At 41.0% G+C, this 144,179-nt stretch overlaps 2 protein-coding genes across 2 annotated transcripts; both read left to right on the top strand.

The window, feature by feature from the left end:
* The first annotated feature begins 17,684 nt into the window (after positions 1 to 17,684).
* Positions 17,685 to 19,227, top strand: LOC121573730. The gene is made up of 2 exons (XM_041885924.2): positions 17,685 to 18,207; positions 18,764 to 19,227. Exons 1-2 carry the CDS (start codon positions 17,785 to 17,787, stop codon positions 19,166 to 19,168), a joined length of 828 nt encoding a protein of 275 aa, XP_041741858.1. The 5' UTR covers positions 17,685 to 17,784; the 3' UTR covers positions 19,169 to 19,227.
* A 31,270-nt stretch (positions 19,228 to 50,497) lies between these two features.
* LOC121573728 (ephrin-B1) lies at positions 50,498 to 124,581 on the top strand. The gene is made up of 5 exons (XM_041885922.1): positions 50,498 to 51,595; positions 83,021 to 83,298; positions 106,805 to 106,897; positions 116,253 to 116,387; positions 120,130 to 124,581. Exons 1-5 carry the CDS (start codon positions 51,477 to 51,479, stop codon positions 120,519 to 120,521), a joined length of 1,017 nt encoding a protein of 338 aa, XP_041741856.1. The 5' UTR covers positions 50,498 to 51,476; the 3' UTR covers positions 120,522 to 124,581.
* The last annotated feature ends 19,598 nt before the right edge of the window (positions 124,582 to 144,179 follow it).

Below are 144,179 nucleotides of genomic sequence, written 5' to 3'. Positions count from 1 at the left end.
CGGATGTTTGTTCCTGACGCTGTCTGCTCCTCGGGCCTGGAGTGGGCTCACTCCTCCAGCCTTGCCTGCCACCAGGGTTCCCGTCGGACCCTGGCCTTTGTGCGACAACGCTTTTGGTGTCCCACCATGGTCCCTGACGTCTCAGCGTTCGTTGCCACCTGCACTATCTGTGTGCAGAATAAGACTCCTCTGCAAGCTCCGGCTGGTCTCCTTCAACCAGTTCCTGTCGCTCACCGTCCCTGGTCACATATCTCCCTGGACTTCGTCACTGGTCTCCCCACGTCTGATGGCAACACCGTTATCCTTACAGTGGTGGACCGGTTTTCCAAAGCTGCTCATTTCATTCCTCTCCCCAAGCTACCCTCAACCAAGGACACGGCCCAGCTCATGGTGCAGCACGTCTTCCAGATCCATGGACTTCCGGTGGACATGGTCTCCGACCGGGGTCCTCAGTACTCATCCCGGTTCTGGAAGGCGTTCTGCACGCTCATTAGGTCATCGGCCAGCCTGTCCTCTGGGTTCCACCCCCAGTCAGAGCGAGCCAATCAGGACCTGGAGACGACTCTTCGCTGCCTTGTCTCTTCGCTGCCAACCCCACCACCTGGAGCCAGCAACTCGTGTGGGTAGAGTACGCCCGCAACACCCTCCCCTGCTCTGCCACTGGTCTCTTGCCTTTTGAGTGTTTTCCATGTGATATCAGTCCCCGCTCTTCCCAGAGAAAGAGGAAGAGGTTAGTATACCCTCAGCCCAGATGTTCGTCCGCTGCTGTCGCCATACCTGGAAGAGAGCCCGGTCGGCTCTTCTCAAGACCACTTCCTTGGGATCTGCCCTTCCGGGTGGAGTCCCGCAAACTTTCTTCCCATTTTATCGGCCCTTTCCCCATCTCCAAGATTCTTAGCCCCTCTGCTGTGCTGTTGCCCCTTATCCTCCGTATACATCCCACTTTTCATGTGTCTAGGATTAAACCTATGTTTCACAGCCCTTTGTCTCCTGTTTCCAGGCCCACCCCCCTCCCCCATCTCATCGACGGCCAACCGGCGTACATGGTGAGGCGCATCCTGAAGGGTCAGCCGCGGGGCAGGGGATTCCAGTACCTGGTTGACTGGGAGGGTTATGGCCCGGAGGAGAGGTGCTGGGACCCCGGTAGGGACATTCTGGACCCAGGCCTCATCGCTGAGTTCCACCACTGGCACCCCGGTCAACCAGGTATGCGCCCAGGTAGGACGCCAGGTGGCGTCCCTAGAGGGGGGGGGCGGGTACTGTCACACTCTGATCTGTTTCACCTGTCTTTGTGCTTGTCTCCACCCCCCCAGGTGTCACCCATCTTCCCCATTTTCCCCTCTGCATTTATACCTGTGTTCTCTGTTTGTCTGTTTCCAGTTCGTCTTGTCTCGTCAAGCCTACCAGCATGTTTTCTTGAGCCCTATTTTCTAGTTTTCCCGGTTTTCATCTTTCTGCCTGCCCTGACCCTGAGCCTGCCTGCCGTTCTGTACCATTTGACACTGCCCTGGATAACTGACCTCTGCCTGCCCCAACCCTGAGCCTGCCTGCCACTCTGTACCTTACGGACTCTGCCCTGGACTACCGACCTCTGCCTGCCCTTGACCTTTCCTTTGCCTGCCCCCTGTTTATATAGTAAACGTCCGTTATTCGAACTGTCTGCATCTGGGTCTTTTCCTGAGCCGTGATACAGTGAATGTTAGTGCGTGGCCAAGTTACAGTTTTGACTTAAATCTGCTTGAAAATCTATGGCAACACTTGAACATTTGAAATCAACCAGAGCTTGAAAACCTAGGCCTATTGTATTGTCTATTTTTTGTTGAATTCTGGGTTGAATTGAAACAAAACTGCTGATGACTTTGCAAATGCTATATAGTCCTAAATAGCATCATTGATGATAAATTAGTGATAAAGTATGCTAACATTTCATTTGCTCTGTTAAACCTACCCTTTGAAATGACAACAATAGCAACAGTGAATCTATTTAGTTTTTAAGTGGAGATATCTCAACAATAATTATCACGCTAGCACATTGGTAATAGTCAGTGACAAATATCATAGCTGGACATGGTTAAATCCCTGGATGAGAGACCAAAGGGTAGCTGTAGGTATCAATTCTCCAGTAGGAGGTGCTGCACAGGCTATCGTTTTTTTTCTGATAGTGGATATAACGTTGAAGATCTGACATTGTTTTAAAGGTACAAATTCAACACATTTTATACAAGGTTTGTCTATGTTGAAAATTGGTTACCAGGATGACATAATACTCTGGTTGAAATTTCACCCTCAAAACAAAAGTTGATTACTTTTTTTCAAATCCAATGTATTTTCTACGTAGATTCCACATCACAATACATTGACAAATTATGTTGAAACAACGTTAATTCAACCAGTTTGTGGCAAGTGGGACAGCTGCATGAATATTAATAATCAAAGTGGAGGAGAGATTGACTTCATCACTACCTGTGTTTATGAGAGGTGTTGACATGTTGGGTGCACCGAGCTGTCTGTTTGAGCTAATGGCGCACAGCTCGGTCACCCATGCATACCCCACAAGACATGCCACCAGAGGTCTCTTCACAGTCCCCAAGTCCAGAACAGACTATGGGAGGCGCACATTACTACATAGAGTCATAACTACATGGAACTCTATTCCACATCAAGTAACTGATGCAAGTAGTAAAATTAGATTGAAAAAACAGATAAAAAAACACCTTATGGAACAGCGGGGACTGTGAAGCAACACAAACAACTGTGAAGCAACAGTGAAGCAACACAAACACACGCATGCGTGAAGCAACACAAACATACACACACGTACACATGGATTTTTGTACTGTAGATATGTGGTAGTGGTGGAGTAGGGGCCTGAGGGCACACAGTGTGTTGTGAAATCTGTGAATGTATTGTAATGTTTTTAAAATTGTATGAACTACCTTAATTTTGCTGGACCCCAGGAAGAGTAACTGCTGCCTTGGCACCAGCTAATGGGGATCCATAATAAATAAAAATACAAATACAAAATAAGCGTCATTGCATCAATACTGCATAATACATTCTGCAGTTGTGTGCAACAAAAGTTCACCTTTTGCTACTATTTCTGTCAAGTCTACGCATACAATTAGATGCATCCCTTGGATAAATCCAACATATGCACCACACAGAACACAGAACATACTGCAACTGCCTCTTCAACTCAATAGTCCCAGTAAAATATAACGCGGTGCGGCGGCGCTTCTTTCTCATATCTGCTGTTTATGTTTGCCATAGAAGGAAACGCCTGCAGCTAATATATGGTGGAGGCAGTTCAGTCAGTCAGGCCGTGGCCTGCTCCGCTCCATGCTGTATATGTGGCAGTGGGAGACAGGCCTCCTGCTCCCAGACACTGCACAGCTGAGGACACACCTGAAGCAACATCACAGACAGGACCTGTCACAGCCAATGGGTGGCCTTTGGGAGAGAAGGCTCTCTGAAAGTCATTGTGTCCTCTTCTCTCTCCTTCGCCTACATACACATGCACTTGCACACACACGGCAACACACGCACACACACTCAAACATTGTTTTTGCATTTGGAGTCGTGCTCTGTTTGCATAGCTGAGCGGATGCTGGATGTCTCTCCTTTCCCTGTTGGACCTCACCTAAACATCAGGCCCTTTGTAAGGAGAAGTGGGCTATTCCTCCTGGGCTGTCAGAGTGTGTGGCCACGGTTTGGTTTAAAAAGAGCCTTCAACAATTACAGATAATTTGTTCCTGTTTGCCATGTTCGATCTGTCCCTGTGGCAGGTTTGTTGAACCTGACTCCTCATTCTTTCATGTAAGATATCCCGCACTTTTAAAACCAGGAGCCTCGTTTCTTGCCAAGACCAAACCCTGAACATGACCAGGCCGCCGTAACAAACTTCACTGTGAAACCACTGTACCTTGGAGATGTGTAACACTAGCCAACATGTTCACTTTGAGTGCAATTCACTTCAACAAGGCCTGTTAGCTCATGTAAAAGAGAAGTCCCAGGGAATAGGTGTTCTTGTGAAAGCCAGTACAATTTTTCATTTGATCCGACTACGATGAGTGATTCATAGCAAGTGCTCCCCACAAAAAACCTTTTAACACCTTTTGTTTTTACAGATGTGGAGTACGAAAACACTGGCAATTAATTATGTATTTATCTTTCTGCCCATATACTATATGTGACTTATTGATTTGAAAGTAGAAAGAGGGGTCTTAGTTTTATGAAACGTTGGCCTGAAATATAAGGCTAGATCATGGATTGTTTGTAGTGCTCTGGGTGCACGTTGGCTCCAGCGTTGGCCCTCGTGACGTATTGCTGAGGTCATTAAAAGTCAGTGGAGCAGGATCAGGATCTCGGGATAGAGCCACCAGCTGGAATGTCGGCATCACCAAGGCCAATAAACACAGATTGGTTTTCAGAGTGTGGACTCTTGATTTGCTTTGATTGCTAAGGCCAAACTAATAACTTTGTGTAATGTAAGCAGTCAGAAACCGGAGGATATTTAGAAAATCTCTGCTTCTGCCTGTTAGACTTCTAGCACAACACTTGGGCAGCTTTCTTAGTCTTTGGACTTTTGGCTGGGGGAATCTCAGGGACTTTTATATGCATATCCAGAGAAGGGAAGGAACAACAATGGGGGGGGAAGAGAACTTGGAGACTTGGTCTGGATCTCACAAGTAACTTGATTTTGTCATGAGTGTTTGTTTAGTAGCTTGGGGATAGAGTTGTTTATTTTAACTCGAGCTACAATTCTTGCCATACTCTTGCACAATGAAACTCTCTTCCGGCTTGGGGAGAAGTGTGTGCATTGAAATGGTCCTAGCAGAGTGTTGGACAGAAAGCCAAAGGCACTTTCTGTGATACAAAGACATCATTATGGGTAGGAGTGGTGCACGGTCACCCAGTATTAAACACCCTGGTGTTTCTGCACTGCAACATACATTGTGGAGGAAGTTGTTTTTTAATCCACTGAGAAAAAAAGTATTCCAAGTTTTCCTCCTAGCTTCCAACAATCTTTCAACCAAATAAAAAGCTTTAGGACAGCAATCAACACTCACTATGTCGGCACAACAACAAATCAGCCTAAAAAGATCTCTGAACTTCCCACCATATTCCATGACCAAAACAATCTCTACTCTTTCAACACTGCCAATTCTAGTCTGCATAGGACTCGGACACATTGGTTGCCATGGGAAAGGAAACACAATTGGGGTCATATACACTCATGCTTTGGTTTTCACGTGATTAGCAGTAGGGTACAGTAATCCATAAACATAATTTATAATGGTCAATAAAGACACTTGACATTGATTCAGAACATGGGAACACTTAGAGGTGATGTAGCCCTGATGATATGTAGGATTAAACATTCTCTGGTCAGGATATTGTAGCTATTTTGCATCCTCTAAAATAGGACCCATCTTTATAAAGATTTGGTAGTACTTCCTGAAACAATTGCTCTAGAAAATACATCTATTAATGTGAGAGTGCTAAGTGACAGACACTCAGAATAGTCAGAGCCAGACACTAACGCAATCATATTCATTATATAATGACCTTAGACAATGCTTACCACAAATGACACACACACACATAAATGATGGGAAAGGACATATCTGAAGAATGCAGACTTTAAAACCCTTTATACCAGCCAAGCCCCACTGCACTAATATGGTTTTAATGCAAGTGGAATATTTAAAATGTATTTTCTCATCTTAAAGTAATGATTTTAGCAGTTGAGCTAAAATCTTATTTCGTTTAAACCTAGCAGCAGATCCCCTTCGTGTCCTGAAGTAAATAAGGGAGTTGACTGTCTTACTGTGAGTGAAACACTTGGTATAAGCCTGACAAGAGGTCTGAGGTTTCTAGGGAGGAGTGGGCAGGAATAGTGGATGTGTGTTACAGTATACAAGGCAAATGTAAACATTCTCTTATACGAACTGAAAAAACAGGAAAACTCTTGTCTACTTGTTTAGATAAAAACAAGTACAATGTGACTTATATAACTTTTCCACATGTAATGTACACATTTTCCATAATTATATATAAATACTACCTACTGTCTTCCGTATCTTGTAGCCAATACACACAAATACATCAGTGGCTCACGTAAAAACATTTTGTATTATTATTTTATTTTCAACCTTTATTTAACATGGAAAAGCCCATTGAGACCCAGAGTCTCTTTTTCAAGGGAGACCTGGCCAAGAAGGGAGCAACAATCAATACATTACAGAATTAAAACATACAACAATAGAATACAATTCAACAAGATGATCCTCTGTAACAGTCTCCCATCAAAAAAATGTATTCATTCAGTGGCACTAACATATCTAGATGAAGCATGGGTTGTAGACTATTCCATGCCACTGGTGCACAAGATGATACTGTAAATGCCCTGGGGACTTTAAGTAGCAACCACCTAGCAGACTGGGTATGGTAACTGCTGGTGGTGAAAGAGACCAGACTACAGAGGTAAAGAGGGAGTTTACCCAAAAGGGCTTTAATGATCAAATAAATAATATTTGTTATATATCACTTCTCCTGTTCAAGCCAATCTCACAAACAAAATCGACTACAAAGTAGTAGTCAAAATAGTAATTAAGCTAATAAAACTTTACACATTACATTTAGGTCCGTACTATTATGCTACTTTTTTAATGGACAAAATTATTTCTCTGATCATTTGTCAACCTAGTTAATTATTTCTTACTTTCTTGCTTTAACACTCTCTTGTTTGGAGGCAGACACTCACATTTGAATCGAAAGTGCCCCCCAAAATTTTTTTTGGGGAGAGCAAAATTAACTTAAGCTTGTTATAAAATGTTTAAATCGTGCAGAAGCGCAATCAGTGCTCTTTGAAGAAACAACACATTTTACGTTTTTTATAAAAAATTATTTATCTCCAAACAGTTGCCTCACTAAAGACAAAGGCCAATGTTCATAAAAGTGCATATTGCTACGCACAAACGTTATGAGAAGGAATCAAAAAGCATTGTTGTATGTACTGAAATAACAGCTAATTTGATCCTGAATGTGTGAAACATATGTGAAATTGTTAGTTTTCATTGTGGTCATTTGTTCTTTTTATATGCTGCCCCAGGAATTCATGGGATACTGGGAAGAAGAAAACAAAGTTGGATTGTGTTTTTATCCCTCAGTCTCACAACAGTATGCCTACAACACTACAGTGTAAAGGACTCCTATTGTATGCCTAAACCCTTCTCATTACTTCACTGAGGACATCATTTCCTCCTCAATGTATACTTTGGCCACAAAAAATAACTCTACATGATAACTGGGATATTACATCCGGGACTCTGGGGTGTGGTTGTTAGCACAGCTGATGTCTAATATCTTAGAGCACCCTAGGACCAGAACTGGCCAGTCTGCAGCTGGCTATGGTTTATCTGGAGATAGTAAAGGGAACAACAGAACAAGCTGAAGGGACTGTATATTTTGAAGAGGCCTCCCAGCCACACAGCATTAATCACTAGGCACCATAGTCCCGGATGGACAGAGAGTGGGAGCTCTTCAGTTCTCCACTCCCACAGGTTAACTTGTGTTTACTTTCCAGCGCTTTTCAAACGCGTCTCACACAGAAAGGGCAATGATGGGCCTCTACTCCTCCTTATCCTTCAGACACGGTATGAGACATTAGGGTTCTTATATGACCTTGTTAGTTTCACAGTGAACAACTACAGGAAATGCCAATGCTATTTCTGCAGGACTGTGAGATGTTAGGATAAATACATAGACGCACATGGCTATATTTACACCACATCCCTGACATGTCTAAACAAAGAGCTGTTTATATGAGAGACCTCTGCTACCCTGCACCCTGTCCTGTCCTGTTCTGTTCCACCAGAGAGAACAGTACCATGCTTTACGTTAACTTTATCTGAGTCAGCACGTTGGACAGGCAACTACTGACCGTATTCCCAAGGCAGAGTACTGTACTGTATGTCAGTCGACATACAGAATCACAATTTCCATATTTCAAAATGTATCAACAATCTATAGTCAATTCATATTACGATAAGAAAAATAATGGTCTATTTCACAACCACGTTTTGATGCATTCATGAAACATTTCTTTACCAAAACATGAAGTACTCCCTTCATGACAAATACATTGTTTTGTTGTTTTAAATTTAGATTAATTTGAGTCGTGAATGAAGTGCAATGTTGTGACTGTCCGCTATATTACTTACAGAGAACCTCTCCTCTCAAACTCAGATTATTAACCCAGAGTATGCACTGAGTAAACTAAACACCGTGGGGAAACTATAACCTCCTTTAATCTCACCCTAATCCTAGTCCCAGGAGAGGCTCAGATAGAAAGACCAAATGTTTAACCTGAAGGGATAGGTAACACATACCAGAAACAGATGTTTTTGGACCAAGTCTGTAGTCTTTTAATAATACATAGTTACAGTTGAAGTCGGAAGTTTACATACACCTTATCCAAATACATTTAAACTCAGTTTTTCACAATTCCTGACATTTAATCCTAGTAAAAATTCCCTGTCTTAGGTCAGTTAGGATCACCACTTTATTTTAAGAATGTGAAATGTCAGAATAATAGTAGAGAGAATGATTTATTTCAGCTTTTATTTATTTCATCACATTCCCAGTGGGTCAGAAGTTTACATACACTCAATTAGTATTTGGTAGCATTGCCTTTAAATTGTTTAACTTGGGTCAAACGTTTTGGGTAGCCTTCCACAAGCTTCCAACAATAGGTTGGGTGAATTTTGGCCCATTCCTCATGACAGAGCTGGTGTAACTGAGTCAGGTTTGTAGGCCTCCTTGCTCGCACACGTTTTTTTCAGTTCTGCCCACATTTTCTATAGGATTGAGGTCAGGGCTTTGTGATGGCCACTCCAATACCTTGACTTTGTTGTCCTTAAGCCATTTTGCCACAACTTTGGAAGTATGCTTGGGATCATTGTCCATTTGGAAGACCCATTTGCGACCAAGCTTTAACTTCCTGACTTATGTCTTGAGATGTTGCTTCAGTATATCCACATAATTTTCCTTCCTCATGATGCCATCTATTTTGTGATGTGCACCGGTCCCTCCTGCAGCAAAGCACCCCACAGAATGATGCTGCCACCCCCGTGCTTCACGGTTGGGATGGTGTTCTTCGGCTTGCAAGCACCCCCTTTTTCCTCCAAACATAACGATGGTCATTATGGCCAAACAGTTCTATTTTTGTTTCATCAGACCAGAGGACATTTCTCCAAAAAGTACGATCTTTGTCCCCACGTGCAGTTGCAAACCGTAGTCTGGCTTTTTTTATGGCGGTTTTGGAGCAGTGGCTTCTTCCTTGCTGAGTGGCCTTTCAGGTTATGTCGATATAGGACTCGTTTTACTGTGGATATAGATACTTTTGTACCTGTTTCCTCCAGCATCTTCACAAGGTCCTTTGCTGTTGTTCTGGGATTGATTTACACTTTTCGCACCAAAGTACGTTCATCTCTAGGAGACAGAACGCGTCTCCTTCCTGAGTGGTATGACGGCTGCCTGGTCCCATGGTGTTTATACTTGAGTACTATTGTTTGTACAGATCAACGTGGTACCTTCAGGTGTTTGGAAATTGCTCCCAAGGATGAACCAGACTTGTGGAGGTCTACAATTTATTTTCTGAGGTCTTGGCTGATTTCTTTGGATTTTCCCATGATGTCAAGCAAAGAGGCACTCAGTTTGAAGGTATGCCTTGAAATACATCCACAGGTACACTTCCAATTGACTCGAATGATGTCAATTAGCCTATCAGAAGCTTCTATAGCAATGACATCATTTTCTGGAATTTTCCAAGCTGTTTAAAGGCACAGTCAATTTAGTGTATGTAAACTTCTGACCCACTGGAATTGTGATACAGTGAATTATAAGTTAAATAATCTGTCTGTAAACAATTGTTGGAAAAATGTACTTGTGTCATGTAAAACTATAGTTTGTTAACAAGACATTTTTGGAGTGGTTGAAAAACCTAAGTGTATGTAAACTTCCGACTTCAACTGTACATACATTTAAAGCGGCAATCAGCAGTATAAACAATAACAAAGCGTACTTCCCTCCCCTGGTTCGGTAAAAGCTGAGGGATGGGGCTGGAGAAATGTAACCACTCTCAAATTCATAGTCAGAGCTATGGATGCAAGGACTGACCATCCATGATATAAAATGTTTAGTTTTAACCATGTTTTGAGGTTCTATAGTGTTTGTTTACATTTTCTTTGTTTTCAAACGTTGGAGTAAAACAATGTTATATTTTGGGTTCTGATGGGGTACGACAACTCATGAGGCATTTATAAGTTATATTCTTCAAGAATCAATATCATTAATTTGTAAATCCAAAAATGGATGTACAGTAGCAACTGCTGATTGTCCCTTTAAATAAACCCAAATCAAAAGATAAAACAATCATTTATCTAGGATTGTTATTAGGTTGGTTTATTATGTGATACAAATAAACAGGAAATGCTGACCATAGGCACACAAACATGCACCCTACCCTTAAAGGTTGTTTAAGGACAATGCCATGTCCTTAAAATAAGTAGTTTGTTTATAAAAGTTGAAGAACATTTTTTTTTTCTAACAATACAATTGTTCATTTCTTTAGAGAATATTACAAATTGCTGAGGTCATCTGACTCGAACTTCAGAGGTCTGTACTTGCAGAATTATTGAGCAAAAATGTCCAGAGTTATTAAATGTCCAGTAATCTGATTTCCAACTGTAATAGAAGATGCTGTGCAGGTTCAGATGACCACCACAAATGTTAACACTAAGATTGCTCTTGGGTTCCCTCTCATGATCCATAAAGATTAGAGGGAATAGTTTAATGACAAGCTCCCTATGCTGTGTAGGCATGTGTAAATAAATAACTATGTTTTTGGACACAGGTCTAGGAATGGCTAAAGGATTGCAATATTTACCTGGAGCTAACCTTGCAGATAGCATTACTGGGTGATCTGAAAAGTCATAGTCAATCGATTCCCCCCCAAAAAGAAATAATATATATATATAACTATGCACATCGGTTTCATATTCCGAGTAATACAGACGGTGGTCGAATGTTTGAGGCCTTAATGATGAAAGTAATACTGCCCAGGAAGAAACCACCAAATTAAGAAAACATTCACAGGTTGTTTTCTTTCTAAATGAGCTATTGCAATACTATTCTGTAAGAAAAAATCTGAAAGCAATGACTAGAAAAATAATAATAATCCATGGTCATTTCAAACATGCAATTACAAATTGATGACTGTAAAATGCAACTCAATACTTAAACTCTTGGTGATTATCTTTATGCTTCATTTGGAATTTCATGTGAAGTGTAAACTGAGCAGAAAACCAAACATTAACATTTATTAAAATATTTAATGTTTAGTTTTGCTTGAATGCTGGGTATTGATAATAATTTCCAAGAGATTCGTCCTGTAATGCCTCTTCAAATCTACATCCACTCAATTATCCACATTCAACGAGCAAAGTCATTCTATGAGGGCGTTGTAAGGACCTCCTATAAGTGTACACAACTTAAAGACGCCTGCTGCTATAAATAGTTGTGATAAACAACAAAGACATTTGGTTCAAACAAACCAATGGATCACTATGCATCAGTCTCAACAGAGCACAGACATAATCTATGCTTGAAATATTTTCTTTACGTTTCGAGCTGCGTCTGTTGGGAAAGGGGAGTATTGGAAGTTAATCACTGGACCCTGATTATGTGGGGTGAAGGTACTGTGATGACCCTGTGAACTCATACATTCCAGACCCAGGCCTGGTCCTACGTGGCCCTAGGACATCTGTCTAACTGGACAGAGAGTGGGTCAGTGGGGGCTACAGCCTAGATGAGGAGTGGCAGAGGTAATCCCTTCCCCCAGTCTAGCAGTGTAAATCTGCTCATGGCTTCACCCTGGGCATTATTTATACTCTCAACAAGACTTTGTTCTCCTTTTAGAGGCTGTGACTTAATATAAAGCAGATATTTAGAAAAATCCTGCTGTTTGGGGGCTGAGATAAGCAGATATTTATGTCGTGGTGGAGGGCAGGAGAGTAATCACAGGGGCTTTGATGGGACCTGGAGTGGTGGATATAGGTGGAGCTCCCCCTTTGCTATTGTATTGTAAGCTAACATCACTTGTTGGGAAAATGTGAAGGACTATGAAAGATAGAGATTCCAAATGTATCATAGATTTAGTGTTAACACAGGAATGCCTTGAATTATGAATTCAAACAAGCTTGATATTTCATGCCAAACCTGTGTGTGGCTCTGTGTATGTAATGTGTGTAGTTGATGTCTGTGTAAGAGATAGTGACACATGCATGTGATAACATTGTTATTTGCAATACAATAGGTAAAAGACAAACAGTTTGCCAGCTGAAGGTATTAGATGCTGAATCATTAGCTTCTGGAAATCCCTGTTGGCACATATTTAGGCTACAACAGCAAACACCACAGTGTTATCATTTACCTATTCAAATCATCAATTGTTCATCATAGCTCTCCCACTCACAGTTCTGATAAGATTGTGGTTAAAATAGAAAGATGTATCACTACATGCACTCACTCACTCACTCACTCACTCATTCACTCACTCTCCTCGCAATACAAATGCCATAATTTGGCTAGCCTTCTACTTTTCCAGTGATGTACGTATCTAACACAGTTTCCCCTCCAATGACTTGATTTTAAGCTGCATTGAAGGCAAAATGTCAATGGAGACATGACATCACACTGTGAAATTGAAGATATCACTTATCATGAGAAATCTTTTGTTTCTAATATATGAATTCTAAGACTCTGTGAAATATAATGTTTTTTTTGTAAGCAGAGAGCTTTACTTAATCATTGTATAAAAGGTCTCAGGGCCTACCATAATTTCTGAGGCCTGTCTGTTTGTTTTACACACCGGGCTAGAAGGGATGGGGAATGCGTATTTTATGGGGTGTTAAGGGAAGTTGCATTTCCTATGGAGAGGCCTAGCAGTGGTGTACTTATTCTGTTCTTCATAAAAACAGCAACTCTATGAGTGTCTAGGGATATAAATAGCTATTTCTTCATGGAAACAGCTGTTATATACTGTAAAAAAAGACAGACACACCACATACAGTACGAAAAGCTAGAATAAAGATGTCCATGTTGTTAGTTATATTCATTATAACTGCTCCCTTAATAGACTTATAAGTGAACCCCCTCAGTCCCAAAGGTCAAGTTTTATGAAGGGCGAGTTTCCAGTCAACACAGACATAATCACAGTCGAGTCACAGTTGAAGGAGCAAGTCAATAAATCCATCTACAGCATTCCAGGGAAAATAGGGCAGTTCTCACTGCTTATTCATAAGCAGAGGCTGTGTCTGGCTGTTGGAGAGGTCTCCTCTCAGGAAACAAAGCAGTTGGGTGTGTTGATTCATTAATAATGTAGCTAGTTGCTGGATTGACTCGACGTCCTCCGAGCTTTGCATTCTGTGTGTTCTCATATAGCAGACTTGTAACCAAAAGAATGCAGAATGTTCTGGAAAGCTCGTTTTGTGAGTTGTGAGTCTGGCATTGAGAACAGTGCTGAAAGTAATGCCACAAGAGTATTGAAATTGTTAGAATATGAATATCTGGATATGCTTAGCAGATATGTAGGGTCTTGTTTTGATGGCCATGAGGAATACAGTAACTCCCAACACAACAAGAAGTGTTGGGGAAGGTTTTGAACACCTGTGTCATTCTAAAACTTGCTGCTATTTACATTTGCATTACCCAAAAATACATTCCCCCAGATTCTGGTTTGAGAAAAAAGCTCCTGTAGTGCAAATCAAAGTCATCAGCTGTAGGAACACTGCTCCGATTGCTCTGAAGTAATCTATTTGGAGGTAGAAAAATTCTGCCTACGCTCATTGCTTGACCAAATGACATTACATTTAGAAACCAGTGGGACCTGAGCTAACAGCCATCCTCTGTAGGAAGTGGGAAACATAAAGAAAAGACAAGTAACCCATGTTCTAATTCCAAGTACAGCTGCACTGTCCTGCCCTGAATTATCTCCATGTTGGAGCTAAATGTGTGCAGTGGGTCCTTGCCACACAGAAACGGCTCAGTGTATTATTAGCCTGAGCTCTTGATGTACCACTGCACAGCCAAGGCAAGTGAGCCGAGGGTAAAAACAGCCCTACCGGCACAGTCTGGGTAATCTGATAGTACAAGTTTACATTACATCCTGCTTTGTTTGTGCCACAGGGCACGCAAAGCCTTCCTGTCTTTCAGACTGAATCATTCATCATCTGACCTGCAAACAACAACAGTTTTTATAGATTTTGCTCTGAGTAAGAGGACACTTTTTTAAAAGGCCCATCATCTTTAAGAGAGGGGCTCAAAGGCTGTCAAACTGAAAGAGATGCAATAATCAAGTCCCACAATAGCTTTGAAGGATGCATCCTTTGTATAATTTACTTTGATGAAAGCAAAACAGGCACAGTGCTGATTTATACAGTGGGCAAGTAACGGACTGACCAAAATATTGAGCACCAGCTGCAAGCAGAATTACCTTTCAGGAAGAGGGGGGGGAAATGTTATCTTATGTTTTGGGTTTGACTGATGACATCATGTACAGTACAGTTCCATGCTGACATAAAATCTACAGCGTTTAACATCCATCATATTTACAACAGGTGCGAGGGAAGGGCAGGAAAATAGCTGTACAGTACATGGAAAGTGTCTGTTTTTACAGTGCAAAGGAAGATATACGTAGATGTGCCTTGCCATAAATACTTACTGTATGTTTTTTCTTTGGCCAGACATTCCTAGCTAAAAATCTATATTCACTTGTAGATATAATGTTACAAAGGAAAATGAACTGCAGTAGACATTATATAAATATGATGCTAATGCATTGGTACTTGCTTGCATTGGTGCTTCACATAAATAAGCAGGTGACATGCTTTTAATAACTTACAACAAACCCCATATTGTACCTATCCAGAATAATATTGCCTTCTCATGGGTTTTCATACTCTGGCATAATTTTTTTATTTATCACACTCAAAACAAATTATGCTTTGTGGAAAAGTGGGTGTTGTGAACCAACTGAAATGTACCACGACTCTTGGCACGCACACTCAGGGAACATAGAAACACATTTCTGTGCTATTGATAAAATAATAAATAATGATAGCGATGCATGAATGTTATTCTTCTCTTCTTGCCCCTAAAGCACTAAACCGCCGTGCAGTAAATGGTAGGTTAAAATATCATTTTTTTCTTCCGAGCCACGGAGTGGAATTCCAAACCTCTCAGACAGACACTCTGGATGAGTGCTGTGCTTTACTTCAGGAGTGTCCTCATGAAACATCTGGTCAGTTGATTTCTGTCATTCAACAATGTAGGATCCTTGATAGAAATAGAGACTGAAAATATGACAATGGTTGGAGTGTGCTGCCCCGGAGATGAGAATTAATGATTCAGAGCTACTCCAGCTTCATTATTTTTAGAGGGGTAATTGATTTACTACATAGCTCACAAAAGCACACTTGTTTCCAGTGGCTTGATTTAGTTTAGTATGTCATTAGTCCAATTAAATTATTAAAAAACTAATGATTGTATGTGAGACAGTTGAAAGGACAAGATGTTCCTGTATTTTCAGCCTCTCAGATCATGTCAGGCAACCTTACGGCCCGCTCAGATCACCACCCATACAATACACATTTGTAAGCAGTAAGCGGTCAATCTCTCAAGACATTACAATTAATAAAATGCCTTATAAATCTACATCTAAATGTAGATTAAATATCCATCTACATCTAAATGTAGGTAATTCAATGTGCATACATAATTTGCAACCATCATTACTCAATTATGTCGAACGTGTTTTATCAGTAGACATTTATTTCTACAGGTGGTGGCTACTGTACACAGCACAAGTATAAAGGCTTGAGGTCAATTGCTTTGTGCCTATTAGTAAAGCCTACTACAAAAGGAGTCAAGTACAACCTTGGTTGACCTTGAATTTACCCAGACATATAGGACCTTCAAGTACTACCCCCTGCACTGTATAAGAGAGAAGCATTGAGGCAGGGATTTATCATGCCCAGCTTTACGAGCCTGCCACCAGTGACTTTACAGGGGTAATATAATGGGACGAACAGTAGGACAGACCACAAGGCTTTAGGTTCGAGGCCCCAGGACATTTCAGCCCAGCCATTTTACTGTATCCCTCTGTCCGGTTGCTCTGAGCCAGAGCTTTTAAGATGACCATAAGCATGTCGTCTAATTTGACCAACATATTTGAGGAATGATTATTTTCATTCGCTAATGGGTCGGCTAATTAGCGACCACCACTTGGTCTGCAACACTGGGCATACAACAATTTCCGGTATGTGGAAAAGGAGTAGAGCATATCTCTGCCTGCCTATGGACCCACCTGGGAGGCAGACAACCTAATACATATCTCATTTCAGTAACATTATGTGGAGGCCAGGGCCATATGTTAATTAATCTGATTGGTTTTAAATATCACTGCCATATTACCTTGACTGTAAAATAAAAGTGAAATGAAAATATACAATCGCTAAAATCACTGAGACGACCACAAGTTTGATTCCAAATGATGGCTTTTAGATTTACGAGACACTGTAAAGTTGTGATGTTAGCCTATAGGGGCTCTTAGCCACCAAGGTGATAGAGAATTTAAGGCCTTGTCTGTTACTCTAGGGGCTCCTTCGGGGGGATTTTCCAGCCTTTGAGCGTCATGGTGCTATTTTGGCTGGCACAGGACTATTGAGTCTTACAGCTTTTGACAGCCGGTCTCAGTTTAAAGATTTAAGGTTCAGTCATATGTCCACCGAGGGAGAGGGGTGGCAGGAGGCAGGAATCTCAGTTGTGGAAAAGCACATCTCTTTTAGCATTCCTGTCATGCAAAACAGAGGCTTGGTTACCTTACCAAGGGTTACGTATAGCATGGAATAATGAGAGAGGGATTCTCACTAGCGGAAAACATGTGTGCCCAAAGGGGGGTTGGAGGTTCAGTAAAGAGAAATTGGCTGCAGCTTTTAGGGAATATTTCCAGGGCGCTGAGGCTCGGTGGGGGATGGCTTCTGATTGATTGCGGTTCTGTCTGACTTAGTGAAATATGGTCTGTCACCAGGTGGTATGGAGACTGTCATCAGCAGCCAGGTACGGGCGGGCACACAGCATATACCATAATATCTCAGTAAACAATGCTGGCAGGGGAAGGGGATACTGTTTCTCCCCTCACTGATGGGAAAGAACGATACTTCACTCAATTAATGCAACATAAACAAAATGCTCAGAACATGTATTTGAATTCCTCAAGCTAAACTATAGGTTTTCTTAATTTGTCACAGGAGAAAAAAATTATACTGCCAGAGCACAATGAATACATTCAATCTGGCCTTCACATGAATAGCAGAGCTCAGCGTGGGAGACGGTATAAATAAACATTACATTAAGCACAAAATAACACAGAGCACTGTGCTAGCTACGCTGTCACAATAGTGAGAGCGAGATATTTTGATCAATCATAGAAAATCTACAGTGAAACAGGGCTAGGCTAACACTAGGTCATTTCTCTCTAAAATATGTCCGTTTTTGGTGCATCAGGCAAGAATCACCTTTGAGCTGTGACAGCTGGGTGCTACAGTAAGCTCTATACACAAGTTTACGCGCTGTATCCCGGGTGGCGCCATAACTCTACACAAATGCATTTCATTTCCGCCGGAAGTTGTTTGCACAACGTCTGCCGGTGTAAACACAGCGATGTCGACGCTAGCTTGGGAACACGGTTCTACTACTTTGACTGGAGATGGCGCTACTCTCCTCCACCCGAATTCAGTGCAGAACTGGGAGGATAACATGACGACGTGGCCCAACATAACGTACAGCAAGATTTGCTCCTACTTCGTGCAATCCATGGCAATAGATGGAAAAGCAATGGACAATCTGAAAGCCTCCGAGGCATATCAATATCTGCACAGCAACAAAGTCGGTTGTGTCATGTCATACAAACATGATCGTTTTGTTTATCTGAAAGCAAATGTAGAGCCTAGCCAGTGTTTGAACAATGCATGGCATAATGCTTGGGTGCTGGTAACTGAAGCTGGAGAAGTCAAAACTGCGGGATGTACGTGTGTTGCTGGACCAGGGAGATCTTGTTCCCACTCAGCTGCGATCCTGTGGAAGGTAATTATCTTTTGTGTTTTAATTTTCGTGTTTGCATTTATGAGGAAAAAACAATGTTAGGCCTACGACAGTTCTCCATTACAGACGTGAGCGCTCTGAAAGCGGCACTAAAGACTTTCAAACTTTCACAGACACCTCAAAACAGAAAGAACAAAGCCTTTAAAGCGAATTTCGTTTTGTATTAATTGTATCTTAATTTTAATAAATTTTTCATTAACCAAATTCCTGGATTTAATAAATAAAAAATAAATATAGCAGACAGACAATAGATAATGACAACATAAGGCTCCGGCCTGAACTGGAGCTTATGCATGAACCGAACACTTGTTTATGAATAAACAATTAAAATGTCTCATTGCAATATTTTACATATTCATAATCATTACTTTTGCTGGTTCTTTGAGACAGCTTTTAGGTGCCGTTTAGATAAGCGCGCTCATAATTGAATTGAATTATGATAATAACGCATTTTCTTCATATTCGTGTTACATCATATGACATGTGTGCAGTGAACCCATTATAATATCTATGCACTGTTTTTACTATATCTCTCTAGGTAGAAAATGCTGTGAGACAGGGGAAAACCGGGCGTGCCTGCACAGACGGACAAAACCAGTGGAATGCTGGGTCTAAAAGAAATGCTGGTCAGAGGAAGATGAAGTATGTCCGCTTCAAACGACACAACAGGAAGGATCTCTACCAGCCGCCACCAACTTCACCGCCATCCTCTACCACTCCAGAACCGGCACAGGAGGTGACACTCTTTAGGACTCATGAAGAGTGGAGGAAGAACGCACTTGCCTCACCAATGGCAGCACTTTTCAATTGCCCTGGGAATAGCCTCCTGCAGCTCTGCTTTAATGCTAATACCTCCTCCATCACCGAGCCAACACCATGTCCACACCTCCATCTCCTAAACCATGATGAGCACTGTTATGCTATAGCAGCATTTATGATGTAGACTAAGGCACACGCAGGCAGGCACACACACACACACACACACACACACACACACACACACACACACACAATTAATGATGTAGCTATCGTGGGCATTGTTTGTCCCATCTCCAAAACAATCAACTGCCTTAGCAAAATACCGGTAGCAATGTTAATGTATGACAACTTCTTCATAATTAACAGTATTGTCAGCTTCATAGCTAAAGTTGCTGAATTTACCCTCAGATTCAAGTCTGCGTTTCTTTCTCTGGGGGGAGGCAGTGGTCCGCTGGGTGAGTTGACGCCTCTTTGGCTGGGGAGGGCGATTGTATCCCAACCACAACTCTGTGAAAGGGTTATCCTTGGTAGGTTTTTGGTCAACAAAGTGATAGGAACAAACAAAAACGTTGAGGGGTGGTTTCTTTAGATTCAATGCCTTCAGCCAGGTCCTTGATTCCGAGTCGGTATCAGGCTTGCGAAAAAATGTAAACAATGGAGCGCATGGACATTGCCTCTTCGTAGCTGGTTTGTGGTCGTAGCACTCTCTATCTAACCACTCGTTCAGGTGCTTTCTCGAGTTTTTGCAACCAACTACCGCACACGTCGTTCCCGAACCACTTTTCTTCATGTTGTAATTGTAATTTTTATATCCTCTTTGTCACTGCGATATCAGTGCTTTGTCGGCACAACGGAGCTAGCTAGCAAAACAAACCCAGCCCGGCAGAACGGAAGTGGATTGCATCGACGGGAGGAGTTCAGGAAGTAGAGCGGAAACGGCTCTAAAACTTGTGTATATCTGGGGGCAGAACTTCTCCAGATTCCCACTCTTTCCCATATAGTCTTCCACCAGATAACCACTCCTCCTAGTATAGTCTTCAACCAGATAACCAAGCCCAGTGTGTGCAAAAAAAATGATTTACTTTAAATCTAATGAAAATGTCCAATGATTGAATAGAATAGCTGAGGTGAGTGTGGAGCTGAGTGTGTGTGTGTGTTTGAATTACAATTCCAATGGCAGGAGTTACGTTAGGGGAGTCAGGATCGGACTGAACCTGCCTGAACAGAGATGAAGGTAACGTATAGTTTATGAATGAGTTTCAACATGAAACTTGAAAATTAAGGTTTGCAAAATATTCCTCCCAACACATATTTTATTTTTAGTTTGGGCGACATACTGTTTGAGTTTTGACTCAACAAAGACATTGTGTCCCTCATTCACATCCAGGAACTCCTTTCATCAACATTCAAGTTTTCATTATTATTTTTATATCATATATAAATCAATACTATTCTTCAGGTATTTAATGATGCATGTCCTCCTCCATCAGTTGGAGACGGAACTAGCCAGTGCTAGAATCAGAAAGGTGGGGAAGGGTAAGCCAAACCCATTGGGTTAGATGAGAGATGAGACACAGATGGAGATAGAAGTGACCAGTTAAGCTTCATGAGAGAGCGAAGAAAGGAGTGAGCATTTCTCAGGCCAAGGTAGAGGGTGTAATAGTTAAGGAGATACAGCCAGCCAAGGCAGGGTAGACTCCGATAGAGTGAGGAATGTTAGAGACCAGATGGAGACAGTCTTGGGTGGCAGGAGGCTGGCACAATTAGCCGGGCTGACTAATACACTGAGGCTGGTGTCAAGTGCCCATTCTTCATTCGGGCCATTTGTTAACTGGTGAGCACCATCTACAGCTCCACTCCCCACACACGGCAAAAATGAGTAATAAATCTGTGTGGTTGAGAGGCCTGTTTGGTTTGTGCAGAGGAGAGCTGAGTGGAGATAGCCTGGTGATATACTGTATGAAAACTCCCCAACTCGGCACTGTGGCGAGGCTTGCTCTTCGGGACCATAATAAGACCCAGATGTTTGTCCGTTCATATATCCCAAAAAGGAGGCAGTCTATTGACAACCCTCTACTTTATTAAAATGGTTGGTGCTTAAAGGCTTTAGCAAGGGGTTTTTGGTTGTGTGTGTGCTTTACTATGGCACTGTCATTTTCAATAGCTGGAGAGAACACTTAAATCCAAATGTGATGTTTTATTCAGCGTGAAACTGTTTTTCACACATGGCAGACAGTTCTTTGAACCATACAATTTGATTAATTAATCTTTCATCCAATGGATATTTCATCCTCCATAAATGCAGGCTTTGATAGTTAAAACATGAATTACAATTGATTGTCACATACAGTGCAGTGGATTAAATCATATCAAACTTGGATTACTGGGTGAAGGATAGAGACATTGGCAATAAAATACATTCCGGCAAAATCCATGACCTGTGCAATGCAATGCCTTTAAGCCTTTAGTATCCATGGACAAGAAGAGTTTCTGAGCTACTCAAAGTGAATTGCTTTTATGGAAGAAAAATAAATATTTTCCTCATCATTTAGTTCTGTCACAGAATTCATAACAGTTTAAAATATTGAACCATGACTAAAGTCAACTGTAGATAATCATGGACTGACTGACTCTCATGGTGTATGTTCCAGTGGTGGTTCTGAAGCCTATTAGAGGGGCTTTGATGTTTCCACTGACCTCATGCCTTTGGGAGGCCATGTCTGAGAGTTCATTAAAGGCAGCCTCTCTTTGTTACTCCTCAAGTAAAGATCAGTCAGCCACTCAGAAATGAGGCCGAGGAAGCGACCTCTGGCCAGGAGCAGCTGACGACAGCCACTCATCCAGTGAAGGCACTCCATTCACAAACTCAGCGCCCACACCTCCCCAGCACCTCCCCAGCTCCGTGGGGTGTGAAAAATGAGCTGAGGATGAAACCAGGCTGATGTACTACATGGGGGTAAAGGAGGAATAACAGCTCTGGCCGTCAGAGTGATGGATGTGGGGGGGGCACCCTGGGACAGGTCTGTCCTCCACCCCTCCTCTGCCCCTCCCTGCCCCCCTCCCCTCGTCACTGGGAGCTCTGGAAACATGAGAATGTGTGGCGGCAGGTGGTCCTCCACCACAACAGGTCAGCCCAGCTTCTCCAAACAAAAGCAGTAAAGAACATCTCTGCTCACATGAATAGGAAGAAGGAAGAAATAAGAGGAGAACAGAAAAGGAGCCCCCAAAGGATGCTGGGTGCTGGGAGGAGTCCAGGACTCACCAAGGGGAGGAGTGCAACAGGAGGGGGTGACAGACAGAGGCACTGATCTTTGTGGCGATTGACAGCTGGTATGTCAACAGAGAGAAGCACTAGCATGGCAGGGAGGTATGACCCAGAGTGTGAGCATGGCACATATGCAATTTAACACTCAGGAACTTTACTAAAGTATTATGTATTTATGGAACATAACACCATAACAAAATGCCATGGGGCCTGGTTACTGTATCGGAAAATAGTTTTGATCCATACATTTTACAACCAGGTTGTATAAGCATGAAACAACTTTGCCCAATAAAAGACTCATACAGACAATATTTCCTACAAGTTCTCACGGTCTCATGTTAGAATTAGACATTCATCCATGTTTCTCAAATGTCAAATGTATAAGTTGTTCCAAACATCTCATTTCGAAGTGTTTAAGGCTAAGTTTAGCATTAACTCTGAATTTCTAAGGTTAGGGTTCAGTTTAGGCATTAACTCTACATTCTTAAGGTTAGGCATTAACTCCGAATGGTTAAGGTAAGGGTTAAGGTTTGAGGTAGGCTTAAAACAAAAATATCAAAAACAACTTTCTATTGCTGTATTTGAACATGCAACATTTGGAAACCATCCGCCATCCCCATCCTCAACGCCATAGCAAAACCGAAACCTACTTAAAGATAACAGCACTCACTGTTGCCCCTAGTGGCCGGTTTCCAATTCATCTCCCGATGTCCTCAGACATGGATGGAAGTCGAATACTGACTTGTATCACGGGTGACCTGCCTGAGATTTCTGCTGACTACCAGATTAACTAATACAGATGTGAGGTCTCTGATATTCAACATCACAGGGGGTGTCCCTTTCTTACAATATGCCTTTGTATGTAGTTTGCATGATTGTGTTATTGATTTATGTCCTTGTGTGGCAGTCAGGCAGGCAGTCAGAGTATCAGATTGTCATTGAGGGGATGCTGGGGAGGGCAGAGACCTCACCCCTATACACCCAGAATGACATGGACCCCTGTGAGGACAGCTGCTGGGTTAATAGAGTGCTGTCTTGTCACACACAGTGTCCCCGGATCCAGCAGGGACTGTCACTCACAGCCACATCAATGCCCACCTCCTTCTCAGGCTCACTCTATAAGGTGCTAAAGATGTCATAGCAGGATTAAGAAACCTGCTTTCTGACACTTACCCTCTAGCCGTTAAAACTAATGTAGCTTTGCCGAGTTGTGCTGTTCAGATTTTGGATGAACTTTGTGTGGCACATCATCACACCTGCTGCATTATAAGGCTCACCTTAATACCTTAAGAGTAGAGGTACAGTCTAGGAATTCATAAGCACTGTCCTACTAGCCACAAATATTGGTCTGTGACACAGAAACAGGGACACAAACCACCTTGGGAGGCTTCCTATAAAACTGGCCATAGCTTAAGTCCAAATGTTTGGTTTCCTGAGAGAAATGTACTTTACAAACGGTTTTCTATTTCTGTCATTTAGTAGGAATCTTTGTCGGGTGCCGAATGTATATCTGTGGCTGGTCATCGAGATAACCTCCAGTGTATCCCTCAATTTTACCGTCTGAGAAACCTCAGTCCAAACCTACACAGGAAACTGGACAATCTTTAAGCAGTGGGTCTGAGGAATGTTTTTTCCTGTGAGTTGGCTTTGAAGTGTGCACATTGTTTGAGATAAAACCTCCAAGATAAATATAAGAGAGTTCTAAAGCGCAGCCGGTTTCAGCTGGTTTTCAGACAGGGTTCCTTATGTCATAAATCAGTCCCATACCAGGTGGTAAATACAGCTGAGAAGCTAAAACAAGAATCCCTCTAATGAGGCCTTAAAATAACACTGGGAGCCTCTACTGTCACACGGCATACAAGTCTATTGTCCCAGGGAAAGAAGCCACCTGCTTTCTGTATTCAAAGGCTGCTAAAACTGTCAACAGCTACATCTGCGCTTGACAGTAATGGACTACTGTAGCAAGATCAATAATACAGTATCTCTTTGAAGAGAACCGATTTAGGAGGTGCAATTATCGAATTCCTTAGGACAGGTAATATTTTTGCCCGACAATGATTATTCCCGTGCAATCATCACTGAAATTGTGAGTTTGATCTTGTTTAAAAGTTCCTCATTAAATTCTTGATATGGGCGATTCCCCGCTAGGATGCCCGAAAATATATTTGGTATCTCAGATTTTTCTGGCAATTCTCACATAGAAACTTCAATGGGAGGAAGGATATTTGATATGCTATTTACATTTGTATCACAAACCATTATTTTGAAAATCATGGTGAAAGTGGCCATTTTAGGCCCTCCTGTAAGACCCTATGATTTGTGAACCGTACATTATACAGACAACATCTTGGTGTCATCATATTCCTTATAGTGTGCTCTAAAATATGGAGTATGTTTAGATTCTGAAATACACATTTCACATTTATTTCTTAAACATAAAAAAAAGATTAATATGAATATCTCAAAAGTACCCTTTTTGATTTTGTTCATTTATAGACATTTGTTTTAAACTATATACTCTACAAGTCCTTTTTTATGTATAACATGGGTCATATCTTCAAAAGTTACAGAGCACCCACTCTGTAAATTTGACGTGTTTGAAGAGTACATTGTTCCAAACAATATGTCTAAAAATAAGCTACATCAAAAAGGGTACTTTTGAGATATTCACATTCATACTGGTAATGTCGAATAAATTTGTGTGAACATTTTTATTTCAGAATCTAAACATACTCCATACTTTAGAGCACCCTATAAGGAGTCAAATAAAATAAAATAAAATTGTATCTGTCACATGTGCCGAATACAACGGGTGTAGACTTTACCGTGAAATGCTTGCTTACGAGCTTTTCCCAACGATGCAGAGTAAAAAAAAAAAAAAAAAAATAGTAACACAAGAGGAATAAACACAAGAATGGAGCTATATACAGGAAGTACCAGCACTAGATCAATGTGCAGCGGTACAAGGTATTTTAGGTAGATATGTACATAAAGACAGGGTAAAATGACTAGGCATCAGGATAGATAATAAAAAGAGGAAAATAAAGTAGCAACAGCATATGATGAGTGTAAAAGTGTGTGTGTATGTCATATGCTGCTGCTACTCTGTTCTTAATTTTACTTGTAATATTATCTATCCTGATGCCTATTCATTTTACCCTGCCTTTATGTACATATCTACCTCAAATACCTCTAACCCCTGCATGTTGATCTGGTACTGGTACTCCCTGTATATAGCGCAGGTTAGCATTTTTTGTCATGAATCTTGTTCTGGAGGCAGCTCTGAGGAGTGGTCACTAGCTGGCACAGCCAAAAAGTCATCTGATTTTAAACCTAACCATGACCTTAACCTTAACCTTAATAAATGTCAATCTGCTCTATAGCTTCATCCTTGTGTATTTTATTCCTCTTGTGTTACTATTTTCTTTGTATGTATTATTTATTTTTTTACTCTGCATCGTATAATGACACCAAGATGTTGTCTTTATCATGTGCAATTCACGGATCACAGGGTCTTACAGGAGGCATGTATAGGTCTAAAAAGGTTCTGAAATGGCCACTTTCATCATGATTTTCTCCTAAATGTTTTGTGATACAAATGTAAAAAGCATACAAACATCCTTTCTCCCAATGAAATTTCTATGTGATAATTGCCAGAACAATCTGAGATACCAAAAATATTTGCAGAATGACATATCTGCCAGATTCTGCCAGACTAGCTTTCCCTGATTTAAAGTGTAAAATGAAGAGAAATCTATGGATTTACATGGGTCAAAGTTATGTTTTACCTGACTTATTGGGGGCAGTATGAGAGTGACACTATTTTCACAACAATAAATACTACAACCAATAAGAGGAAGAGCCCTGGAAGCGGGACAAGCTCAGCAACAAAGCAATTTACGACTCCTCAAGCATACAGCTAAATATTTCGTTTTCATATGAATGAGAGCTACAAGTTACAATAGGACAAGAATAACACAGTAACACATCTTTGACACAGCGCCAGACTTGGACCTCATCCTTCCTCTCCACAAACCAGGCACTGTTCACAAGGTATGTTATCTCATTCCATTATACTGTAGTTGTTTTACAAATGCAGTACAATTAATGCTTGCCATCACAAATGGGACAAGACAAACAGTTTAGTTAGAATTTATACCAGATCATTTAAACCATTCGGACCCTTCCATACAAAAAATTTCCAGCTTGTACACTATTTAGTCTACTCTATCATCCACTGTATAAATAAATAATGGGAGAAATGAGCGATCTGTCACTGCAGATGGTGGACTCGATAAGAGAGCCAGCCAACCTGTGCCAGACATAACAGACTGGAAGCAATCCTCTCTGTTTGGAAGAGTCATCATCACTGATGACGCAGAGCATGGCTACTGAATGAGGTGGAAGTCTGGGCTTGGTGATTGTCTTTCTGATATTAACATTACCTCGTGTCCTTATGTACACTGAAGCAACAGTGAGTGGGCTTTTACAGAGGGATGCACAGTACCACCAGCATCATCAGTGATGGCTTTTCCAGATCTCTGTTCTAAGCAGGATACAGGATGATGTTGAATATCAAGTCATCACTTCCACCTTTTCTCAGCAGGCATTTCCATTGGCTCTGAGCCACTAACTAATGTGAATTTAAAAATCAGGAATCTACCTGCTCAATATATAAGAAGGGCTGTAAAAGTTGATGGTAATCTAGAGATAACTGGAGATACATCAACCAACATGTCAGCTGTCCTGAATTCAGCTTTTATCGCTAAAGTTATGCTATCTTATTTTAATTTTAAAGTAAAACATGTCAAATTGCTAAATCTTCGCAAACATTCAAGACTAAAGAATGTCAAAGTTTAAAACAAATAAGTAATGACATCACCTGGACATAGTTGACAGGTTGAGTTATTTTATTTATGACTCTTCATTAGTGGCACGACTAGTGAGCCAGACGATGCTGGGATGGCCCTGTTGAATGGTGGGGCTGGCTGTGGGGCTAGCTAGGTTCCTCCTGCTCTCATCAAAAGGAATGCTCTCAGAGGCCATTGAAGGCCCGTCCATTCACGGCTCCCCCACTATAGTGATAACGCCTCCCTCCAGGAGTGTGAAGACATTCTCTTCCTCCTCACCCGGGTGTTATTGTGCTCTCTGCAACTACAGGGCTACTGCTCTTAAGCAGCGCTCTAGTTAGCATTCACACAAAGACCGGCGTGGTCGTCAAGAGAGGCTGTATTTGCATGGACGCTGTCAATCAGCCATTAAACAAATGGATCTGTAATTAACAGGATTAAGGTTTGAATTTCTGTTGGGTTTTAATCCCCCCTTTCAGATGGGCCTTGTCCTGGCCTGAAAGAGAAGAGACCTGTGCTTTTAGTGAGAGAGAAGTGGCTATTTGCACGTTTGACAGACAAGCTAAATGGCATATTAAGCTGACCGCGTGTATTGATAGACAAGTTGACCACTCATGCGATACAAACGTTGTGTAGTCCACCATCCTCTGTCCACAAGTAGGAACTCAGGTGATGGAAGCTTATGGGAGAGCCAAAGTCCCAGACAAATGTCACAGTAAATTCCTTAATTTTCACACACTGATCCTACTGATACAGTAGCTTATATTATGTCAAGTGTCTCAGTGCAAAACATCAGCTAAAAACAACCAGACATATAGTATGACTGATTGTAATGAATGTTCTGAATACCAGTGTGTCTAATTCTCTTGGGACTGACCCCTCCAGTGATATGTGCTGGCAGCTGCAATGAGGACTGTTAACACAATCCGTCTTAACAGCTGCATGAAATCATAATCTAACAAAGTTGATTTGGTTATACATTTGTCCCGTAAGTGACTCAGGACTAGAAGTCACAAGGGCTGTTCCCAAACCAGAGTCAGCTCTGCGCAATTTCAGATCCTGCAGATTTGATTAAGGCAGTTTCAGATGGATCATAACGGCAGGCACAGAGTCTCAGTGTGAGAGGCACTCAGCTCCTCCTCTTTTATTCATGTCACACACAGATGCTGCTCCCCTTCAGATAGCTAACTCCACCGCTGTCCTCATCTGCTGTCTGTGATAATCACCTGTCTACATTCCACACAGTTCACAGTAAAAGCAATACAAATCAAACCAACAGTGTTGATTTCCTAAAAGTCTGTAAAGGAAGCACATTCTGTCCTCTGATCGATTCTGTCCATTTACCTTGCCTTCCTAGTATTGTACTTGTCCCTTCCTCGACCTTCCCAAGATCTCAAAGAGGTGAGACACCGCTGGAATGTCGCTGGGATGTGCTTTTATAACAAAGCAATGATGAGGAAGGGAGCCTGTATGTCTAGGTGAGGCAGAGATAAAGAGTTGACCAAAAAGTCCATCTATTTTACGCAAACAGCCCCATGTATGGTGTTTCTCTATTACTTCTCTTTATTGACTTTATCTGAAATCTTTGGTCGCTTTATGACTCATTCTGGTATTTTCAGTTTTAGCAAGTTTTGAGATTACAAGCATAACTAGTACATGATAAAAATAAAGATAAGAATGTCTGTTTTTATGTTTACCACTTAATCTTTAAAACGCCAGAGGAAGAAATTGAGGTTCTTTCACCACTGATGCTTGCAAAATCAAATCATAATGTCAGTCATGAGACATTCCTGAGAAATAACTTAACCAATGCACCACAGGGGGACAATCCTAGGTGCAAGAAAAATAGTATGGTTACAATTATAAGGACCATGAGTCAAACTAAAGCCTCTCTTACTACCCATCACATAAACCTCCAGCTATTGGCTATACAGCACCATTCAGTTGTGGAATTCATGTTCTGGGAAAAAGTATATTAACTTCAATTTACATGAGAAATATGATATACTTCTCAAAGCTGCTACTCTTATTAGAAATGTTTTCCTTGTTAGCACACTTAAGCGGTATGTGAAGAGTAATCCAAAATAGTTGTTTGCTACACTCCCTTCCATGTTTCACATCTTCTGTCATAGCATACACAGTGTGAACTTGAACTGAACTGCAGACTTGAACTGAATTTTAACTGCACACCTATTGACGGCACTCCCACTGCAATATGAATAGTGTATATTTCCACTGTACATTGTAAATTGTATATTCAGTATTTCTCAGTATATTTTCAACCGTATATTTGCCATACTCTCCTTCATGTGTAATTGTTCTATGTTTATTATATCAATTTGTATTTATTGTAAGTAGATTATGTGTAAACTATGTGTAATTCTGTCTGTATATTGTCTATTGCGAGCAGCACCACTTCACTAAATCATATTCTGGGTATGTGTAAAAGTACATGGTGAATACAGACGTAGGATCTTTAATTTGAGCCAGTTTGCTACAGCAGGAAAATAATCTTGCAGCAGCAGAAAATGTGAACTATTATGTGGATTATAATTAATGGACATTTTTGTAGGGGTTGATACATTTTTTTTTACATTTCCAAGTCTGGAAATCAAGTGGAAATTACAAACTTTAGAAGCCTTTTTAAAACTCATTAGCATTTCCTGCTGTGTAGGAAAATTATCAGCAACAAAAGAGTGATCAAATTAAGATCCTACATCTGTAAAGGTGATTCTCATTCTGATTCTGACAGGTACAGTATGTGATGAGTAATCCAAAATGGTTGTCTGCAACACTCTTCTGTCATTGGTAATTTTGTCCTTGTTAGCACACTGCACAGGTATGTGACAAGTAATCCAAAATGGTTCCTATCCAAATTGCAGACATATTAATTCACATAAAAAAATAGGTGATGATAGCTTTGATTTCGAAGGTCACAAAATGTTCATTGCATGAAATTACTTTTGCTATCCTGAAGGCAATAATTTCCGCATGACCGCCCCGTCCCTCCTAAATCCTCCTCTCTCCTTGTCTTTTTCCTCCCAACAGAAACCCGTCCTTGGTGTGCTCTGAGGCATTACAGTGTCATGGCCCAGAGAAACATCAACTCTATTTCTAAAGTCAACGTCCGTTCACTCCCCATTTTCCTACATTCACCCCCCATTTTCCGCCAAACACAACCTGTTGGTTGGATAACATTATTGTACGGAGAATTATGGGTCCGTTCCTATAAGTTGTAAAAGTTGATATGCCCCAGCAGCACTTGGCTAGCTGGGATAGTGAATGCGGTAGATATAAAGCATGGATGAGAGACTGAAGTGGGCTCTGCACACTCAAAAGTGGCCGCTCTCTCTTCCCTAGAGTCAGAGCCAGTGGTGATAGGGGTCTAATTGAACATAGCTACAGATCACTTATGCTGTCGTTGGCCATATGCTGTTGCACTCCAGTGCACTCAAGTCTAGGGGAGGCCTGGGAAACAAGTGTCTGCATGCAGGGATAATAAAGGCCTGGTAATTACACTGTCCTCCTCACACAGAACACTGTACGCATTAGACTGTTCCTCTCTGCCCCCTGGAGCATGACCACTCTCTGTCTTAAGCTACTTTATCTCATCCATCTATAGTTAACAGAGTATATAATGCGTTCTATGTCTCCAAATAATTAAACTGCTGCTCTTATACATGAGCTGTTCTCTCAGAAATGGAGGTGGACCTTGTTAAGCAACTGTACAGTGCTTTGTGCTAAGAAGCACACTTGAGTCCATGCAGATAAATAATCTACAACATTAACCTGGAATGTAGGGCAAGAAATCCTGAAACAAATGTGTCTTCTCATAAATTATGTAAAGAGAGAGGAGGGAATAGAGCAGATATAGAAATGTTAGACCCCAATCTTATGAGTGTAATGACTCTAGTTGAAACTTTGCGGGGAGTAAGTAATGTTTTAGCCCTCCTTCCCCCACCTCTGGACATGCCAGGCAAGATAAAAGTGTCTTTATCTGTATAATGGTCTTGCTATGTCCTACCAGTGACATTACAAGTGTAGACAATGGTGGCCCCGCCCTCTGCCGTCACTCCACTCCCCTCAGGATGATTGATGAGTGCAGAACCACTCCACTCCAATACTCCACTCCCTGGTTTTTGATAGCAGAGGGGAAACGCCGGGTGTGCCGGGGGATGTCGTGCTAGTCTGGAGACTCAGTGACATCTGCCCTGCAGTTATTCAGAGAAACAGCAACATGTTAAATAAATCACTGTATTAATGCTCTGGAATACGCTCAACATATCTCTCATGATTGAGACTATACATGAACACAGGGGTTAGGACACCCCATCATCTTCAGACTGATTCAAGCCCTCAGCCATGTTTCCCTGGAAGACTGTGAGAGCATTCTGTTAATTCTCAAACTTCTATTGTGCTGCTTGCTTGTGTCTGGTAAATGGTATCCTTTTCAGCACATTCACATTTCTCCTTGGAAGCATCCCTCTACAGTTCAGATACAGCTAGCCAGCGAGCCAATTATTGGACTGCGTCTCTACTAACAGAACTTGGAGTCTGGCCTACAGTCTGTCTATTGTCATTTACTCATATCACCATCACTTAGAAGTGGGTCAATACATGCCAAAATGAACTTCGAAGTAGGTTAATGAAGACTTAGTCCCCTCTAGACTATTCTCAGAACTTACGTAAATACTAGAAACATGCAAGAGGCTGAATGGAGTCTCTCTAAGGTATGTCAAAAAGATACTATTTGAGGAAATGTTGTTACAGCATTTAAATGTTACATGCTTAAATTTTTTTGTCTTTATGACAACAAAGAGTGCCAAAATAAACTTAACAACCGCACAATCAAAACAGACCGTACATACTTTGCTGTACAATATTTTATCCATAATACTATTATGTATTGGGTCAAGTGCTGACATTTTACAGATTGCTTTGCACGATTGTGATTGAGTGTTGAGTGAGGAATGTGACAGTGTTTTTACATGCTATGTGACTTATACACTATCCTGTAAGTCATCAGTGTTTGGACAGTTGATTTTAAGGGTTTGCAGAGCTGACAGGTTCACATTACTCAACCAAGTCCTGTTTGAGTGACAGCTGCTGAACAAATGTGACTGTCAGTCAGTTCAGGTTACAGACCAGGGGCATTTCTGAAGCACCTGCACTGGTCAGGGACGGTTAAAGAGTTACTGCACCCCAGTGTGTTCCAGTAGGAATGCTACAGACACCCAGACAACCCCACACGCATTTGATGATTAGCTGTGACTCTGTCATTGAAAATACATTGGCTATCATTGGCTGACAGTCATACTGTATTGGGAAGAAGAAGAATCATTGTGCTTGACGGTCTACATGCAGATAACCTGTGGTAATTGTTTATTTGTCAGTGAAACAAACAACAGAAAACAGAAGTTGTTTTCTACCATACATGCTGAATGGAACAAAATAACTTTAAAGTGACAGAGATATCAAAGAGGCACTTCTGATATAAATATTTCAACTCTTGTGCCTCTACAGGGAGAGCACTGCATTCTCACATAGAAAGCACTAAGCAGGCACATAACGGCAAGCTACATCTATAAAAAGACTTCTCAGTGGTATTTTCTTAGAATGGGCTAGGCTAGAGGGAGTTCCAGTTTGAACATAGACAAAATGTTGCTGCAGGCGGAGAGAGCCAGAGAGGCCTCTCAAACGGTTCTTGTTCAGACGTATAGACACTCAACAGGGAGTTTGTGGTGATTATACAGTAGGCTGCCTACCTAGTCATGCAGTGACTCTGAAGGCATCGCCTGCACTTTTATTGACATTACAGCCAGGAGAGTATCAAATGACTGGTGGTCCCTGCGGAAAGTTCAAATTTACAGAGTACTGAAAGCGCTTTCTATGTGCCAGAGTAAGATGGATGCTCACCTAGCAAAGAGTTAACTTCAACGGCTAAGCTTTATGACATTTGTTTAGCCCTTTATGGTATGTCTGGTATAACTTTCAACAATGTTTCTATAATTAGTTTGCCATTCCATAATGGAAAGTAGACGATTCCAAAACCAGGCTGAGTAAGTCTCAGCTGACTGTGACTAAAGTGGTTATTTTTCCAGTTATAATGACAAAAAGCAGGGCTACTAACAATTCATTGAAGTGTGTTCTGCAGGACAACATACAATGGAGCCTTTTTTCGCCCCACAGGAGAAAAATTCCTCTCAATTCCCAGTGAGGCGAGAGCTCCATCTTTCGTGCCAAGTAGAAGAATAGGAAAATCTTTAATTTGAGGAATATACAGGTAGTCAATATACAGAACAAGCATCCCAGGCCTTGCAGTATCTATTACTGTGTTACTTTATGATGGACCATATAAATGAGGATGAAGACAGGATGCAGAATGTAGTATGAGATGTTTTCAAGTTTCTGTGTGTTTTCTAACACAGCTGGTGGTAACTAAATAGGGAAGGTTTCCACTTCTCTTACTGTTAACTGTAAGGGGTCTGGAATTTGGATATAACTTCCAATGAATACATGTTTGAATACAGACCTTTTTCTTCAAGAAAAATAAGTAGGCCTATAGCAATTCAACTATTACATGAGGCATAGAGACAGAAGCAACATTAGGCAACACAGAGACAACAATTTAGAACATCAGAATTTACGGTAAAATAGACATTCATTTGATGTAGGCCTATTGTTCACAGAACAACATCAAATCAAATCAAAGTTTATTGGTCGCTTACACAGATTTGCAGATGTTATCACAGGTGTAGCGAAATGCTTGTGTTTCCAGCTCCAACAGTGCAATAATACCTCCCTTACCGAAAAAAACAGGCTTCTAGCGAACCGTTGTGGTAAACCTTTAGCCAATTTGCCGCAAATTGTTCAAATAAAATAAAATACAGTTTTATTTGTCACATGCGCCGAATACAACAGGTACAACAACCTTACCATGAAATACTTACTTACAAGTCCTAAACCAACAATGCAGTTCAAGAAATAGAGTTAAGAAAATATTTACTAAATTGTATTTATTTTTATTTTTATTTTTATTTTACCTTTATTTAACTAGGCAAGTCAGTTAAGAACAAATTCTTATTTACAATGACGGCCTACACCAGCCAAACCCGGACGATGCTGGGCCAATTGTGCGCCACCCTATGGGACTCCCAATCACGGCCGGTTGTGATACAGCCTGGAATCGAACCAGGGGGTCTGTAGTGACGCCTCAAGCACTGATGTGGACACCAAGGAACTTGAAACTCTGGACCCGCTCCACTACAGCCCTGTTGATGCTAATGGGGGCCTGTTCGGGCCTCCTTTTCCTATAGTCCACGATCAGCTCCTTTGTCTTGCTCACATTGAGGGAGAGGTTGTTGCCAGGTCTCTGACCTCCTTCCTATAGGCTGTCTCATCGTTGTCTGTGGTCAGGCCTACCACTGTTGTGTCGTCAGCAAACTTAATGATGGTGTTGGAGTCGTGCTTGGCCACGCAGTCGTGGGTGAACAGGGAATACAGGAGGGGACTAAGTATGCACCCCTGAGGGGCCCCAGTGTTGAGGATCAGCGTGGCAGATGTGTTGTTGCCTATCCTTACCAACTGGGGGCGGCCCATCTGGAAGTTCAGGATACAGTTGCAGAGGGAGGTGTTTAGTCCCAGGGTCTTTAGCTTAGTGATGAGCTTTGTGGGCACTATGGTGTTGAACGCTGAGCTGTAGTCAATGAACAGCATTCTCACATAGGTGTTCCTTTTGTCCAGGTGGGAAAGGGCAGTGTGGAGTGCGATTGAGATTGCGTCATCTGTGGATCTGTTGGGGCGGTATGGGAATTAGAGTGGGTCTAGGGTTTCGGCATGATGGTGTTGATGTTAGCCATGACCAGCCTTTCAAAGCACTTCATGGCTACCGACATGAGTGCTACGGGGCGGTAATCGTTTAGGCAGGTTACCTTCACTTTCTTGGACACAGGGACTATGGTGGTCTGTTTGAAACATGTAGGTATTCCAGACTCGGTCAGGGAGAGGTTGAAAATGTCAGTGAAGACACTTGCCAGTTGGTCAGCGCATACTCTGAATAAACGTCCTCGTAAACCATCTGGCCCCACGGCTTTGTGAATGTTGACCTGTTTAAAGGTCTTGCTCACATCGGTTACGGAGGGCATGATCACACAGTCATCTGGAACAGCTGGTGCTCTCATGCATGCTTCAGTGTTGCTTGCCTCAAAGCAAGCATAAAAGGCATTTAGCTCGTCTGGTGGGCTCGCGTCACTGTGCAGGTCGCGGCTGGGTTTCTCTTTGTAGTCCGTAATAGTTTTCAAGCCATGCCACATCCGACGAGTGTCAAAGCCAGTGTAGTAGGATTCAGTCTTAGTCCTGTATTGACGCTTTGCCTGTTTGATGGTTTGTCTGAGGGCATAGTGGGATTTATTTTCCTTAAAACCTCTTAAGGATCTGACCCTTTTTTTCATCTTTGGCCTAAAATTACATACCCAAATCTAACTGCCTGTAGCTCAGGACCTGAAGCAAGGATACGCATATTCATGATATAATTTGAAAGGAAACACTTTGAAGTGTGTGAATGTGAAATTAATGTAGGAGCATATAACACATTAGATCTGGTAAAAGATAATATAAACAAAAAAACATTTTCATCTTTGAAATGCAAGAAAAAGGCCAGACAGTGATGTAGGATTCTATGTGTAATTTAGATGTTGCCCACAAGATGGCAGCAGTGTGTGTGCAAATCCAGTGAAGAATTACATCACTACACAATATTTTGTATCAAGTCTGCCAGGAGTTTTCCCAAATGTTCCGAATTGGTAAATGTATACATTTTCATGTACATAACTATAGAGAACATACAAAAATGCTATGGTAATAACAAATTAAAATGGACACACTCCCAGGAATGTCATACATAATTTTACATTTAAGTCATTTAGCAGACGCTCTTATCCAGAGCGACTTACAGTTAGTGAGTGCATACATTTTTCATACTGGCCCCCCGTGGGAAACGAACGCACTAACCTTCACACCTCTAGATTGCCGAGCAGGGGTGGGTGTGGAGCCAGAGACAGCAGTGGGGTCAAACTGTAGAACCCAGTTCCTACATTTGAATATAAAAATGGATTTTTCAAATAAAACTACACTACATTTTATCTCTGGGACAAATCAGAGCAAGATTACTGAATGTAAGTACATTGTTTACCTTCAGAGGTGAATGTATCAAATCAGTTGCCGTGATAAAAGTGTTTTGTTGTTGTGCATTACCCTCAAACAATAGCATGGTATTTTTTTTTCTGTAATAGCTACTGTAAATTGGACCCTGCAGTTAGATTAACAAGAACATAAGCTTTCTGCCCATAAAAGACATGTCTATGTCCCGGAAAGTTGGCTGTTGTTTACAACGCCATTCTTGTCACATATCGCATATTGAGCAGCAACTGTCCCGTTAAAGGGACACCGATCCAGTAGAGGTTTTGTTCCGTTGGTAGGATAGTCTTAATCGTAGATCGTCCAGTTTGTTTTCCAATGATTGCATGATGGCCAATAATACGGAGGGTAGTGGTGGTTTACCTATTCGCCGGCAAATTCTTACAAGGCACCCCGCCCTCCTCCCACTTTTCCTTCATCTTTTCTTCATGCGGATGACAGGGATTTGGGCCTGGTCTCGACAAAGCAGTATATCCTTCGCGTCGGACTCATTAAAGAAAACATCTTCGTCGAGTTCAAGGTGAGTAATCGCTGTTCTGATGTCCAGAAGCTCTTTTCAGTCGTAAGAGACGGTAGCAGCAACATTATGTACAAAATGAGTTACAAACAATGCGAAAAAACAAACAAAATAGCACAGTTGGTTAGGAGCCCGTAAAATACACATGTAATATACACATAATGGTGTGTATAGACAGTATGGACAGTATATGAATAGAAAAGGTGTGTACAGCAGAAGTTATATCGGATGAGCCATGACTAGAATACAGTATACACAGTACATATAAAGTGAATAAAAAAGCATGTAAACATTATTAAAGTGACCAGTGTTCAATAGTAACAGTGACTAAGGTTCAGGGCAGGGTACTGAGCAGAGGCCGGCTACTGGTGACTGTTTAACAGTCTGATGGCCTGGAGATAGAAGCTGTTTCTCAGTCTCTTGGTCTCAGCTTTGATGCACCTGTATTGTCTTCCCCTTCTAGATGGTAGCAGGGTGAACAGGCCTTGGCCCGCGTGGCTGAGGTCCTTGATGATCTTCTTGGCCTTCCTGTGACACCGGGTGCTGTAGATGTCTTGGAGGGCAGGCAGTGTGCTCCCGGTGATGCGTTGGGCTGACCGCACCACCCTCAGGAGAGCCCTGCGGTTGCGGACGGTGCAATTGCCATACCAGGCGGTGATACAGCCTGACAGGATGCTCTCAATGGTGCATCTGTAGAAGCTCGTGAGGGTCTTAGGGGCCAAGACAAATTTCTTCAGCCTCCTGAGGTTGAAGAGGCGCTATTGCGCCTTCTTCACCACACTGTTTGTGTGAAGGGACCATTTCAGGTTGTCAGTCATGTGCACGCCAAGGAACTTGAAGCTTTTGACACTCTCCACTGCGGCCCCGTCGATGTGGATGCGAGCGTGCTATCTCTGCTGTCTTCTGTAGTCCATGATCAGCTCCTTTGTTTTGTTGACGTTGAGGGAGAGGTTATTTTCCTGGCACCACTCCGCCAGGGCTCTCATCTCCTCCCTGTAGTCTGCCATACAAATACATATGGAGTCATTCCATCTCCCTTGTTCCTTGCCACCAGTTAAACACTTCAGTCACCACTCATGAACTGTAAAGGCAACATCCTTATCCTTCCTGTTCTCAGTTCCCATACTCTGGACTGTCAGCCCTCCTCTGTCAATCACTCTGCCAATCACACTTAACCCTCACAAAATACTAATCACTTTGTCACTTCCCATTCAAAAGAAGTGTTAAAAATAACAACTTTTATTTACATGGCAAATAGGCATTTGCTTCTCATCAAATAAAATACAATAAAATAAAATGTCATTGGTCACATACACATATTTAGCAGATGTTATTGCGGGTGTAGCGAAATGCTTGTGTTCCTAGCTCCAACAGTGCAGTAGTATTGTCACGATCGTCGTAGGAGTGAGTAGACCAAGGCGCAGCGTGTGAAACAAACATGACTTTATTTAATTAAAGTACTAACAAAACACGACTCGTGAAGTCCACGGTTAACAATACCGACACGGAACAAAAACCCACAAACCCAAAGTGAAACACAGACAGTTAAATATGGCTCCCAATCAGAGACAACCAGCAAACAGCTGACACTCGTTGCCTCTGATTGGGAGTCACTCAGTCACACATAGAAAATGACGAACTAGAACACCCAACATAGAAACAGAACACATAGAATGAACACACCCTGGCTCAACATAATGAGTCCCAGAGCCAGGGTGTGACAGTACCCCCCCCTAAAGGCGCGGACTGCGACCGCGCCTCAACTAAACAAAACAGGGGAGGGCTGGGCGGGCATACCTCCTCGGCGGCGGTTCTGGCTCCGGCCTTGACCACCACCCTCCAATACACCCCCCATAGTGCCCCTGGTCCAGTCTGTCGACTCGCACCCCTGGCTTGGTGCGTGGAGGAGGGACGGGCCTTACCAGGCTGACGACGCGCACCCCTGGCTTTGTGCGTGGAGGAGGAACGGGCCTTACCAGGCTGACGACTCGCACCCCTGGCTTGGTGCGTGGAGGAGGAACGGGCCTTACCAGGCTGACTTCTCGCACCCCTGGCTTAGTGCGAGTGGCAGGAACAGGCCGGACCGGGCTGGCGACGCGCACCGTAGGTTTGGTGCGAGTGGCAGGAACAGGCCGGGTCGGGCTGGCGACGCGCACCGTAGACTTGGTGCGGGTGGCAGGAACAGGCCGGGTCGGGCTGGCGACGCGCACCGTAGACTTGGTGCGGGTGGCAGGAACAGGCCGGGTCGGGCTGGCGACGCGCACCGTAGACTTGGTGCGGGTGGCAGGAACAGGCCGGACCGAGCTGGCGACGCGCACCATAGGTTTAGTGCGAGGAGCAGGGACAGGCCGGGCTGGGCTGTCGACGCACACCGTAGGCTTGGTGCGTGGAGCAGGGACAGGCCGGGCTGGGCTGTCGACGCACACCGTAGGCTTGGTGCGGGTGGCAGGAACAGGCCGGGCTGGGCTGTCGACGCACACCGTAGGCTTGGTGCGTGGAGCAGGGACAGGCCGGACCGGGCTGGCGACGCACACCGTAGGCTTGGTGCGTGGAGCAGGGACAGGCCGGGCTGGGCTGTCGACGCACACCGTAGGCTTGGTGCGTGGAGCAGGGACAGGCCGGACCGGGCTGGCGACGCACACCGTAGGCTTGGTGCGTGGAGCAGGGACAGGCCGGACTGGGCTGGGCTGGCGACGCACACCGTAGGCTTGGTGCGTGGAGCAGGGACAGGCCGAACCGGGCTGTGGAGACGGATAGGAGGCCTGGAGTGAATAGCGGCCACCACCCGTCCTGGCTGAATGCCTACCCTCACACACTCTGTGTGAGGCATCCGCACAGGACGTACAGGGCGGTGTACCCCTGACCTGGTGGCCTTCTGGATCCGCCCCCTTTTCTCCTCCGTCAGCCCCGTCGTCCATGCCGTGTGCCCCCCCTAAAAATTTTCTGGGGTTGCCTCACGACCGTCCGACGACGACCCTGATCACGCCGTAGCTCCTCTCTACGGCGCGCCTCCACCGTCTCACTCCATGGCCGGCGATCCATCCCGGCCAGGATTTCCTCCCAGGTCCAGGACCCCTGCCCGTCCAAGATCTGCTCCCACGTCCAGGCTGCCTGCTCCTGGACACGCTGCTTGGTCTTGGTATGGTGGGTTTTTCTGTCACGATCGTCGTAGGAGTGAGTAGACCAAGGCGCAGCGTGTGAAACAAACATGACTTTATTTAATTAAAGTACTAACAAAACACGACTCGTGAAGTCCACGGTTAACAATACCGACACGGAACAAAAACCCACAAACCCAAAGTGAAACACAGACAGTTAAATATGGCTCCCAATCAGAGACAACCAGCAAACAGCTGACACTCGTTGCCTCTGATTGGGAGTCACTCAGTCACACATAGAAAATGACGAACTAGAACACCCAACATAGAAACAGAACACATAGAATGAACACACCCTGGCTCAACATAATGAGTCCCAGAGCCAGGGTGTGACAAGTATCTAACAATTCACAACAATACACACAAATCTAAAAGTAAAATAATGGGAATGACACTTGAAAAGTACACATATTCAGCTCTTGGATCAAGTAAAAATATGCTGTACTTCATTGCCAACAATAACTAATTGCAGTAATAATAACCCACTGAGAACCAAGAAAAAATAAACTTTCAATATTGCTATATTCCTTGTCTGTTTGTTTAACATTCTCAGTGTTTGACACTGTATTCATCACATTGTATGTTTTTGTTTTCTTTCAAAATATCTATCAGCTGCTTCCAACAAATCTTTCTTGACGACTGTTCCTGAACTATGCTTATCCAGCTTCATCAACTCATGCTCATGGTTACACATTGAGGCCAGAGTTCAATGATAGCGCTTAAAATTGTCTGCAATGCAATTTCTCTCAGATTTGTTCATGCTATATTGGAGATGTTGACTGCCAACGTTAGTACCGGTACTAGATGGGTGTCCTAATAAACTGGCCACTGAGTGTATATACACATATAATGGTGTGTAAAGACAGTATGGACAGTATAGGAATAGAAAAGGTGTGTACATCTGTATTTATATAGGATGAGCCATGACTAGAATACAGTTTATACATATAAAGTGAGTAAAACAACATGTAAACATTATTAAAGTGACCAGTGTTAAATTACTCAATGTACATAGGGCATCAGTCTCTAAAATGCAGGGTAGAGTATCGGGTGGTAGCCGGCTAGTAACATTGACTAAGGTTCAGGGCAGGGTACTGAGCAGAGGCCGGCTAGTGGTGACTGTTTAACAGTCTGATGGCCTGGAGATAGAAGCTGTTTCTCAGTCTCTGGGTCCCAGGTTTGATGCACCTGTACTGTCTCCGCCTTCTAGATGGTAGCGGGGTGAACAGGCCGTCACGGCTCGCGTGGCTGAGGTCCTTGATGATCTTCTTGGCCTTCCTGTGACACTGGGTGCTGTAGATGTCCTGGAGGGCAGGCAGTGTGGCCCCGGTGATGCGTTGGGCTGACCGCATCACCCTCTGGAGAGCCCTGCAGTTGCGGATGGTGCAATTGCCATACCAGGCGGTGATAGAGCTCAACAGGATGCTCTCAATGGTGCATCTAAGGGAAGTTTGTGAGGGTCTTAAGGGCCAAGACGAATTTCTTCAGCCTCCTGAGGTTGAAGAGGCGCTGTTGTGCCTTCTTCACCACACTGTTTGTGTGAAGGGACCATTTCAGGCCGTCAGTCATATGTACACCAAGGAACTTGAAGCTTTTGACTTCTCAACTGCGGCCCGTCGATGTGGTTGGGGGCGTGCTCTCTCTGCTGTCTTCTGTAGTCTACGATCAGCTCCTTTGTTTTGTTGACGTTGAGGGAGAGGTTATTTTCCTGGCACCACTCCGCCAGGGCTCTCATCTCCTCCCTGTAGTCTGCCATACAAATACATATGATCACTGAACTAAAGGGTCATTCCATCTCCCTTGTCCCTTGCCACCAGTTAAACACTTCAGTCACCACTCATGCACTGTAAAGGCAACATCCTTATCCTTCCTGTTCTCAGTCCCCATACTCTGGACTGTCAGCCCTCCTCTGTCAATCACTCTGCCAATCACACTTAACCCTCACAAAATACTAATCACTTTGTCACTTCCCATTCAAAAGAAGTGTTAAAAATAGCAACTTTTATTTACATGGGGCAAATAGGCAATTGCTTCTCATGGGAATGAAACTTGAAAAGTACACATATTCACCTCTTGGATCAAGTAAAAATATACTGTACTTAATTGATAACAATAACTAATTGCATTAATAATAACCCAGCAAGAACCCAGAAAAATAAACTTTCAATATTGCTATATCCCTTGTCTGTTTGTTTAGCATTCTCAGTGTTTGACACTGTATTCATCACATTGTATGTTTTTGTTTTCTTTCAAAATATCTATCAGCTGCTTCCAACAAATCTTTCTTGACGACTGTTCCTGAACTATGCTTATCCAACTTCATCAACTCATGCTCATGGTTACACAATGAGGCCAGAGTTCAATGATAGTGCATAAAAATGTCTGCAATGCAATTTCTCTCAGATTTGTTCATGCTATATTGGAGGTGTTGACTGACAACGTTAAATCAATATAGACGTTGGTAACTTTTTGTGCACATTGAATTGCTACGAGCAATGAATACATGCTGGCCTAAGAGCCTTGATTTAAATTGTCAGAGCGTAAATCGCCAGTCATTGAAAGGACAGCAATAACAATTCTGGCAGGGGACTGCACTTTAGCGCAACATTACACCTAATTAGTTGTTTGAACATCCATATGTCAGTGCTAATTGTTAAATCAAATACTGTATCGCTGAGGAAAGCTTTTTACACCAGGTTTCAGTGTCTAGTCCCTTTTCACTTCATGCTGTATTGTAGAGCTATTACATAACTATGATGACATGACAGTGAAACTTCATCTATCAACATAAGGGCTGGATACTGTACTGGACCCCCGTCATCCCACATCACCATCAGCCACCGCTTGGGCTGACAACAAAGATCCTAATTCTCTCCTGAGTCCCCATTTCACAGTGGAAAAGGATGATTCGCTCGTGGTTGCACTCCCGCTGCATGCCCAGGGGAAATGCATGCTCATCTTCAAAAAGGAAGCATGATCCCAGGACAAGAGCTGAAATAAGTCTGGGAATATAACATGCAGAGCGACGTCGAAGAGGGTCCCTCTTGCTGCGTGAGCTGACATGGCTGATGCTCCAGCTGAACTAATTCTGTATTTCGTGGAGTCGTGTCTGTATCTTCTTGGGCAGGACTTCCCAACCCTGTTCCTGGAGAGCTACCGTCCTGTAGGTTTTTGCTCCAAGCCTAATCTAGCACACCTGCTTATAATAATTAGCAGGTTGATAAGATGAATCAGGTTAGTAACAACTGGGGTTGGAGCGAAAACCTACAGGAGGGTAGCTCTCCAGGAACAGGGTTGGGCAACCCTGTTTTTGGGTGACGGAGATGCTTCGGTCTATTAGGCCAGTGTTTCCCAACTCTGGTCCTCAAGTACCCCCAACAGTACACATTTCCGTTGTAACCCCGGACAAACATGCTTCATTCAACTCATCAAGGGCTTGGTGATTAGTTGACAAGTTGAATCAGGTGTGCTTGTCTGTGGCTACAATAAAAATGTGTACTGTTTGGGGTACTCGAGGAGTTGTGAAACACTGTAATTAGGCAAAATAGTCACATTTTACTTCATACTATTTTTCTTGTACTTTTTGTAATGGATGTGTGCTCTCTATTAGTCCGTCAACTATATGAGAAACACATCTCAAACTCCCCAATAGCAGCAGCAGCAGCAGCTCACTTCTGTGTGTCTCCTGTCTTTCCACTGAGAAGCAGTGGGACTGAAGTGACAAAGAGAGCGAGAGAGAAAGAGGAAGAAAGAGTCCTTCATGTGGAGCGGGGGCTAAGGTGCTCAGCACTCCCTTCTCAATGATGTTTTTCAGGGCATTCACTGCTGGGGCTTTGGGGATTCATATTCATGTTCGCCACAAAAAAAAAACTCTCAGAGGAAAGGGGTTAAGCTCTTAATGGGTCTTAAAGGTGGAGGTGTGAAATGTGTCCATTAACCATAAATACCCCTGTGTCACCCTTCATCCCAAAGCTGTCCTCCTCACAGCCCAGAGAGGTGTCCTGAGAAAGGAAGTGATTTCAACTTTTCAAAGTCTATTAATACTAGATGACCTGCTCTCCATCATTAAACAAAGTCTGAAGTGCTGAGATGTAGGCATTTCAGACACAAAGTTTTCACCAGATACCTTTTTTTTTTGTAAGTATATGAGGACTTTTATGTAAAAAAATTAAATAAAATAAAACTCACAATCAGGGAACACATATTTCTGATAGAATAAACTAACACTAAACACAAAAGGCTCTCGTGCTTTGATGTTTTTCCGCTTCACAAACTATGAATAAGTCATTCTTCATGGGATCCACCGCCTTGACAATGGCCTCAATGGACTGTAAATTCCCCGGGATAATTACTGGGTAGCAGATTAAATAAACAACACATCACAGAGAATAAACATGTTAATTAAACACAGTCTCTTACGACTCAAGTCTTCTTGCTCAATGGTTTAGCCCTTTCCCAAAAGTTATCTCTTTACATGTATACCACAATTCGCTATTTTAGGTCTGAATTGTTGGATGGCTTTTGCCCATGTTGGACCATGCCCAACCTCAACACAAACGGGAAGTGTCTAATCATAGAGGAAACTTGAAAGCATTGTTACACACCGGCACACCAGTGCAGGGGTCGTGGGCTTGCAATTACACATACGGAAGGCAAACTGATGTAAGGGCCTGCAAGGTGAAGATAAATGTCAGAGGGCGTCCTCTTATTCTATATTTTTAAACCACCACTCGACAGTGAGTTATAAGCTCACACTGAATCACATGAGCCATAGTCTGAATCCCTGTTATGTTCTGCTAGTCTGTCAAAAGGTATTGAAGAGGTGCTTTAAGGATACACTGAACTCATTTGAGATACTGTACTCATCTGAGAAAAGACGCTACATCCATGTGAGATTTGGAATTGAAATAAACAAAGAGATTGAAACTCAGAATTAGTATCAATCGAGAAGTTGAAGCAACAATGCATTGAGGCTAATAGCTAGTTTAGCTTAACTAGGAGGAGATAATGTGAAAGCTACAAGCAACAGATTGAGATATTCAACTGATAGAATGACTATATATCTGAGAGATATTCATGTCAGGGCAAGTCTGCTAATAAGGGGAGTGCTTATGTAATTACAAAAAATACCTTGATGTACCTTGATTGTTTCTTAGCCCTTGGTCACATGATAATGAGGTAAAGATTAAGCCATGTTGAGTGGATAATTCTCTAACTAGCTAATGTGCAATCTAATCCACTGTGGATTAACATTATAGTGCACATTCTGGGACATGAGGCTACGGAACCGCATTATGGGTTTGATACAAACATAACTTGATGTAACCTAGTCTTTATCGCTGTGGCTGATCAGTTTCTGTATGCATGACAGGTATGAAGGTATGGTAGTTGCTGGCACTGATTAGTTCATGTTAAGGGTGTTAAACTTTTAAATCGACTTTGGTCAGCACTATGCAATACGTGGCATTGTTTTGCTGCTTTTTTTTGCGGTAGAGAAAAGTGCTGTCCATGCTCACATGCCCTTGTCTGATCCTCCATCAGCTTTACTGCTTTCCCATAGAAATCATACTGTACTGTAACCTATGTACTGCATATGAAATTCATGAGGGTCATGCGATCCACCAGCCTGGTCTCATAGACTGGAAGTAACATGGTAAACGTAAATCCGGGACACTCAAATTAGTATGATATGTTACGTTTGGTATGGTTACATAAGACAGATGGTTACTTAAGCCAGAAGCGAAAGTGGGGTGGATGGGTGGGTGTATAACGCGAACGTCTAGCAACTGCGAGTTTGAATCTAATCATGGACAACTTTAGCATTTTAGCTAATTAGCTACTTTTCAACTACTTATAACTTTTGAGTTACTTTGCAACTACTTAGCATGTTAGCCAACCCTTCCCCTAACCCTAACCTTAACCCTTTAACCTAACTCCTAAACTTAACCCTAACCCTAACCTTAACCCCTAAACCTAATCCCTAGCCTAGCTAATGTTAGCCAGCTAGCTAACATTAGCCACCTGCAAATTCATAACATTTTGTATGTTTGGAAAATTCATAACATATTGTACGTTTTGCCAATTCGTAACATATTATACGAATTGTAATTCATAACATATCATGTGAAATGGGAGATGGACATCCACAAAGTAATACATACGATACCAAATGTAACATATCATACTAAATGGGGTATCACGGTTGTACGTACAGAATAATACGAAATGTTCTGAGACCAGGTTGCAGCAATCCACATGTCCACATCCCTCATGCAGCAGCTGCACCAGGAGCAGCTGCTTTTTATTGGAGGTTTTTACAAGCTTGCTGAATCCCCCCAGAATGTGTCTGGCATATCATGAAATGATAAGTGTTAATCAGAGATCAGAGTCAGACCACGCAAAGGTAGCTGAACGCAATGACGGATAATCTCAAAGAATCATCTAAATACATTCCTAGAAGTGTGTGACCTAGATATAATCATATTATCAACTCCTGCAACTTTACTTTAGCAGGAAAATCAAACCTCTGCTGAGGCAAGTCAAAATGGCAAGGAAATTGCCTTACAAAAGGTTAGAGGAAACCTGCCCTTATGGACTAGAAAAACACTATATTTCTCATGGTGCAACAGTCTTAATTAAATTGACTTATTCTCTCCTGTGAGTCGATAGCCGTTTCCCCTGTCTCATCTAGCCATGGCTGATTTATGATATTTCAAGGCAGAGTAGTTTCTGGAGAGTAGTTTAAATGAAGCTTTCTTAAGTTATTATTGTTCCATTCTCACAGCCCTGAGAGCACTCAGGAGGGAGGGGGTCCTCTTGTCCTCCCTCCTATTGTGGGTTATGCATATTCAGCAATAAGCTCTCTCTTTGAGAGAAGTGCTCGCCTTTACTGTCATAGCAGATAAACACAAAAGCAACCATAATTGTGCCTCTAGTTCCATAGAAATCCCATTAAAACATCCCGTCATTGATTCTATAATGCCGTTGTCGTGGTATTGTTCAATCTTCCTGAAAGCCAAGCATTAGTGGGACACAATGGCTCCCTTTGAAGCAACATTTTAGATATTGGACGACAAGCAAATTGATAATTCTTACAGTTTCATAAATAATTGATGACACATTTTAGACCCTATAATTACACAGGCCCTGGGCTGGAACGACACACTGCAGTAAGCCCTTTAGTTTTACCCACTTAAACTCCTATCCAAAACAGCACCACTCTTTCCTTTGCTTAGACACACACTGAGTTATGTTCTCTTCTTGAGTAATGTGCTTTACGATTGCTCTTTGGAATCATATCTTTTCCCAGATAGAACCCCTTATTAATTTGGATAGACACAAAACCACTCAATGAATTAAAACTAAATGAAAGCTGTAGACACAAATTATATCTCTGCATTCTCTTTCAGTTATCTAAGTTGTAGATTATATCATAAATTATTCATCAGAGTTGACTGCACCAAAGGCTACATTCCAATAGGAGAGTTCTCTAATGACATCAGAGGCACATCCATGGCTTTCAGTGTCTCTAAAGAGCTGCTAACATCAGGGCCATAAGTCACCCGTGTGATGTTACTTTAGCTCTCTCTCTCTCTCTCCCTCTCTCCATCTCTCTGAGTGTTTGGCAAATGCGGTCACTGCTTATATTTGGACAGGTTTGTGTTTTGACTAAACTCACTGGCTCACATTCTGAGGGAAAACAACAACTTGTGATATCTCTCCAGTAGTCTCACCACCACATTCTAAAACTGAGTGGGAGCCATTCAGTTTCATAACTGAGTTATGAGGCCAAACATATGCAACCATTTCATAATCAATATACCATCTGCTGATATGGTGAAAGAAAATGGCTATATTTTTAATTCCTTCCCACAGCAACTTTAGATAGACAATTAACTATAGATAGAGAACCCATTTTAACGCTAATTCACACACTATCCTTTCTAACATCAACAACACTTTTTTCATAGTCTAAATTGGTACAGCGAGGCAGCATTGTAAGGGGCCTTTTAGGGGAATGTAAGAATGTGATGCCGATGTCATACTGTACCGTTGCAGAAAGGGTTCAGTATAACACCAGCAGTTACAGGGTTGCCACACAAATGGTTAAAATGCTCAGAAACTATGTTTTCTATTAGACCATTTATTACAGTATTCATCTACCACCTCAGCCAGTTGTTGGGGTCATCTGGCTGTGCATCCATAACCAGCTAAAATGAAGGGGAAATCTACAGCCAAGAATAATCTAAATGAAAATATCTAGTCACAGTGGCTGCCTTTCATTGGATATGGATTTGGAACTGTCAGTCTAAACAGTCAGCTGTAAGATAGGACTGTCTAAAAATGGCTTCTTAGTAACTGAAAATAGTCCATCCTTTAGCAGCAAACTAATTTACAGCCAATCCATTCCATGTTGCCAGTGCTGTCTGCTGTATCCATCTACCTTACTGGATGGCAAAAATGGCTTGAATGGTTGAGCATACAAACAATAATTTACAATATGTGTCTGGTTATGTGATGGCAATTGCAATCTAAGAGTAACTCCACATGTTCCACTTGACACAGAATTATACAGCTGATTATATTCAGTGAAACCTTGCCTTTCTCAAGGGCAAAACAGCAGTGTCCACACCTGGGAATTAAACCTGCACACCCTCTGGCCACATGCCCATCCTCCATTGCTACTCCATTTTACCACTGGATCCCTTGAGCATTTCACTATATGCCTGAATGGTATTTTCAATGAGTGTCATATTCAAATGAAGACCTTTTTGTATTTTCCTCCCTTATTCCAAATGTTGACATACATGCCTTGTTAAGGAGGTTAGAGAATATTCTACATAGTCTACTGTCACAATATGATATCAGGTTAGATCAAATAAGCAAACTGCAATGTAAAGTTGCTATTATGTGTCTATCCTAAGTAGGTCACAAATAAATCAAACATCTAGTTTAGAGTGATGAGCTATTTTTAGAGACCTTCCTTGGATGAAGCTACAGCAATATGAAAAGGTCACATATTCCTGACTTTGCAGAGATGCATTGAATGCCAACCATGGCATAAAACACAACTATGAAAACAGCTGTGCACTAACTCACAATTGTTTGTATTAGTTTGTTTTTTGGTGTATAAGCACAATCTTACTAGGTAGCTTTGGTTAAGAGGCAAAGGGGAAAGGAAATACATTTATTTTTCTATATTATGCTTGGCTATATACAGAAATAGTTCAGCACTTTACTGTCATTCAAGCAGGGGAGGATTGGCCATCTGGCATTTCGGGCTGGTAAATTTTTTGCCCAGTGGGCCTGTCTAACTTGGGTTTTTAAGGCCTCAAGGAAAACAATGGGCTGATGTGGGGGCCTCAAGGAAAGAAATGGGCAGGTGTGGGGGCCTCAAGGAAAACAATGGGCCGGTGTGTTAGAAATGCCAGGGACAATTTCTGGTCCCAGTCCGCCCCTACATTGACATGTTCATGAAGAGATCCCAAGGGACCAAGGAAGGCCAAGGGCCAAAGGAAGAGAGTTTTATCTGTGATTTCATTTAAAGCAGGAAATGATCAATGCATTTATATTCATGTTTATCTCCATAATAGCCTACTTTTAATGCTAATGTTTTTTTGTTTTTTTTAAACGTATCTCCATCATAAATGATGGTGTGCAAAAGACATCCAGTAGTATTGTTTTTTTTTTCTGAGTATTCAGGCTTGTGTTGAAATTAGAGATAAGAAGAAAAGGTTTACATTTGAACCATATCGAGATATGAATCAATAACGAATAAATAAATAAAAGGCAACAAACTTGGAAACATCTGTTTTGTAAGAGCAAGCCTGACCAATAATGGCTTTGCAATGGGCTGCCATAACTTTGATAATATACATCATGACTTCAAATGCATCACATATATTACAAGCAGAGAAACGTTTTAGGATAGAAGATAATAGCTTAGAATATAATATAATAAAATAAGAATAGATGCAGCAAGATCCACTCGTGATAATGCTTTCTGTTTTCCCACAACGTTTCCACCCATTCCGATAGAGGGCAACATTGTCAATAGTAATACGAGCCATATTAGACCTACAAGAGTCACAGGCTACCATTTTTCATTAATGTGAGACTCATCTAAAATGTATGTTTTTGACTCTATCAAAACACCTTATAAGTAGCCCATTTAGTGAGCAACATCCGATAATAAATGTACCATGCACTGCTATGTTAAACCTTACGAATGCAAAATGTATTACCTCTGTTGATTGTGGAGACGTTCCCGGTGCAGGCTACCATATTAACCATGTCTAATCAACGAATATTTAAACAAAATAGTCCGCACATATGTTGAAAATGATAATTATCTCTTAATTGCCATTTATTCACTGTAAAAGGCCCAGACTGTACTATGCCGAGTCTCTTCCATCAAGGGAATGATGAACTACTGAATAATGAGAGGACCCCGCCAAGCTGCCTTGATTGGTTGGGAGGCCAGGGCTATCCAAGCATTGCATTACGTACGCAGCAGTGTGTGCGAAGAAGGAGAATCGTAGGCCAGTTTGGAGTGTGCACTGTACACTGGAACTATCACTGGAAAAACTAATTGCGAGTTCAAGTGAAATAGGCACAAGATTGAACTTTATTTACCAGCTATTTTCTTTTTTTATTGATTCTAAACTGGATTATTCACTTGTAGCCTATCAATGTCGTGATTCATGCACTTTGGATGAAGCAGTTCAGAACGGACTTCGAACATGAGTTGGTGTCTTCAATATACAGGCAGACTGTAACATCTCAAGTGGATTGGAATTTCAATGCACCGGAGATTAATTTACACCTGAAATAAGGATTTTGCGCGTTTTATCGCGAGTGTTTTGGAGTCTGCTACTACACAGATGGAGTAGGCTATTTTGGAGATAAGCAAAACGTTTTCTGTTAGAGCGTTATTATAATCGATCAAATGAAATTGACTTATCTATAGACAACGGTTTCACCATACAAAGAAGAGTATAAGAAAACAGACGTGACAACTGGGCAAAATAGATATTTCCCGAAGCAAGGACAAAGAGGTCACATTTACACTATCGGTTTGTGAAATGTAAATCAACAACTGTAAAACGCACTCCAGCGCACGGGTTCGTGGGCGAAGACTCCACTTGTTAACCTGCTCAACATTATTTTCTGACCAGTGACATTTTGAAACTTGTTCTATCAATGAGTTTAAACAAATCTATTCGACACTGGTAAGGTGATGAGATAAAGAATCCAGAACATTGTTTTACCTGCAATATACTCTTGTTCTGCTTGCATAGCCTGCACGGAACAGAGGAAAACAGGATTCCATGATATCTATTCAGTGATGGTTATCATTTGCCATCTTAAAGGTGGTTTTACGCATGATCTACATGCGACACTAGCGAATGGGATCTAGAATCGTGCAAGATTTACACTGTATCCATCTTTTTTTTTATGATTTCATCGTGCAGTTGATTAATTTGCCTCACTAAATAAGCGTGGAAATGGCAGGCTCCGGTTCCAATTGGAAGTACTACCTTTGGTTTTTGACAGTCTTGTGCAGGTCGCTGTTGCCCGTGGCCAAAACGTTGGAATCGGTGGTTTGGAACTCACAAAACCCAAAGTAAGTGTTAAATGTGCTAATCTAGGATATATTATATCTGTATTACCATGCATTGAATAAAACACAACCCTCATGCTATTCTATTAGCATGCGTAAAGCTTGCTAATGTTCAATAAATATGCATAGGCACTTGGACATGTTTCCAACTACTATTTGCGCTGAATGACATTCAGGGCTCTGTGATGTGCTGGCTCTGATGCCTCACACAGTATTGAATGGAAAAGCATAGGCCTACTGTAAAACAATATGAAGGGGAGTCATGGGAAAAAGGCAGACATGGTTTGATAGCCTATACATCATAAAGGCCATATTTTAAACCATCAATAATAAGCGTAATTCAGTTCTGCCTAGTGAGTCATTAATGGATTTCTAGATATTATGGTAAATGTATTTCATTCAAGCTGTATACGTTATTTTGATAGGATTAATTAACTCGTGTCTGTCATTAATCAACTTCCAACCAACATTTTTGAGGTGCCAAATTCACCTAGAATCATCCAGGCCCCATCATTTACTGTTAGGGTAGCCTACATCTCTCCTGCAGCAGAGTGGTCTCTACAATCAAGTGAGAAGCAACTGCTCCTGGTGTGTGTGTGTGTGTGTGTGTGTTTTCAGGTGCTCTCCTCTGGATGGATTGACACATTTATAAATGTGTTTTCCAAGTTTAATCCATATCTTTCTGGCTTTGAGGGTAGATACATTGCCTAGTATAACATCCCCACTCAACACACTTCAGTCCTCAGAGCGTAACAGGGACTTTGCTTTTAGAATATGTAGGCCTTTAATGCTATTTTGTTTTTTGATCTAGATTTAGTTATATCAAACTTCTATATGTTTCATATGTATTTCAATCCAAGTTATCCCTGGAATTATTCATGATCCTGCAATATCAAATCTCAAATAGATTCTATGAGTAGTTTCTGGCTGTTGAGGTCTGTCTTCAATACTGCTATAGCGTATAAAATAACAATACATATAACCCTTGGGCAAAATCCCTTCAATCAGTAAAAATTAAAGTAATATAATGGAACATATTTAAGTGGTACAACAAGGTAGCAGAGAGTGATGTCTCTTGAATATAAAAAATAATAATATATTAATTATATTATCCAAGCATCCAATTAGGCTGATAAGGTGAATCACACCTTTTTATGATTAACTTAATAATCTCTATTATTCTTGAAAGCAGTAACTGAGGGCCTCAGTATTCAGGATTTAAACACCAGCCGTGGATGGAGTCAAGTGAAGTGGCCTAGTCCTGGCCTTGTTCACTCAACACTACACAGTTTTAAAGAAGTCACGACACGGAACAACGTAAAAGTGCTGACAGAGACAAGTCTTTAATTGCCGTTGAGCAGTTGTTAAAAAAAAGGCTGTGTTGTTTTACAACAGTTGGTGACTGTTTTCTCAAGTAAGTTAATGTTTGTTTACTTATCCACCGAGTGGTATTGCTTAGGTCGTCCAGAGTGCAGCCAGCCACTTAAAAGCTGATTACAGATCTATTGGGACATGAGGACATGAAGACTTGATGATGTTCATACAGGCATGAAAATAAGATAATTGCTATGTTATAAATTGAATTCACGCAAAAAATATACAGGATTGCACCTCCAGAGAAGCTAACTTCAAAACATAATAGATAGATTTTCTTTCCAATGTATGAACTAAAACTGTTCATTTTATTCAGAGCTGAGGCACGTTTATTTTGTTTATTTTGCTGAATTGGTGCAGACTAAGTTTGCTCCAACTGCATCTGTGGTTTTTGAATTGGAATGCAGCAGCCATTTTGTATCAAGACATTGTATGTCAAACAAAGTTGTCAGTAGTTCGGATGAGTTTCATTGTGTGTTCAGTGTGGATGTAAACTCAAACTTCAGTTCTCAAATGATCAGAGCCACCCAAAATGTAAACATAAGTAATGTATTTAGAAGAGACATTGTCTGAAGTGTTTTATATTGCCTAATAACAAAACAGGCCAAAGCAAGTATTTTCAGGGAAGCTAAATAAACATTGTTTGAGTTCTTGTTGGCTGTAATGATTTTAGGACTTGGGGTGATGGCCCAGCAAGAGGCGTAATAGATGTCTAACTCGGAAACAGACATATGGAATAACACTACCCCCATGCTAGCGCTGGTAAATCACTCTGTAAAGCAGTTTACGGGGCTTTCCACAGTAATTCCAGGCAGATTGACTCACCAATTTTTTAAAGACACATTTACGCAAAGGCCCCTGGTATACCATTTATTGGCTGTTAGTTGTGCATGTTCGACAGCACTTCTTATTACGTGTTAATTATCATTTATGATTCTATGATTTCCAAATTTTTCTCAATAGGATACTTGACGTCTCTGTCAATGTTGACTCAAATTGTCTGCATACAGTATCAAATAGGACACATAGCCAATATTGATGGATCAACACTAAACTTAGCTGAGACGTACTGTATGTTGGGACTTTTATTTTGGCACTCAGTATTTCTGTTACTTGTTCAGAGTAACAGACTCTACTCTTGTGAGGAAAGCTTTAGGGTTGCTACTATTCCCTTCTCCGCTCTTTATTATTTTCCCTTATTAAAGTTATTTAGCCGGCCTACCACATCGAGTCTTATGCATTTCAGACACACTTTCTGCTGATTCCTCCCCAGTACCAGACCACTGCCTTGGATAGCCCACACTAATTTTACAGCTATACACTTTAGGAAAGCACTCCATTTATGTAATCACATGAAGTCACACTCTAACACATAGATAGGCCTACTGTGGTACAGCATAGAAAAGCAGATCTAGTGATTGGGTACATGAGGAACAGCTTGTGGTAGACCAGGGAACTTCACAGAATGCTTAAGAGTGTAAACACTAGACACAATACAAAGATTAATGCACATAAAAGCAGTTGTTCTTTGATCATAAGCCAACATTTTAAGATATTGTTAATGTTTTGGAAAAGTTGTTTCTTGCAGACTTCTTCTAATTTAAACGTTCAAATCCATAATAGATGAAGATATCACAAATTCTATTTCAGGCATATATTTACAAATACTTACTATTACAACCAGTAGATTAGTATTTTTTTCTGTGATATAGTAGTATTTTATTTATTTTTTTCTACAAGAGGGATAGATAAGCATAGATCATATTTTACAATTACTTTTTTTCTACCTAAGAGAAAGAAGGGGAAATAGTTGGTAATTGGATTTATTGATATTGAACAAACCTGTTTCTTTCTAATTTCTCAGGAGGGAATAAAATGAGGAGGTAATTGAAAATCTGTCTTTCATTAACAAAGGAGATTTCTCTAAGTTCCTCAGAGAAGTGAGCTCACTAGCAACTTAAGATAGATTTACCTGCATTTACTATACTGTAGATCTACCATGAAAAGGAGGGAGAATATTTTGTTCAAAGCACAATCAAATATATAATGACAAACCTGTATTTATTTTGTTATATGAGCATCTTGTTCTAGCCGTAGAAAAATACTTGATGTAATATTTGTCATCTTAAAATGTAGTGTGGTGTAGCAATTTCCATGTTGGGGTCACTGATATCTCACACAAACATTGAGAAAGAATATAGTAGTTTGTCACCTAGATTGACAGTGGGTATCATACGTGTTTTTCACATTTTGTTGCATTACAAAGTGGGATTGAAATAGATTTAATTGTGCTTTTTTTGTCACTGATCTACAAAAAATGTCAAAGTGAAAATAAATTCTATATATTTTTACAAATTAATGCAAATTCAATAACTAAAATGTAGTCGTTGCATAAGTATTTACCCCCTTTGTTTAGGCAAGCCTAAATTAATTTAGGAGTAAAATATGGCTTAACAAATCACGTAATAAGTTACATGGACTCACTCTGGGTGAAATTATAGGGGTTGACATGATTTTTTGAATGACTACCTCTTCTTCTGTCCCCCAAACATACAGCATCTGTAATATCCCTCAGTCAAGTACCGTGAGGGAAAAAAGTATTTGATCCCCTGCTGATTATGTACGTTTGCCCACTGGCAAAGAAATGATCAGTCTGTAATTTTAATGGTAGGTTTATTTGAACAGTGAGAGACAGAATAACAACAACAAAATCCAGAAAAACATCCAGCATTTCTAAAATGTTATAAATTGATTTGCATTTTAATGAGGGAAATAAGTATTTGACCCCCTCTCAATCAGAAAGATTTCTGGCTCCCAGGTGTCTTTTATACAGGTAACGAGCTGAGATTAGGAGCACACTCTTAAAGGGAGTGCTCCTAATCTCAGTTTGTTACCTGTATAAAAGACACCTGTCCACAGAAGCAATCAATCAATCAGATTCCAAACTCTCCAGCATTGCCAAGACCAAAGAGCACTCCAAGGATGTCAGGGACAAGATTGTAGACCTACACAAGGCTGGAATGGGCTACAAGACCATCGCCAAGCAGCTTGGTGAGAAGGTGACAACAGATGGTGCGATTATTCACAAATGGAAGAAACACAAAATAACTGTCAATTCCCTCGGCCTGGGGCTCCATGCAAGATCTCACCTCGTAGAGTTGCAATGATCATGAGAACGGTGAGGTATCAGCCCAGAACTACACGGGAGGATCTTGTTAATGATCTCAAGGCAGCTGGGACCATAGTTACCAAGAAAACAATTGGTAACACATTACGCCGTGAAGGACTGAAATCCTGCAGCGCCCGCAAGGTCCCCCTGCTCAAGAAAGCACATATACAGGGCCGTCTGAAGTTTGCCAATGAACATCTGAATGATTCAGAGGAGAACTGGGTGAAGGTGTTGTGGTCAGATGAGACCAAAATGGAGCTCTTTGGCATCAACTCAACTCGCTGTGTTTGGAGGAGGAGGAATGCTGCCTATGACCTCAAGAACACCATCAAACATGGAGGTGGAAACATTATGCTTTGGGGGTGTTTTTCTGCTAAGGGGACAGGACAACTTCACCGCATCAAAGGGATGATGGACGGGGCCATGCACCGTCAAATCTTGGGTGAGAACCTCCTTCCCTCAGCCAGAGCATTGAAAATGGGTCGTGGATGGGTATTCCAGCTTGACAATGATCCAAAACACACGGCCAAGGCAACAAAGGAGTGGCTCAAGAAGAAGCACATTAAGGTCCTGGAGTGGACTAGCCAGTCTCCAGACCTTAATCCCATAGAAAATCTGTGGAGGGAGCTGAAGGTTTTAGTTGCCAAACGTCAGCCTCGAAACGTTAATGACTTGGAGAAGATCTGCAAAGAGGAGTGGAACAAAATCCCTCCTGAGATGTGTGCAAACCTGGTGGCCAACTACAAGAAACGTCTGTCCTCTGTGATTGCCAACAAGGGTTTTGCCACCAAGTACTAAGTCATGTTTTGCAGAGGGATCCAATACTTTTTTCCCTCATTAATATGCAAATCAATTTATAACATTTTTGACATGTGTTTTTCTGGATTTATTTGTTGTTATTCTGTCTCTCACTGTTCAAATAAACCTACCATTAAAATTATAGACTGATCATGTCTTTGTCAGTGGGCAAACGTACAAAATCAGCAGGGGATCAAATACTTTTTTCCCTCACTGTATTGAATTTCAAGCACAGATTCAACTACAAAGACCAAGCTTTTCGAAAGCCTCATAAAGAATGGCAGTGATTGGTAGATGGGTAACAACAACAAATCAGACATTGAATATCTCTTTAAGCATGGTCAAGTTAATAATTATGCTGTGGATTATGTATTAAACCAACCAGACACATCAAAGATACAGTCATCCTTCTGTACTGAGCTGCAGGACAGGTAGGAAACGGCTCAGGGATGTCACCATGAGGCTATTATTTTAGAACAGAGTTCATGGCTGTGATGGGAGATAACTAAGGATGGATCAATAACATTGTAGTGACTCCACAATAATGACCTAAATGACAGAGTGAAAAGAAGAATACAAATATTCTGCACTAAAGTAATACTACATTATTATTTTTTTAAACACGGCAAAGGATTACTCTTTTTGGCCTAAATGCAAAGCCTTATGTTTGGGACGAATTCAACACCACATGTCACTGAGTAACTGCCTCCTTATTTTCAAACATGGTGGTGGCTGCATCATGGTATGGGTACGCTTGACACCGGCAATGACTGGGGAGGTTTTCAGGATAAAAAGAAACGGGATGGAGCTAAGCACAGGCAAAATCCTAGAGGAAAACCTGGTTCAGTCTGCTTTACACCAGACACTGGGAGAGGAATTCACTTTTCAGCAGGACAATAATCTACAACACAAGGTCAAATCTACACTGGAGTTGCTTACCTGGAAGACATTGAATGTTCCTGAGTGGCCAAGTTACAGTTATGACTTAAATCTGCTTGAAAATGGCTGTCTAGCCATGATCCCTAACACCTTGACCGAAAAAATAATGGGCAAATATTGCACAATCCAGGTGTGCAATGTTTTTAGAGACTTACCTAATAAGACTAACAGGGGTGAATACTTACTGTATCTAATCAATGTGTTTTATTTTTCATTAATATTTAAAAAATCTATAATTTTTCTTCCCCTGACAATACATAGTATTTTGTGTAGATCTTCTTTTGTTGTTGTTGATTGAGTGATTGATATGATTTATTTAAGTGTCATACACCTACCGGTGCCCAGCCCACATGGGCTGAAAAGACACTACTAAACACAGTACCATTTTCCTTGTACTCAAAACAAAATAACATTTTACAAATTATATGCATACAATTATCATGGCCAGTACAGCTACCATCTAGCCACACTACACAAACAGTACATTTCTCCTTCTCCTCCAGGCATTGTGAACAAACTGAGAAATCTCAAACACGCCCTGTCTGAAACAAAATTCAAGCCTCTGCTCGTCACGTAACCAGAATACTTCAGGGTTATCACCACATTTTTTTTAAAGCAAAAAAGAAAGTCTCAGATCGTCATAAAACACTAAATGGATTTTTGTTTTTGATTTCCCCAAGATCACACAGTAGGCAAATTCTCTCCTCTTCAGGCACTCTGTTAAATCTACACGTCTCTATAGCCAGAGGGGGAGGGTGCCGGATCTGAGTTGTGCACAAACTGACCTTTGGCTTTTTGTTAGGTTCAGGTGGACATATGGTTCAGTGGTGTAGTTCTCTTTGATGAGAGTGTACATTCAAAGTTTAGGCTTAAACCAAATATCAGCTGCCCAATTTTCCTTTAGGATCAGAAAAGGCTTGTTCTTGATTTGGTTAACACCACCGGGTAATTTGTTCCTGAAATTACAATATTTTTGGTGAAACTGCTTTTCAGTTTCACAAAACATGGATAATTGTCTAGCCCACGGATAGTTATGAGTAAGGTCACAGTCAATTTTTTTGTTGTGTTGTGATTCTGTGTTCTGGCATATTTATCAGTCTATTCCATAGACGTACCATGTCAGTTTGTCTATATACTGTAGATGTGGTCAGTATAGATGTGATCATTGACAATTTTGTAAAAATTAAATCCAATTTAATCCAACTTTGTAACACAATAAAATGGGAAGAAATCCAAGGGGGGTGAATACTATTATTATTAATACATATGATATGCACTGTACTACGTGTAGGATGCTGTATCTGCTGTTGACACCCATCACTGCTAAACCTCATAAATTCACCCTGCCATCTCTCTCCCTTGTGAGAACAATAGCAACGTAATCCTGTCCTGTATTTCCCAAGATTATGGGTTATGTGTCAGACAGACCCAAGCAGGTGGTGGCCAGTTAGACCAACTGTATGTCTTCAAGAGACTAGATTTGCTGTTTTTAACCATTGGCGCATGTGAAGTACAGGCAATGGCAAGCTTTTAGACAACTTGCATTTACACACTAACAATAATAGTTTCATAATATGTTTAAGGTCTCCTCACAGAGGTTATGATAGGACAACAGGAGACTGGCTGTTAAATTGAACGCAGTATCATTCCGTTTGATGGTACACTTCATACCATAATTATACTGTAGTCAATGATTCAGAAATGATCTTTGCCTGTTAAAGCCAGCGAGTATTATTTTCGTCTGTGTTCAGTGCGCTGTCTTGAAATCAGACCCTTTAACTAGGTAATTTAACAAATCCCTTATTAAATCCTCAATGAAAAACAAGTCAAAAAGAGAAAGGAGACACCAAAGGTTAATGTTTTAACTATCCAGTTAATGTATTGAAGTTATCAATTAGGGACTGAAACCTCTGAAATCTCACTCTGCGAAGACCAATATGAGAGACTAGCTGTCTTCAGTGACTGGTCTATGGTTATGTCAACAGTTCGACATGATGTTGTAAAACAGGAGAAAACATTGCTTTTGATTTGTGTTTTAATTATTCTCACAAAGTCACATATAGACATTTACGGATATAGCTTGGTCGGGAGATTCAGCAGCGTATGATAAATGGAGAAAATATCGAGTGGCCTGTGTGTTTAATATATTAGAGCCAAGTGGAGTAGCTCAAGCTTTGTCTGACTGTGCCATCATGATCAATGCTCCTGTGATTAAAAGTGACAGTCTAGAGATTAACTCTGTCACTCTTTAAATAGGCTGTGCCAACCCTCCAGCCTTTAATAAACCCACCCATGCCCCAGCTCCCTAGGTTTCAGCCGTAGTTTACACAAGAAAGAGATTCCTTTGAGAAGTGTCACAGGAGTGGTTTTGTTCTCTTCCTGCCCTCATCCCTTCATGCTGGTTCTGATAACGTTTCACAGAAACCCAGACCCCATCACAAAGAGGAGAGACTTAGAGCCACCTCAGGACGGCTTAGTACAAAAATGAAAGGAAAGTAAAAGCAGTCATTGTGTCATTAGGCACTCTAATATTCCACTTTTAGAAAGCAGTGGAGCTACTAGTCCAGACAGTTGTCTGAGTCCAACTTTTGCAGCCATTAATGGCTTTGATTCGGATCAACTGAGCACCTGAGGAAAGCCATTGTACGTACATACCATTGTTAGATATAGAAGGCATGGTTTTAGACATTTTGTAATCTCGGTTAACCCAGAACTAATGTCTTGCGGAATTGGTTAGATACTCGATTAAGTTCTCGGTAGATAGGAGTTAAGAGAAGATAGAATGAAGATCGGAACTGGAATAAAGAGCGCCACTCTCTCTCTTTGCAAGTTACGGGCAAGTCTATGGGCCAAAAGTCCCCTCCCCTTCCGAAATTCGAAAGATGCTAACACCTGTGAAATTGTGATTTGTCCTAATAACTAGTGACGGTAAACACAACCCGGAACTAATGCTGCTCATCTCACACATCCCGTTGTATCATGACAGATCTACGGTCATAGTGATCCTATTAAATTACTAGAAGGCCTATGTCATAAACCTTCAAACTTCCAGAATAGGCTGAAAATGACAGCCACTATATGCTGAGTCAATATTCACGTCATAAGAAGGAATTCCCCTCAACGACGCCCACAAATTGGGGAAAACAAACATTATTTCCCAGAATATCCATTGTAAAAGAGCCAACTTCATCATAGAGTTTCAGTTATACAGAAATAACTAAACATGCTGAAAAGCTGCTGTGTTGTTCAATGTACATGTAACCAGGTCAAAAATCCTGACCTACGGATCGCAATGCTCCCATGTAGGAAAAAATTTAGCCTGCGAGAAGAGCCCTGTGGTTTCAGGTTATTTGCCGTGGGAGAGTGGGATATGTGGGGCTCGGTGTCCAAGTAGGCTACACGTTACTCTGTGTGTGGAAAACATTTCATCACAGGTAAGACATTTAACTTGTTTAGTATAGTCAATTTGTAGCGCCACTCACTACTTGTAGCTGTATAGTCCATTTGTTTGTGTTGTTGGTCTTGGCTAGCTTAATGTTCCGGTCGGTCGGTAGTTAGCTAACATTCACTCACGTGGCTCCTAGCACCGTCATGAAAAGGGGCATGAGGGAAGCCCTACAATATTACGTTTTTGTATGTAGTGAGAACTCTCTGGATAGGCAATGTTGAAAAATAATCTTTAGACATGCTGTACTTTTGTTAAATGTAGTTTTGTAATTGACTAAAACAAGCAGACAACAAGAAAATGGTGTTTGAAAAGGGTCAAGTATTTGCTGTGAGCCAATGAGGTAACCTAGGTAACCACAGGTTGTTTTCCCCACAGGCGGGTATTCTATTTAATACCGATTGGGACTATTGTCTGAATGTAATGTTGGCATATTGGCAGTTAAAGGTGCACTATGCAGAAATCGCTCCGCCATTTCCTGGTTGCAAAAATTATAATAGTTCACTAGTTTCAGTTTATGTGACAAAACAAGCAAGTACAGTGTAGAGAATCATTGTGCCATCTAAACCGCTGTGAAATAGCTGTATTGTATTTTCAGCTGGTGTACAAAACCGAAAGTAAAAGAAGCAAAAACGAAACATAAAGCTGCAAAATGTAACTTTTTGGGAGAGCCGACAAAATTCACATAGAAATGTGAGGTCTGTCATTCTCATTGAAAGCAAGTCTAAGAATGTTAGATATGTTCAATGTGCGCTATTTCTATGCTTCCCGTTTTCAAGTTTAGTTTTTGCATCTTTTACTTTCGGTTTTGTACACCAGCTTCATATTTTGGGTTATAGAAAATATATTTTTACAGCGGTTTAGATAATACAACAATTCTCTACACTATATTTGCTTGTTTTGTCACATAAACTGAAATTAGGCGAACTATAAGAATTTTAGCAAACAGGAAATGGAGGAGCTATATCTACATAGTGCATCTTCAAGAACGGGAAGCATAGAAATAGCACACATAAAACAGATCTACCGCTTCTTAGACTTGCTTTCAATAAGAATGACAGATCTATAACTCACATTTCTATATGAATTTGGTCAGGTCGCCCAAAAAGTTACATATTGCAGCTTTAATTGAAATAATGAATGGAATCATTCCTCTAAAACTGTCTGGCTAGCTAACTAACAAACATACAGTGCAGATAAAGTCTTCAAATTCATTATTTTACCTAATATCTTATCACATAACTGGAAAAACATGATTGACCAACTCCCTGACCAAAGTGGCTGACCTTTATCCCATCATAAGAAGGCTCATGTCCATTCTAGTTTTCTATTTCCTAATTCTATGTCTACAGTGCCATTTATGTGTACGTCGTCTGTCCACGAGAGATTAGACATTTTGAGATGAAGACATGTGTCACGCCCTGGCTCTGGGGACTCTTGTATGTTGAGCCAGGGTGTTAGTTTCTTTGTGTAGTGTCTATGTTTCGTTTTCTGTGTTCTGTTCTAGGTTATGTGGTTCTATGTTGGCCGGGGTGGTTCTCAATCAGAGGCAACGAGAATCAGCTGTTGCTTGTTGTCTCTGATTGGGAACCATACTTAGGCAGCCTGTTGTGCACTTGTGTTTTGTGGGATCTTGTTCCGTGTTGGTTTGTGTTGTTAACCGAGGACTTCACGTTTCGTTTGGTTGTTTTGTATTTTGTATCGTGTTGCCAGTACACTATTAAAAATATGTACGCATATCACGCTGCGCCTTGGTCCAATCTTTATGACGATCGTGACAACATGAGAACTGTTACCTCATCTTATGTCTATGAGAACATTAACGTTTCTCCATTCTCATGTGGGCCACATTCTCCTATCTGAGTCCTCTATAGCTGACTGATCAGGTCGCTCTAAGTGGCCTTTTCCCTTCTCGTTACTTATTTAAATCAATACATAAAAAGGGAATATTCAGGGGAATGTTTTACAGCATGTTTTCTCAGGGCTACTCTGGGGAGTGAACTTTCCACCCAAATGCACTGTTAATGGACGACCCAAATCTCTTGCAGTAAAATATGTATTTTCTAGCTGTTAGAATTTTTTTCATGTGACGACTAGTATGTGCAGAACCTTTTATGAATCTGTCGACAGTCTGGCTGTAAAGTTCCTTAGCACTGACTCATGCATTCACAGCCCTCTAAATGAAATACTGAGCTCTCTAATGCAATGAAAGATACCCAAATGCTTAAGGGACAACTAATAATTAATGTTGTCTGTTAATGTCTGATTGTTGAACATGCATCATTATATTGGACCCCAAAGCAGTTACCATTACAAAGGCTCTCATATGTAGACAAAGGAAGCTGAGAAGCAGAAATCAGTTATTTCAAGTTTCTGGACATATTTGAAAGGCACATTCAGAAGCATAGTACATTAGTGATAGTCCTATTGAAAATTAAAATAAAATAGCCAGTGGTGTGTGGTTCGGAAAGGTTATATTTTCATTACCGACATTTTGTATAAAGTTGCATGAGAAAATGGATGCATGTGTTTTTCCATCTCTCGACACAGCAGTTACATACAGTTGACTGAAAGCCATTGAGTTCATATTTATTGGCAGAGTAGGCTGAGTCATTGTTGAGCGCCACAAGAACGGCATTGTTTGGCACACTCGATCCATGACCATTCCTAAGTCAACTACAACATTCATTGAACTCTACTAAACAATCAAGGGCTTGGGATAATGCTGTTGGGGGTATCAGTTCTACATGCCTAGCTCATGCTTGCACCAGCATGGAGGAGAGGTTACTGTACAGAATGGGGATTGTGTAGCACAAGGAGTGAGGAACAGATGTTAGATATCAGAGGCACAGATCACACAAAGGGGTATTCCACCAAACACTCTCACCTTGAAATTCAGCACACACATCGCCCCAACCAACTGTGAGATTTGGATACAGATATTGCTTTCCACAAATGCATATGGCTCCCCTAACAATGTGCTCTCTGTTTCTGAGTGCTTCAACAATATACTAGTTTTTGCATTCACAGTTTGTAGCAGAACTTATTTTACTTACGGTGGTCTGTGTTAATAGTATGCACAGGTTTTCTTAAAACTTGTTTTGAATCGTTTTGTTTTAATGGTAAGGACGGCTAAAGGTATGGTCATGTATAGACATGCTATGTCTCTTCTTGTGTTATCTTGTATCGTAGAATCAATGTTGTTATATCCTATCTCTCTCTCTCTCTCTCTCTCTCTCTCACACACACACACACACACACACACACACACACACACACACACACACACACACACACACACACACACACACACACACACACACACTGAGACTGATCGGATCTGACTCCATTAGTTACACCTATGTATTGAGCAGGATCCCAAACAGGGAAGCAAGTGGTTTGATCTTCTTCATGGAGAGGACAACAGTAGGGAAACCCTTGTGTCTCTCTGCATTCCAAGTCAAGTCCCTGGCTCTGGAACGGATGGATGTGACAGCCATTCCAAAGCCCATTAGAACTGGCGTTTCAGAATAGATTTAACTAAATGGCGGATGCCGTGAGCCTGATAGGCCTAGTCTTCCGTAAGTGTGTTACTGCGCCAGACTCTTTGCCAGAATACATTTTATTATTAATGATGAAAACGACCCTTTAATTTGCACTGTGCGTCATGAAAGAAATCACACAGCAGAAATGGCATAACAGAGACATAGTGATTATAACTATAGACCCTGACAGTGACAAATAGATAACAGCCACCTTTCAAATTTCATAAACATGATTTTTCTCCCTCTCTGAGGGTGCACGTCAGATGGGAGCCACCTTGAGGTTTGCTGAGGTTTTCCTCTCTCCTTTGTCTGGCCGTGCAGCTCTATGAAGGCTAGTGATCCAATGTGTCTGTAAGCCCGGGTTTTCTCCATGCCACCTTTAACCCATTCTACTGGGGCTCCGTGAAGGCCCTCTCGAGGCGTTGCTATGTGAATGACCAGCATGAAAGGATTCCCTAGTCCACGGCACAGAGTTTGGGATGGGGGTTGGATTAAAAGTCACGCTGTTAACGGCACAGCTCCCAAGGATTGGCGGACCCTCAAACCGCCGAGTGCCCTGGCAGCTGGAGAGGCCAGCTCAAAAGCCCCACGCCGGGAAGCATTCTCTCCCGCTCTTTACAGGAGGCTGCTAAGGAATCTGCGCATACACAGACAGGAAAAAACAACCCCCTTTTCTCCCGTTTCTGACCGAGTTTAGGCAAACGATAGACAGCCCATAGTAGATGATTTGTAGTGCATATAACTTTTGACCATGTGGATTTATATCTAAATATAAAAATACATCGTTCTTCTTGATTTTCTTTTTAGAGGTTCTGAGAATAGTGGTTTTGAGCTTTATACACCTTCTGTTAGGCTGCAGTTAAATCCTTAGCGGCTTAAAGCAAGTGGGATTTTAGGTCTATTAATGCATTGTTTTGATTGCTGGTTTGACGGATTAAGTCAGATAGTCACGGATTTCGTGCAAATTTTCTCTTTTTATGACCCTTATGTAATTATTTTACCTGACAGTCAGGGATATGGAGAATATTGAAGACAATGCAGGCATACCAATAGAGTATTAATCCTGCAAACAAAAGCATTTGTTTTGAGAAGAGGCGGTGAGCTGTCAGGTTAAAGTTTCAGAGAGAAAAGAGGACAATGAAGTCCACACAAAGCCAAATTGAAATTCCTCCCAGTGTGGCCTTTCACATTAAAATAAATGACATTGTCTGGAGACCAGGTACTCCTCCGGGGGACTGGGCCATTGTCTGCCTGCAGTGAGGTTACAGTTTGGCCACAGGTCACCGCGCTGAGGCTCTGACTGATGATCAGGTTGTGACACAAGCCACCGCTTCTTCCCAATGGAATGGCCTTCATGGATCTGGCAGCTTAAAACCTTTAAAGGCACTCTGAAGTAAAATAGGACTGAGAAACCCCAGGCTATGCATCTCTGAAGCTTGTTTTCCATAATAGCAGCAAAATATATGCACCTGTTATCATCTTGCCTCAGTAATGCTTCTTACTAAAAGAGTAATAAGAGACAAATGCATTGATTCAGAGTTTTCAAGCAATTCTTTAAATACGGTGGTCGTTGTTATCGTGTGACTATATTAGCTGGAACTTGATCGTTTGACAACCATTGTTAAGAGGGCCATAAAATATTATAGGAATAGTGGGACACTGATTTACTGAGTTTAGATTTTGTGTAATGAAATGTATACTCCAGTGACTGATTAAACTAATATTTGAGTTTGAATTTTCTCCACACTAAAACTGTCTTAAAGCAATTAGTCTTGGAGCATTTGTCATGAGTGCAGGCTGGTGCACATACATTTTACATTTTAGTCATTTAGCAGATGCTCTTATCCAGAGCGACTTACAGTTAGTGAGTGCATAAATTTTTCATACATACGTAGCTGTAGGGGAAATTAAACGTGATTATGTAAACTAACTGATGTATTGTAAAGCTAAGGCAAAGGCAAGGAGCTCGATGGACTCCTTACACAAAGGAACAATATTTTCATGGTTGACTACTGTGTTTTTGAAGAGAGGGGGGAGTTGGAGTAGTTGACACTTCAAACAGCTCCGTCAGCTCAACATCTGCCAAACTAAAGCACCCAACACGCAATGCCCAAATCCTAATAGTTATTTAATACAGGCAACAATATCCAAGCATTAGACTTCTCTCTGACATATTAGGGGAGCTGCTGTGCTCGATTCAGATGATTCCAGTGTTCCCAAATTTAGTCAGACTGAATAATCTGCTGAAAGAAGAGGTAGGAGGAAGCTCTGAAAACAGCAGTCCTCTGATGCATTGTGTTGGCATTAAGGTTGCTAGCTGCGTGACAAGTGCTATTATAGTGTGTCAGCATTTATCCCCTCAGAGCGAGGTTTGAAAAATAGCCTGGCTTAGCACCCAGAAAGTCTATTCAGGATTTTTAATGTATTTCTTATTCTCTGTGGGAAGGAAGCAGAACCAGGGAAGAATCAAATCATCAAGAATCAAATGTAGAAAATATCACATATGGTTAGAATAGTTTAATTTCTAAATCCCAATAAAAAGAATGAACTAGTCTTATGCAATATTCCATTAAGACTTTTCCTGGGAAGAAAAAGTTGCCAAAGAGGAAACTTGCTGTGATCGGACAATATGTCTGTGGTGGTCTTCTGCATTTAGCATTGTGTCTGCTCAAGCACAGTAACCACTTTGTATCTGTGTTCTGGTCAAGTGCTAGATGAACAGTGTGTGTCCACAGTCACATTGCAAGGCAAGGTTGCAGCTGTCTCCACAAAAGGGAAGACTTGTTGGGTAGAGGGAGGCTCTGGTGTCAGCGTGGCCAAACTCAGTGAGATTAAGGGCAAGTATCTGTTGCAGATGGTAGTAATGGTTATAATATAGCTTCCCTAATAGCGTGTCTTTCCCCCTGCTGTCTTAAGCTATTAGCCAGCTGTTTCTCAAAAGCAAAACCAAATGGTGTCTTGAGAAGACTATAATTAAAAAGGAAATAACCCTAATGAAACAAAAACTAAAGAACTGGATTGTCAACTTTCTGTCTTGTCAGACAAGAGCTGTAATACAGGCCCCAGGCACTAAAGCAGACCTGTTCCAACCTTATCACAACAGCTTTGTTTGGACTGCTCCTGTTTCTTGTTGCTCCTGTCAACTGTTGTTGAAACTCTGGTTTCACAAGAGAGAGATTTGCCTTTTTGTAATTAGCTATTCAAATGAAATGATGCAGTAGCAAGTTTAGTATGTTCCATACAAATAGACAAACTGTCTGTATGTGTAGTCTAGTTTGAACCTACACTGAGTGTACAAAACATAATATTGAGTTGCACCCCCCCTTTTGCCTTCAGAACAGCCTCAATTTGTCGGGGCATGGACTCTACAAGGTGTCAAACGCGTTCCACAGGGATGCTGGCCCATGTTGACTCCAATGCTTCCCACAGTTGTGTCAAGTTGGCTGGATGTCCTTTGGGTGGTGGACCATTCTTGATACACACAGGAAACTTTTGAGTGTGTAAAACCCAGCAGCGTTGCAGTTCTTGACACAAACCGGTGCGCCTGGCACCTACTACCATACCCCGTTCAAAGGCACTTAAATATTTTGTCTTGCCCATTCAACCTCTGAATGACACATACACAATGTATCAATTGTCTCAAGGCTTAAAAATCCTTCTTTAACATTTCTCCTCCCCTTCATCTACACTGATTGAAGTGGATTTAACAAGTGACATCAGTAAGTGATCATAGCTTTCACCTGGATTCACCTGGTCAGTCTGTATCATGGAAAGACCAGGTGTTCTTAATGTTTTGTACACTCAGTGTATATTTTAGTTTTCTGGTTGACCTTTCCTTTGAGTGAGTTGTTAATATTGAGGGGATTATTCACCCTTACTTAATATTGTTCTGTGGTCGGACGTTTCTGTGAAGTCTCTCCTATTTCACTGCTAATAGGCAAATAGATGGAAAGTGCATTTTATTGCTTTGGGGCCTAACTAGTTCACAACCAGCATGACAAGCAGTGGCGGCTCCTGAAAAAATTCTCAGGAGGGGCAATTTTTCTGATGATTTAGGTGACCTACACACATTTAAAAAAAGATATGTCCAGCAACAACATGAAGACAGGGGCAGCATATAAGTCAATACCAGAAGCATTTATTGACTGATCTCAAAAGTGTTGGCTTACCAGGGTTGGTGGAGCCCTCAGTTTCATCTTTGCCTCGCAAAGCTAACTCAAACACTCCGCAAAACTTCACACACTGGATTAGCCGGCTGAGGATGTGGCGGTTCTTGCTAATGTCGTAGTAAATATATTTGTTATAGTGAATATGGAATATGATATGTTGAGTAAAATGTTGTGCTAAGATCTATTTAGGTCAGGAGCTGGTTATAAGTTCTGTTCCTATCCAATAACAATGGACAAAAGGGTCCTATCTTGTCAGCCTTGTCAGCAGGTGGCCAAGGACAACACCCACGCCATAGGCCTCTCAGTTCTTCCAACTCACGAGTTCTTGCTCTGAGGACACACACACACACAAACACACACACACACACATCATCACTGTTAAACACACACACACACACACACACACATCATCACTGTTAAAACACACACACACACACACACACACACACAAAAATCCCTCTCTTAGGCTGAACATTTGAAGACAGAGAACCCGACTCAGAGCCAATGCAACAGTGACAGTAGCCTGCAGGGGACCTCGCCCAACTCATCAGGACCAATCAGAAGATCAGAACTACTAGATTGAACCTACTTCATTTATTGCATAAAATGTCTGCACACAATGTTTCGGGGCTCTCTTCAGATAATAATAATAATAATAATAATAATATGCCATTTAGCAGACGCTTTTATCCAAAGCGACTTACAGTCATGCGTGCATACATTTTTGTGTATGGGTGGTCCCGGGGATCGAACCCACTACCTTGGCGTTACAAGCACCATGCTCTACCAGCTGAGCTACAGAAAGTGGATACTCATGGATGCGCATTGCAATTGTAAAATGTCAACACAATTGGAGACACCACGTCATTTTTGGAGACATGTTATTGACAGTAAACTATTGTAGATGCGACTGCTAACTAACTAAAACATTTTAGCTGGCTAGCTAATCATCTTAGCTAAATGTGGGGCAAACAATTCAGTTATTTACCGTTAATTTGAGGGATTGGGGTGAAAGAAATCGAGTTACATAGTGATACTTTACGATATACTGTATTGACAATATCGCAATATTTTAGCGCTAGTTGGCTGTACCTGCACCAAAACACCATTATTGTTCCTTCATAGCTTGTTCTCAATCTTTTCACATTGGGGAGCCAATTTGTTTTCAGCACTTTTATTTCCATGACTGATCAAAACTCGTTCTCATGGCTTTCTGATCCCTCTGCAACAGACATATGGTGCGCAATAAAATCACAGTATCGAATCGCAATACGTATAGAATCATGAGACTCGCAATGCTGATGCATATATCTTATCGTGAGGTTCCTGGCAATTCCCAGCCCAAGTTCATTTGCCACAACAAATCTCTTCGCTAGCAAACGCGATGTCTTCTCCAAAACGGCAATGTGTCTCCAGCAATGTTTACTTTTTTGACGTTCTATGGCATCTCCACTTTCCAAGCATATATGACCACATGTAATATTTTGGTAAGTGATGCAAATAGTGAACTATGTAGGGCCAGGATGTAAAATATATGTAGCTGCAGCAATTTCTCTTATCTGATATGGTAAGTAATGGGGCTTAATTTATAGCTCCCTAAGAGTTTGACGAACGGGTCCGTGAACGCGATTCCAGATATATTTACCTCTGAATAAACTGCCTTTATCACACCATATCCACATCCAGTAAACTTGTGATTATCAACACTAACCTCATCGTTGTGGCGGCGGACAGCTAGCCTGTATCCCTCGTCATCCAGTTGAGTGAGTGGCAATGTCTTTTTTCGTTCGTACCAATTTTTTGGAAAATCCTCGGGTGTAGGACTTTCCGCCTTTAGTAGAAACCTGTTGAATTATTAAATTTGGTCTGGGGAGGTCCTAATTGTTTCGTTGCCAATTTATCTTAATTTGTTCGCCGACAAAAAGGAACTTCTTTCAAACAATCCACTCTTTTCTCAGTTACGTTCATGGTTACGTAACGTATGACGAAAGCGCGTAAGTGCAAGCCCACAGACACCCATTGAGATTGTATTGAAGGCTCTGAAATTTGAAAAAAATAGATTTTACATGGGAGTCTATGACAGAAGTTCTGGGCGATTTTCAATCTGACTGAAATCGCCCCAAAAGGGGGTGGAGCCATTTGAAGCACGACTTTAGCCTGATTCGACATTTAGTGGCAGTGTGGCACTGTGGCAGATCAGACGTATAGATTACAACACTGATAACTACTGTTGCCGTGATATAATTGATTAGAAAAAAAATCCCTTCCTTTTCCCGTTTGGCAGTGCGTCGCCCATATCGCCCTATTGAACAGGCCGTCCCTGATGACAAGTGCTGAAAAGGTCAAAGTTCAATAAGTTGTTTTATCCTTGTTTCCTCTTGACAGTAAACAGAAGGTTCCCATCATGTGTTGGGCGGAGATTCTATTTGCATTTATATAGATGGGGCTGGCTCTATCTGTCTTGTTAACCATCATCGTTGCGGTCACCAGGTTTTTCAAGACAGACCAGCAGTGTGATACAAATAGGGTCAATTTCAGATGTTGATATGATACATCACAGGCTATGCCCTCTAATCAGAAATACATATGTAAGTTGACTGTGATCACCAGCAGTGGAATTGTTACGTTGTGTTACTCTCAAGTAAACAATACGAGATTGAGTTGTCTTTCCCAATGACAGGCTGTCATTCGGTCCTTTTTGTTCCCCTCGTCTACTATTACCCCATGTTCTTTTCTCATCCCTGGCTTGACTCTGAAAGGAGTCTCTTTGGTGTGGTAGTTAATAAAAGGGAGTAGGGGACAGTCAGATGCAAATCTGGTCAGGCCAAGACATGCACTTATTTTGATTTATGTGTGCGTTTAGTGGGTTTTGGTTGAACCCATTAGAAATTACCTTTTGGTTGTGCAGGGCTCAACGTGTGAAGTGGTGTAATGCTCCTCAAGAAAATGATCTGTTTTTGATTAATGCAGTCTTCCTATGCTCCTGGGACAAGTCTTGACAATCAAATGGTTGTTGTGTCATAGATGTTTGAACTTGCTCTGAGCCAGGTATTTTGTGAGCATACAAGGCTTTTTTCCTGGGAGAGGTGTTAGCTAGGCAGACTAGACCAGATTAATTAGTTATGTCTACTGTAATGGTGAATTAGTGCTACTGATTCCACTTATAGGATAGAAGACACCATTCATGCCAATGCAGCCCACTGAGCGAATCAACTTATCACATTTTCCGTCTGTTTTAAATCCAAGGCAACTGACTTTTTTGGGGCAGTTTTTTATTTACGTTAATGGAAGTTATATTACAGTTTTTGACATGGGTCTCTCAGGCTACTCAGGTTGTGATTCTTCCAGTTTGCAGAGTAAAACCTGTTTATTTGCTGTTGTTGGGCAGAGGGTAATCAGTTCTCAGTGTGTAACCTGATCAGCGACATCAACGCGGTGCCAGATCCTCATTAAGTCCTTCCTGTAACAGTACAGTCTATGGGAATTCCCGCTGAATTCAGATCACCATCAATCACATCAAATTCTGCCTGAGAATGTCAGTGAACAATATTCTGCATTCACTGAAAGGTTTGTTTTCCCCTCGAGCGAGACTGCAATCGCTCAGATAGGAAATATAGAGTATAACATTTAGAAATATCATGAATAATATTTTATTGTTGACAAATTCAGCTTAAAGCAGTATTCACATTGCTAATGTATTACCTCAAAATAATTTAGAAAATGTTCTTATGAGTCTCAAGGTTATAGGAGTTTATAGGAGTATGTAACCTGTTGCCAGTGGACTGGGCAGAGTCAGATTGTATTATTGAGAGACTTTCCCCCCAGTCAGAAACATAAAGAGAGCTGCCAATCACGCATTCCATGTCAAAGCTAAAGGGGAAAGGAAGGAGCCAGCCTCATCGTCTCATTCCTCTGACCTGTGGCATTCTCTCCTCCTAACCAAAGCGATGGGAATGTGGGCAGAAGTCATGGACGTATCTGGGTAACCTGCCCCAGGAATGCTCCGCTTGTCCAATTGAGTCTTGAACAATAGTTGTGATGGTTCATTTCCTAACAAAGAACGATAAATATTGAACACTGTTACAAGGGGGTAGAGAATAAATAAAAACCATTATACCTCTCATAGTTTGTTCAGTTGGATCATAAATCTTGTCTCTCTGTCAGGTTTTGTCCTGAGTTACTGTTGCCATGATTTTGCATATGGGAACCTTCCTAAGGTCATATGTGTTCTTTAGACTTATTACCGGCAAGGACATGTTTCTGTGCTGCCGGGCGTGGGACAAATGATGCTGCCTTGCTGGAGTCAAAGTAGCTAATGATCTTCCCCAAACCAAGGCAAAACTGGGAAAGAAGCAGAGAAGGCGACTTTTAAAAAGAAGTCTAGTAAAAGAAAAACAAAGTTGTGTCTCTTATATGTACCATTGATTTGAATCGATTTTTTTCAATGCGTTTTTTCCTAGTTGCCTTGAAGGGATGTAACAGCAGAAGAGACACAATCAGAACATCTTTATGGTGGTTTTAGTTGAGCATTTCTGATGAATGGCAGCCACTGTGTAGGAGTATAGTGAAAACATTAGGTCGTCTTTCTTTTGCCCTCTTTGGTATCACAGATACATAAAACCCAAACAATGAACACTGAGTGGTTGAACGTTTCTTATATTGGAAACACCCCTGATTCAAATTTCTGTCCATAGCTAGTGCTAGCTAGTCGTTTCCTGTGGTAAATTTGTGATACATTTATTTCCATGTGCTATGCAGCCAAATACAGTGGGGAAAAAAATTATTTAGTCAGCCACCAATTGTGCAAGTTCTCCTAATTAAAAAGATGAGAGAGGCCTGTAATTTTCATCATAGGTACACGTCAACTATGACAGACAAAATGAGGAAAAAAAATTCAGAAAATCACATTGTAGGATTTTTAATGAATTTATTTGCAAATTATGGTGGAAAATAAGTATTTGGTCAATAACAAAAGTTTCTCAATACTTTGTTATATACCCTTTGTTGGCAATGGTACCACGTTCAAAAGTATGTGCGAGCAAGGAGGCCTGCAAACCTGACTCAGTTACACCAGCTCTGTCAGGAGGAATGGGCCAAAATTCACCCAACTTATTGTGGGAAGCTTGTGGAAGGCTACCCGAAACGTTTGACCCAAGTTAAGCAATTTAAAGGCAATGCTACCAAATACTAATTGAGTGTATGTAAACTTCTGACCCACTGGGAATGTGATGAAAGAAATAAAAGCTGAAATAAATCATTCTCTCTACTATTATTCTGACATTTTGAGGTTGTGGACAGGTGTCTTTTATACTGATAACAAGTTCAAACAGGTGCCATTAATACAGGTAACGAGTGGAGGACAGAGGAGCCTCCTAAAGAAGAAGTTACAGGTCTGTGAGAGCCAGAAATCTTGCTTGTTTGTAGGTGACCAAATACTTATTTTCCACCATAATTTGCAAATAAATTCATTAAAAATCCTACAATGTGATTTTCTGGATTTGTCTGTCATAGTTGATGTGTACCTATGATGAAAATTACAGGCCTCTCTCATCTTTTTAAGTGGGAGAACTTGCACAATTGGTGGCTGACTAAATAATTTTCCCCACTGTATATTCCTGGTACGTACTTCAGGGCACCTGCCTCGGAAACATTGCAAAGAAATGTTGTTAAAGCCCTGTTGATATTGAACAGAATATCTCCCCCTCTTATTGAGTAGCAGGAGATGTCAGATAAATATAGCACTAGTCTTCATTTACACCCCCCATCCACACCTTCATCTCCAATCGCAGGTAATAGCCTGCTTTCTTCTGCACCTTATAACACAGCATGTCTCATCATGTCATCCCCGTATCCACGAGGCCACACTGATATATCCTCATTAGAAGCACATTCAGTATTACAGTCAGAGGCAGACGCCTAAATGAAACCCATTTAAGGAGCATCCTTCCCTGAGGACCTCCTGGTATGGAGCGCTCTTCTATCACTTGGTGTGTTTTGGCCACTGTTCAGATCAGGCCTGGTCGGCTGGGCTGGCTGGGCTGCCACTAGGCCCCCTGGGTCTACAGCCTGTAGTGGGTTTCCTCAGCAGATCAGAGTCCATCTGCGGTTGGGCTTCCTCCAGGACTGGAAACCTGTCTCTCAGAACCACAGGGACCCTGGTCTGTCTCTGTCTCCAGCCAGCTTAGAATGGACCTAGATTTGATTGATTTACGGTACAAATTTGTACATCTAAATTGAGGAGTGTAGATAACAGTCAGTATTTCCACATCTCAGAAAAAAATATTCAAACAAAATGTTCAGTATGAGGTCTTTGTGGTCAGAGTGGCATAGTTAAGAGTTGTCACCACTCTGTCCATTGATGTTCATGCTTGCCTTGCTTGTCAAGTTGCATTTTTACGGTGGTACATTATTTTGTGATAAATCCCACCCTCATTCCTAGGCAGAATTTATAATTTAGCAGTCTTGTTGGTATTTTACAGCATAGGCTGAGACATATTTAGTCATACAGGCAGCGGGAAGGATGTGTGGAAGATTTTCAGTTGAAAAGGGAGTGTCTAAAATAGTCATGCTGCAGATACAGTAGTTGCAAGTTTATTAGTTTGTACGCACTGTGTAGTAGACTATGATATAATTTCTCCGTATTCAACTAGAGTCTGCAGTGCAATTCTATGATGTGACACGATTATCCAGTGAATTATTAGGTTAAGCCATTGGTCACTGTTCAATATATAGGAAAATGTTGCTACAGTGAATCAAACCCCAGTCACAGTGACACAACTCTTCATACTGCCACTGGCCTTTAGCAGAATCCTCAGCCTGTTTGAAGGTAATTGGGATAATTAGATAATTCACACAGCCAGCCCTGGGCTGCAGTCTCCAGCCCACGAGAACTGAGAACTGATATACTCCAAACTGGGCTCTTGATCTGGAGGAGTCACAGCCATGTTGCCAATTACTGTATCCCTGGTAATCTCAGGCAGCTCCATGCACTGGAGACCAAAATAGACGTCAAAGAAAAGCAGATGTAATGGATTTTGTAAGGACGTGATTATCTCTCTATGCCTGTAGGGGGCATCTGTCGCTTTTGCCCCCGTGCTCGCCAGGTCTCTGTTTCTCCTTCGATATGTAATTGAGCATTTCTGTGAGGGTATGGCAACTTTAAGATAACACATTACCAGCCTTCTAACTGTTTAAGTGTGCCTGATCCTCTGCCTACGAACTACCAGACACTAACTGCCCATCTGCTTTACAAAGCCGGGTTGAAGGAAAAATGTATGTGTATGTTGAAATTGCTGTGATACTTATGGCAGAGCACTGTGATGCACGTGCCATGAGTGCCTCTGTAAACCAGACTGTAGACCATTGACACAAAAGCCATTATTCCACACTGAACTCACTAAACAATGACCAGTCTGTATTTGAGCAACCTTAACCAAGGAATTGGTTTAGGGGTGAATGGTATCACAAGCCTTTTTATACTGTACCCCATTAATGGTCGTACATTTACCCGTGTTAATGTGTATTTGCTGTTAAGGACACAAAAAAGTTATGTTATTTTTAGCATTTATATGAAGTACAAACACAATCAAACACAATCAACCTGAAAAAAAAGAAAAAGTGTGTACAATATTGCAATCGTTTTATAACGCTACAGTAATAATTTATTGACCAGTACCAACTGTTTCAGCTGCAGTTGCCTGTCTTTTGGACAGGGATACAACATCCATATCTTAAATATTGTATTTTAACACAATCACAGACTTGTAGGAAAAGTTTTAAAGATTGGATGCAATGTTTAGAGCATGTTGATTTTCTTTTTTGAGGCGTTTGTTTTTCTTCCCTCACTGCATAACAGCTCATTTGGGTTGCGGTTCCCTTACCCTCAAATTACTGTCAGAGCAAGAAGATGTTTTTCTGTTAGTTAATGATTTGCAGGCTTGAAGGAAAATAATACCTGCCAATCTGCATTTTTATCCAACTTTAAAAACTAGGACAACAGGAAAATTACTTATTGTGAAATAAACAACAAATATTTTTCAGAGAGCCCAAGATCCTTCAACTGCAAAAAATTACTCTAGCATGTTTGCATTTGTCAATTTCGTCTTCAACTGGAATTAACTGATAATTATAAATGTTCAATAACTAAGTATTCAAAGTGCACGTTTGAATGTTTAGAGTGTATCCTGCCCTCTAGCTAGCCTGAGGCCTATTGATGGAGTTGTATGAATGGTGACGGCTTTAGAGTCCCAGACTAGTTGCACCCCTCTCTGATATTCCATTGGATAGCCTAAATCCTCCAGCAAAGGGGCATTGTGGGATGGAAGGGTCTGCCAAGTCATGTGCTTGAATTCCCTCTTGGAATGTGTGAAGGGGAGGTGGGGTGGGGAGAGTGTGGCCATGCCACTCATGAGAGATCTTTTCCCCCTTGGCTGTGTGAAGATCTCAGTAGCATTGTGAGAGCATGTGAATGAATAACCTTCATTTGCATGGACTACGTATTGCAGCTCTTTAATTGGTTGCATTCAAGCCACTCTTAAGTCTGTGTTCAGTTGTTTAAAAATGTGTGTGTGTTTGTGTGTGTTTGTGTGTGTGTGAGAGAGAGTGAGGCAGGCAGAGAGAGAGAGGGAGAGAGTTTAAGCCATGTGCTTAATGTTAAAATGAGAAAAGCAGAACGCTGTGATAATGATGCTCTGTGAAGTTTGTCTTTCGTCTGAGCACGCCTTAGGGAGGGGGGATTCTGAGCTCACTCTATGGGTGGGGATGGGGGGTGTTCCATTCAATCACATTAATTATGGTGCTGTTGATTCATAAATATAATCAAGAACAAATGCAACTTAAAACCTACACTTTATATTATTTTCCTGGCTTTTAATAAATTGACTTTAGTTTAAGTCACAGAAAAAAAGTATGTCAGTCTTTACCTTCATTTTGAATAAGATTAGAACATATTTTCTCTCCCCTCCCTGTAGACTATTTCATCATTTTCAATTAGAGATGATGGGGGGAGGGAGAGAATGCGGGAAAGAGAGAGAGGAAGAGGGAAAAATTGCGCTGAAATCATAACGTTTCTATGGCAACTTGTTTATACCCGACTGGTGCATCTTGTAAATCCGATTGGCAAGAGAATGAGGCCTTGTCTCCTCCAAAGCATGAATGGAACTGCCCAGGCTTTAAGTGTGTAGGAGGCCCAAATGAGTGAAGAACAAAGGAGGGCTATTTTTTCAGTCTTTCCCAGTTTGATAATGAGCAGTGCAGACAATGGAGATGAGTTTGCTTCTTCAAGTTTGCACATATTGCTTGAGCTTGTCCCCTTGCACCTGGTATATTTGACACATATTTGATTGTCGTTTTCCTAGCAGTGGGAAAGATACTGGTACATTTGCATTTTATTTTATTTTTATGTCTACTTGGTTTGTTCAAGCAAAGGCGTGCATCAGTGACGGTTCACAGAAGTTGATGTCTTCATTCACAGGCTGAATGAATGTCTGTGATTCAGTGTTTGACCATGTTAGTTTCCTGGTAATATGGAGCCAAACGTCTGCCAGAGGATGTAACCTTAGGAAGTTGATTTTAATGCAAATATGTTGACTCCTAAGCCATCAATTTAAGATTCAAATAAAATATTGACTTAATTTAATGTTTTGATTTCAAAGCAAGGATAGCAAAATAAGCCCTTAAAGGTTGGTTAATTTGGTTTATCACTCACTCAATGTTTTTATAATGATGAAACATTAAGATAACAATGCTCTAAAACGATAACAGAAGCTGGATTAATCCGACAGCCCCTTATCTATAAGTAATCATTCCCCACGGCTTAAAAGGGTCTTTTTCTAATGTTTACTAGATGATTGACTTTGAGGGGCTGTGTCTTGAGATTGAGAGCAGCAGTCACCATATGTCTTTGGGACTGTGTCTCTGCTGGACCCCAGTGAATTTTATTTTGCATGTGAGGCTGAGATAAGGTGTTGGCCTGGTACCTAATTATGTTAAACAGGATCCCAGGGGTCTCGAGAGTGGAGGCAGCATGAGGCCTGTCAGGCCCAGGGTGGCAACGTACGGCAGGAGATGAGGCAACATGGTTATGGAGGATTAGCTCAATATTGAAATCAAATCCAATCTTATTTTTGATCTGTTTTCACAAATGCACTCAGTGCAATATTGCGATTTGTCCCTGCCCTGGAAGACCCTGACAATTGAATTTCCAGTCAATAGTTGCAGATATTGTACTTGCTAGTTATTGTGCTCGCCATCATTGTATCACTATCCAGTAAAGGACTGACCACTCACTGTTTTTCCCGACTATTGTCTTTGATAGTTAATTATGTAGATGCAGGTTACTTGTTGTAACAATGAGTTATGGGGATTCGGACATGCTTGTAACCATATGATATATAATGCATTTTATTTGAGGATCACCATGCATCCTAAACTGAATGTTTATGTATTACAAAAATATCCTGGTGTGCTAGCTGCATGTAACATCACTTTAAAACCCTACTGACCGTGGAGAAAGCAGTAATAATACCATTCTTTCTCTGATGAAAAATGACCATTGAAAGGATTTGTAAGATGGCAAACTGAATGAAATGGCAATCATTGAGCACCCCTGATGAATATGCTAATCCATCTCATTAATATTCATTACGCTTTAAAACTCACATAATACCCCACTGTGTCTGCTGATTTCTGTCCCCGAAAATAATAGTGATGAAAACGAAAAAACTCTTGCCTGCCATGTCAAATTGTCACTCTTTAAACCACATTTCCTATGGAAAGTGGTGGGAGGATATTCAGAGCTCAAAGCCCTAATCGTGAAGATGACCTGTAATTTCCAGTGTTCAGTCTGGAATCTGAACACTATCTTTGCTCAGCCTCTTAGCTCTTCAGAGCAGCAGTCCTGTTTGATCAGCACAAAGGGAATGGAGGATCTGTTTGGGCATCCCCTTGTGAAATTGGTAGATGGAGTAGTAATAGGCAGTCAAAGCTTTACAAAACATGAGACATCCTAATCAGCACAGAGGAGCAGCAGACAGGGTATTGTGTGGTTTTTAAAGGTATCCTTGACTTATATCCTTCTCTGACATCTATAGCTACTCAATTATTGTTGTTGTGCATTTAGTCAGGGTTGTGTTTTTGTAGGTGTATTATTCTCTATTTTTGTTGGACCACGCAACCTACTGCAGGCAACCATCAACAAAAGTTGCTCTGACACAGTTTATAGAGAAATGCTTAACATGTTTTTTGTCATATTGTTCTATTGATGTACTCCATTTTGAGGTGCTTGTGTCAGACCATAACTGTGAACTGAAGAGGGGGCTACTGAGAGACTACAGAATGAGACAGTCAGTGTCGGTGTTGCAGACAGCATTGAGTTATGTGTTGCTCACTTTAGTTTCAAATTTGGTTTCTTTTCTATATACCGCTAGTCGTGGCTACCTCAAATGCTGTGAACCCTTTGTTAGGTGCATTACTTTATACTGGCCCCTGGCCGTTTACCTTATCCTCCGAGGATCCCATGACCGTAAATACAGAGGATTATAACAGAGAGTTCATTGCTGCTTTGTGGAGGTTGAGTGTTAGTTTGAAAAAGTTTGCTAACAGAGCTACATTATATACACACTTTGAAGAATGCATTTCCATTGGCTCAGAAACACTTTGGAGACAATACAGAAACTAAAGCCAGACACCTGATCAGTCTCTGAAGAAGCCTGAGGATAAGGGCCAATCAAACAGGTTTGAGAAGCCAAACAGAGGACCCAGTGTCTGAGAGACAAAGACAACACCAATCTAACCGCAGGGCCAGGCAAGCTGTGCTCACTCCAGGCTTTGCACTCTGCTTCGTCTTTATGTACAGTAATAGTATGCGGTCGTACAGTTCCGCTTCAGTATATAGGGAATAATAATGCATCATCACATCTCCTCAGCTGTTAGCGAACGCAAGGGACCCTTTTTATTTTACAAATCATGAGTCCCATCATGCATGGCAAAGAGCTGTAATCCCACATAGAACGAGATAACGAAGGAACGAGAGAATTAAAGATTGAGAGAAGGAGAGACTCTAATTACTAGTGAATACAGCAAGTAGAGAAACAGGGTCGTTGCAGACTGGATACTAAACGAGCCGTGGCGGATTGACATAGTGGAACCAGGGCCCATATTTTTGTCTAAGATATCATACTAGCAAAGCATAACTAAGGTTTGCCACAGACAGGCAGACTGACTGCCATACAGACAGACATTGCTTACTGTTGATTAATTTTAGTGTTGGGAGAATTAGTCAGCCTCCTTCTATCCACCAGGGCCTTAAAATGAATGAATCATGAAAGCTGTTTTCTTGGCAATTAAACCATGTTGAAATTGGTTGGGAACAGTGTGTATGCAAATCAAATCTAAATAAGGATCAGATTGTCCCATTCCGTCTCCATCACAACCAAACACATCATCATCATCAAACTGAGCAGCATCTCTCTGGTAACTAGGACAAGGTTGTTTAGACTTTAAGCTGAACAAAAACACATTCAACACAACACCGATTTGTTTGACTTCTACAGGACCAGATCAAAAACTGCCTACATCAGCTCTTCTCTCATATTGGATTAAGCATGTCAGCAGACCTAAGGGTTCTTATCAAGAAAAAGAAAAAAGAAACCACTTGAGAAGTATGACTCATCAAAGGCAATCAGCGGCTCTAAATCCTCAAATAGAATTCAGCTGGGCCTGTTGCTTTGAGTTAGAGAGGGAAGATATCAAAATGAATTTGTGAAAGATAAGGTGTGGAGCATCTAGATAAGGCTTGCATGCCATCTGTCCATCAGCGCTTTGTGTTTATCTGTACTCTCTCCTCACTTGGCGCAGATTAAGCTCAATCAGGACCCGGGCAGCCCTCTGTCATACTGATTTCCTATTGACATCTGCCCTGGTATTGTGCTGTATGTTTGCTAAGCTAAAGATAGGGGATGTCTGCTTTGTTTACAGTGTTTTAAATCAATGGGCATTAATGTAAATGAATGCATGTGTTTACATTATAACAGCTTGGGCTCTCGGTTGTTATCTGTGTATTTGATGTTATCAACCCCAGATGTAAAAGCGTGTCCCATAGCTGTCCTCGACAGTCGGCCATGTTTATGTGGCGTTGTAAACACCCGCCCCCACTTCCCTTAACCTGTTCCTTACAATGAATTCACTCATGATTTGTTTTGCACCGGCTTTAAGTGAAGTGAAATGACAAACGATTTACTTTAAATTAGTCACTGTTGCTCAAGCAACTGCCAGCCAGACACAGACAACACTGGTGTATTTGGTAGAGAAGAATGGCATTTTACAGAGAGTTATAACACGCTGTTATCAATCAATTTCAATCAATTTTATTTTATATAGCCCTTCTTACATCAGCTAATATCTCGAAGTGCTGTACAGAAACCCAGCCTAAAACCCCAAACAGCTAGTAATGCAGGTGTAGAAGCACGGTGGCTAGGAAAAACTCCCTAGAAAGGCAAAACCTAGGAAGAAACCTAGAGAGGAACCAGGCTATGAGGGGTGGCCAGTCCTCTTCTGGCTGTGCCGGGTGGAGATTATAACAGAACCATGCCAAGATGTTCAAAAATGTTCATAAGTGACAAGCATGGTCAAATAATAATCAGGAATAAATCTCAGTTGGCTTTTCATAGCCGATCATTAGAGTTTAAAACAGCAGGTCTGGGACAGGTAGGGGTTCCATAACCGCAGGCAGAACAGTTTAAACTGGAATAGCAGCAAGGCCAGGCGGACTGGGGACAGCAAGGAGTCACCACGGCCGGTAGTCCCGACGTATGGTCCTAGGGCTCAGGTCTCTCAGTTGGCTTTTCATAGCCGATCATTTAGAGTTGAAAACAGCAGGTCTGGGACAGGTCTGTTATGCAATGAATGTGATGTCCAGACCTTGTATGTATTGCTATTATTAGAGTATTTGAAATATTCTTACCTTTCTCTGTCATATTTTGTCTGTTTCAGATTTCAGTATGGGAAGGGCTTGGTGATGTACCCAGAGATAGGAGACAAGCTGGACATTATCTGCCCAAAGGCAGATATGGGGCGGCCGTATGAGTTTTACAAACTATATCTGGTGAAGAAGAACCAGGCAGACCAATGCAGAACAGTCATGGACCCCAATGTGTTGGTCAACTGCAACAAGCCTGAGAAGGACATCAAATTCACCATCAAGTTTCAGGAGTTCAGTCCAAACTACATGGGCCTGGAGTTCAAAAAGAACAGAAATTACTACATCACATGTGAGTATCTGACATTTAACCACACTGATGCATCTTATTTTACATCTATAGACGTTGTATTGTTGCTTAGAAATTACAACACGATTGTTCCTAGATTATTCATATCTAAATACGGTCCCGACATGGAATAGAATTGCAAACAATTCACGAGGCTTTTCCTTAATCTACAATTTAGAAACGGGTATTGCAGTGCTGCGATAAGATCAAACAATTGTATTTTCCATGGGCTTAAAGGGATACTTCCTGATTTTGGCAATGAAGCCCTTTATCTACTTCTCCAGAGTAAGATGAACTCGTGGGATACCATTTTTATGTCTCTGCGTGCAGTTTGAAGGAAGTTGCTAACTACAGTTAGCGCAATTGCTAACTAGCATTAGTGCAATGACTGGAAGTCTATGGTAACTGCTAGCTGCTAGTAGATGCCATAGACTTCCAGCTATTATGCTAACGCTAGTTAGCATTGGCTTGTGAAACTACAGTGGCTTGCGAAAGTATTCACCCCCCTTGGCAGTTTTCCTATTTTGTTGCCTTACAACCTGGAATTAAAATGGATTTTTTGGGGGGTTTTAATCATTTGATTTACACAACATGCCTACCACTTTGAAGATGCAAAAAAAAAATTGTCTTGTGAAACAAACAAGAAATAAGACAAAAAAACAGAAAACTTCAGTGTGCATAACTATTCACCAAACGTGTTTGCTTATTTTTTCTTTAAGCAATGGCTTTTTTTCTGGCCACTCTTCCGTAAAGCCCAGCTCTGTGGAGTGTACGGCTTAAAGTGGTCCTATGGACAGATACTCCAATCTCCGCTGTGGAGCTTTGCAGCTCCTTCAGGGTTATCTTTGGTCTCTTTGTTGCCTCTCTGATTAATGCCCTCCTTGCCTGGTCCGTGAGTTTTGGTGGGCGGCCCTCTCTTGGCAGGTTTGTTGTGGTGCATATTCTTTCCATTATTTAATAATGGATTTAATGGTGTTCCGTGGGATGTTCAAAGTTTCTGATATTTTTTTATAACCCAACCCTCATCTGTACTTCTCCACAACTTTGTCCCTGACCTGTTTGGTGAGTCCCTTGGTCTTCATGGTGCCGCTTGCTTGGTGGTGACCCTTGCTTAGTGGTGTTGCTGACTCTGGGGTCTTTCAGAACAGTGTATATATACTGAGATCATGTGACAGATCATGTGACACTTAGATTGCACACAGGTGGACTTTATTTAACAAATTATGTGGTCCTCTGTAGCTCAGCTGGTAGAGCACGGCGCTTCTAACGCTAAGGTAGTGGGTTCGATCCCCGGGACCACCCATACACAAAAAAAAAAAATGTATGCACGCATGACTGTAAGTCGCTTTGGATAAAAGCGTCTGCTAAATGGCATATTAATTAATTAATGTGACTTCTGAAGGTAATTGGTTGCACCAGATCTTATTTAAGGAAATCATAGCAAAGAGGGTGAATACGTATGCACGCACCACTTTTCCATTATTTATTTTTTATACTTTTTTTAAACAAGTTATTTTTTTAATTTCACTTCACCAATTTGGACTATTTTGTGTATGTCCATTACATGAAATCCAAATAAAAATCAATTTAAATTACAGGTTGTAATGCAACAAAATAGGAAAAATGCCAAGGGGGATGAATACTTTTGCAAGGCACTGTACCTCTTAACTTCCTTCATACTGGATGCAGAGACATAAAAATGGTATCCATGAGTTCATCTGACTCTGGGGAAGTAGATAAAGGGCTTCATTGCCAAAATCCTTAAGTATCCCTTTAATGTTCCTTTGTATGTCACATACACAGTTGAAGTCGGAAGTTTACATACACTTAGGTTGGAGTCATTAAAACTTGTTTTTCAACCACTCCACACATTTCTTGTTAAGAAACTATAGTTTTGTCAAGTTGGTTAGGACATCTACTTTTGCATGACACAAGTCATCTTTCCAACAATTGTTTACAGACAGATTATTTCACTAATAATTCACTGTATCGCAATTCCAGTGGGTCAGAAGTTTACATACACTAAGTTGACTGTGCCTTTAAACAGCTTGGAAAATTCCAGAAAATGATGTCATGGCTGTAGAAGCTTCTGATAGGCTAATTGACATCATTCGAGTCAATTGGAGGTGTACCTGTGGATGTATTTCAAGGCCTACCTTCAAACTCAATGCCTCTTTGCTTGATATCATGGGAGATGGGAGAATCAAAAGAAATCAGCCAAGACCTCGGAAAAATAATTGTAGGCCTCCACAAGTCTGGTTCATCCTTGGGAGAAATTTCCAAACGCCTGAAGGTACCACATTCATCTGTACAAACAATAGTACGCAAGTATAAACACCATGGGACCACGCAGCCATCATACCGCTCAGGAAGGAGACGCGTTCTATCTCCTAGAGATGAACGTACTTTGGTGCGAAAATTGGAAATCAATCCCAGAACATCAGCAAAGGACCTTGTGAAGATGCTGGAGGAAACAGGTACAAAAGTATCTATATCCACAGTAAAACGAGTCCTATATCGACATAACCTGAAAGGCCGCTCAGCAAGGAAGAAGCCACTGCTCCAAAACCGCCATTAAAAAGCCATACTATGGTTTGCATCTGCACATGGGGACAGAGATCGTACTTTTTGGAGAAATGTCCTCTGGTCTAATGAAACAAAAATATAACTGTTTGGCCATAATAACCATTGTTATGTTTGGAGGAAAAAGGGGGCGCTTGCAAGCCGAATAACACCATCACAACCGTGAAGCATGGGGGGTGGCAGCATCATGCTGTGGAGGTGCTTTGCTGCAGGAGGGACTGGTGCACTTCACAAAATAGATGGCATCATGAGGAAGGAAAATTATGTGGATATATTGAAGCAACATCTAAAGACATCAGTCAGGAAGTTAAAGCTTGGTCGCGAATGGGTCTTCCAAATGGACAATGACACCAAGCATACTTCCAAAGTTGTGGCAAACTGGCTTAAGGACAACAAAGTCAAGGTATTGGAGTGGCCATCACAATGCCCTGACCTCAATCCTATAGAACATTTGTAGGCAGAACTAAAAAAGTGTGTGCGAGCAAGGAGGCCTACAAACCTGACTCAGTTACACCAGCTCTGACAGGAGGAATGGGACAAAATTCACCCAACATATTGTGGGAAGCTTGTGGAAGGCTACCTGAAACGTTTGACCCAAGTTAAACAATTTAAAGTCAATGCTACCAAATACTAATTGAGTGTATGTAAACTTCTGACCCACTGGGAATGTGATGAAATAAATAAAAGCTGAAATAAATCATTCTCTCTACTATTATTCTGACATTTCACATTCTTAAAATAAAGTGGTGATCCTAACTGACCTAAGACAGGGAATTTTTACTAGGATTAAATGTCAGGAATTGTGAAAAACTTAGTTTAAATTTATTTGGCTAAGGTGTATGTAAACTTCCGACTTCAACTGTAGATGCTGGCTCTTTTTCTTCGAATACAAGGTTTCTGAAAGAGACCTGTCTAGTACAACTGAATTGATTATCCTTCTGCTGAGCCTGAAATCGTTACAGGTCACATTAACCTCCCTCAGCACAACATAAACATTTTCTTAAGGTCGTCTGACTATAATGTATGTTGAATTAAAATCTTATCAGGTAGTCCTTGGTCGGGAATGCCTGAGTGGCCTTGAGTATCTTTTGACCCGTTGTTTTTAAGTGCAGCCACTACTAGCCTAGTTCTCCCTGCTCAGCGCAACTCTAAGCGCAGAGGGGTCTCTGAATTTTCTGAGGCGAAATCGTTTCTGTCAGATCCGGTCAGTTGCAAAAACACTTCAACTCTGGCAGAGGGGTCAGCTCCAGTCAAGCAGGCCTGATTTGTTCTGTTACACATCGCTGAGCCGAGTCCATTGGCTCTGACACCGTAACACCAGCACATAATCGACTTCACCCGACTCCACAGGTCCACAGGCCCATGGCTGCTTTTCTTTAACCCTTTGATCCACATGGTATGTCTTTAGATCATCACTGGTGGCTGGCTGGGGAAGGAGCTCTGCTATTGTCCTATCCTTTCACAGATCTAGCATCAGAACATCAATGACACCATAATGTCCAGTCTCACTGATAACCGGTCTTCCAAACCAACGTGGATGGCCCATAAAAACACACTAAATGACTGGTGAAGCATGAAAAAGCTCTTCCAACATTGATACTTCTCTATTAGGAAAGCAAACATATTGTGTCTTTGCCACAAACTGATTACATTTCTGATTGTCCTTGAAAGTAGTCAGTATATTTTCCTCATGTTCTTTAGTCCAGTTCCAAAAAGAACAATTTTTTATTTTTTATTTTTTTAATGATGTGGTTGCAGGAGAAAATGGGCCACATTTATCAAAACATGTGTGCACACTGCAGCAGTGCCAGCCACACACGCACAGAATGTTGGATAAGGTATCCAGTATTCTTTTGACATCATTTGATAAACAGTGCCTCTTTTTTTTGTTGGAACACCCTTGATAAAGGGGAAATGAGCTCAAGTGCTTGTTTAATTAGTGAACTCTGCAGCTCTCTGAGTAGTGGTGGATTAGTGATGAAGATGAGAGGTGAGGCAGAGTGCACTCTACACTGCGTATTCACTTGTTTCTTCGTAAATCAAAGTGAGGTTTGATAAAACGCACGACGTCCATTGCCAAGAATGCTGCTGCCTGTGAGAGTATCTCTCTGAGATCTGACTGACTTTGTCTTTGATCCCCTAATCCAGGGTTTCCCAAACTCGGTCCTGGGTGCACGTTTTGGTTTTTGCCCTAACACTACACAGCTGATTCAAATAATCAAAGCTTGATGATGAGTTTATTATTTGAATCAGCTGTGTAGTGCTAGGGTGAAAACCAAAACGTGCACCCCGGGTGGTCCCAGGACCGAGTTTGGGAAACCCTGATCAATAGCAGTCAACATCTGTGTATATGCCAGACACATTGTTGGAGGAGCATGTTTTCCTCATTTTACTTTTAAAAGACAAGAGAAAAATATATGTTCATAAGCCATTGAAAATATAATCTGTTATATGTCAATTTTTAGAACATATGTAATTAGTTTACTTCTCAGTGTATTGAAACTAGGGCTGGGCGGTATACCGTATTTTACTATATACCGGTTTCGATGCACGGACCGGTTTGGGTTTTTACTTTACCCTCTATAACGGTATTTCAATGTTTGGTTTGTTAAATGTGAAACGCAAAGGTGCGTGTAATGTCCGTTTTTGTAGTTTACGTTTGCTACTTGAATCGTCTTTCTCCCTATCCTCCTGGTGCATGCCACTTCCCACACCAAGCCCTGCCCCTCAAGGAGAGCAGTTGCTCGATCACAGTCACGAGCACTGTCTTGCTGTTCATTCTGCAGCCTGCATGGTCAGATAGATGCAACAAGATGTTGGTGACATGCTGCTTTTCACTATTAGTTTGTGTATCTTACTGTCTGCAAACTACTGTCTGCTAGTTTGTCTTTTCATAGCATGTTGTGGCTCAAATAAACCTTGTTAGCCGCTAATGCTAATTGCTAGTAAGCTGGCTAGCTAGCTTGCTAAATGTACTAAGAGTCAGAGCAAACGTAGCTAGGCATGTTGTTTGTGCAACGGTATCAAAGATTTTTATAACTAACCCAAGATAGACCAGAGCCTGCCATTTCCAATGGGAGCAAATTAATCATAGTGGGCAAAACATGCAAGGATGGGGGCAGAGCCAAGCATGAGCTAGTGAGATCCTATTGGCGTGTTCTAGCATTTATTTGCATATTTCTGTTAGGGAACACCTACTCTGTGAAGTGCGCGTGTGCAATAACTCAATTCGCCCTTGCACTCCTTCTAAACAACGCAATTTTTTGAAACTTTGGCTAAGGGTCAAGTCTACAGAACGCAGTCCACTCTGTTTGTTACATATTTTAGTTTTGGAAACAGAAAACTGTATGGAGATCAAATGTTTAATCGATGAGAAAATTAGAAAAATGTCGGACAGAATTCATCTCGCTCCATCTTCTCCCACTGGCGGCCACTGGGCTTCCTCTCATCACCATGTTTGGTAGTGAGTGGAAACATCAACCAGAAAAATCTGGCTCATTGTTCTATCTGTGGCGGTATCTTCTAAATCAGAGAGGAATAGGCGAAGCATGTATATGTCAGTTAGCTACATGAGGTAAGAAAACATGTATTGTAACATCTAATTACACTCACCTGGAAACACTGACCAACAACTTTGGTTCCTACCCTGTCAATAATTCCTCCGTATTTGTTCGTTGTCATGTCAAACGACAATGAGCCCGGTTACATGCACACAACAATATGATTATTGTGGATAGTCAGATTAATATAATGGTTATTTTAAAACGTTTGCATGCTTTGCGAGAAGAACGATTTTCCTAATAATCCTGTTTACATGGACACATCTGAAATCAGGCTACCTGATGGGACTTAAATCAATGCAGAAAATCAGCAATCAAAATAAACGTTCTACCACAGTGACCATGTTATTTTTGCAAAGCCTATTTGATTCTATGTTCGGACATATAAAGTTTGTATGTGAAAACTATTTCGAAGACGCATACTTTCAGTTTATCCGAACTCACTTCACTCGCGCATAAGAGAGAGGCTTGCGCTACCGGTGCTAGCACATGCACAGATCAAATACACAGCTTGAACGCTGATTAAGCTGTTTACATGTCCTAATCATTTGAAAGATTGCTCAGAAAACCAGGTGTTTTAATTGGCATATGCTTACTTCGATGTTGACCTTACACCGATTAAGATAATAAAAAAACTTTATTGACCTGAAATTAGTACTGAATGCAGGTAAACCTAAGCATATGTTGTCCTCTAGAGCACATAAATATAAGTCTGATTATTTAAGCATATGTACTTTGGATGGTGTCCATATTGATCGTGTCCCTGCTTACAAATATCTGGGCATCTGGATAGATGAAAAGCTGTCTTTTAAAAAGCGTATTGATGAGTTAGTTAAGAAGCTGAGAATAAAAATGGGCTTCTTCTATAGAAAAAGGTCCTGCCTCTCGCTAAATAGTAGAAAGCAGATTATGCAGTTTACGTTCCTAGACTAAGGCGACATCATCTACTGTATATGATCGCAGCTGCCACTTCATTAAAGCCGTTAGATGCAGTTTATCATAGCACATTGCGCTTTATTACGGTGACAATTTTAGTACTCATCACTGCATTCTATACCAAAAAGTTTGTTGGCCCTCTTTGATGTCAAGTAGGTTAATACATTGCTATGTTTTCATTTATAAAGCCTTTTTGCAAAAAGTTCCACTGTACCTAACATCATTAATAAAGTTTAGACATACGAGTTATATTGAATGACAAAGCTGTAAAACATTATCCTAAATATAAACCATCAATTTAGTGATTACAATTGATGTTTAATATGAGGGTTTCAGCATAAAATATTCTTTATTATTTTTTTTCTATGTCAATATGTATTTTTGGTCAATGTTTTAGCGTCAAACTGGTGGCAGTTGTGAAGAAAAGTCAATATTTGGAAGAGTTGTAGAGTTTATAGAAAATAATCATATTGTTGATTAGATGCTTTTTTTCATTAATTAGGCTATTTTCTCTTTTTTTGCCAGTATCATGCAGCCCTGTGTGGCACCGTTTGGAAATGATAACAAAAGTGCAGGAAATGCAGACATTTATGAAAATGCTGAAAATGAAGTTGGATTGAACAGTATAGAACAGTCAGAATAGAGAAAGCCCCATTGAAATCACTTATAATGTATGTGTTGCCACCCTAGGGTCATTTACTACTCATAATGCATATTGAAAACTTGTATTATTTAAAAGCATAAAATACTGTCAAATACCATTGTCAAAAATGTGAAAAATATCTGCATTTTCTTTCTCCAGAAAATTGAGAGAGATCTTAGGGGTTACATTTAGACTGTACCAAGGGCGTATAAAGCTGTTTTATGGGCCCAAGTAGTTCTTATGACGTTAGGGAAAATAAAGTACCTTGAAGAGTTTCCCTATTGAGGTCAGATCTTTGTTTCCTTTGACTCAAAACAGCTGACCATGAAAACTCCTCAGACAGCACAGATTCATCATGCACTATATTGAATTGGTATGCCAAAACGTCTCAATCTAACTCTGGGATAACGATTTTTCTATTAGGTATCACTCTGCTGATAAGATTAAACTTCCTTGGCTCTTTTATATAAATGTCTCGAGGCAATGGGACCCAGCTGCTCCAGCTCTGTGTGTACTTTAACTCTCTGTCGCTCAGAATAACTGTGTTGCTCTATGACATACTTGTTATTGCTCTGTGGCAGAGTAGCCATAATGCTTTATCACATAGTTTTATACTGCTCTGTAAACATCATCAGACCAGAGAAAATGCCTCTAATTTGCTCCAGTGATGGGTGGAGAATGCAGCACACGGAGGAGGCTAGCATTAACTTTTTATCTCCCTCTCTCCTCAGAATTAAAAAATATGGTCTTTGGCATAGTTCCCTCACATTGTGTACACAGACATGGAGAGGATTATCTTTGTTGACTGTATGCAAACTGGTATAGCTTTCTCATATGCCCCCGTGGTGTGGGTCTTTCCCCATGTGCCCCTGTGCAGAGGGTCAGCGAGTCTCAGCAGGAGGGGTGTCAGTGATAACCCACTGATGACAACTCCAGCCCTACCACCATTTGGCAGCAGGGCCAGACCACAGGGCTGCAGGAGAAAGAAACAGACATACTGAAGTGATTATACTCCCAGATAGAAAGAAACAATCCCCCAAACAAAAATCCATCTTAGCATGGAGTTCTTCCATGCTAATCATCTCATGCTCTTTTCAAAAGACGACACATCCCCTGCTTTGAACAATGTGTATGTCTATGGAGGTGTTTTGATGGGAGAACCTATTTTCTCATCTGCACACTGATTCCCTGTAACCCTCCACGGCTGATAGTGACGCATTGTGACAGCTGCCACTCCAGTTGGGGCGGGGGATTGGGGACCCATGAATTGGTTTGAGAAAGAGAGGCCGTGATGTGGGGGGTGTTGTCTGTGTTTGTGTGAGTGTGTGTGGGAGTGGGGGTGTGCACATACAGTACGTGAGTCTGCATGCGTATGTGTGTGCATATGTGATTGTGTGTGTGAGTGAGAGTGTGTGTGTTTGTGTGTGTGTGTGTGCGTGTGCGTGCACTGGGTGGGATGGTGGGCTGTTGGCAGGACATGGCCATAATCTACTAAATGCCTCTGGAAACTGAGCTGATTGGCACCACAGCCTGAATTTCCATCCAGTGCATTGCAGGGGCAGAAGAGGACATGTGTGCAAGAAAGGCTGAGTAGGGAGATGGTACAAGATAATAAAAACAAGACCTTATGCCCTATAGTACACCTACATGAGATATATTGTGAAAGAAATGCTTGAAGCTCCTCAGAGAACCATAGATTTGAACAATTACATAAAACAATTAGTACAATTTCAAGCAAACAAACCGTTTGAATGTTTTTCAGCATTAAAGTTATCCCATTATGTTTCCCGAGTCATTTGATATGGCCCCTGCTGTTACAGCAAAACACAACAAAGCCTTCCCAGGCAGCGTCTTTCAGGACCTGTTACTTCCATAGCTCTCCCACACCATGTGTAGTGCATTTCCTTCTCCCATAATCTCCCTCTGCTCGATTCAGTTCATAAAGCACTGTGTCTGTAGAATTCACAGTAGCTTTGAAGATCTTCAATCCTGGGCCCGATTACAATTAAACTCTTTCATCATGTTCCGCTAACATCATCTCTCGCTGACATAATTTCTCTAAAATGTTATAGTACTCGCAACATTAGAATGCGTTACACACAAAAATCTGTCTATCAAGAAAAAGATGACAGAAATTAGCTATTCAAGCGGAACATCACTGATGCTTAGTCATTGGTTCAACAGGCTGACTAGTCTCTTGTTAATTGGACTCAGTGGCTTGCTGCTTGGCGAACTGGTTTCTATCACCAGGCCACGTTACTTGTGTATCCAGTTAACTGGTCTCTGTTACTGGTCCAGCTCGCTAACTGAGCTTGACTCAAAAGCCTTCCTCTAGCAATTTAAATGGATGTGAAACACAAACTCAGCCAAACAGCTGCTCAGGCATTACTCAATTTTTATGACAGACTGCACCGATCCGTCCGATCATATATTCCCCATGTTGCCGCTTGTCTATTGTCCTGATTCCTCTTGGTCTTCCATGCCTGGCGTAAACCCCCTCTGGAGGTGTCCTTCATATCAGGTTAATCAGGAAGCAGCCAGAGAGCTGCAGGAGCCTTGTCACTGAGGTAGAGGGAATCGCAGTGTAATTGGGCCAGATATAGCACCATTCCCCCCTGAGCACTGTGGATACAGGAGGGGAAGGGGGAGATTTGTCATGGAGGCTCCCTCAGACAGCTGACTCTAATCTTCAACCCAGCCCCAGGAATGATGTCATCTGCTGCACTCCATCTTACCTCTGACACACCATGACATCTCCACCGTCTACCAGTCTGTTTAAGACCTTAAAATGACAGTCTCTCATCGCACACGGGCAAAGATGCAACGAGAGATACACAACTGGGCCAATATTCTTCATATGTATGCAGTGTGGGCTGTAGGCCATGGAAGAATATGCATGTCCTTGTGAAACTTGGGAGTTAATTGTCATGTCACATAACAGTGTAATTACTGTGATTTGGCATCAAATGAAATTGGCTTTGCCTTGAGTTTTAGAAAGTGGAAATGTGAGAAAAGACATGCATTAGCATGAGGTTTGCGACTAAAAGAGAAAAAAAGGGTCTGGTATTGTCTAAGAGGGAAGATAATGTGAAAAGCATGATCCTGGAAACATTAATGTCATGCTCTCTAGAGAAGTATTAAAAAGCTGGAAAATACTGAAAAATGAAGAACAGGAAATTTACAGTTGAAAGGTTCTCTTTTTATCACTAGTTCAACTGGTCCCTGGAAACGCCTAATGGTTTGTTTTATCAGGAATAGGTCCAAATGAAGGCATTATGAAAAATGTAAGGCCTATCTAGTTTATTGTGTTGCACATGTCACAACAATGGTGCTGGAGTGTAGGACTTTTGCTCAGGGTTTAATTATCTAGGGCCTGGTTTATTCTAAAAAGCCTCTGATTATTTTTTGATAGTCATCGCAGGCCTAGACTGCACCTTGAGGGTGAGATCAGAGCCCTTCCGGAGCTGACTGGGATGCATAAGGAAGTTGAATAGCCGGTCACTTTGGAATAAAGAACAGATGATTCTGATTTTGAGGACATAACCCTGGCTTTGATGTACCGCTATGCAGCCACAGCTTTTGGAGCTGGCCTGAGACAACATTTTTCATATGCCACAGATGAAGAATGAGAATTACCGGGTTCATTTTCTTTTACAGTGGCTGCCATGTGAGGGGGTTCACGTTTCCCTGAGGTGGGGACCAAGGGGCTTTCCATAGTGGTCGCTATTATAGTGTTGAGAACATTCTATTCAGATGTTTATTCAAATGATGTGAGGTGGTAACTAAACTCCTAAATCTCTGTGTGACCCACAGTGTCAAAGGCTTGAGTTATATCAGACAGAAGCAGTGTGTGGTGAATAACCTTTTTTTTTTTAAACTGAAAATAGAAATCAGTCATAGAGTTGTCAGTCACATGAAATGTAAAGGAGTCAGTTGTCCCATAAAATAGTGTGATAGTGTGAAAAGTTTAAAAGTGTGTTAAATAGCAACATATATCTACCGGATCTGCATTTTTTGGTTTCCACTTCCCTGTTTTTGACATGTTTACTCTCTTGATGTGAATGTAATGGGCGTTTTGGTTACAAGAAGCATATTTATCGTTCGCTCTCCAGACAACACATTTGATCGCAGGCTTTGGAGTTCCGACAAAGCATATGCTTTAGATTTTTTATCTAATTGCAAACATAGGTGCTGTCGAGATCATAAGCCAAGCTTTCCTTTTGTTTCCAGAAGCCTCTGCTTTCATGGTATACATCCAATCTTAGATCATTTTTTTTTATGAACTGACCTCATTGAAAGCTTGAATTTCTTAAAAGGGGCCCAATCAGCAAACTACTTTCAACATTACTAGTCTGTAGAGCAGTTCTCAGAGGATTAGATACTGTTTTAGAGAAATACCTTTACCCTCTTCTCTCCTTTCTCTTGTGTAGGGGTGAAGATGAGAATGAACTAGCTTTGTTTAGTTTTTTATGAGATTCCTGTGTGGAGCTGTGGAGATGATTAAAGTTGACCTTTGCTTCTTCAGAGAGTAGCTGTTTTTTCAGTTATTGGTCAGTCTCTGCTTCTTCAAAACACTGAACCATCTGAGCCCCCGCATGGATCAGAACCTCTACCTGTTGCCATAGCGATGTCCCTAAGGTAGTCAGCTAGGCCTTTGGGGGCCATAGAGTGAGGCATGATGGGACGTAGTGATGATGCGTGTTATTTAGGGTAATGAGTGCGCCCCCTGCTCCCTGTGCATACACAGCTGAAACTAAGGCTAATTTAACACCAATTCCTGCTTTCAGGGGGCTGAGGAGAGAGGGTAGTTAAGTCAATGCTCTTTCAGAAAGCTCACAGTGTAAGATCAAGCTTGCAGAGTTCCATCAAACTGTCCAACAATCCTGGATATATATTTTTAAACATTTAAATAAAATTGCTTGGAGAAGCCTTAGAACACGTGCCGCGATTATAAATGGTAGGCTACAGTTCACTATTTTGGACCAATGTAATTTTGAATAACAGTTCATTGCGATCTGAAATTTGAAAATTACTGCAGTAGTTGTGTTCACTTATATATCATTAAGATAAATGAGAGCAATCATAATCAGAGAAAAGTGTTTCTGCTAATGGGATTTCTAGCTGGATGTGAAATTCCTCTTTTTAAACCATCCATCTCAGTCCTGGCCAAAGGATTAGTTGTTGTGGAAAGTATTTAATATGTTAGGGTTTCACAAGTCACTGTTGACTTTAACCATGCCTCAGTCGATGAAATCAGAAGGGCACTATGAAAAGGTCAGTGCTGGTACTGTCAGATCCATCTTAGACAGGGAGCGCAGAGAGGAAAACCAGGCATGCCCCAATCTACTGTAATTTGTCTTTGTTTATGAGCAACAATAGAGTGTGGAGACAAAACATCCTCCTAACGAGCCTTCCTCCAAGACTTTGATGTCTCAGCAAACTCTCTATTGATGCTCTAAAACAAATAGATGTGCTAACATGGATATTGCTAGTTGCTCTCAATTTGAAAATGTCCAACGCCTCTCCACAGGTCTTTGTCTTCCTTTCTCATGACATCTGAGATAAAGCTGTAAGCAAACACTGAGTGGGCATTCCGCCTTTCATTCTATCAATCTACTTCTCAGAGTCGTTTAGAAAACACTTTTGCTGAAATGTTGCTAAGAGCCATGATTTGTTTTGTATATCATTGATATGAGTAAAACTTCTTAAGGTGAAGTTTCTGTTGATGTTATCATAATATACTGGAGTCCCACTTGGAACAGTAATTCAAAGTGTTAGATATCCCTGTAGAGTAGATGATACCATGTCCTTGGAGAAGATAGCTGAGATATGTTTACTCAGACCTCAGAGTCACTCAGACAAGAATAACTGTGAGATAATTGTGAAAATACGCTTCATCATGAATTTCCTTGTGTGTTCTGTGTGCTGGAAAACCAGCCATGTCAGGTTTCCTGGCTTCTCAGGCTGTATGATAAGGAGTGGCTTGTATACCACCCACACAGTTAGACAATCAATATTAAGTGGTACTTCTGAAGCCTCCAGAGACCTAGTACAGACTGCTGTGGGAATACACGTTGAGCTGCTTTTACAGTGTCTCTTGTGTGGTAAGTACTTTGTCCTTTAAAAGACAATTAGTTTTATTAGAAATAGAAAACATCAAGACAATTAGAGAAGCCAAATGAGAGAAACAAAACATATCTATCACGCCCACCCAACAAGCACAACCAAGTACATATGCACACCACCAAACCATGTAATATGTCCTAAGTTCTACACCATGTATTCCTTATACCAGTTTGGGAGCAGCTCCATCTTGGTCAGTGTATAAGGGTCTGATAAAGTTTGTCCCACTGCTATCTCATTGCACCGTTTGCACCGATCCATAAATTCTCCTGGCATCAATTGGATTGTAGGGGGCTGTTTAGTCCCAGGGCTGTCAATCCTGTACAGAATGGATGGTGCGACTTTACAGGGAGCAAGTTAAGATGCCATTTTTCTCATTTAAACATCCATCACTTTAACATAAATAAAAGATAAGGATATAGTCAGGACCACAGTCCTGGGAGGCTGTGATTTGTCTTTGGAAATTAGTGGAGTCTATTGGTTCACTCGGGCTAAGGCACTGCATCTCTGTGCTTGAGGTGTCACTACAGACCCCCTGGTTCGATTCTAGGCTGTATCACAACCGGCCGTGATTGGGAGTCCCATAGGGTGGCGCACAATTGGCCCAGCGTCGCCGGTGTAGGCCGTCATTGTAAATAAGAATTTGTTCTTAACTGACTTGCCTAGTTAAATGAAAAATAAAAATGAACCTCCTGCCAGGTGGGGGACCGCATAACACTATTATGTGTTTCCTATCATAGACAATTCTTGAGTTCAAATATCAAATTACAAACACTCTGCAGCACAGTAGCTGAGGAGGAGTGAGGACCCAAATGTTTGAAGAACCCATATATCGGTGGTTAACACTGTTTTGTTTTTTGTTTTTTTACTATCCTATCCAGAAGTCCTCACAACGATAGTAAAACAAGGAAAATTCCACAAGGAAAAAGGCTATTTTAGGCTTAGAGGTTTAGGGCTAGGGTTAGAATTAGGGTTAGTGTTAGGGGTTAGGTTAGGGTTAGCGGTTAGGGGTTAGGGAAAATAGGATTTTTAATGGGAATCAATTGTTTGGTCTCCATAAGGATAGTAAAACAAACGTGTGTGTTTGTGATGAAATACTGTAGGTGTTCTAGACCGAGTTAGTACCAAGCTATATAGGTGTATGATAAAGCTACACAAATCTGAAGGCTTTTTTATGTTACTCTCACCTTTTATACTAAAGATGAACTGCAGTATGTTCACAGGATGTGAGGTGGTGATGCATGGTGCTACAATTATGCTGTATATACAGTAGGATGGGGGATTTGAGTTGTCCCCATGGAAAAGAGTTCGGAAAGTGTAAAATCCAGCTGGCAGTATAATATATGGCATTTAGCAGACACTTTTATCCAAAGCTACTTACAGTGATGCGTGCATACATTTTATGTAGGGGTGGTCCCGGGAATCAAACTCAATACCCTGGCGTTACAAGCGCCATGCTCTACAAACTGAGCTACAAAGGCCCACAGTTTATTAAATGTCACATCTGCCTATTGGAGGGGGAGTGAATAGACGCTAAAGCGCTTCAGCTCCAGTGTTGGAATGCTGGCAGGCTTCTCTCTACTGGAAGAAAAGCGATATGTGAGGCTACACCATTCAAGTAACATGCCATTTCCATCCCTACATTGCGCCAAGATTTCTATAGGAAAACAAAAGACAGAAAGATCTACCTAAGTCAAAGGTTCTTGTGCATACCTAAATTCTGCCTACTTAAAGAAAATCAGTTGTTTCATTTTTCATTTGAGGGATTTCATGATGTTTGGAAGTATGCAGCATAAAGATAAATATGTGCACAGAAAATAATAGGTTAAATAAACATTTCACATCAAGATTTCTGTTTTAATTGCTTTCTGAAACTGTTTTGATCCCATTCTATTTGATCCCACTACGTGAATCAGTTTGGACAAGAATGAAAATGACATCCCCTCTCAACCATTGTAAACCTTGTAAATCCCTATTTTAGTATGACCTTGAGAATAAAGGATCTTTGAAAGCTGTATTCAGCAGTATCAAATGTTTGTTTCCAGAGTTCAGTAGTTTTCTAATGAAACCCTTCTGGTGTCTCTTGAAGGCTTGTATATTATCTCTGTAGTTTCCTTCGAGCGAAATCAAATACTCCCAGCTTGCAGGAAGTGCCTTCGAGTCATCGTCTCCTCTGTCACTCTGCAGCACCCGAGTTTGGGTTTCAGTTAACAGTGGTAGAGAGTTACCCAGAACAAGTCTTTTGGGGTCCCTCCAACTCACTATTTCTGTCAAAAACGCCGCCTCACCAATGGCAAACAATTACAGCGCCTGTGCATCATCTTTAAACATGGGTTACAGCTTTGATCTGTGCTGTGTGTGTAATTACAGCTATGCCTGTTAAACTGGGGATTTGGGCAAAACTAGTCATTCACTGGTCCCTGTCAAGCTCAGACAACCAACCCAATACATAAATGAAGTCACATGGAACCGAAGTAAATGTTGACTTTTAAATTTTCACTTGACTGCTGTCAAAATAAAAAAAAGACACATCTGAGGGCTTTTCATTATTGTTACCTCGCTGGAGTGTTTATAGCCATACAGAACCCCTGTTGTGGAAATATTGAGCACGTCTCTCCCGGATGTGCTTGAAAGACAACACTCATAACCCACAATTAAATGTCTGTTCAAACACAGGCGCCCTCTCAGGCGCCCTCTATGCACCTACAGCCATCTTAGCAGCCATGGGGACCCTCACAGAGCCTGCTGACAGGTTCAGTGGGAGAAATAAAAAATCTGTCTCCCTTCATTTCCGTCAAAGCCCTGCTTTGGTTCTGATGTCGAGTAGTGAGCCTGTAGTCTCATTCTGATGTGAGGCGGGGAGACGGTGGCGGCGGCGGGGCTGATCTCCTCCCTCCTCCCCCTTCCTGGTCTGGGACTCCCAGCTCCCATGGTGCAGCTGGCACCCGGGATTTAAAGGTCGTCCTTAATATCATTGGCGGAGCTGAGTGTGCTGTAATCTCGCAACAGCGCTGAAATCTCCCCTCCGGACCCTCGTCTTAATTTGGCAGCAGGCTGGTCAACTGTGCCTGATCTGATGGGGCAGCCTTGGGCCTTAGCCACTCTCCACATTGAAGCCCTAAAACAACTGCTTCCATTCCTAACCCAAATCTTTTGCATCTTAATATCTTACTGACCGTAAACACGGCCAAAACCCAGCTTCTCCCTAAAGATAGAGTAAGCCCAAAATGTTCTCAACATTTCACAAGCATATAATTATAATCTGCATAACATACCACAGTTTCTTACTTTTCCAGATTTTCATATGTTTTTCTATATGGACAGAGTAGCTAGCTGCCAATGTTTCCAGTGTCCCCTGTGTGTCTGTATGATGTGGGTCAGAGTAGCCGTGTCCTTGTCTCAGAATGCTGAATCCCACTCCAGTTTCTGTCAGGGTGGCTGCCTGGCGTAGTCCTTGGAACACTGTTGTCAGTGCTCATCTGGGAGTTGAGTTTACAACGACCCATTCTATCCCCTAAGCCTATCACTCATCAAGGCTTTTTAAAGGTGATTTGCACTGTTTGCTTGCTTTGTTTTCTCTGTGCCTTTCCTGGCCGTTTGTCCTGAGGTTTTCAAGTGGTGGGTTAGTGAAGGTCCTGTCACCACTGAAACAGATTAACTGTGTTTCTGTCAGACGGGGCAAAGCTCAAACATGTCAGATGGTGTTTGGGGCAAAGATGCCACTATTAGTTACAGTACGTTACAGGAAAGAATACAGAAGTTGTAACCTAAACATTATGGGCCTGTGGTCCTGTATACGCGAGAGTTCTGTAATAACCCTAAATGAATGTAATAAAACATCATTTATTGAATAATTTTTGCTATTTTTGCAAATGTATAATAATGACAGTACAGATGGACCTTGCCACATGTTGATTCATGCATGAGTACATGTTATTGCTCAGTGAACACATGTACAGGACTGTGTAGAAGTGTCTGTCTACGCATTTTATAGAAGCATGCTACAGAGCACATTGAGAATTCAAAATGGATTGCATGATTTTTTGTTTTTGGAGTGTGTCTTTGTTATTTGATCTAAGTACACACAGAAGACCCATTTTTGGACGAATCGTGTTTGCTTAAAAGATTGCGTGCGTTGGTGTATATGTGGTGATGTGGTATTGGCTGCACAAAGAGGAACATCCATAGCGTCCTACAAACTGAAATGACAGTTAAGCTTGGAGATACTCTGTATTTTGTTTGTTGGCTAAATGAGGACAAACCACAAAGAATGTCAACCGTATAACAAACTGTCTTGCTTCATAACCTCACCCACAGTCTTACAATGAGTAAATAAGTCTCCCTTCAGATTGGCTTATGTTCCAACAAGCAGCACAGTATCTGTGCTGTTGCAGTTACATACAAGTACTGTATGATAGCCTGCTAGATCATGCATGCTTGTCTGGGACTTTTTGTCCTCGGAGCGAAGACAGAAACCATAATCAAGAGGAAAGATGTTGGAGTTAATTAGAGGTGCTGAAGGAAAAAACCTAGAACGGCACACCATTTATTTTACAGTCATGACAGAAGCCTCCCTCGGAGAAACACACTAAAGCACATAGAGCATATTCTTGGCAAATTAATTATGTGCTAATGCCAGTTGCTTCCCTCCCCCCAGTGGTAAGGAACCAAACAACCAATGCTATGAATCAAACAGAAGGGGATTTTTATAACTTGTGTCCTTTTCTCGTGGTAGCTATACAGTAGGGAAGAGTGGGGAAGAGGTCATAATTTCATGGGTCTGCGAAGGAAGAAAACACATGGAAAAAGTGGTAAGCAAGTTGGGTCTAAAAAGCTGATTTTCATCAAGTCAAATTAATGTATTGTGGTAGAGGTTTCATGATGCTTGTATCTAAACCAAAGTAGATCATTTTAAGATTGTTTTATACATCAGTTGGGATCTCTATAAGCTTCAATATGAGGTCCTAAACCTAGCATGAAAGTGGATCCTTGTAGCTGTGTGGCCTAATATACAATAAAACCATTAAACGCAGAGTCTCAAATAGCCGCCTGTCACTTTTAATAGCTGGGCAACGACACACATTTCAGCAAATAAATAAATTCTAATAAACGTTGGGTCTAAATGATTTGGTTACGAGGTTACCATGAATTACCATGAACTGTTTACAAGGTTTAATGTTTGATTTGTTACATAAACAAATTCAGTAATGACTCGAAAAAATTATTGCAATAATCCGTTTCTATCGCCAGTAAGAAACTGCTAGCCATTGGTTGCTAACAGCTGAGGACTGCTAGCTATAGTACCTGGCAATCACAAAAACAGTCAAGAACTTCAGGAGTACAGAACCCTAGAAATCAACAGATCGCCCTCTAGTGGTAAAAGTGAGAATGGACAAAAATGCTCAGTCAGAGGAGAATAATTATTGTCAAGGAAAAGTGTAGTTTTTTTTTCAAAATAGAGGCATACTAAGACAAAAGAAAAGTGACATAGTGTGTAAATGATAATTAATTATTTAAATGTTTTCAACAATTAACTATGCAAATGAGCAAAAGCTGTGTGCATTAAGGAAATAGACGCAGGGCTCAAATAGAAGCCTGTCTCTAATAAGCACTTGTTGTGTTCAGTGATTCAAGCAGATAAACGCCCGGGGTAATAATTGAAGTTTTATGGTATTCAAAATGTTTGCCTTGGGGTAAGTTGAGCGAATGGCCATGGGGTAAGTTGAGCCAATGGTTGAGCTAATGGAAAGTTTAATAGCAAATGTAAGTGTTTTCTCTAATGCCTTGCATTACGCCTGGGATATGAGGTAACAACAGGGCCTGGCCTATGTTAAAAGTGTAAAAAAAAATAATTGTGTTTTGGAAATAAAGATAGACATGGTTTTAAAAAGGTAGTGGTAATATTTCATTCAGTGCAGAAATGTGTAGGTGGCTTAACTTACCCTGTCCAGCTGCTCAACTTACCCCATACACGGGGTAAGTCGTGCCAAGAGACTGTAATATTTACATTAATTCTGATTATTTCAAGGGATACACAACATCCCAAAATATATGTAGATATCTTTTTTTTTCTCGAAAGTATACTATATTTCCCTTGATGGAGTGATGCTGAATGTAAAAAATGTCTCAGCTTACCCCACCCTCTCCTAACTCATTTTTATTTTGAGCACCATATATTAAAAAAGGGTCCCATCTCAGTCATATAAATATACATTTACATTCTGATATCATACTAATGCTATTTTCACTTTTAATGTTCAGCAGCACTAACCAAAGGTTTTTCTGTACTTTTTGTACTCTTGCATTAGCTCACTCAATGGAATTGAACAAGCTATAGCAGTAGACTGTAAATCATTCTCAGACCTGGACTATGCACTATTTGATCCACATTCTTTGGATATAAATAAACATTTGTCCTGATAATTTGAGGTGGTAAAATACCAATAGTTTAGTAATGTTACAGATAACGGACAGGAGGTGTTTTTATCAACTTAAATCATTGATCTATTGGATAAGAAGGGAACTTTTTGTCGATACAGGCTGTCAGGCAAGAAGTGTCCCCAGTCCCTAAACTAATCTGTTCAAATCTCAAGATGTCCTCAAGATGTTTTTGGTACACTATAGTACAGTTAGGGACAAAAAACTACATTTTCCTAGTACCCCCAAAACGGAATAGTTTGAGTATTGTCCTTGAATTGTTATTTTCTTTTATGACTATTACTATTTTTCCAGACTCTGTTTCATGGCACGAGTGCAGTACCTTTGTTGAAGGTGAATGATAGAGATCATTGTTGTTGCAAGACAGAGATATCTTTCCAACATCTCAGAGCCCCGTGAGTTGTGAAACGTGACCCCTAGTTCACTTGAAAACAGAAGTCAGTTTCAGCAGCTGTGGAAGAGATGGGACTGCTGATGACCTCGCCCCCACACCCTGCTTCATATCCTGTGTTAAATGATGTTTTCCCAGTTCAAAGGTTGGCCTTGACAGTCCTGGAACCAACTAAGAGTTTCCTCATTACAATGGTGAACAACAGTATACAGTGTTTACAACAATAGCAACTGCAATGGATGTTATATAATTCCCTTATCCTGTCTCAGTGATGCTGTGATTTCCTTTCCTAGAATCTAACAAAGTGTTTCTCTGATGGGCAGCAGATTTGGCCATATTTGGAGGCCTTGTTGGATAGAGTTGTCTGTCTGTCTCTCTGCCCTGCTTCTCGCGGGCACGGTGGCATGCTCACATTGTGCATGACGACTCGGTCGGAGCCTGGCATCTCTCCCAGGCCTATGCATCTTAATAGTTGTGACATCATTCAGGGCAGCAGGGCTCTCTCCCACTCACCGCCTCAACCTTCCACTAACAGAGTGTTAAGGATCCATTCTGAAAACTAAAACACAATTTGTTCTTTGGGTTAAGTGCTGTAAGCTATTGTTTTTCACGCATCCATTCTCACTTCATGAGTGCTCTAAACCTAATAAGACAATCCCACATGTTTGATGACAGAATTCCCATTGAACTAAATTAGTTCAAAGTTTATCTATCAAGTGAAGGGTTCTATTTGTGGAATACAGGACAACTATAGGATGTCTGAGACAGTTGGTTTCTGAGAAACATGCTCAGTCTACTTCGTGGTCAATGCAATCAGAAAATACTAATGAATTGTGTCTAGGGGTTTTCTTCCCTTGCTCCATCAAACCATTCAAGGTTAGCTTTTCACTTTTATTTAAAGCCAACATTAGTTTGCTGGGGCCTCTCTCGACTGACGGAGAGGTCTCAATTGGTAGTAGTAGTGAAAGAGAGTAACAGAAATTACCCTGCATGATAGAGCATGAAATGTGAAGGAGACAGGCAGGTAATGTAATCAGCTAAGGTCAAGGCTTGTAGATAGATAAGGTTCCACGTTTAATCCCTGCATGGGCCAATAGTCAATGAGATTGTCTTCTCACTGTACCTCTCAAGCTCCTTACCTTAATGAATCCGTTTCCATTATAATGTTTCTGCCAATATATTCAGGGTCTCATTAGTACATTGGCGTCAATGTAAGCTCCTTTTAAGCTTAGCCTGTAAAACAAAATAACTCAAATTCTCCTTTTGTTCTATCTGGCTACGCCATAAGAATGAATTGCTAATCCAAAATGTTTGTAATGAACTCAGTTTTGTGTGTCCTCTGTCTTCTAATTGCATCCTTGAAGAATGAAAAACTAAATGTGGGAAAGAAAGAGGGAAATCGGGTTCACAGGCCTCCCATTCTGTGTTGTTGAGCAGTTGGTGATTTGAGCCAGTGGTGTGGTGGGATACCTCTGCTGGAGCAGTGCCACATGCCCCATTCTCACCGGCCCACCGCCATTGTGCCTGGGCTCCACTGAGAGGGGCTTTGATTCTCCTGGAGAGGGACCTTATTAGTCAAACACTCTCCTACATGGCAACTCATTCATGACTCTTAATGAGGGGAGAATCTGGACCAGCTAATAAGGTGGCCGTTCCTTTAGTGCCTTGTGAGGAGGAGAATGGAGCAGATGGAGAAAAAAGCGGAGGTTTCTGGAGGTGAAAATACCCAACGAGCAGGTCTGAAAAGAATCAAACGGGGCAGGGTGGGGCACCGGCTTTCACTGGCATGGAAACCGCCCCCTCGTATCTATGGGCTGAGAGAATTATCTAGAACCCGATCCATATTCACACTCCTTGGTCCTAGAGAGTGCCAATTGCACCCCGTTTCTGTGACTTAAGTCCTTGGGAAGCAGAGCTGACAGGAGCAACACAGGGAGACAGAGACCCTATTGGCTTCCCCTGTCCCCCAGCCTCCTCAGCTCCCCTCAGTGGGAATTGATTTTAAGGAAAACCCCTCAGAGATAAGGGCTGCAGGCCACTATGCCACCCAGTCTCTAATTACAGGACATGCCGAAAGAGAAAGCTAAGCCCCTGGCATTTGCAGCTCGCCATAATTGCTTCTGGCATAACTTGCTTTGCCAAATGTTTGGTACATTTCTTCAGCAAAAAGGAAAGAACAAAAACCTCTTTAAGCTTTGGAGAGGAGGGTAGAGAGTGAGGGTGGGAAGGTGGGTAAAAATGTGATTACCACACATAAAAATGTTGGACTATACAGTGTGTACACCTTCCTCTCTCCACATGTATGATTTCAGCAGTGTTTTGAAAGCACCACATTCCCCTGGGATCAGATTACTATCACAGCCATGTCTTAGTAAGAGGAGAGCCCACTCAAGGGCTTTTCATCATCCATTTTCATCATCCATTTCATTCCCCGTGTCTAGATATAAGCAGCACACACAAGAGGAATGTATAGAGAGCCTTGTATTTACGTGGTCCTCAAACTACAACCCGAGTGGATATTACCAATGTGCGGTTAAAAGATGAAAATCTGTTGTAAGCAACAACAGGTATATACCTGTATCTACATTAGGGGGTTAGAAAATTATTTTCTCAGCACAAGTGGTTAGATGATATCTTATGAGGCATGGACAGCAACCATTGTGCAGTTTTCTGAATGATCTTTTAAATAATTGCATCCATCAGTGTCCAGTGATATAGCTATATGTAGAGATTTATAGAGATCTCTTCATGAATGAACAATCAAGCCGTACATTAATTCTGAGTGGCTGTAATTATTATTTATGTTCCAATGCTGTTTCCTGTCTCTCATCACAGCCACGTCCAATGGGACCCTGGAGGGCCTGGAGAACAGGGAAGGAGGGGTCTGCAACACCCTCTCCATGAAGATCGTCATGAAAGTGGGCCAGGGTAAGTAAGCGTCTCGATGTGGACTGGCTGGAATGCCAGAAAGCAGTAAAAGGCAGTCACAATAGAGCCAGGCAGGATATAACTATGGATGAGTGATAATGAAAGCTTTTTAGGGGAACTGTCATTACGAGGATAATTTAATGAGCTATTGTTCATATAGCCAGACAACCAGGCATGGGTTTTTACAGTGGGATACTCCACTCCGCTACTCACAGTGTGTGGAGAATCGTCTAGTGACTTCATCTCTCATAAAATAAGGGCCTCAGACATCACATTTCACTCCATTCTTTACTTTTCTTTTTTGAGAAGGGAAAGATGAAACAAAGAAAAGCTCTTGTGCAAATACAGACAGACACTGAAACACTTTCTCACACATACCAAAATAACTCACTCACACAATGAAAAAATGAAAGCTGTGGAAAATATTCAGGACATTCCAGAGAGCATGTTACAGGCTACCTGTTGTCCTATTACTTAGAGGGCCTGTCGGTCTAAGATGAATGAGATTGCTTTGCCTGAAGAGCCCAGGTTTCTCACACACTGTCACTCTCTTTAACGTATTTAAACCTCGTCTCTCACACAGTGTCACAAACTCAAATAAGTGTTGACATTGTTATCCAAATGAGGCAGCAGCCTCCAAGTGCTCCTTAACAGAATGTGAATGCATTGAGATAAGTGGGGCAAGAGTTCCCAGGCATTCTACATTGATGTGATGTGGGCTGTCTAATCTGCCATGGCATGCCCCCACTAGCCTTGATAAATAACACTGTGCAACATGTATACGCATTTGTCTCAATAAATTACCACGTTGACAGTGGATTACGAGGCCAACACAAACCATTTCAGCAGAAATCAATGTGATGAAGGAATAAAGACGTATACCGCATGCACCATCAGCCGTGTAAAACAGATGAGACCACTGGAAAAAAAACAGAGGTCTCCATATAGATACCATCAATCATCACATGCACTCTCCCTCTCCTTAACCCCTCACTGGTATATTGGCCCACTCATCTGGGTCTCTAAAAATACCTTTGCTTGGCCTGGCGTCATGCAAGGAGTGTCAGGGTCGGTCTAAATGCCTGCCCTAGTCCCCGTCACATCCAAAACAAACAAACCACAAAGAGAGGGTTGGCCGATAAGACTCTCATTCTACACATAGGGGCTGTTACATAGTCTGTGGATTATTTTTTATAGCTGACTTGAGATAATAATAATCATTGTTGGCTTGACATTCCTTTTGTCTTTCTCAAGACTTGTTTGCGTAAAGCTGTGTTTAATATACGGTAACCACTATAAATACAAATAAATTGGTCATTTAGCAGACACTCTTATCCAGAGCGACTTTCAGGAGCAATTAGGGTTAAGTGCCTTGCTTAAGGGCACATCGACAGATTTTTCACCTAGTCGGCTTGGGGATTAGAACCAGCGACCTTTCGGTTACTGGTACAATGCTCTTAACCACGAAGCTACCTGCCGCCACTATGATAGGAGCTAGGAAACAGTAAAAAGATTATATAGGCTATGTAATTAACATTGCTGTCACGTGCAGGCTGTTACAGTTGGAATGCAACAGTTTATTTCTTTATGATTTGGAGCAATGACGTTACCGACCCTAGGGCATAGTACATTCAGCTGTGTGTTTGCTGAAGGATTGGGTCTTATTTTCAGCCAGTGAGTCATAGCAACTCTATTGCCACAAATAATGTGGACACAGAGAAACGGTTCACATACAATGAAGTAATGAGGAAATAGTATCGTCCCTTTGTTTTTATTACACTGACTCATCCAGGACAACGGTCACTAAAGGATGATTGTAAACAACACACAAAACAATGAACAAACATATTATTAGAAGATGATATACAGCACAGTACTAATCCCTTTGTAAAAATAAAAATAATGATATGCATATCCATCTTTTTCATGGAGAGAACTTTGTCTCTAACAAAATGCATTTGTTAACCAAAATGTCAATGATTGGAGAAGATTATATGACTAATATCTGGATATGTAACAACGGTTAGTGCTATCCGGAATCCTTGGGACGTCCCTACCCTAAACCATAAACCTAACCTTAACCCTAACCATATATCTTACCTAACCCTAACCTTAACCCTTACCTTAACAGTTTGTAATGTCAACTTCAATGGGATGACTTCAGAGTTGGACTTTGCCATGTAACAACAGACTGTGTCAGAATCAGCTGATGCACTTCCTCATACTCTTGGATTACTGCACACTATGATATTTAATTTATTGATTTGTGTGTGAACATTGAATTTTATGCAATTATCAGATGACTATTCACCCATGAAATGAGATGGTGTGGCACCGTATGCTGGTTAGTTTAAATGGAGGCTGATGGCTTTGATGGCCTCTCATTTCCAACCAAAGCTTTTACAATGTTAGTATAATGAGCAAGAGCAAGGCCTATCGATGTTTGAAACTCAGCTGAATTGACCACTTTTATATTTATAGCTATGGATGTGAAATTTATTTTTTAAACAAGCTGTCATGTTAAGATGTGTGATATTGTTTTGGGGGTGGAGATTCTTCAGTTGTTGTTGACAGCCCAATATGTTGTGCTGCACATTAGAAACCCTCACTCAGCAGTAGCAGACAGCACACCACCAATGCGTCTGGCACAATAGTTCTCTTAACTGTAATCAAACTGACAAAATGAGGGTGCCATTTAGATCAGTGATTCTCAGCTGGTGGGTCTTGACCCAAATTAGGTTTTGAATGGGTCGCGACTAAAATCAGGTAGAACGTGTGTAGAAATGATAATTTAACCTCTGAACTATTTTTCTTCAATCACAGTATTTTCAATATAGAGTTATTAGCAGCGCTATTTAGCGGATTTGGTTGATTTTGTGGTCTCAAGCCAGAGAGCTTAACATTCTCCATGAAGAATATGGGCAAAATTGAATTATTGACAATGAAAAACTTGGGACTGTTGTTCCCTTGTCATATAATTGGTACATTTACTATCAATATAGTATAAAAAATAGTTTTCCAAATTGCATTTTAGGGAAAGAAATTGTGATGCGAGGCAAAGCCAGTTGAGAACCACTGATTTAAATTATACATAGCACACTGTAGCAGCAATATGAGCTGGTTTAAAATTAGCTGTTAAAATGAATATCAGTATGCCATTATAAATATTGTGTTAACATCTAAAGAGACACACAACGTTCTGGTCATAGACTTTTTTATGTTAAAATTTATTAGGATCCCCATTAGCCGATACCAATGGTGACAGCTAGTCTTACTGGGGTCCGACACATAATGGAAAAAGACATTAGAGACAAAATACTTTACAATTGACATACATTTAAAAACATGAACATGTAGTGTGTGTGTGTGTGTGTGTGTGTGTGCGCTCTGTAGCTCAGCTGGTAGAGCACGGCGCTTGTAACGCCAAGGTAGTGGGTTCGATCCCCGGGACCACCCATACACAAAAATGTATGCACGCATGACTGTAAGTCGCTTTGGATAAAAGCGTCTGCTAAATGGCATATTATATTATTATATCAATTACACATACATGTTAGTACATACACACAACAAGTAGGTCACATGGGGGAGAGGCATTGTGCCGTGAGGTGTTGCTTTATTTTATTTTTTTAAACCAGGTTTGCTGTTCACTTGCGCTATATAAGATGGAAGGGAGTTCCATGCACTCATGGCTCTGTATAGTACTGTACGTTTCCTTGAATTTTTTTTGGACCTGGAGACTGTGAACAGACCCCTGGTGGCATGTCTGGTGGGGTAAGTGTGTGTGTCAGTGCTATATGTAAGGTGACTATGCAAACAATTTGTAATTTCCAACACATTCATGTTTCTTATAAAAACAAGAAGTGACGCAGTCAGTCTTTCCTCAACTTTTAGCCAAGAGAGACTGGCATGCATAGTATTAATATTAGCCCTCTGATTACAATAAAGAGCAAGACGTGCCACTCTTTTCTGGGCCAGCTGCAGCTTAACTAGGTATTTCTTTGCAGCACTTGACCATATGGCTGGACAATAATCAAGATAAGATAAAACTAGAGCCTGCAGGAATTGCTTTGTGGAGTGTGTTGTCAAAAAAGTGGGCCATCTCTTTATTATGGACAGACCTCTCCCCATCTTTACAACCATTGAATCTATATGTTTTGACCATGACAGTTTACAATCTATGGTAACACCAAGTAATTTAGTCTCCTCAACAGCCACACTATTCATTACCAGATTCAGCTGAGGTCTAGAACTTGGGGAATAATTTGTACCGAATACAATGCTCTTAGTTTTAGAGATGTTCAGGACCAGTTTATTACTGGCCACCCATTCCAAAACAGACTGCAACTGTTTGTTAAGGGTTTCAGTGACTTCATTAGCTGTGGTTGCTGGTGCGTATATGGTTGAATCATCAGCATACATTGACACACATGCTTTGTTTAATGCCAGTGGCAGGTCATTGGTAAAAATATAAAAGAGTAGAGGGCCTAGAGAGCTGCCCTGTGGTACACCACACTTTACATGTTTTACATTAGAGTAGCTTCCATTAAAGAAAACTCTCTGAGTTCTATTAGATAGATAGCTCTGAATCCACGATATGGCAGGGGTTGAAAAGCCAAAAGTTTTCTCAACAACAGGTTATGGTCAATAATATCAAAGGCTGCACTGAAATCTAACAGTACAGCTCCCATAATCTTCTTCTTCTTAATTTCATCAGTCGTTTGTGTCAGTGCAGTACATGTTGAGTGCCCTTCTCTATAAGCATACTGAAAGTCTGTTGTTAATTTGTTTACAGATAAATAGCATTGTATTTGGTCAAACACAATTTTTTCCAAAAGTTTACCAAGAGCTGGCAGTAAGCTGATAGGTCTGCTGTTAGAACCAGTAAAGGCCGCTTTACCACTCTTCGGTAGCGGAATGACTTTGGTTTCCCTCCAGGCCTGAGTACAAAGACTTTCCTCTAGGCTCAGATTAAAGATATGACAGATAGGAGAGGCTATAGAGTCAGCTACCATCCTCAGTAGCTTTCCATATAAGTTGCCAATGCCAGGAGGTTTGTCATTATTGATTCGATAACAATAATTTTTCCACCTCTCCCACACTAACTTTACAAAATTCAAACTTGCAATGCTTTTCTTTCATTATTCGTTTTTTTATGCATGAGTACGATGGCTCACTGTTCGTTGTTGGCATTTCCTGCCTAAGTTTGCCCACTTTGCCAATGAAGTAATCATTAAAATAATTGGCAACATCAAATGGTTTTGTGATGAATAAGCCATCTGATTCGATGAAAGATGGAGTTGAATTAGTCTTTCTGCCCATAATTTCATTTAAAGTACTCCAAAGTGTTTTTCTATAATTCTTTATATCATTGATCTTGGCTTCATAATACAGTTTCTTCTTCTATTTGTTGAGTTTAGTCACATAATTTCTCAATATGCAGTAAGTCAGCCAGTCAGGTGTGCAGCCAGACTCCTTTTGCCCCATCTCTTTCAACCATACAGTTTTTCAATTTCTCATCAATCCATGGAGCCTTAACAGTTCTAACAGTCAGTTTCTTAACAGGTGCATGTTTATCAATAATTGGAAGAAGCAATTTCATAAATGTATCAAGTGCAGCGTTTGGATGCTCCTTATTAATCACATTAGACTAACAAATATTTTTTTACATAATCCACATACAGTTGAAGTCGGAAATGTACATACACCTTAGCCAAATACATTTAAACTCAGTTTTTCACAATTCCTGACATTTAATCCTAGTAAAAATTCGCTGTCTTAGGTCAGTTAGGATCACCACTTTATTTTAAGAATGTGAAATGTCAGAATAATAGTAGAGAGAATGATTTGTTTCAGCTTTTATTTCTTTCATCACATTCCCAGTGTGTCAGAAGTTTACATACACTCAATTAGTATTTGGTAGCATTGCCTTTAAATTGTTTAACTTGAGTCAAACGTTTCAGGTAGCCTTCCACAAGCTTCCCACAATAAGTTGGGTGAATTTTGTCCCATTCCTCCTGGCAGAGCTGGTGTAACTGAGTCAGGTTTGTAGGCCTCCTTGCTCGCACACGCTTTTTTAGTTCTGCCTAAAAATTTTCGATAGGATTGAGGTCAGAGCTTTGTGATGGCCACACCAATACCTTGACTTTGTTGTCCTTAAGCCATTTTGCCACAACTTTGGAAGTATGCTTGGGGTCATTGTCAATTTGGAAGACCCATTCGCGACCAAGCTTTAACCTCCTGACTGATGTCTTGAGATGTTGCTTCAATATATCCACATAATCCGTGGTCCTCTGTAGCTCAGCTGGTAGAGCACGGCGCTTGTAACGCCAAGGTAGTGGGTTCGATACCCGGGACCACCCATACAGAAAAAATAAAATAAAAAAATAATAATAATAATAATAAAATATATGTATGCACGCATGACTGTAAGTCGCTTTGGATAAAAGCGTCTGCTAAATGGCAAATTATAATTATAATTTTCCTTCCTCATGATGCCATCTATTTTGTGAAGTGCACCAGTCCCTCCTGCAGCAAAGCACCCCCACAGCATGATGCTGCCACCCCCATGCTTCACGGTTGTGATGGTGTTCTTCGGCTTGCAAGCACCCCCTTTTTCCTCCAAACATAACGATGGTCATTATGGCCAAACAGTTATATTTTTGTTTCATTAGACCAGAGGATATTTCTCCAAAAAGTACGATCTTTGTCCCCATGTGCGGATGTAAACCGTAGTCTGGCTTTTTTATGGCGGTTTTGGAGCAGCTTCTTCCTTGCTGAGCGGCCTTTCAGGTTATGTCGATATAGGACTCGTTTTACTGTGGATATAGATACTTTTGTACCTGTTTCCTCCAGCATCTTCACAAGGTCCTTTGCTGTTGTTCTGGGATTGATTTGCAATTTTCGCACCAAAGTACGTTCATCTCTAGGAGATAGAACGCGTCTCCTTCCTGAGCGGTATGATGGCTGCGTGGTCCCATGGTGTTCATACTTGCGTACTATTGTTTGTACAGATGAACGTGGTACCTTCAGGCGTTTGGAAATTTCTCCCAAGGATGAACCAGACTTGTGGAAGTCTACAATTAGGTCTTGGCTGATTTCTTTTACTTCTCCCATGATGTCAAGCAAAGAGGCATTGAGTTTGAAGGTAGGCCTTGAAATACATCCACAGGTACACCTCCAATTGACTCAAATGATGTCAATTAGCCTATCAGGAGCTTCTACGGCCATGACATAATTTTCTGGAATTTTCCAAGCTCTTTAAAGGCACAGTCAACTTAGTGTATGTAAACTTCTGATCCACTGGAATTGTGATTCAGTGAATTATTAGTGAAATAATCTGTCTGTAAACAATTGTTGGAAAGATGACTTGTGTCATGCACAAAGTAGATGTTCTAACCGACTTGCCAAAACTATAGTTTGTTAACAAGAAATGTGTGGAGTGGTTGAAAAACTAGTTTTAATGACTCCAACCTAAGTGTATGTAAACTTCCGACTTCAACTAATATTTTGTATGATCACTTATACACTATTTTAGGCCCAGCTAAACCTCCATACTATTTTATGCCCAGCTAAACCTCCATCTGGGCTCTTAAAAATGCCATTCTAAAAATAGAACAATTGGACATTTAACTTCTACTTGTTTACTTGATTTAGTTTACAAATTTTTCTACAAACTATTATAGTCAAATAATTCCAAGATCTCAAAGTTATCTTGGGAGGAGGGGCAGTAAAACAGCATATGTACACGAGAGGAGGCTGGTGGGAGGAGTAAAGTCTCATTGTAGAGACTGGAATGGAATAAATGGAACGGTATCAAACACATCAAACATATGGAAACTCTGTTCTATATATTGCATTGACTCTGTTCCATGAATTCCATTCCAGCCATTACAATGAGCCTGTCCTCCTATAGCTCCTACCACCAACCTCCTCTGATGTACACTTCAATGATTTCCCAGTCAATGAAATCTCCCTTAATGCCAGTGTATTCAGACTACTCCCCTTATGCTTTTGCATTGATGGCACTCAGGGGAACAATGCAAAAAGGGTAACACTTTACTTAACACTGCTCATAACCATGTCATAATATGTCACAACAGCTGACATAACTTGACATAACCTGTCATAATATGGTCATAACACTGTCATGACCCATATGTACACCTGTTGTGACATACATTATATTGCATTATTTTATGTCTGGTTATGACACCTACATAAGAGTGTCAAAACCCACATTTATTCAAATTATTGTTTTCCCTGTTAAGAAGTTTCCTTTCGTTTGAAAGTTTGTTTCTAAAATCCTTTGTTATTGTAATGAATTCTTTACAGCCATGTTTTTTTCATCATATTTTAAATAACTTATAGAAAATCTGACACTGTCATAAAGGATTATGACCAACCTGTGTCACTTTACTTGGGACTAAGAAAATACACTTTATGACACTGTCAAGAAACATTATGACCAACCTGTGTCACTTTACTTGGGACTAAGAAAATACACTTTATGAAACTGTCAAGAAGCATTATGACCATCATAATCATATAAGCCAGATAGGCCTATCACGCACATGCACTTATATCAGTCATCAGTCAAAAAGAGGGTGTCTTGTCCTGCTCCTGAAATCTGCTCCTGCATGCATCCCAGTCATCAGCAACAGAGCATTTGGGAAGCTGCATGTCTGACATCAATGTGTGCGCAATTACAATGATTTAATATGATCACTAAAAAACAAACATAAACATACTGTTGACACGTAGGCTATGGTGTAATGGAATGTTTTGCCTTGTGTGGTAGGTTTTGTGTGTTTTGACACTCTTATGTAGGCATCATAACTAGCCATCAAATAACTACCGTGGTAGGTTTTGTGGGTTTTTACACTCTTATGTAGGTGTCATAACCAGCCATAAAATAATGCAATATACTGTATGTCACAACAGGTCTAAATATATGGCATGACAGTGTTATGACCAATTAACAGGTTATGACAAGTTATGTCAGCTGTTATGACATATTATGACATGGTTATGACCGTGTCATAACGTGTTATGACGCTAAGTGTCAAGTAAAGTCTTACCGCAAAAAGTGACTAATGCCTTTTTGGCAGGAGATGTTACATAATTTTTTATAGCTTCATTTGGGAGGGTATAGGACAGACTGTCATGCCTCAAACTTTATAGTAATTGGCTTTAATTATGACATGAAATTGGGGTCAAAGGAACTGATTACTATGGCTCCCATTCCTCACCCCATTTCAAATCATTATTGGAAAATGATACTAAAAGGACCAACAGCATGTACAATATTCACATTGGAATCTAACTTTGTTGACTTTCTTCGTCCAAATTGCAGACCCGAACACGGTAGTACCGGACCCAGTGATAACAGAGAAGCCCAGCCAAGAGGAAAAAGTTGGGAAGGAGACAACCACCAGCCCAAATAAGAAGAAGGGGGGCAGTGGTGGGGCCGGGGAGCCAGGCAACAAAGGTGAGGATGCTTAGACTTGTGGGAAAATGAGTATTTGCCGCAGTATGACCCGTTTCCCTGTTTTGTGCTCTAGTCCTTATTATCAGTGTTCAAGATTTGACTGTAACGTTCAATGCCAAAAGGTAATGGTTTTGCTTCCAATACTGTATCCCACACTGTGAAACCATTCTTAGTGCATTTTCTCTGTACAATGCTCCACAACATCCGCCACACACACACACAAACATATTATATTTTTCCCTTTTGGTTTGAGAAAGTTACACTGATCCACTTTTTTTAATTATGCTGAGTAGTAATGTGGATAGACACGGTGCTCAAGTGTGGCAATGAACATTTTAAACCTTTACAATTTAAATTTAGGCTGAGATCTAGCCGCAGATAAAGAGCAGGATTTCTGCACATTGGATAGATCCATTTGTATTTATTTTGCTAGGGTTTCAGTCACTAGAATGGTATTTTTTTACAGGGAGGCAGAAAATGCAGAAGTTTATATAGGTTTAGAAAGTAATTTGGACCCAATGGTTCTGGCTCTGCTGCAGGACAAAATAAAATCAGATGTTCTGGAAAAAGTGGCCTTCCCTCTGATCATGGACAGCTGCCAAGTCTCCCACAGTGGGGTTTTCTTTCAATGTGAAGGTTTGGCAGTCATTTTTCTTGATGTGTGTTTCTTTGAACTTTTGTTTCTGTCCTATTCCTTTAACTGCATAGAAGGAAGGAGAGCTCCGCCATAACAACCTGTTGGGTCTGACTTACCCGAGAGCTCTCATACCTCGGGTGAAGAGGAATGTAATAAAGGTCGATGGTTTATCATGCCTGTCTGCACAGCTCCACAGCTGAACGCGGCCAAACGCACACAACTGATCCAAAGCCAATCAGGACAGCAGACAAAATATGCATGGGTTTATTGTCAGAGCTGCCAGCAGGACCAAAATGATACGTTTCAACTTACAAATACTTCAGCATTTAAACATTTAGGGATACTTTTGGAAGGTTTATCCCTCTGCTATAAAGTGAAAAGATATTGTGAGATATTCGGTACAATGCTTTGCCTTTGTTGTGTTGAAACATCGCCCTGCTTTGACAGAGGAGAACAGATACCATCGGTAAATCAAATCAAATTTTATTTGTCACATGCACCAAATACAACAGGTGTAGACTTCACCGTGAAATGCTTACTTACGAGCCCTTTCCCAACAATGCAGAGTTAAAAAGTAAGAACATTTGCAACAAAAAATTGGAAGTAGTAATGTAATAAATAACAATAACGAGGCTATATACAAGGAGTACCGGTACCGAGTCAATGTGCAGGGGTATGAGGTAGTTGAGGTAATATGTACATATAGGTAGGGGTAAAAGTGACTAGGCAATCAGGATAGATAATAAACAGAGTAGCAGCAGTGTATGTGAAGAGTGTGAAAGTGTGTGTGTGTGTGTGTGGCATCAATGTGCATGTGTGTGTGTTTTGTGTGTGTGGGAGCGTATGTAGTATGTGTGTGTGTTGGAGTGTCAGTGTAAGTATGTGTGAGTGTGTGAGTCCAGTGAGTGTGCATAGATTCGGTGTAAGAGAGTCAGTGCAAAAAAGGGTCAATGCAAATAGTCCGGATAGCCATTTGATTAACTGTTCAGTAATCTTATGGCTTAGGGTAGAAGCTGTTCAGGAGCCTTTTGGTTCCAGACTTGGCGCTCCGGTACCGCTTGCCATTCGGTAGCAGAGTGAACAGTCTATGGCTTGGGTGGCTGGGGTCTTTGACATGGTATAGAGGTCCTGGATGGCAGGGAGCTCAGCCCCAGTGATGTACTGGGCCGTCCGCACCACCCTCTGTAGCGCCTTGCAGTCAGATGCCAAGCAGTTGCCATACCAAGCAGTGATGCAGCCAGCCAAGATGCTCTAAATGGTGTAGCTGTATAACTTTTTGAGGGTCTGAAGGCCCATGTCAAATCTTTTCAGCCTCCTGAGGGGGTAGAGGCGTTGTCATGCCTTATTCACGACTGTGTTGGTGTGTGTGGACCATGTTAATTCCATAGTGATGTGTGACACTGAGGAACTTGAAGCTCTCGACCCGCTCCACTACAGCCCCGTCGATGTGGATGGGGGCTTGCTCTGCCCTCCGTTTCCTGTAGTCCACGATCAGCTCCTTTGCCTTGCTAACGTTGAGGGAGAGGTTGTTGTCCTGGCACCACACTGCCAGGTAATTGACTTCCTCCCTATAGGCTGTCTCATCGTCGTCGGTTATCAGGCCTAGCACCATCGTGTCATCAGCAAACTTAATGATGTTGTTGGAGTCGTGTGCAGCCTCGCAGTCGTGGGTGAACAGGGAGTACAGGAGGGGACTAAGCATGCTCTCAATGTAGCAGAAAAATGCTTTTAACAAGGGAAACTGCTTCCTTCTGCCAATCATTCAATCGATAGAAATATAAAATTTTTGTTTTGCCTCTGTAATACAAAGAGGTTAAACCTAATTTGTATGCACATTTTCCCTGCGCTATTAAGCTATTTGGAAGCAGAAACGGTCTCCGTAGAATGTGAGGAAAACACATGATAAATAACACGTACTGTACAGTCATTCATGCTCAACATCTAAATTAAACTGGGTAGAGAGATAGCCAGAATAGATTTCTATAAATTATTCAGAACATTCTGAAGTGTTGGCATGGGTCTACAGTTAGGTGCAAGTGTGCAAATGTGTTCACCCAGAAGTCATTTGAATAATTCTAGTGTTTCAGAATCATTCAGACGATCTTGAGGAAAACTAATGTTCCATGTCACGAAAACATCCTCTTATTAACTGGCAGGTGGTCTTGACTTCATTAATGTGAGCGAGAACAAACTAGTCTTTTGTTCACTCAACATATTTTTGTCAAGCAGGAAAATAAAAGCAGTGGGGACCGACAGACACTGATCACCTCCATTGCCTTCAACACACACACACATTGGGCTCATGTACGATCAATAGTTGGTTGTTTTTCATCTGCCAACTTTGAAATGGGATTTCCTTCCCCTTTCATCAAGGTCATCTTACCCTGCAAAATCCATCCCTCCATCCCCAGTGTAAACGCAGCTAGCAGCCTCCGGTTTGACTGTGCAGCAGCAGCATTGGGAGGGCAGGCAGGCAGACAGCCCTCGAAGCTGTGCTCCCAGGCAGGCAGCAGTGGAAGCTATGCTCCCAGGCAGGCAGCGGTGGAAGCTGTGCTTCCAGGCAGGCAGGCAAAGCTGGGATGCAGTGGAGTATAAATAGTGAAGGAAGGAAGGGAGGGTTAGGGAGGGAGGCTTCAGGACCACACAGGAAATAGGCATGCCACTCTAATTGGACTCAGTCCTCATCCTCTGTGTCTAATGAGAGACTGGTGTTTTCTTTTCCCTCGAGCCGGTAATATACATTTAAACAGTTTCTCTTCCTTTACCCCCTCATGTGGAGTTTTAACATATGGCTAAACATACACAGTTTAATCCTCCCCTCGCTCTCAAGATGCATGCCAAGAAGAAATGAGCTATCATCTGTGGAAAACTGACACCCCCACATGCTCACAAAGGCCACACAGTCAGGAAGCCCCTAGTTACTCAGTCAATTCAGAGAAATAATGGAAGAAGCCTTTTTTCTCATTGAGAACCCATTTGCACACTTGCAGGGTTCCACCTCTATCATGATCAGCAACAGTACAGCTTTGTCTGACAGTCTGCCAAGCAGACCACTGCTCGTTCATTCCCTGCTGCTAACTGATTCCTTTTTTCTTCCATCAACAGACACCATGAACCAGGACAACAAGTCAGACTCGTCTGACTCAGCGGAGGGTATCTTTGCCTCCAAGCCAGCGCTGTTTGCAGCCATCGGGGCGGGATGCGTCATCTTCCTCCTGATCATCATCATCCTCATCGTCCTGCTGATCAAGCTGAAGAAGAGGAACCGCAAGCACACCCAGCAGCGGACCACCGCTCTGTCACTCAGCACGCTGGCCAGCCCCAAGTGCTCTGGGAACGCCGGCTCCGAACCCAGTGACATCATCATCCCGCTACGGACTACAGAAAACAACTACTGCCCCCATTACGAGAAGGTGAGCGGGGACTATGGCCATCCGGTTTATATAGTCCAGGAGATGCCAGCGCAAAGCCCAGCCAACATCTACTACAAGGTCTGAGGCAAAGACTATGTCTAGGATGTTTGCTGTAGGGGAGAATTCTGGCCTACCTTTTACTACCTTGTCCATCTGATGTTGAAAGACACTTTTGATGTTCAAAATAGTGACACAAGAACAGAAATGAAAAAAAGGTTGTCATGGACACAGTAGTTGAAACATTTTTTATGTTTCCGGATAGGCCAAAGTCAGGTTTTGGAGGGTTTGTGTCGTCTTCTCTTCCTGCTTCTTGCTAGAAATTTGAATTCACCCAAGTTTTGCTATACTGTGTGTCTGAGAAGACTGTAAGATGGTAAAGCCTATGGTGTAGAGAAGCCTTCACTCTGACAATGGAGACAAGTTGCAAACAGGGTATACTACACAAACAAAGGACCTTGCAATAGGGCTGTCACTCATGGGCTCCATTCCTGTAATGAAACCTCCATGGTTTGCTCAGAGACAGAAAAAGGCACAGTGTGATGACAGCAAAACACACTTCCCTTTCACAACAATGTGTTTTACCTGCACTATTGTTTTTTATCAGTCACCTACAGTAGCTTCCTTTTCACTAGTGTCTGCTCCTTCAACGTTGTGTTTCTTTTCTACTGAATATCTAGTTAATACATACTATATTATGGTAAATATTAATATTTCTACTGAATATCTAGTTAATACATACTATATTATGGTAAATATTAATATTTTCATGTGTCCTTTACTGATACTTTGTCACATGTAGGAGGATCTGTGTCATTAATGGCTATTTTGAGGTTGTCCACTCTTTCTGTTATAAAAAAACAAAAACACTTACATATGTAGGTCCCATAATTGTGTTCAGTACGTGTCTCCTGTTATACTTCTCCAAGCGTGTCCGAACAGGCAAAGTCAGGAATGCAACTGTTGGGGGGAAAAACTAGCAACGAATGTGTCTCACCCTGGATGTGAATTAATGAAAGACAAATAGCTCATACTCAATTGCAGTGAGAGGTCATCATGACTGAAATCAATTTAAAGAAAACGAAAAGGTTATGTTTCAAAATGACAGGTCACTTTTGTGTCTGAGCGGCCTCGAGGGTTTTTGCTCCCAGTTTTCCCCTTTGTGAAAAAGAATAACAAGATCAAATTTATTTGAGCAGAAAAAAGTGTGGAAGCAATTAAGATGTTATCAAAGGAGCAGAGCCTTTTGCTCCCACCTAAATGACGTGGTCTCAGAAGAATTGGATGGCTTCGGAGGGAATGATTTGCGTTCACCGAACAGTATGACATTTGTAGTGATAGTTCTGCGCCCGGAGACAGTGGAATGCTAGGGATGTAGCTAAGGATGGTTTTATTGTTTGCCACATTCATGTTTGAGTCTGAATTCTTCATGGTCACATAGACATGGTGCCTGAATCAGTCAGGTGCTCAGAATGAGAAGTGGATGCAGTTAATGTCCAAAGTGTGTTGTGCATCTCCATAAAAGCTTGTTTGAGGAGAATGGATGACAATGGAAAGAGTTTGGCAACCAGCTCTATTCTCCTCAGCTGTGCTATGATGGGAAAACCAAACCTTTAAAAAACACAGCGCAGACGAGAGAGGTACAGATTGAACACTTAAAGTAAGTGATGATTCTACTACATTACAAGTTGTTGTACAAACGTAATTGCAATACAGGACATATTTATCTTAAACTGTTCCTACTCACAAAAATACTTTTTAAATTCCTAAAGAGTTTGACCATTGTGACAACCGCAACGGGATGGCGCTAAAACATCTCTGGTGTCTTCAGGAGGAGAACTACCATTCCTATCACCTGGCATCTTCAAAGACCAGGCAAGATTACACTGGTACCAAATCGTTTTCAACATGAATCATCACACGTTTTCTGTTTCAATATCTTATCTCCATATACTTAAGTGGGTCCCATAGTCTAGTCGTGTGTGTTTATTTTGAAACAAGATAGATACTCTCATGTATTTACAGTAGAATTTACTCTGGCATACTTTCATGTTGATAACATTGAGATTATTTTAAGTTATTAAGAAGTTTAGCAGCGAGAGCAGGACATGTGCCACCAGTTTGTTGGCATTGTTTCAGATAAGAGCGCAGATTCACTGTTATTTAGATGGACGTGACTATAGACAGGGTTTGAGGGTTAGAGCAGATTGACTGTTCTTTTGATTATTTTTTTTAGTTTTCTTTTTGTCTGGATTTATTTGGATAAATTAACATTGTTTCGCTCAAAAACGGCCTTGAAAAATTTACTTTTGTATTCCAAGTGTCTTGTACATTATCACCTACATTACAGAAATAAATTATGTCTACAACATATACAAAAATGACTCTAACCATGATTTGCCATGACATTTTTTAAACATATTTTGTTTGTTTTGAACACAATTTTACTGTAACTACGTTTTATCAAAAAGTGTTAAGAATAAAGCTCAAATTAAGTCAATGACAAACTGATGACAAACAGAATCCTAATTCTTTAGCTATTGAACAAGCATTGTTTTATTGTTGTGTGTTGTTTGTCATTGGGTAAAGGTATAGTTTATTACACAATGGTCATGTTCACAATGTTTAGGATAATGTGTACACCACTGTGTGATCTTCAGTTATTCACAGTAACACAACACCCTGTAGTCCTAGAAGTAATATGTGATGTTTCTTTACTGCGTGTTTATTATTGTTTGTTTTTTGTTTTTAGTTTTGGTAGTTAAGTGGCCTAAAATAATGTAAATATGTGAAAAAGTACAATTGTAAAGTTACATTTAATTTAGCCCCATTTATGAACGTAAAATTAGCTTTTTTTATGCATAATTTTATAAATAGGTGTGTTTTTGGAAATACATTTTGTATGAATCTTGATTTTTTTAATTGACAAGAATAGGTGACACAATCTCTTAGAGCGTGTGTTTAAGTGCCAGGCCTTGCAAGGAGAGAAGAAAATTGTATCATGGTTCACCACATACATTCAACATGAGAGATTATTTCCCCCTCAGTTTCATTCTTGCTTTCACAGACTGTTTGTGGGTGGGTGGGGGACTGGATTGGGAGTCTAGAGAAGGGCTAGATACTCTCCTATACATTTAATAGATTTTCTATGTGACACTGTCACCTCTTGAAATCGAAGGAACTGTTAGTGAACTTAAAAACAGGGTAGGGTGAGCAACCAAGTAAATACCTGATGCCTTGATGTTTTGATCAAGATAAGTCTGAGTAATATCAAATGCTCCAAAGGTAAAAAATAAATGTTTTACCCATGCTGATTAGAAATAGTCAGATGGGCAGTACATTATTCTGGACATCTTGAGGGCAGTATATTATTCCGAGCATTGGTCCGTGCAAGTTTCCCTAAACTCTCTGTATGGTTTCACGGACCAAGGATACAGTAATTCCATCTCTAGTCGTGAGAGTCCAATGGGAAGCATCATGCTCGGAGGAGCTCTGCTGAGCTTGCGACTTTGGGAAATAAATAAGGCCAGCGTACTTCTCAGTCCTTCGACACCCCTCAAGGTGAAATGGACACGCTCTCTTGACCTCTGCAGATTATCACAATATTATCTCTGGCTCTCTCTAATGAGAAAGCAGCTCAAGCCCCAGACATTTCCTCAGCTATCAGCCACACAGCCAAGTTCAGCCAACCTATGCTGTGCTGTGTATGGTGGCCAGGCCACTCGCACAGTTGAAAAATATTACAGCAGTGCTTAGAAACCTGATAGCTGAAGTGTGTGAACTTAGACAACTCCATGCTATTGGGAGTAATATCTACATTATTTGGTTTAGTTTTCCTACTCAATACAGTTTAAACAGTAGTGGCTTGTTCATTGTGACTGGTTGCTCACTTTCCCTGCCCTCAGTAAGTCATTATTGTCATCGTTTTATTTCTGTTCATGATTCAGTATCATTTTCAATGTACATGTATGCAATCCCAGTGCATTTGTGTTTTTTCGCGTCTGCTCCATGTTCATATATTTAGCCTTTCATTCACACGCAGCTTCAACCCGTGTTCAACATAACCAGTTACTATGGAATGGAAATTCCATGAGCCAAGTTTGAAATCCTGATATTGCATATTGATAAATAAATTTTTCCTATGGAATTTATCTGGTGTTGTCTTTTATTTAAAAATGTATAACATATGGTGCAATGACCATACACAGCAGAATGTGTGTCTTACGCAAGGCACCACTGAAAAGCAATTCAATGTACACTGAGTGTACAAAACATTAGGAACACCTGATCTTTCCATGACAGACTGACCAGGTGAATCCAGGTGAAAGCTATGCTCCCTTATTGATGTCACCTGTAAAATACACTTCAATCAGTGTAGATGAAGAGGAGGAGACATGTTAAAGAAGGATTTTTTAAGCCTTGAGACAATTGAGACATGGATTGTATATGTGTGCCATTCAGAGGGTGAGTGGGCAAGACAAACTATTTAAGTGCCTTTGAATGGGGTATGGTAATAGGTGCCAGGCGCACCGGTTTGAGTGTGTCAAGAACTGCAATGCCGCTGGGTTTTTCACTCTCAACAGTTTCCCGTGTGTATCAAGAATGGTCCACCACCCACAGGACATCCAGCCAACTTGACACAACCGTGGGAAGCATTGGAGTCAACATGGGCCAGCATCCCTGTGGAACGCTTTCGACACCTTTTAGTCCAAAAGGGGGTGCAACTCAATATTAGGAAGGTGTTCCTAATGTTTTGTACACGCAGTGTATATCTCGACAGCCACATTTCTTTGCTGAACAGAATAAATGTTGTTTTATCACTATTTTACATCCAAAACTTTGATGATATGTCTCTGTAAAACAGGTGTTCCATCTGAAGCCTATGTTTTAAATAGATGGCTCAGAGAGTGCTGCTGGATTCACAGATTCTCTGTTTCTCTCCTCTTTAACATGCAAAACGTTAAGTAAATACTTGACTGGGTCCAAAATGAAGCACATACAGTATGTAATTTGCCTTGTGCCGGGAATTCAAAAACTGATGATGTTCTCTGAGAGATACTCCAGACAACTTGCAGCCATGGAGTGGCACTTGGAGGGCATGCCTGGAATTAGATTCCCAACCCAACCTCTATCTGAGAGTAATGCATTATAGGCAACAGCCTGGGGGAAGATACGCTCATCTGCCATTAAGCCCAGAGAGAGATTCTTTATTTGTTTGTTTATTTGGATCCCCATTAGCTTTTGTAGAGGCAGCATCTATTCTTCCTGGGGTCCACAAAAAACACAAAACATGACAAGTAACAAAACACTGATAGACTGATAGACAAGGACAGTAACACAAACTTTAAATACAGCAATATAAAAACAATACAAAAATAAATAAATAATAATAATCAAACAATACCACAACAAAAAAGTATGTGTGTGTTAGAGTGTGTTTGTGTATGCGTGTGTTTGTGTGACCCCTCACAGTCCCTGCCGTTCCATGAGATGTTGTTTGATCTTTTTTTAAAGGTAATTTTGAAGTTTGCTTGAGTAATTGGAGATGGAAGGGAGTTCCATGCGATCATGGCTCTGTATAATACTGTGCGTTGCCATGAATTCGTTTTGGACTTGGGGACTGTGAAGAGACCCCTGGTGGCATGTCTTGTGGGATATGTGTGGTTGTCTGAGCTGAATGTTCTTTGATTATGCAGACAATCTGGAATTTTCATTACAGTAATGCTTCTCATAAAAAGTAGATCAGAAGCAGTTAATCTCTCCTCAACCCTCAACCAGGAAAGACTGGCATGCATGTTGTTGATGTTAGTTCTGTATGTGCAGTTAAGGGCAAGGCGTGCTGCTCTGTTTTGAGCCAGCTGTAGCTTTCCTAGGTCTTTCTTTGCTGCACTTGACCATATTACCGGACAGTAATCAAGATGGAACAAGACCAGAGCCTGAACAACGAGTACAGTTGATTTGTGTGTAAAAAACACAAAACATCTTTTAATAATAGACATACCCCTCCCCATCTTTATCAATATGATTTGAACATGATAATTGACCATCCAGTGTTATACCTAGGAGTTTCACTTCCTCAACTTGCTCAACCCTTTATACAGAACTCCTGTTGAGGTTTAGGTGTTAGAGAATGTTTTGAACCATATACAATGCTTTTAGTTTTAGACCAGTTTATTATTAATCACCCATTCTGATATTGACTGTAACTCCCTGATTTAGAATTTCAGTGAGCTCACTGGCTTTGGGTGCTGACATGTAGATTGTGGAGTCATCCGCATACATAGTCATTCTAGCTTTGTGTAAGACCAGTGGCAAATCATAATCAGTCACATTGACCCCTAAACACATTTGAAGTTATATACACTACTGGAAAGAGGAGATTCATAGCTTCAAAATGATGTATAATTTGTGTATTAACTGTTAAAATTGAGCGCAGCTAGCTAGTTACAATGGAGGTCTCTCTGATGAGCTGTTTAGAGAAAATCACCCTCAACGTTTGTTGTTCATTTTCAGCACGGCGCCATTTGCATTCTGCATGTTGCAGTGCAAGTCCCACTGTAGAAGACATTATATCTTGTTATTTGACATCACTTGTAGCTGGCTTGCAACTCATTTAATAGTTTGACAAGATAATGGGCTAGCTAGCTGGTTATTATGTTTAAAATGAGTTTGTGGGTGTGCTAGCCAGCTAAACAGCTAGTTAGCTAGCTTTTCAGTAAACTTTTAGCTAGCCAATGACTCGTTTTTAAAGATGTTTTTTATCATCTGATAAGTGCACTTAAACTATTATTTCAACATTTAAATGAATTGGGTTGGCTAGAAAACATGTTCTAGTGAATTCTGTTTTAATAAAGAAAAAGGCCATGGCAATATTTTTGAAAACAGCAAACTGATTGGAATATTTGTATTCTGTAAAGGCTTCCTTCTTTTCACTCTGTCATTTAGGTTAGTATTGTGGAGTAACTACAATATTGTTGATCCATCCTCAGTTTTCTTCTATCACAGCCATTAAACTCTGTAACTGTTTTAAAGTCACCATTGGCCTCATGGTGAAATCCCTGCGTGGTTTCCTTCCTCTCCGGCAACTGAGTTAGGAAGAACGCCTGTATCTTTGTGGTGACTGGGTGTATTGATACAACATCCAAAGTGTAATTGATAACTTCACCATGCTCAAAGGGATATTCAATGTCTGCTTTTTTTTACCCATTTCCTTTGCGAGGCATTGGAAATTCTCCCTGGTCTTTGTGGTTGAATCTGTATCTGAAATTTACTGCTAGACAGAGATGAGGTAGTCATTAAAAAATCATGTTAAACACTATTATTACACACATAGTGAGTCCATGCAACATATTGTGTGACTTGTTTACGAATCGTTTTACTCCTAAACTTATTTAGGCTTGCCATAAGAAAGGGGATGAATACTTAATAACTGAAGACATTTCAGCTTTTTATTTGTTATTAATTTCAAAACATTCTAAAAACATAATTCCACTTTGACATTATGGGGTATTGTGTGTAGGCTAGTGACACAAAATCTCTATTTAATCCATTTTAAATTCAGGCTGTAACACAACAAAATGTAGAAAAAGTCAAGTGGTGTGAATACTCGTGAAGGCACTGTATACTGCAACACCTCCCCCATAGGCATTCCTGTCTTTTCTGTAGATGTTATATCCTTGTATTGCTACTGCTGTATTATCAAAGGAATTATCTAAGTGAGTTCAGAAATGGCCAGTATATGAATGTTCTCAGATGTTAGCAAGTTACTGATTTCATGAAGCTTATTTATAAGGCTACATATATTAATATGGACTATTCTTAGCTCTTTCCTGGGTAGCTTATCTGAGATATACATAATATGAAATAAATAAATAAAATAAAAACATTGTTTAGCTACAGTAATTTAGCTACAGTAATAGAGTCAGTCAACCAGGTGCTTGTGAGTGTCAGTTGGTGTATGTTTGTGTGTATATGTGATGTTGGGCTGAAGCTACTGACCCGGAAGCTTGGCTCTCAGTCCTCTCAGGCTTTTGGGAGGAATGGTGGACAATGAACGCGCAATTCGGACTTCGGTAAGGATTTATTTCGGCTGTTCGGGCACACATCTTTACTCTAGGCCAGCCAAAGTTTGGGAGCCGAAGTCTATGTCCCTTTGTCCGTGATTGGTCAACTCTAGGGATTCTTCAATAAAGTATTTGTTGTCAACGAAAGACGACTCATTTTCATGCAATTTTTGTTATTGAGAAATACTGCACCAAACATCTTAGTTAGATGTAAAATTGCGCGACTAAGATCTCCTCGGCAAAAACGTCAAAATGAATGACAGATTTCTTGAGTTATCTTAGATTAATTCTGACTATTTTGAGGAAGTGTATATTGGCTACGGCATCTCAAAATGGACAAACAATAATATTGCGGCTTTCTTCTCGTTTTTCAGGTGAAGGGAGTATGTGAGAACACTCATTATGTTCGCCTAGCCGACCAGCCGAATGAAAGCATGCTGACGCCTTTAGAAGGGAACAATGAAAAAATGCAGTGGAACTGGCTTCGAGGTCCAGAGTTGAGTTTGAGGGCTCTAGTCTGTTTTACAAGTCATCTCTAATAATGATTCATAGACAGTGCTATTGTCATCTCATGTAGACTTACAGCTTGTTGTCATCTTGCTGCAAGTCTCTTTCATGACATCCACCTTTCCCTGGGAGAACTGCAAACTGTTCTTAAGGTCTTGGCCTTCTCTGGTTAGATCGTCCATTCTTTTGTTAGTTGAGTCCACCAGTATTTGGACAAAGCTTTAGAAAGCTATTTTCCTGTTATTGTTACAATTGCTTGTAGACATCTTGTTGTTGATTTAAAAGATCACGCACCTGTGATAGCGAAACACTGTCCTCTCCAATACTCCAACCTTTTTGAACTTTGGGCGGCATACGTAGGCTAACGCTGGTACTCCACGCAATTCCAGCCAGCACAGATCGCAGGGCCGATGAGGAAGAGAGACAGAAAGAGAAAGAGAGTTTAATTGTACATTTCCTCTCCACTGACTGCTTTGTTGATGCTATCCATTTGTTCTGAGCCTCAGCGCACAATACACATGTGATGAGCAAATGTTGTTCTTGTGGCTGGACCTAGTACAGGAGGTCTTGTAATGAACGTGTATTTGCATGTTGGTCGCTAACTATGTATAGCTATGCTGCTGAGGCATCCTGTCATTTGGCATCCTGGCTTTTTGACAACCAAACTGCAGATTGATCCAAATTAACAAATCATGTGTTGTTGCAGTGATCCCTATTATCTCCCTGAAGTCCTCAGTGCCCACAACAAGTATTTGAACTGTATACTGTAGCATTTCAAAAAATGCAACTCTCCAAGGTTATCATTTATTTAGATATTGCTGAATATTTTAATCTCAAACACAATCACTTCAAATGGAAATCCAATCAAACACATTTTTGATGGTATTAATTGGAATGAAAAATAAGAAAAAGTGTTCCTCCCTCCTTTTCACAATATGACCTGAATTGTACAGTGTCCTGTCTCTCATATGGTTTGCTAGATGTTTGTACGAGGCATTGAATCACCTCTTAAACAGATGTACCAGGGGTACTGGTTGGCAGCAAAGGCACACCCCAAAACATGTTTCATCCTCAACTCTTTCTAACACTAAGTTTGTGAATATTCTACACATATTTCTTTGCCATCTCAAAAGTTTCATAAGAGCCACTGTCAGCAAATATCTTGTCAATAATATATATATAAAAAAAAAAATGTCTGGAGGGACAAATCGTTTCATGCAACCCCTTCAAGTGAAAAGTGAATGCTAATGCTGATAACTTTTGGAACTTTCCGCTCTTTCTTGCAACCTCAATTTATTTATCTAATAACAGAACAGCAGAGCTAGAGAGCGGTGCTGGGCCATGTGATCCGGTAAGGCAGCAGACTTACCATTAGACAAAGAGTTACAGCTCTTCTGATCCCTCACTTCAATATGATAATTATAATAAAGAGATCTATGTTGTTATTAAACACATCCAGGAGGGCCACATCTCAGGAGGACCACATATTATCTACCGTTTGAGAGAATCAGTTCTACTTTTACTTTAAAAGACTCAACAAGATAACAAACAATGGATTCACAGGAAAACCAACGATGTGTTCCAATCTGAAAAAAACCTTTATATATATACAGTACCAGTCAAAAGTTTGTACAAACAGCTCAAATAAGCAAAGAGAAACGACAGTCCATCATTACATTAAGACATGAAGGTCAGTCAATCCGGAACATTTCAAGAACTTTGAAAGTTTCTTCAAGTGCAGTCACAAAAACCATCAAGCGCTATGATGAAACTGGCTCTCATGAGGACCGCCACAGGAAAGGAAGACCCAGAGTTACCTCTGCTGCAGAAGATAAGTTCATTAGAGTTACCAGCCTCAGAAATTACAGTTCAAGTAACAGAAACATCTCAACATCAACTGTTCAGAGGAGACTGCGTGACTCAGCCCTTCCTGGTCGAATTGCTGCAAAGAAACCACTACTAAAGGACATCAATAATAAGAAGAGACTTGTTTGGGCCAAGAAACACAAGCAATGGACATTAGACTGTCCTTTGGTCTGAGGAGTCCAAATTTGAGATTTTTGGTTCCAACCGCCATGTCTTTGTGAGACGCAGAGTAGGTGAACGGATGATCTCTGCATGTGTGGTTCCCACGGTGAAGCATGGAGGAGGAGGTGTGATGGTGTGGGGGTGCTTTGCTGGTGACACTGTCGGTGATTTATTTAGAATTCAAGGCACACTTATCCAGTGTGGTACCACAGCGATACGCCATCCCATCTGGTTTGCGCTTAGTGGGACTATCATTTGTTTTTCAACAGGCCAATGACCCAACACACCTCCAGGCTGTGTAAGGGCTATTTGACCAAGAAGGAGAGTGATGGAGTGCTGCTTCAGATAACCTGTTCTCCACAATCACCTGACCTTAAACCAATGTCTTCACTATTATTCTACAATGTAGAAAATAGTAAAAATAAAGAAAAACCCTGGAATGAGTAGGTGTGTCCAAACTTTCGACTGGTACTGTATATATATATATATATATATATATATATATATATGGAACAATCAATAAGCAACGGTTTAAACCCAACTAACATCATGGAGACGGTAGAAGTCATTGATTATTTTAACATCATAAGAGCTATAATGATAATAATCTAAACAGTATTACTTTCATATACAGTTCTCCAACTTTTCACATTGCAAGCCATGCATTCATGATTGTATCTCATCATGTCTGTAATATAGAGTGTAGAGGACATTTCTCTCTTTGGCTTGATTTTCTCATCAAAGATGAAAGTGGAGAGACAGAGATCTGGTCAGTGAGGAGGGAGAAACACTCTTTTAGGAATGACCATAAGCAACAAATGTATTACCACTGAATGTTTTCAGCAGTACATTTCCTGACACTGTCTGCAGAGATAACACTCTGCCCACAAATTCTGATTATCTGGCTTGTGCTGTCAGACCGGTGTTCAAATTCACAGTGAAATTACTTTTCTGGGCAAAGTTTATGTTGCAGACACTCTGCAGTGCATTTTAATGTCATGAGGAAAAGTAGTTCTCCCCTCTCTCCTGTATGACGGAGTGTTTGATCTCCCCCATCATTCTCATGCATATCATGAATGTTTGTGCTGTGACTGGAACAAAAAATAACCACTTCCTGTGACATGAAAACAGCCGACTCTCAACCTTCACCCCCTCATTACATCACTCAGCGATCTGTATGCTACACTCTTATAAAAAAAGGTGATATCTAGAACCTAAATGGGTTCTTTGGCTGTCCCCATAGGAGAACCCTTTGAAGAACCCTTTTTGTTTCCAGGTGGAACCCTTTTGGTTCCAAGTCGAACCGTTTTGGTTTCCATGTAGAACCCTTTCCACAGAGGGTTGTACATGGAACCCAAAAGGGTTCTACCTGGAACCAAAAATAGTTTAACCTAAAACCAAAAAGGGTTATCCTATGGGGACACCCGAAGAACCCTTTTAGAAATATTTTTTTAAAGAGTGTATTGGTGATCTTAACGCACACTCCTACGCAATTAGAAATGCCAGACATGCACACTTGATCACTATTAATCAGAATCATTTGAGAGTGCTCTTCTCGACCATTGATGGCCTGATAAATCCTACCCCCGCAAACCTATCTGAACTTTCCTCCACATTTAAATGTGATAAGTTTGTGCCATATTTCAGAGATAAGAAAACCAACATTAGGCTTGGTATCAGTCAAGGAAGACCTCATGAGAAGTTTGATGATATGTGCCCCAGCCTAACATGCAAAGGCACTATGGATATTTTGCCTGGTTGACACAGACATGCTCAGGAAAGTGATATCACAATTTAAGCCTTCTACCTGCTCAATCCAGTCCCCACGACCTTCTTCAAAACAATATTTAATTGCGTATCTGAAGTGCAAGCTATTGTTAATCACTCCCTGTTCACAGGCACTTTCCCCACTGCACTAAAAACTGCTTTGGTGAAACCCCTTCTGAAGAAAAGTAATCTAGATTCTTCAGCTTTTAGCAACTTTCGGCCAATCTCCAAACTTCCATTCTTAAGCAAAATTCAGGAGAAATTGGTGTTCAAACAGCTAAATGATTTTTTAAGTGCCAAATGTATTTGTGAAAAATGCCAATCTGGTTTTCGTGCCCACCACAGCACAGAGACAGCCTTAGTTAAAGTGGTAAATTATCTTAGAGCCAACACAGATGCTAAACAGCTCTCTGTCCTTGTACTCTTCTATTTAAGTGCTGCATTCGACACTGCTGACCATGATGTCCTTCTGGGCAGACTGGAGAGCTGGGTTGGCCTCTCCGATCCAGTTCTAAACTGGTTTAGGACCTATTTAACCAGTCAATAGTTTTTTGTCACCCTTGGTGAACATAACTCAGAGAAAATACATATCACATGTGGCATTCCACAAGGTTGGATTTTGGGTCAGGTACTGTTCAGTTTATATATGTTACCCCTTGGCAGCATTATCAGAAAGCACAGCATTGATTTTCACTGCTACGCAGACGATACACAGATTTACATTTCTGTGCCATCCAAGTATTTAAATCACTAATACAGTCTAATAATTTATCCGTGAAATCCTCTGGTGACGCTCACAACTCAAGACAAGACCGAGGTTCTTATTGTTGGAGCCAAAGCACAGAGAGAGAATCTAGCCGTACATTTTAATTAATGGGCAATAAAGATAAAACACCAGGTAAAAAACCTAGGTGTTATTTTCAATTCTGAACTAAATTTCGAATCACACTTTAGGAATGTGACCAAAATAGCTTTTTACCACCTGAGGAACATTGCCAAGGTGCGGACGTTTCTCTCTCAGTCTGAGACAGAGAGACTCATCCATGCTTTTAATGCAAGCAGTCTTGACTACTATAATGCTCTCCTGTGTGGTCTACCCAAGAAAGCCATTGGTCAACTGCAAAACATACAGAATGCTGCAGCACGGGTACTGACCAAGACCAGACGGAGAGCACACATTACACCAGTTTTAAGGTCTCTGCACTGCCTGTGAGTTTTAGAATTCATTTTAAGATTCTTCTATTGGTTTTTCAATCAATCCACGATTGTGCACGCCAATACATGTCAGACATGCTTTTAAGTTATGCACCCAGTAGGTCCCTCAGATCCTCTGGCACTGGCCTTTTAACTATCCCAAAGCCTGGGACCAAGAGGCATGGAGAGGCAGCCTTTAGTTATTATGCCCCCAGCCTCTGGAATAGCCTGCCAGAAAACCTGAGGTGGGCTGAAACTGTGGACATATTTAAAAGAGTTCTTAAAACATATTTTTAGCGTTGCTTTTCCTTAGGGTGCTTTTTAGTTGTTCAGTTTATGTCATTCTTTTGTTTTTAATCTTATGTTTGTTGTGTAGTAAATATTTCAGCTTTTATTTTCATTGTTTTTTATTTGTTTTTTCCTGTAAAGCACATTGCATTGCATTCCATGTCTGAAATGTGCTGTATAAACAATGCTTGATTTGATTTGATGCTGTCATGATTCATCATTTCTGGTTTAATAAAATGATTACATTTACTGATGCCGATATCACTAGGAAATGTGTCTAATTTACCCCCATTATATTATACTTTCAGATTTATAAACCGTATTGGCGTTACTGCCCTTTAAATGTGGTTAAACCAACATTTCAATAATTTAATACATCAATAAATTGCAAGTGTTGATATAACCTTTTAATGTGCTGGATACTTGTGATATATAGATATCCAAAAGACACAATTTTTTTTTTTTTGTAATTTACTGACAAGTAATGTGAATCCAGTCACGTTACAGATGAGATAACCAATTGCAGACAAATCTGAGGCTTCACTGCTCCGGATGAGCTCACTTCCCCTGGAAGCCTCAACAGACCAATCCACATTCTAGGTAATGCACTGGACCGGATCCTGACACACACTCTGTCACTGCATGGGGTGAATACTAGCCAACACAGGAGATGCTCATGTTAAAGATTCATATGGTGGTGCAGATTAAACTGCTAAATATATTAAGGTGAGTCAGCTCATTTTCCTATAACCTTGGAAATGATCAGGCATGTACTCAGTGGTGGAAAATGTACCCAATTGTCATACTTGAGTAAAAGTAAAGATACCTTAATAGAAAATGACTCAAGTAAAAGTGAAAGTCATCCAGTAAAATACTACTTGAGTAAAAGTCTAAAAGTATTTGGTTTTAAATATACTTAAGTATCAAAAGTAAATGTTATTGCTCAAATATACTTAAGTATCAAAAGTAAAAGTAAAAATATAAATAATTTCAAATTCCTTATATTAAGCAAACCAGGCGGCACTATTTTCTTTTTTTCTTTTTTTTTACGGATAGCCAGGGGTATACTCCAACACTCAGACATCATTTACAAACGAAGCATTTGTGTTTAGTGAGTCCGTCAGATCAGAGGCAGTAGAGATGCCAGTGATGTTCTCTTGATAAGTGCGTGAATTGGACCAACTTCCTGTCCTGCTAAGCATTCAAAATGTAACTAGTACTTTTGGGTGTCAGGGAAAATGTATGGAGTAAAAAGTACATTATTTTATTTAGGAATGTAGTGAAATAAAAGTAAAAGTAGTCAAAAATATATATAGTAAACTAAAGTACAGATACCCAAAAATTCTACTTAAGAAGTACTTTTAAAGTATTTTTACTTAAGTACTTCATGGCTGAGAGCATAAAATTTTTCTGCAAGTTTCAAATCTTTGCTGGCTACACGTATCTCCTCCGGCCATCTGATAACTGGGTACATGACAGGGTGGCTGATATATGCGTTTAGAACAGCCACTGGATTGTTTTTATGAGTGTGGAGACGAAGACAGGTTGTGGTTTGTTTTACACTATTACCTTGTTGGTGGACAACGGGATCCCTGAAATTCCACCAGCATATCAATACAAGACAAAACACAGATGATACTGAATACTCAAAGGAAATAAAACATTCAGATGGTTTAGTAGTTTTGTCTATTAGATTACTTTACATCATGATTGGACAGGATCAAAGATATATTCTAAAAATACATATTTAATGCATTTTGAGGACAACATGTGAGGACAAACATGTGCTCTAATCCCTGTCCCATGATCTCAAATTGCACATGATAAATTATTCAAAGTGCTAGTCTCATGATACCAATGATTACATGATTCTCCTTTTATTCACTGTTGGCATACTTATTGAATTAATTTTGTCATTGTGAGTCAAATCATATGGTAACACCGATATAAAATATGCCCATCTTTTTTTTTTTTGTGGGGGGGGGTTAAATGTGTTTACAGTGCCTTCAGAAGGTATTCACACCCCTTAAATTACTCCACTTTTTGTTGTGTTACAGCCTGAATTCAAAATGGATTAAATATATTTTTTTCTCACCCATCTACCCATAATGACAAAGGGAAAACATGTTTTTAGACATTTTTGCAAATGTATTCAAAATGAAATACAGAAATACAGCAACTCCTTTACATGAGTATTCACACCCCTGAGTCAATACATGTTACAATCCCCTTTGGCAGCTGTGAGTCTTTCTGCGTAAGTCTCTAAGACATTTGCACACCTGGATTGTTCAATATTTGCACATAATTGTTTTTTAAATTCTTTAGTTGGTTGTTAATCATTACTAGACAGCCATTTTCAAGTATTGCCAAATATTTTAAAGCCGATTTAAGTCAATACTTTAACTAGGCCACAAAAAAACATTAAATGGCGTCTTGGAAGCAACTCCAGTGTATATTTCTAAAACATAATTCCACTTTGACATTATGGGGCATTGTGTGTAGGCCAGTGACACATCTCAAAGTAATCCATTTTAAATTCAGGCTGTAACACAACAAAATGTGGAAAATGTCAAGGGGTGTGAACACTTTCCGAAGGCAAAATGTCAACTACTATTTTTAGCTGTAAAGTAAACATTTCCAAACACATAAACAACCATTGAAGGGGTCGTCTTACACTTCATAGACTGAGCAGTGCATAACTGTTACCGAAATCCACTCACCCTTGTACATAGTGTACAGTTCAGTTCTATCACTATCAATTGTGTCATGTGAGAAATGTGAAACGGCAGCCCCGCCATCTGAGTCATGACCTAAATCTAGGAGCCATGTGCAGACAGTGGCGGTGTAGGCGCAGAGGCAGGGCAGAGGAGACTGTAATACCATCTAAACACACCACCAACCTACAGCACTCCCACTCACTGTCACAAAGGCAACATCCCCCATATCTGATTCAGGTTGAGGCAGAACTTAGTGGTTTCCGCTAGATGGGCCAGATGCAAAGTCAAAATGGGCTATATCGTAAAAGTTTATTAAAAGAAAAATTTGCTTTTTGGTCTTAATTTAAGGTTAGGGTTAAACATTAGGGTTAGCAGCATGGTTAAGGTTAGGGTTAAGGTTAGGGTTAGGTTTAAAATCAGATTTTATGACTTTGTGACTGTGCTAGCTAGTGACCTCCAGTACATGAGTCATCTCAATAAACGCCGACCTGCATATCTCATGGCCATCACACAAGTCTAGATGGAAAAGGTACACTATTAAGTCTATTGTGACACCTTCATTTGTACTTAGAAATATGTAGTAAAGAGGAAACACATTTGCAGCTCTTTCTTGGTTTCTATAGAAGATGAGTACAGTATGTTGGACAATGAGTGGAAACCACAGACATGTCCATCCTACTTCAGATGTTTATTTTCATGTGGTTTGAATCATTGCTTCTGATTCAAGTGTCTCTGTGCAAAAAGAGAAATAATCCATTCTCTGGCTTTAATATGATATTATCTATATTTGGGATCTACTTTTGGGATGCTTTCTACAGTAGAACTGGAATCATTTAGTCAGGGATTTTGTGAAGGGAGGCGGGTTGATTTGGTTAAGGCTAAGCAATGCTATCCTACAATCTTAAGAGAGAGCAGAGGGAAATGGTAATTTGAATATCATGCACAGTCATGGCTTTAGGACCTGGACCACTGCCCATTCAATGGTGCCTCTACCCCAGGGCCAGAACAAGGGGCCTCTATGGCTCTTAATACAGCTAGCTGTATTAGTCATACACAAAATGGTGCGATTTGATCAAAGACCATAGCAATGTGAAAAGCATACAGCATGTGTTTGTGACCTGCAGTAACATTTCAACTAACTATCTACTAACCCTAACCCTAGCCCTAACCCTAACCTTAATGCTAAACTTAACCCTTACCCTAAGCCTAAGCCTAACCCTTAACCTAACCTTTATTCTAAACCAAACCGTAACCTTAGCAAGCAGTTGCTTATCAACAGATAGCTTGTTGATAGTATGACCATCTGTAGAACATCTACGGATGGACTATCCGGACTATCTGAATAAAGTGTGACCCAGTGTTTTTTCTTTTTTACAACAAGGTATACAGTATATTTTTGTTAAAAAAGGTATACAGGGAATTCATATAATATTTTTTTCACGTGTCTTGCATGGCAGTGAGGGAGGGAGGAAATAAAGACTTCGTATACTGTAATCCTTTTTGTGAAACCATTTGTTTTCTATCAAGCAACAGTAGCCATACGCAGCCTTGTCGGATCATCTCCACTCCGCCTAAAAATGAAGATAAAGTAAATATTCATGTTGGAAAAAGAAAGCAAGGCTATCCCACATACTATTAATCTCTGCTCTGAGTAATCTCCATGTACTGTATTCATAACTTAAATACTAGTGTTAAAGCTATTGCAGATGGGAGGTCCTTTGCAGACGACAGTGGAATGACAGTGTTTATGGTACAATATAAATCCCCTGACAATAAAGTACACATCCTGAGAAATCAAATCAACGCTTCCAAGAGGGCTGACTGTCATGTTATTCAGAATATTTAAACAAACGGCAACTAACTCCTAACAGTATGCTTTCTCTGTGAGTCAACCAGACAATGAGAAATAAGACAGTAGTGGTTTACTCAAGCCTTTACATATTGTGTGGTCTTACATTAGAAACAGTGTGAGTGTTTGAGAAGATAATAAACCTTGAATGACCCTAAATAAACCACAAATGTTTCCCTCTAGGATTCTCATAAACAACTAACACTGCAGGTTCTCTGATAGAGAACCTGCAGCGTTAGATTATTTAAATGCAACTAAAAAGCAAGGGCATTCAGATGGTTTTAGCTTATGAACCCTGCATCGTGACTACATCTGCAGACAATTAGACTTAACCTCTGACATTCCCAGGCCCCATAGCCAAGCCGCTCAATAAGCTTTCTCATTGGAATTATGTAAAGTAGCTAAATATCCCATACTTGTTCCTTGCAGTAAAACAAACCTCAAAAAGCTTATTCATGGAAGTTTTCCCCACAGAAACACTAACACTAAGGTGCCTGAGGCTCTTGGAAACCTGTTACGATTAGCAAGCTTTGACACATTTACTGAACACATACACACATCGTTAAAAGTCCCAGTGTGTGAAAAAAAAATCCCATTTGTTGTCTTAGTCTCCTGGTATTTACATTTAAGTCATTTAGCAGACACTCTTATCCAGAGCAACTTACAGGACTAACTGCCTTGCTCAAGGGCACATTGACAGATTTTTCACGTAGTCGGCTCAGGGATTCAAACAAACAACCTATTGTTTACTGACCAAACACTCTTAACCACTAGGCTACCTGCCGCCCAAACAGCCTTCTCGCCATTGCATTATGAGGTTTGTAGGTTGTCATTTTATTTTTCTCTCTCCCTCTGTCACACGCACGGACACACACACACACATTTACACACACACACACTCATGCACACACACCCAGTGATGAGGGAGGATGTTTGGGAATGTCAGGTTTAATATTGCCTTCCTACTCTCGACAGGAGCCAAATAGCCTTGGCTTAAGACAAATAACCAGAACGTCTGTCAGGGAGCTTTGGAGACATTATGTATGGAGGAGAAAGAACGAAAAATGACCAAGAAAAACTTGACATTTTTACAGCCCCAATTGCAGGGCAGGAAAAGTTGCTTTCTTGTGGAGTAGGCGTGTTTGTGCGTGTATGTGCATGTGTGGGTGTGTGTGATCATGAGTGTGAAATTCTTTCACAGTTTTTCACAGCTTTCTTTCTTACGGTATATTTTATTCACCTACAGTACATCATTTCACAATTCATATCATATTGAACAGGATCCATGAACACTTTCTCGTCTGTAACCCTGTGCCTTGCCGGCTTGAACAAAAATCAGCAGCTTATCTGGGACATTCACATCATGTGTGGAATACTGTGACACAGCCCACAAATTGCTGCAGCGTATTGTTCATCACACAAACATTTCCCGAGGTCTCTGCCTGCACATATGATAATGTGCTTTCCACTTTCTCCTGGATAGTGAGCAGCAGCAGACTGACTGATGATGCATTATAGACTCATCCACAACCACCACATGAATTAGCCAAATTGTTTCACCTTCCAATTTGTACATAACCATACCTACAAATATAGACTTTGTTTCAGAGGTATTTCTAACATGTTTATGCTTTTATGTGCAGGTGATGGACAGTATGGTTGATGTTAGCTGAGTGATTATCGTGATAGCGAACAACCAAAACATGCACTTGAAGATAATGTTCTTAGAGGCTTTATTTGTTGTGATGGGAGAGCTACATTGAATTCACCTCAACACATCAATACAGAGCGGTAAATGGTTTTGTTGACATGCCAGAAAAGGTTCAACACAGTTGAATGTGAACATGATCAGACTGACACTTAATTAAACTGTTTTCAGACATGCTAGGACACCAGCATGAAGGATGTGCCAGGTGTGTGTCTCTCTCTCTCTCCCTCTCTCTCTCTCTCTCTCTCTCTCTCTCTCTCTCTCTCTCTCTCTCTCTCTCTCTCTCTCTCTCTCTCTCTCTCTCTCTCTCTCTCTCTCTCTCTCTCTCTCTCTCTCTCTCTCTCTCTCTCTCTCTCTCTCTCTCTCTCTCTCTCTCTCTCTCTCTCTCTCTCACTCTCTCTCTCCCAGTGCACATGTGCATTATTGTGTCTGTGTGTGTTAGAGAGGAGCAGGGGTAATAATGTCTTTCATGGTTTGTCAGAGTGCATGCCATATGGGGCTTCAAAAAGTTTGGGGGTCCCCTGCTGCTACTGCATCTTTCATGATCTTTCACAAGCAGAGGCAGAGGATGACATCTCAAGTCTATTGCACTGCAGAAAACCAAGGACATTGATTTTCTCCTTTTAATTACAGTACATTGAGGATAATAGATTTTCACCTTTTGATTGATTACAAGTTAATGGCACATGTAAAAACCATGACCTGTACACAAGCATTTTAATGTAGTGTGATGATTGTACAGTTTATGTAATTTAACTTAGAAATGCGTATAAATCCTATTACTAATAATCCTATTACTAATAATAATAATGAGTATTATTATAAAGTAATAATAACAATTCTTAATAATAATTCATAATAATGTAGTACATTTGTAAAGCGCATTTAATTATACATAATAATCTCAAAGTGAATAAAATACAGGCCAACTGACACAAGGAACCCAGCTGATGTTACACGGGACAAGGACACCAAGGAGCACAGCTATCAACAGAAATCCTTCCTAAAGAGCAAGGTCTTTAGGCCTGTTTTAATGGAGCCCTGAGTCTGTGGTGCCTTCAGGTGACTGAGAGGGCATTCCAGTGGCTGGGGGTGGTTGAGCTGAAAGCCTGATCGCCGAAGGAGCGGAGCTTGGTCCTGGAAGCGTGAAGGAGCAGGCTATCGCTTGACCTGAGGGTGCGGGTGGGGTTATGGAGGGAGAGCAGTTCTTTGAGATAAGGAGGGGCATTGCCATGAATACACCGGAAAGTCAGCAGGAGGGTTTTGAATTCAATCCGGAATGAGATGGGGAGCCAGTGCAGAGATGCCAGGATGGGGGTGATGTGATGGTGTTTTCGCACTCTCATCAGGATCCTGGCAGTGCTGTTCTGGATGTATTGGAGCTTCTGGAGACTCCTGCCAGGGATCCCGATTAAGAGTGTGTTGCAGTTGTCCAGCCTTGAGGAGATAAAGGCATGGACAAACTTCTCTACATCAGGCTGAGTGAGGGTGGGACGGAGTTTGACAATGTTCTTGAGGTGATAGAAGGACACTTTACACAGTTGTTTGATGTGGCTGTCAAAGGTCAGGGAGGAATCAAGCTTTACACCCAGATTGGAAACTGGGGGGGATGTTCTGTCCTACAATGGCGAGGTGTGTTATTGGTACTGGACCTGGTAGGGGGTGCCAACAAGTAAGGCCTCGGTTTTGCTGCTGTTCAGTTGAAGGAAGTTTTGCTTCATCCATGCCGTTATCTCCTCAAGGCAGGTTTTCAGACGGGCACATGCATCAGAGGGACTCGGGGCAGTTTTTACATACAGCTGGGTGTCATCAGCATAGCAGTGGAATGAGATTCCATGCCGGCTGATGACATAACCGAGGGAGAGCATGTACAGGACAAACAGGATAGGTCCAAGAAAATATCCATGTGGGACACCGCAGGTGACATGATGGGTCTGGGACCTGGACCCACCTAGTGACACATACTCAGTCCTATCTGAGAGGTATGAGTGGAACCAGCTCAGGGCTGGTCCAGACAGTCCGATGGTGTCCCGGAGGCATTCCAGGAGGATAAGGTGGTCGAGAGTGTCAAAAACTGCTCTCAAGTCCAGGAGGACCAGGAGACAGGGGGAGCCTGCATCAGCTGCTACTCCAGGTCGTTGGTGATCCTGAGTAGGGCTGTTTCAGTGCTGTGGGTCAGATGGAAACCTGACTGGAACTTCTCAAATAGGTTGTTCTGAGATGGTCCTGGAGTTGTTCAGCATCTTATAACTCCAAGTAATTGGATAGGGCTATCGTGATTTAGTGTCTTTTTGTGTCTTCAGTAATTACAGGGAAGAGCAATGAAGAGTCATGTTTCTGTCCTTGTTTCTCGGCTGAAAACAGTGGTAGTGTTTTAGTAAACCAAATCCCATAATGCAGAACATAATTCACACATCCTCCAAGATGGATGCTTTTGTGTAGGGTCTGTCACGATTGCTCCCCTTCTGTCACCATGTGTTCTAAATTAGCTATCTATATACAGCAGCCAGAAATAGCTTCCCACTCTTTATACACCAGCATGGGAGACCAGAATATAGCATAACCTTCCAAGAACACACACCAGATCTTTATTTTACTTTGGAGAGATAAAATGGAGCATGAGTATTACAGATTATTGGGGGTGATAGGCTTTAAACATGTGAAATGTATTAACAATTTGGAAATGTTGATATAACATATCACAATCGAGAGGTAACAGATACAAATCTTCTCACAGATGGCATTACCATATGTAGTAACCTTCAATATTTTTATTTGTGTTAGAGACAATATGCTAATCATTTAAGCAGATAGTACATAGAGACTGTATAAAGTGACACTTTGGTTTTAAAGTTCACAGGCAGTTTAACATGGACACGAAATGACTCATCAAAGCAAACTAGTCCATTCATAAGTAATCTATGACCTTCTTTTTTTTATTCCAAATTGTGAAAAGCAAGATGCAACCACTACAATAAATATGAGTTATAGCGCCTGGTTAAACTCAAGCAGGTGTTTCTCTCTGCTGGATCAAGCCCTGGTATGATCCATGATCCGTTCCAGCAGGGTGCACCATCTTTTCTCAAAGCTCTTTTTATACCTTCTGCTGCCCAGCAAAATCAAAACTGAATAGTTTGAATAGTTGGCCATGAGGCTTCCTGGCGACTGTTCCATCAGGATGACTATGACTGTCTCTCAAGCATGCAATCCCCCTAAAATGTGGTATTTCCTCAGTCATTAGTCACTAGATAAACCCTGATAAATATTTTTTGTACCATGTACAGTATTATCCTCTCAATAATGTTCTCTATGTAGATGCTAAATTCAAGAACGTGTCATTGAAAATAAGCCTTGAAGTGGAAATTACGGAACTTTTCTGTTTTTCTTAGATCACTGCAGTAGGCAAATCTGAAGATATGACGTTTCATTTCACCTCCCAAACTCTGCTCATAATGCTGTCTGTAAGATAAATGAATTACTGTAAGATAAATTAATTACAGTATGTTACCAGAATGGCTGTGGCATAAGGAGCATTGCTCTCATATCCAACAGTGTAAGTTTTCATATCAGAGTTCTCTGGCACTCCCAGTACTCACACATCAAGCCCAGAGCACTCAGGCTTGG

This window comes from Coregonus clupeaformis, chromosome 9 (assembly GCF_020615455.1).
Source record: "Coregonus clupeaformis isolate EN_2021a chromosome 9, ASM2061545v1, whole genome shotgun sequence".
Lineage (NCBI taxonomy): Eukaryota > Metazoa > Chordata > Actinopteri > Salmoniformes > Salmonidae > Coregonus > Coregonus clupeaformis.
Note: the sequence above shows the minus strand (reverse complement) of the source record. Positions and strands in the feature narration are given on the sequence as shown.

What these genes read in the sequence shown, in the direction of transcription:
- LOC121573728 (XM_041885922.1), top strand. Translation starts at nt 51,477, where the DNA reads ATGGCAGGCTCCGGTTCCAATTGGAAGTACTACCTTTGGTTTTTGACA. An exon ending in CAGAAATTACTACATCACAT is followed by an intron (nt 83,299 to 106,804) that starts GTGAGTATCTGA and finishes CTCTCATCACAG; the next exon opens with CCACGTCCAATGGGACCCTG. An exon ending in CGGGGAGCCAGGCAACAAAG is followed by an intron (nt 116,388 to 120,129) that starts GTGAGGATGCTT and finishes TTCCATCAACAG; the next exon opens with ACACCATGAACCAGGACAAC.
- LOC121573730 (XM_041885924.2), top strand. Translation starts at nt 17,785, where the DNA reads ATGTCGACGCTAGCTTGGGAACACGGTTCTACTACTTTGACTGGAGAT. An exon ending in CAGCTGCGATCCTGTGGAAG is followed by an intron (nt 18,208 to 18,763) that starts GTAATTATCTTT and finishes ATATCTCTCTAG; the next exon opens with GTAGAAAATGCTGTGAGACA.